The sequence below is a fragment of the Lissotriton vulgaris genome, chromosome 5, assembly GCF_964263255.1.
Source record: "Lissotriton vulgaris chromosome 5, aLisVul1.2, whole genome shotgun sequence".
In the NCBI taxonomy this organism is placed as follows: domain Eukaryota; kingdom Metazoa; phylum Chordata; class Amphibia; order Caudata; family Salamandridae; genus Lissotriton; species Lissotriton vulgaris.
In genome coordinates this window covers 1,439,134,227-1,439,278,405 of record NC_141693.1, presented here as the reverse complement: position 1 = coordinate 1,439,278,405, position 144,179 = coordinate 1,439,134,227, and positions in this window count along the sequence as shown.

The window sequence follows — 144,179 nt, the reverse complement described above, 5'->3', positions numbered from 1 at the left end:
CAAACGGGTACCCTCTCTGACCCATATAAGTGTGCCTTGTGCATGTGCCGAGTATGTGGTGCCAAAAATCTGGCCCCTCCACCTTTTACGTAAGCGCTCTAACTCTACTTTGGACATGTGCACTTCCTGAAGTAGAGCTATTCCTACTTTATTTGCAGGTATGAATATATGGAAAAGCGATGTGTAGGTGTGTGCATGCCGCTTATATTCCATGTGGCCATTTGAGACTGTGCCATGTATGGTTACTGAGTAGGACTAAGCGGTGTGGGGTGGGCCATGTAGCTATATAGGTGTACCATGCATGGGGGTTACGGGTCCATCGTAAGAAACTAAAACTGAGAACGTGAACTCAAACCAGTGTACCTCTGAGGGCGAGCTCCATGGTAAGGCCCGTCCAAACTAATATAGTGCCTAACAGCGACAGTAGCTACACCAATGAAGGTATTGGTATGGGGTGAGCAGAGACTGTCTAGCTAGGTGTGTTGCACTTACCCCATCTATGACGCGGAGTTGTCATCCGCACCTGCATGCTTGCGCGCTGGCGTGTGTGAGTGTTAGATGTGTGTGACGACAGCCCTAGCTAAACAACAGTAGGTGTAGGTGGAATACAGTGTGACAGTAGTAGCACTGGCATAATTGCAAGAGGCAGACAGTAATACAGACAATCTATGTGGGAAAGGCACTACTCGTGCGTACAATAGACTGGTAGTTTTAAAGAGAAACATCAGAACCTAGCATCGTAACATTAGTCTATACTTGCGTGCAGAGTCCCCTTCAGTGCACCCAACAATGGAAGACTCACACAACGTTTTCAGCAGTCTGCGGGTAACATCAGGCGGTCTTCCCCCATCTAAGTCTTCAGGCCTAGGGGTGGATGACCCATTGGCAGTTGCCAGTTCAGAGCAACTTAGTTCTGGAGCCTCTTGATATGCTTGGATTCCTAGTATTGCAACTGCTTCCAGGGCACTGCAGCGCTCTACTACACTCTGCTCTGGTCGTGGTGCCCCTGCCTTTGAGGGCATGTCTCACAGTCTACTTCGCTTTCCGCTGCAACAAGACCTCTTATTGCTTCCTCGTTTGAGGGACGAGTCCCCACCCATAGGCCAGTTTCCTCCAGCAAGTCCCACACTTCATCATGCGAATCGAAGAATCGGGTAGTACCCCTGTCTATTACTCTCAATTTGGCAGGGAACATCAGCGAGTAAGGGAGTTCCAGCTCACGTAATTGGTGCTTCATGGCAGTGAAGGTGCTGTGTCACCTCTGCACCTGTGATGTGTAATACGGGAACACCATGATTGGATGGCCACCAACTTTAAAATTGGAGAGCTTGCGAGTTTCCCTTAAAACTACATCTCTATCTCCATAATTCAAGAGCTTGAAAAGGAACGGTCGCGGGCGAGCTCCCGGAGGTGGTCTCTAGGCTGGTACACGATGTGCTTGTTCCACTACGAATTGCGGCAACAGTATTCCTGGAGACAGAAAGTCTTGCAACGAACGTTCCACATAGTGTTCTGGGGCACGGCCCTCTTCTCCTTCTGGAAGGCCTACAACGCGGACATTGTTGCGCTGGAGCACCCTTCCTCATCCTCAACTTTATCTTCCTGGGCGTACAATCAATCCAGAGCATCCTGTTGGGCCGCAGTATGACTGTGAGTAACGGGCTTCAGTTCAGACAATGTCTGGGCTTCCGTATGCACCTTCTCAGCTAAGTTATGGTGATCCGCTTTTATGAGGGTAAAATCTGATGCCACCGTATCAATCCGGGCTTCAAGTGATGTTCGTGTCTGTTCTAGTGTAGTGTCAATCTTCTCGACCGCCACCAGCACTGAATCTAGTTTTGCCACCAGCATCACATTTGAAATGCCTTTAGTAGCGCCGTCTTCCGTTGTTGTTAGGTCCTGGGCAGCAGTGCACACCGCAGTTTGCTGCACATTGGTGCGGAGGTGGCCCATCACCAGCTTTTCTGTAGAGAGCATTGACCCTGGGCACCGAGTGTTTGCGCAGTGGTAGGTATCCAGGCAGGTTACAGATATCTATTTGTTCCTGTGAGCAGTGCGTATCACAGTGTGTGTAGAAGTCAATGCAGCAGTATGGTGTGGTGTCACTGATGTCCCATCTCAGGTCAATTGGGACCAGAGCCCTTGCAGTGGTTCACTACTATCCCAAATATGCTTTTATCTATGTAGCCACATTCGTAAGGAGGTGGAGGACCAGCAGATTGTCTGCTTTATCAAGGTTGACACATGGATCCAAAGTCGGGGTGGGCTGTTGACAGGTAGTAGTGGACGTTCACCTGTGTGCTTCAGGACATGCGGCATGGTCAATGTGTTCTCGGTTACAGTGGTATTATGGTTATTTCTGCTTCACAGGTTAAATGACCCATTGGTAGTGAAGGGTGAGCGGGCCGGTCCAGACTCAGGTAAGTATAGGGCGAGTGGAGGATGTAAGGCACAGGGCACTATAGGGCGGTGCAACAGTCACAATCCTCACTGTGTTTCAGGATCCTCACTACGTTAGAAGCCGAGAGGCACATAGATTGTGTCTACTCCCAAATTGCTAACACAGACAGTTCAGGGCCAGGGCGCCTCCGGTATCGCTATTTGCACTGCTGTGACAGATTCTGCAAACTCAGCGCACACCCCACATTGCGAAAATGGCAGCTTCTCTCTCTGTATAGTGGTCCTCCATTGGTATCTATGTTGGGTCTACCTACTGGAGGTTCGCCGGGCCCAGTTCAGTTTGACTCAGCTCTTGACCAATGTCTCTCAGCAGCGGGCTGCGCTGCCACAGTTTCAGGAATCAGGACTGCAGTAGGCCAAGTGTGGGCCACACCTGCCCCCGCCAGGCAGATATCAATGCAGGCTTCGAGAAGGGCCCAACAGGCAGAGTAGCTTCGGTGGAAGCACCAACCCCATTGCCCAACACAGCGGAGGATCCCACTCTCTTTCGGGCAGTCACACCATGTGCCTCCGCTGCACAAAGCACCAACAGTTCTCGCAGCGCCACTCACCGGGGAGTATTTACAGCAGTCGGGTCCAAATGGGTCTGATCTTGCCTGCTATTGTTTATGTTTCTTCCCACCACTGGTTCCGTAGTGCGCCCCATTGCCAGGGGTCCAAGAAACAGCACCAAAGGGCCGCCACAGGGCGCAAGCAGGGCAGCACTCTCCACACGATGCAGCAGCGCAGTACCGCCGGCCGCGAGGGCCACAGTCAGTGTTGACTTATCTGGACTCACCTCGCCAGCAGCACCATGAGGGTCCGGGGATGAGATATGGTGGTTTCTGAATCTGCGATCTCTGGCAGGGGCTCATGTCGGGTCTCCGGCAGCTATAGGCACAAGTGGCCTGTATTGATGATCTGGGGCTACCGCAGGTTACTTAGACGTGTGCTGGTCGGAGCCGCAGGCCCCCGCTCACCTCACCTCCTGGCGGGCAGAGTGTTGTGTGTTGTCCGCAGCAGGGGCTCCACCATCACATACACCCATTGGAGGATCGCATCGGGTACAGCGACTGAGTGGCCACAAATTCCCACCGTAAGCGCAGGCAGATGGCACAGATGCAGTGTGGAATCCAGGATAATGGAGAGATTCACGGCAGAGCCTCAGACCGTTGCGTCCGCCATGTTGGCACGCTGGCCACGCCCCCCTCACAAAATGTAAGACTCTTAAGCTATTGATTGCAAATAAAACTTGTTTAAGAAAAATCATGTAAAGGTATTTTAAGGCATGAATTTTACTTTATAGGGCATGCAAACTAAATCCCTTGATATAAAATAGGCAATGAGACAATCAACAACTTAATCCGACCATGAGATTTAGGTATTTCATAGCAAACTTAAAAAAATATTTTAAAAAACACTTCAACTTTGAATTAAGAAATGAAGATGTATATAAATTAAAAGGAAGAAGCCACAGCAAGGCAGTACTTCTGAGGTATGAATGAATTGATAGTCACTTACAGCATGGGAATTCAACATCTCCGATTCCTATTTGGTCTATTCTACTTGGGAGAAGTCAAGAGGCTGAATACCCGTTGCCATTTTTGCGAATATAAGAATTTAAGTTTGGCTCGTGCTCTGCAGCTGTTCACCTTTCGAGAGTTGGAAGTTTCTAGCGCTATCTTCCTCTCACCTAAAAGTGAAAACTTGTAATCATTTAATTGACGTTTGCTTAATTAGCCTGAATGATGCTGTAATAAAGGGCTTCAGCACGTTTCTGAACATTGAATTAAAATGTTCAGAAAAAGGTCATGAACCTTATTAAATTAGCTTGCACAAAGTTTACACAGCTCTATGTTATACAATATAGTTTATTACTGTCTATAATTGGTTGTAAAGGTGAAACTAATACATTTATTTTTATTATAATTATCATTTGATTTTTATATAGATATGGATTTAATTAGCTATTAATAAATAGTTCCTTCATTTGCACTTGAAAGTATTGCATTCCCAAGACAAAGGGTCATTTGGATGGCACAGTTTGACACAAAATGCACACAGGCACACGTGACAAAGGGTTCTGCAGAAGTCAAGGTATTTGGTCACACTCATGCTAGCCGGAGGGCTCATAGAAGCAGCCTAAAAGTCGTCTCCTTTCACGAGGAAGTACGAAATACCGATTATAGAATGCTGGTGTTAATTGGCTTTTTGAAAGCAAGAAATCATCCTTTAGCACAGTAATTAAAGAGCAGTGAACTTGAACTCTTTCACACAGTGGATCAGGATTAAATCAAGCTTTCCTCTCACTATCTAGGCCCGTGTGTAGCATGTTAGCGTGTGATATGTCTCCTGTTGTCTGTGGGGACCTGATAATCACCTGGGTCTGTGTCACCTGCACCTATGGTGAAATATTACAGTGTTAACGTGTTAGGTTATGTCTGCAAACTCTCTTCCGGTTGATATTTAATCTTTCTTTCTGTTGCTAATGAATACATCTTGAACAATGAATTATCAGTTCGATTAGATATTATTAACTCGACTAAAATTTATATTATTCCTTTAACTTTGAAAGATCATCCTTCAATACCTAATAAACTAGAAAGATGTTGTGATCCAAACAATGCTGCGAGGATAACCAGTATGGATAGGACTTGACTCAAACAAATGTTAGAAGAATGGATGTTGAATAGTATGCATGTGTCCACTCCTTCAGATAACAACATGGGTACCACCTGCACAGACACAAAGGACTGCATGGGGTTTTCGCCCTCTTACCGAAGGCGAGGGGGGAGATTTGTATTGAAGGAAGATGGAGAGAAAATGCTCCAAATGATTTAGGTTGGCATAGAAAAGATTTGTCAAAGCCGGATTTGACTATTAAATGTGCAAATTTGCCACCGGAGCCTGAAGTGGGTAGGTTGGCATGGATAGTGATGAATCACATTTAAGATTGTACTGCAGTGTAGAATGGCAAGGGGCCTTAGCCCTAAACAGGTGCAGCAGCCCAGAAAAAGTGGAGGTTAAAAGTTAAAAAAGGGGGATTAGGAGAAGGGGTGTGAGAGTGCCATGAGCCAACATAGCTTCCTCAAAAGTGAGCTTCATTCACAGACTTGACACTGCTTTTGTTTTTCCGGCTCACATGGCCGCAAAGCGTTTAGACTTATGGCTCCCTATCACGCTTTACTTGGATACCTGTGCTACCCGCTCGTTCCGCCCATTGCCTTCGCAACAAGAAGTCCTCAAACCTCCTTAAATGCTTACTGCATTCCATTTTTCTTTTCCTCATTGTATAATTTTTGCTTTTTTTTCAGGTTCTTTATTGCTTTTATGATTAATGTTTATATGCTTTTTTCTTCTTTCATTCCAGTGCCCAGTCTTCCCTATTTCCTTTTTTCCTTTTGACATTATCTGCAACCTCATGCTTGGTTTATTTATCATAACTCTCAATGTTTTATATTCTATTGTATTTTGTATTGACACCTTGCTTTTCTCATTTCAATATCAAATAAAACTTTTTTTTGAACTTAAAAAGTGAGCTTCATTGACCAAATATCAATAGCAGTTGTTTGAGCCCTGCCACCTCGCCATCCTAAAGTGTAAAGCTTTTGCCTGAGCTGCTTGACAGTCTGGGCGCCCAGCAAGCCGGTTGGACAAGGTGAGGTACTGTGCAGAGGATGTTGACCTGATCTACGGAGTGAAGGCTGATTTGTATCCGGCCTCCAGAGAAGCATTGTGGCAGCTATATAAGTGGGCCTGCGTGTCTCTCCCTGCAGCCCAAGGAGCACGTCAGTGTGGGATCCTGCAGAGAAGGGGGGTTCTTTGTATCTCCCCAAGCACATTAGTTGGTCCATGTCTTGCAGACAACTGCAGTTCTGGAACCCTTAGTGTTGTGAATGGGCATTCACAGTGCCCACAGTGACACCCAGCTTGTGAAGCGAAGTAGTGAGTGACAGCAAAACCTGGAGAGGCATTGTGATGAGCTGTTGTAATGCCAGGGCTGTGTGATAGTCCTAAGCCTCTGGAAGTGGACTCCCTGCAGTGACCCTCCTCTTCAAAGCCAAAGTACAATTTCCTGCATAGCAAAGGGTGTTGTGCTAACAGCAGGAAAACCAAAAGGAGCACATCTTTACAACATAATGATTTATTTATTTATTTATTTTTACGATTTATACAGCGCGAACAAATGCCCGTAGGCGTCTCGGTGCTAAGAACAGTGCGTAGAATTCCCCCTAAGGCTTAGTCGGAAGCTATTCTTGACAAAACAGCCAGGTCTTTATTTTTCTGCAGAATTGCATCAGGGACGGGCTTTCCCTGATGGTTACTGGCAGTGAGTTCCAAAGTCTGGGAGCAGCCACCAGGAAGCGCCTATCGCCCCAGGTAACTGTTTTAGTTTGTGGTACCAGCAGATAGTTGAGATTATTGGATCTGAGCGATCTAGTAGGCAAGTGGAATCTAAGGTGGTGTTTCAGGAAGTGAGGACCTTGGTTGTGCAGAGCCTTATAGACTATGCATAGAGTTTTAAATTTAATCCTATTGCGGATCTTGAGCCAATGGAGATTTTTTATAGACTCGTGATTGGCATGAACTTCGGGGTTCCAGTCAGGAGACAGGCAGCAGCGTTCTGGATAGTCTGCAATTGATTAGTAACTCTAACCTGGGCATTGATGAATAAACCATTGCAGTAATCTAGGGAGGACAACACTAATGCACTTACCAGTGTCTTTCCTGCTGCGACTGGCAAGAATGGTAGAATTTTCTTAATTAGCCTGAGTTTATAATGAGCGGTGGCTGCTGTTTTATTTGCATGGGCCATGAAGTTCAAGTTCCCGTCAAAAGTCACTCCAAGATTTCTGACTGTAGTTACCGGTTCGGGGGGGGGGGGGGAGGGGGGGTCCCGTACGTGGGAGGCCACCACGTATCTGACCAACTGGGTGAGAGCTTTCCGAAAATGACCACCTCCGTTTTTTCTGAGTTTAATTTTAGGCAATTGGAAGCCATCCACTCTCCAATTGCCCGCATGCCCACTTGAAACTTGTCTGCTACTTTCTCTCCATCACCATTAATCGCCAACACAAGTTGCGTGTCATCTGCGTAAGATGTAAGGCTCATCCCATGGGCCTTGATGACAGAGGCCAGGTCCGACACATAGATATTGAAAAGTGTCAGACTTAGGGATGAGCCTTGAGGTACGCCACACGGCAGTGACAGCTTATCAGATTGAAGATGCCCCAGTGTAACCACCTGAGTTCTTCCAGCCAGGAAGGACGAAAGCAGTTTCTGTGCAAGATGGCGAATGCCCATCTTTCCGACATGGTCCACCAAGATCTTATGGTCGACCGTGTCGAAAGCTGCAGATAAATCGAGCAGAACCATTATCGCTATTCCCCCCTGGTCTCAGATCACTCGTATATCCTCTGTTGCTTTGATTAGAGCTGTCTCAGTACCGTGGTACTTGCGAAAGCCAAATTGGGTGTTGTCTAGTAGCTGGTAGGGCCTCATGGGATCTATTACTGGTATCCCAAGCTGTGCATGCTTTGGGGTGGGACCCCGGGTGGAGCACTCATGCTCCCCTACCACACACTGTGTATAAGCTGCCTCTGCCTCTGCCTCCCCTGCTAGGTAATAATTTCCCAATCAAAAGCTATCTTTTAACTTCCTGGCAGGCCTGTGGCTGATGCGTATATATTGCCATATTTACACACTTCTACATCAGCTGTGGTGGGGCTCATTAGTGGGACATACATAGTGATAGCACAATGGGGAAAATTTCAGCTTAGGTAAGGCTAGCTGATGAGCAAATGAGACAAACTAAAGTCAAAGTGGGAACGATTTTTCCCATTTATAGAAGACCCTAGCTTCTTTGGTAGTTTCTGTTGGTCACTAAAAGGACCCTGATATGTCAATATCCCCGTATTTAACACACAGTAGGCATAGACACAAAAATATTCAATATTAATTGTTTTCCGAGAGTGGCATTGTAGTGACACAGTCGTCAAAGGTTACACCCTGCATTGCACCTAATCAGTCGTTAGTCTCCGCTGGCCAGTCCTCGCCGTTCCTTCATGAGTTTTTCCCTAGTTTAGTTGAGTGACCTCCAAAAAATACGCGCTAATGAAGTGCCTCTATATCTAGCAGCGGTACAAAAGGGGGTGGTGTTGGACGGAGCATCTGAATCACCGTTCTTTAGCCCACTCCGCCACCCCAGTTCAGACATGGCTATATGCAAATCAGTCTGACCCTATGCCTCATGGGAACAGTCCAGCCCGAACTGTAAAGCCATGTCTTCCCTGGACCGGAAACAAGCTTCCGAGGACCGGTTTCTGGCATTCCAGCCGTCTTCAGCCCTGCTTGCTTGAATCCAGTGGCAAAGTGAGCAAGGGACTCACGCTGAGCATACCCTGGCACACTTATGGCGGCCAAAAGCAGTACAAAAGGGGGTGGTGATGGACGGAGCATCTGAATCAATCAAACACTCACACCCAGTCAACAGATCTGGGTTTAATCCATCACCGTTCTTTAGCCCACTCCGACACCCCAGTTCAGACATGGCTATATGCAAATCAGTCTGACCCTGTGCCTCATTGGAACAGTCCAGCCCGAACTGCCAAGCAATGTCTTCCCTGGACTGGAAACAAGCTTCCGAGGACCGGTTTATGGCATTCCAGTCGACTTCAGCCCGGCTTTCTTGAATCCAGTGGCAAAGTGAGCAAGGGACTCACGTCTGAGCATACCCTGCCTCTATATTTAACAGGACAGGAACACAATTACCATTGGGTATTTCGTGTGTATGCCTGTCATGTGTTAAATTGGTGTATAATCACTAGACAGAGGTTAGGGATCCTTGGTCCTTAAGAAATCTGTGGTAGTTCCCTATTGGAGGCTACCAAGAATATTATTTTCATTTGTTTTTGGATCCCAAATCCTCATCCATATGCACTCCCTGGATACTAACAGGCCCCCAGTAGAACATTTTTTGGCAAGATAGGATGGCCGATGAGAAGCATGGCACCTGGGGTGTGAAAGGCCATACCTTAACATTTTTTAGAATTAACCCCCAGAGTTTAACTGTGATATTGACATGTACACTTTTAGTGACCAACAAAAACTACCAAAGAATCTAGGGCCTTCCATAAATAGGGGAAAAGTCCCCCTTTGACCTTAGTTTGTCTCATTTGCTTTGTTGTGTTATACATTCAAAAGGAAGGATGCAAATGTAGACAGCCCATATTTTTCTGTTCGTTCCCACTGACCGCTGCATTTGTGTGGTGTTATATTTTAATTTATCTGGTGAGGCAGACACTGCCTCAGGATCAACAGACACCCTTGCTAAATTGATGTGAGAGCTTGGAATGGTGAACTTGAAAATCATTCACATTGCAATAATGTATGCATCATGGGAGTGTCAAAGGGCCATAGGATGGCAAACATGGAGGAGTTTGGGTAAGATTTGCTGAGATCTCTATTTGGCTGTAAAGCCTTCTCCTCGTTGCCTATTGTTGAGGGAGGGCACAGGTTCCTGGCCCTGAAGCCCAAGCTGGGTTAGAATCCTAGACCGTTATAACTCCTGAAATACATGGACAGGGACACTGTCTTGTGCTTGAACATAATGAACTCAGATCTCTAGCAGGAGAGTTCCCCAGTGGCGATTTACATCGATGTCACCACATTGACCGACGAGGCTGGATGCTCATTACTAGATACCACTAAACGGTTGTGCCAAAAAACTCTGAGGTACTTCTTGATGTAGAAAGCTAAGCTGCGTGTCACATATAATTTAAATCTGCACTTCTTCTCTGAACTGGAGGCAGCACAGGAGTTCATTGACCTGCATAACACAAGTATCAAGTTCTGGAGAAGTTTGTAATTACCAGACAACGATCTGAAATGTTCCCTTTTTAAGGGGATACATGTTTCAGTTACCAGGGCCCGTCTCCCACTGATGTGACATGCCCCAACAATGGGACATACTTCTCGTTGGGTGGCTGGGTGATTTACCCGATGGGCGGACTTTCTGAGCTCTTTTTCAGAGAGGTTTCATCCCAAGTTCAAATAACCGATATGGCATTATGAAATGATGACGACAGATTTAAAAAAAACATGTCAGACAGATGTTAAGTGGTTACCATTGCCTGTGGCAATCCCGGTTTCGAAATGTATTAAACATGACTAGATTCCATGGTAAAATTAAGAATAATAATGTATTGCCTGGCTATTATTATTGTTAGAATTTGACATGTTTCTTGCCTCTAACGGCCCGGGAAGGGATGGGTAATGGGTTTTACCCTGGGCAGTTATTGTGATCCTTGACTCACCCGCACGTGGAGTACACTTGTGATATTGATGAGGACTGTAGCAAGATTGACATTTTCTTCTATATTCGTGAAGGCGTTCTTCAACAGATCTTGGGGTTAGCATGGGGGAGATTGGGAAGTTGTGGGGTTTTAAGATAAGTTTACTTTTATGTCTAAATGACACCAGAGAATATTTAAAAGCAGGGAAAACCGCAGGTGTGCACATATTTGGTTTGCATATGCTCCAGGTGCATGTTTCAAGTGATGTTATAGTACTACTTTGAGAGTAATTGCTTGGAACATGTGTGGCATTAAACCCAAGTAAAGCATGCCAGATGATTGTCCATCTTGATAATCACAAAATTGAATTAGCTCTCCTTCAGAAGACACACATACGTTCTACTTTTGCTTCTACAAGGACTCGTGCTCCTTTAGCTCAGAAAAGGAGGTCAGTCAGCTGACCCTTGGAGTCACTTCAGACTGGGATGAATTGTGCAGGTCCAGGGTTCCTTCTTTGACAGCAGGACAGGCCAAAGGCAGATCCAAATGCAAGTCCAGTCAGGTCCAGTACAGCAGGCCAGCTGGGCAGTCCTTCTGTTGTATCCCCAAGTTCACAAGTGTACTGAAAAGTGGGTGCGAGGGTCCCTTTTTGTGTGACTGGTGGAAGAAATTTCTGGAATGTCCCCCCTACATAAGTGTCTGGAATGTCCTGCATCCCTTCCTTATCCCGGTCTGTCTGAAGGCACAGTAGACTAGTGGGAAGCCCTTTGTGTGGGTACTGATGCAGTCTTTGAAGGGCTAGAGTTACAGGTGACAGCATCACCTTCCCAAATCATGTTAGGATGGACAATCCTGCAAGCCCCCAGAACTTCCATTGTGTGACTCTCTGGGAGGAATACACAGCTGTCAGCTACACCTAGTCATATTGTGGAGGATACAGGCTGCAGGCACCAAATGGTTAGGGCAAGAAAATGCCAGTTTCTAAAAGTAAAACATTCATAAATGTTGCTTGAAAATCCTACTTTACCATTGGCATGGCTTGGAGGCCATGGTGTAAGCAGCGCCTTTTTGCAGCTGTGGCACCTGGCAGAGGCCCCGGGGGCATAATATTCTCATCCAGGCATGAGATGAGCTTCTAGGGAGTGAACCTCCACGGCACAGGTACACAGACTATGCTGTTTGGTAATGCCCCTCAGCAGAGAAAAGCGACACTGAGTAGGCAAATGTCTTACAAGGGCAGAGAGGCCCAAAATGGCGACCGCTGAGGAGCGCTGATCAGCTAAAGCATGGCTGTCACATGCGCAGCTCACAAAGAGGGCTCTGGGCCCAGCAGGCCTCAATAAACTGCGGACATGCTGCTCACGGCAGCTGGGCAAACAGTACAGCAAACCCTGGAGAGTTAACGAAGCCCTAAAATTCCTGGCGACACGAGTAGTCAAAATGACAGCTGCTTTGCAGTGGACCACACTGCGGGGTGCCTGAAGTTGGGCAGTGCTGCCAGGGCATACAGGAGGCTGTCTGGGGAACAGCAGTCTTGAATCTCATTTAGCCCAAGACACAGGCTGAAACATGAGGTGAGGTCAAGAGGACTGTGAAAGAGGGAGTAGCAATTGACTGCACCTGCTGAGGCTCTGGAGCGGTGACACTATTGGGGACAGATCAGATGTGTAAGGGAGATCTTGGAGAGAATGTACCCGTGCTGACCTTCACCACTCTCTCGCCAAAAAAGGACATTGAGAGAGGGAGTGAGTGTGTAAAGAGAGGCAAAAGAATGCAAAGACCAAGAAAGATCATGCAGATCCAGACTGGGAGCAGAAGCGTCCCAATGAACTGGACCCTGAGGCTACCCACTCAAAGCGAACTCAGGAGAACGCACCATGAATGTGATTTGCATCTCACCAGACACCTGTGCGGTCAAAATAGGGAACAACCAAGAGTTGGCAGCGGGGAGACAGACCCCTTAGCAGCACACATGGCGAGCATCCTGGAGGCCATAAGGGACAAAGGTGTTGTTGAAAATACAGATCGCTGAGGTTGTGAACTTAATGGGTCTCCTATATGAAAATCCTAAAAAAACTAAGCTATTGTTGAAAATGCAGATTGTTGAGGTTGTGAACTTAATGGGTCTCCTTTGTGAAAATCATAAAAAACAGGGAGACTGTGCCAAAGAAACAGTGGAGCAACTTTCCACCACCTTGCCAAATGTTTAAAAAAAACTTGTTTATTGATTTTCCAAGCAAGAAAAACAACAGGTAGCATTCCACGTTACATCACTGTTGATATGATTGGGCAACTGAACAGTCAGGAAGCAATACATTCTAGGACAGTGTCAAGTATTACCTTTAATAAGGCCTAATTCTCAATTTCATCATGACGATGCAGCACATGTGACATTTTCATGCAGGGACCCACTGGCATACAGCGTTCAAATATCTAGTTAGTTTGGTCTGCCAACATGGCAGCCTGGCACCCCATTCACACGTGTGTAGTCTCAGCTATCAGAATCTTTAAGTGTCGGCCGGGATTGGTGAGGGGGCATTGTCATCTTGCAGTGTCTTCAACCAGTCTATGAAGGGACCCCATATGTTTTTGGGTCGTGAGGCCATTGGCATTAACTCCCAAAAAGTGGTTAGTTGGCTTTGGCTGATAGTGACGTCTTGTATCCACGCCTTGCTCGTGGGGGCATGCCTATCTCCCCAAGGTATAGATATTCTTCGTTTGGCGAGTAAGAGTAGCATGGCATGTAATTAACGATTTTCTGACTAGGTGGCTCTAACATATCCTAATAGGCCGATGAGCAGAAGAGGCTCGCTTGAGGTCCCTAGCATCTCCTGTATTGTGCTAAATATGTCTGCTCAGAAGGCTGCAATGGGTTGGCAGAACCAGGACATGTGCAGGAAGGTAGCGGGGGCATAGCCACCCCTCCAGAAATTCTCATCAGGTCTAATCCCTATATGATACAATTGAGAAGGGGTCCTGTAGAACCTATGCAGGTACTTAAAATGTATCAGCCTTAATTTATAGTTTGGTGAGAGCATTTGGAGTTTGCCACAGCAGAAAGCCCAGACATCATCCGTTATTTGGCCATCTAAGTCTAAATTCCAACTGTGTTTAGCCCTGGGCACAGTTAGTGGTCTGTAGTTTGTATTGAATTGTATAACCTTGTGATTAATGTGCAGGGAGATGAGTTTGTGATCATCAGCTCGAGTGCAGGCAGTGAAGTGGGGGGGCTCAGAAAGGTGTTGTGGAGTTGTCTACATGTCGCTCTGATTTTGTAATATAAAATAGCTTGGAGAAGTTCCTTGTGCCCTCCGCCTTAGGACCCTGTGGGTTGCAGAAGGCATCACCAGGATAAAGGTCTGCAAAAGTCTCAAATCCCATGGATTTTGCCAGAGAGACATTCCCGCTGTCTGCCAATGTCGGGATCATCGGGTTCCGTGTGAGTGGGATAGAAGGGGGGGGGGGCTACAATGTCTGCATGTGAGCTCTGGTGCGTAGTCTATCCAAGGCCCAGTCAAGTGTCTCAACAGTGTCAATGCCATCCCACGGCCACCTTCCCATATGTTAAGGAATTCACAAACAAATGCTACACCATGGCAAAGGAGCTACAGGCACAAACCAACAGACTAGAAGATTGGAGGGTAGATCCCATCGACACAACATTAGACTGATGGGTGTTATGGAAAAAGCAGAGGGGTCCATTGCGTAGCTCCTTGTTGAAGAATATCAGTCCTGCAGGACCACCCCTTAAGGTTCTACTCAGTGTAGCAGGCACATAGTATTCGGGTGCGCCCTCAGCCCCCAGGTGCAGCCAGATGACTGATTACAGCCCACCTGAAGAAATGTATAGAGAGAGGGACAATGCTCCAATAAAGGCCAAGGGGAAACAAACTAGTCTGGATCCAGGAGCATGATGATCCTTACAACCAGCACTCAGACGATGAGGGTATTGAATTGTGTGCACAATGAGAAAATCCAACAAGTCATAACTCTTTATCTGCCTTCATTCAAAAGTGGAAACTCACTTGTAACAGTTCACCGTCCAAAAAACTGCTCATATAAATTACAATTACAGCACCCCAAGGAGCATCCTAAAGTCCTTTCTCATATCATAAGCCAAAATTAAGCAAGTAAAAAATAACCAATAATTTATAAGTTCCAAACAGGTTTCTTTCATCAATGTCTTCAATGATTTTTAATTATTTCGGCATCCTTCAAAGAACACAAGTCCACAAAAATATTATGTGATATTCACACATGAACAGTTCCTTGACTTGACTTTAAGCAATAATCATCGAATACAGCCTACGCGTTTTGTCCCATCAGGGCTGTAAAAACAAAAAAGAACAAAAATCACTAAGTTTGTCATCAGAACAGGAAACCAAAGATCCAAAAAAATTATGTAAATCCCAAAACTATTATATAGGTACCCTGCCTATATACCCTTCTACTCATCAATAAATATGTCCTAATTACATATATTGCATTCCTTTCCCAAAATCCTGCCTATATCACAATCTAAAATACAGTCTTTTTCAGAAAAACAGAACTCAATACAATGAACAGTGAAATATCAATTTACAGTAGTCATCGATATAAACATTCGTAATATCAGTAATCACTCAAAAAATCTCACCATAAACTTAATGTCAAATGCAAACAATGTAAATCTTCTGATGCATTAATATTCTTTACTCCTAAAAATCCACACTCCGCTCAGTCTATGGAGATATCCCCGAAGAAGTGACACCAGAAAGAAAATCGAGGGAGTACTATTAAACACTAAAATATCAAAGAGATGACATGTCACAACTTACAACAAAGCCTGCTATGTTGCACTGACCTTATATTAAATGCAGATGCATAATAATATGTAAATGCTATCTCGTTTGTATGTATGATCAACGAAATGTCGCCACCAGTCCCAAAACAAAATCCTGTAATCAAATAAAGTAATCCTAAATTATTATCCTTCAACTTCATATATTATCTAATCTATTTGTCTCATCACCTAAAGTGAACTCTCACCTTTTGTAAGGAAAAAACGTAGGTTGCTCATATATGCCCAATCTAATATTCTACGTCCTGTTGACTCGTTTAAAACCTGGTAAGTATAATAAGCTCCGTTCTTATCTTTAGTAGTTTCATATTGATCGAGAATTGGAAAAGAAACATGTTTTCCTTTTTAATGTGAAAGGTTGTGTGTTTAAAATTGTGTGCATGGTTGGTGCGGAGTCAACGAAGATTGAGGGTGAATGAAATATGGCCATGTTTTGACTGTGCGACGGAGTGTAAAGAGTGATCACTCAAAAATATTGTGTTTTAGTAAAATATGTTTTGGATGTTGTTGTCGGCGGAAAAATCCACGATTAGATGAAAGTCAGCCTGCCCCACCAGAAGGCAGTCCAAATTTTGATATGTATGTAAAACATGGCCTTACGCCCATTTTATTTAGCAATCTATTGCATAAATATACCAAGGATAAGGAAGAATTACAATGGCCTGTAACTGGGTCTTTTAACGAAAAGAAAATACAGTATTTACAAGATTGTTTGTTCTTTAAAAGAAGTCGGCAGGGAATGTTTGATTCCTTGCGATTATGGCAGAAGGAGGCAAAACGTCGCCAAATTAGGGCCAAAACCAGTGTACTTATTGTTAGCAGGAAGATCACTGGCGAGCTCAGTGTCCTTTCCTTTTGGCACGGAGCGGAGCTGTGCGAGGCAGAGGTAGAGGAAGAGGGCGGGGTGGTGTTGATCGTGTCGACATGAAAAGAGATGAAGTAATACGAGGTGAGTCCAGAGGGAATTGTTTTGATAATACCAATGGGAGGCAGTATTAAAATGAAGATTATGAAATGGACGAATCAGATGGATATATATATGCAAAGGACAGCCACGGACAGAGAAGGGGCCAGGTGTCAGTACCCGTTGACCAAAAGGGTCCTTATGTTAAAGGACAAATAATGGGAATTTCTGAAAACTTTTTAGTGGACACAGGTGCAATGAATAGTTTGATTGCTCGTTCATTGGTCCCAGGGGCTGCTCTGTCCAGGCATAATAATGTTTCAGTTGGATTTTCTGGTATTATAGTGGTAAGCCCCATTTCGAAGCCACTTTCATTCACGATGGGTTTAGTTACAGTAGATTCTCCATTTTTGTTGATGTCGCAATGTGGGGAAAACTTATTGGGATTGGATCTATTAAAAAAGATGCATGCTAAAATGTATTGTTCTCCGGATGGAGTATATTTGATGGTACAATCACCAGAACAATGTACTAAACAGAATTTCATGAAAAACGACCAGCTCCCTCCGGAGCTGGCAGTCATTCCTTCTACGTTGTGGGCAACTGGTGATACTGATGTAGGCTTATTGAATATTCCACCAGTTTCCATTACATTAAAATCAAATGCTCGGTTGCCTCATATTCCGCAGTATAAAATCTCCCCAGCAGGTGAAAAGGCATTAATGTCGATAATGCAGGATTTGATAGATAAGGGCGTAGTGGAAGAGACCGCTTCTAACACATGTAACAGCCCCATATTACCGATTTTGAAGAAGGCTCCTATAGGGAGCAGTCCCGATTATGTTGATACGTACCGATTTGTAACTGACCTCCGAGAGGTTAATAAGGTGGTAGTACCACAATATCTAGTGGCCTCGGATATTACAACAATACTTAATATGATTCCCCCTACTGCTAAATGTTTCTCAGTCATTGATTTAAAGAATGCTTTAATAGCTATCCTATACACCCTGAGAGCAGACATATTTTTGGCTTCTCGTTATCAGGCCGCAGCTTTAGATTTTGCCGTGCTCCTCAGGGCTATACAGAGAGCCCTAGCCTTTATAGTCAGGCTTTGAAGGTAATTTTGGATGAACTGACCCTACCTCCAGGAAATGTTCTCCTCCAGTATGTCGATGATCTATTGGTGGCGTCCGACACAGAGGAGGGCTGCAAGGAGGCTACTGTTAAACTATTGTCCCATCTAGCAGCCCATGGAAATAAAGTATCTCTTTTTAAATTTCAATATTGTCGACAGGAGGTGACCTATCTTGGTCAACTACTGTAAAGAGAGGGGAGGAAGTTGACTCCTGAACGTGTGTCTACTATTTTTAACATGCCTGTTCCTTTTACTCAACGAGATGTTCGGGCATTTCTTGGCATAACCTCTTATTGTCGCCAGTGGATTCCTAATTTTTCTCTTCTTAATAAACCATTGTTATATTTGATTAAGAAAGAAGTGCATGAACCCTTACCTTGGACGGATGAGTGTCAGAAGGCTTTTTACGCTTTGAAAACTGCTCTTTGTTCTGCACCTGTCTTAGGAACTCCTGACTACCAAAAACCTTTTGTACTTTATGTGCACGGGGTGGACGGTTGTTTGCTTTCAGTGTTAACGCAAGGATTTGGTGGTAAGCAAAGACCTTGCGCCTATTTTCCGGCAGTTTTGGACCACGTCGCTAGAGCACTTCTTAGCTGTCTGAGGGCTACTGATGCAGTGGCGGTGGCCATTAGGCAGTCAGAAGGACTCGTGCTAAATTCTGACCTCACAGTAATGGTACTGCACGCTGTGGACACACTCTTGAATAAAACGAAGAAACAGCACCTTACTAGTGCACGTCTTACTGGATATGAATTGACTTTGTTTGCTCCTCATATTATCATAAAAAGGTTTGCCACTCTGAATCCAGCCACGTTACTACCCCTCCCTTCAGATGAACCAAATAATGACATACATGATTGCATATTTCGGACAGAAGAAGAAATGAAGGGACGGGTGAACCTCACAGACACGCCCCTATCTGAACCCCAAGGGGAGTTGTATGTGGATGGCTTTTGTTTTAAATTACCAGATGGCACAATGACAGCTGCATACGCAATCACTACTCTGCGTACTGTAGTTGAAACGTCTCGAGTTCCCTATCATTCTGCACAGGCAGCTGAGCTAATAGCCCTGTTACGAGCATGTGAGCTAAGTGAGGGATTGGAGGAAAATATCTATACTAATAGTCAGTATGCCTTTGGCGTGGCTCATAGTTTTGGGAAGCTGTGGGTGGAAAGGGGATTCTTCACCTCTCATGGCCAACGAATACAACATGGCCCTTTGATATTAAGGTTGTTAACTGCGTTGACCTTGCCCTGGAAGGTAGCAATTGTTAAATGTAGTGCCCATAAAGACATAGTGGATACTGTGGGAGAAGGAAATGCTTTTGCTGACCAAATTGCAAAAGACACTGCTAAATCTAGAATGTCCCCAATGTATGTAAATTCAGACAGGTGGGTGGAGGAGTCTGATATGTTTGATAACACCATGGAGAGTGTTCGAGAGATGCAGAAGGAAGCTACCCCTGCTGAATTGGCCTGATGGGAGAATGAAGTAGGGAGGTTGGATGATAATGGTTGCTGGGTTTATTTAAGTGAGAAGCAGCGATGGATGCTTCCCAATGCGTTGGTTAATGATGTAGTGACTATGGCCCATGGGACTGCACATATAGGGGCAAAGGGAATTTGTCATTTATTAGACCCAGATTGGAATAATCCCAATATTTCTAAAATTGCCACCCATCTGGTTCAACACTGTATGGTTTGTTTACGGCATAATCCTGGAGGACGAGAACCTGTTCCTAGTGGGAAATTTGCACTACTCTCTTTACCTTTTGAGGTGCTCCAAATGTATGATATCCAACTGGAGAGAGTGAATAACTTGCGGTACGTCTTGGTAGTGTTTGTGCGTTCAGTAAATGGGTAGAAGCTTACCCTACCAAGGAAAATACTGCACTAGCAACTGCTAAAGCTCTAATCAAGGAATATTTCCCTAGATATGAGGTCCCTCGGGTCATATGGTCGGACAATGGGACCCATTTTAATGCTGATCTTATCATGTATATTTTTAATAGATTACAGATAAACCAGAAATTTCATGCTGCTCGACATTCTCAGTCCGCTGGATTGGTCGAAAAATATAATGGGATTTTGAAGTTAAAGATGGCTAAAATTCAGGAGAGTACCGGGTTGCGATGGGCGGACACGTTGCCTCTGGCCTTGATGTCCTTACGCATGACCCCCCATTCTCGTTCAGGTCTGTCCCCGTACAAGGTTATTTTTGGGCGACCAGCTAATGTATGGGGTGTTCCTCGTCCGAGAATTTTTAGAGTAACAGATTATAAAATGATGACAGATTATTTGTATGCATTGACTAAAGACCTTCGTTCTATCCACCAACAGGTATCCGATGTATTGCAGCCCCTGCCGGAGGGTTCGGGACATCGTTTGGAGCTCCGTCAATGGGTAATGGTGAAGAATTTTCAGCGGAAATCGAGCCTCGAGCCTAGGTGGACGGAACCGGTGCAAGTTTTACTGGCTACCCGAACAGCGGTGAAGGTGACCGGAAGGAAGCACTGGATCCATGTTGCCCATGTCAAAAAAGTGCCTCTTCCCCTTCCTTTTGATCGCCTGAATCCAGAAGGGATATTGACCCAGGAAAGAGCTCCATGCGTGGTTCCTTTTCCTGGAACCCAGGAAATTGAAGGGCAAGAAAGGGGAGCTGAGGGCGCGAGGGAGGCCATGTCACCAAGTACGGACTTGGCCTCTGAATCTGTTGCCCCAGTTGTTGAACAAAAAGTTCAAGGAAAATTTGGCACCTTGGATGCTTCCTCATCTGTTTTATTTAATGATCAAGAATTGCCAGGTCAGACTCGATACAACCTGCAGCCCAGAAACCGACACGGTACCCCCAATAATTGCAGGATATAGGGAAAGACTTGAGTAACAGGGGCTTGCTAGAGAATTTTGGGCGTACTGAGCGAGACACTGGACTGAACCCGTTGAGAGATGGAACTTTGTGTTGCTCTGTTCAGAAAGAAAGACTGAGAAGCAAAGAAAGGGGGCCCAGGTTGTAGTTTGGAGAAAATAATCAACGAGAGGAATTGTTCTTTTTGATGAACGATAGGAGCCTGCCTGTGAGGCTCTAGATGGACAAAGGAAAGAAGCACCCTCTGGCAGGATGGACTGCACTTTTTAGAATAGTCTGGACTTGAGTTAGAATGTACCCTTTAGGTCGATTTATTCCTGAGGAGGAACGTCCCCTTGCTCCTCGATATATGCCCATTTATGTACCAATGTTTCATCATGGACAACCTGAGTGAAGGTTGCTTTTGTGAACTATTGCAATGTTGTTTATCATAATAATGAGTGTGTTTTGATATCTAGAATTTCATCACCCCATGCATACTGCGATAGGGACCCCCCCGCCAATAGAGCACCATTTCTTTACATTACCCCCTCACAAAGAAAGACATCGTAAGACATATGTTAAGAATGTATTTGTGGAAATGCTGCATCATACTCACAGTGCTACCAATACGACAAATTGTTGGGTTTGCGGTCTGTTACCCTCTGTAATGCATCAACACGATCTCTTTATTTCATTGCCATTATCCTATTTAGGAAGTTGTGAAACCTGGTTTAAATTATTGAGTATGATGTACTTGCATTACACTGTAGATACCTCTTCATATACCAAGAGGGATTATAAGTTGATTTTGATTTATATAGAGGTACACCAAGGTTTTGACCCACAGGGAAATAATGGGGAGGGGTCCTTGGACCCCAAGGCTTGCATGAATGTGTATACCGAATATGAGAATGTTACATGGTTGAAATCAGAGATACTCGATTTTGCTGAATTTAATTTCACTTAGTATTTCCAACACTTCTAGGATCGAAATGTTACTGATGACAAGCCAATCCCTGAGCCCATTTTTAATAGCACCTCTGCATTTTGCGTACAAGGAACAGGACATATCCCGTTAGGAGAAAGTCAGTGCAATTACACCTATTGATTACGTACCTTTAGTAGTCCACCATTGATAACACCCCGAATGTTTATTTTGTCTGTGGAGAGAACGCATATAATTGGCTTCCCCGGGGGTGGATGGGCCGTTGTTATTTACCCTTCCTGTATCCACCTGTATATATAGCTCCCTCAAATTATCATAAGGATCATCGGTTAGATGAACAAGGGTCACTAATAAAACGTGATAAAAGAGAATTGGACATGTCTGAAGTAGATCAAACTGAAACCTCGGAGCAGCATTTTGTTGATATAGTAAAGGGAGTGTTTCCTATTTGGGGGCCCATAATAACTAGTAAGGAGGTGAGATGATTATCCAGAGTAGTTGAAAGAGTCATTAATACCACTGCTGGTATATTGACAAACTTGACTGTAGAGCTTCAGGCTACGAGACTCGTTTCTTTTCAAAATCGTATGGTGTTAGACGTCATTCTAGCCGATCGAGGAGGAGCTTTCTGGGTCATCGGCAGCTCCTGTTGTGTATATATCCCTGACTCCGCCCCCTCTGTCCATTTAGGCATTCAGAAATTACACCTGTTAGCACCTGAAATACACTCTGATACAGGAAGTTGGTCACTCTCTGGCCTGTCTTGGGACCTACTGTCAGCCTGGGGATGGAAGATCTTAATGGTATTGGTAGGTATAGTGGGTGTCATTTTCACTTGTTGCCTATGTATACATTGTGGGCCTGCCTGTTGTTCCTACTGCGCCAGGAGAGTATACTCAGCCCTGGTACCGTCACCCTCGATGAAGGAAAAATCTCAGATAGTACAACAGGAGATTCGAGATTTGATGCAAATAGATGAGTGTATCTTTGAGGATTAATTTAGCTACATCACGCTAAAAGGGCGGTTCTGTGGGACAGAATTCCTTTTACCGGAATTGCTAACATGATAATTGTTAGCATGATGTAGCTGTATATATGTATATTCATAGTTTATGTATTATTTGATGTTAGTAACGGAAAGTAGCTTCTGTTCCTTCTTATAGGCTAAGTTGCACAGTAGTTAGAGAAACCACACTAACGCCATTTTGTATTTGTCGACTCAGGCCTGGGTAGTGATCATGTGTTGTTTTCCCTGTTACCGAGCGAGTTTCAATTACTCGAGTTACGAGACAGCTGAATTCATGATGTTTTCTCTGCTCCAAGGCCCAAGGTCGCATCTGGCTTTAGAGGTGATAAGCACATTCTTGCCAGCGCCGGACTGTTACTCTCATGTACCGAGACAAAAGGGAGTTACCCTTTCTGACCTTCCCCATAATAGCAGAAACATACTTCTGAGCAGGCTTTGTGTGCCATATATGGTTCTTCCTTAAGATTCTGTACCTATTGGTAGGTTGCCAAATATGGTTATTTCATATAATGTAACTTGGTATAAATGACTTGTCTCATGTGTAAATCGGCAGTCTTCTCGGCGCACTGGTTTGGTGTGGACGAGGGGGCTTCTCTGCGCAGAGTCTTTTTGTTAATAAACGATTGCCTTTTCTTCACTGCCAACTGACTGGTTATTTGGTAATAGTTATTGGGCTATTGGTAAGTGTGGCCCTTCTCGATATTTTTCCAGTACTTCAGAAGCTCTGGGCCCAAACGGTCTACTGATCAAATTGTTTTGGAAGTTGGCGAAGAGAATGACGGAGGTACCTATATGGTTGCTTTGGATGTATGTCGTTAGAACGCGCGCGTTACCACGACCTACTATTACAACGCAGTCGTAACAACAAAAGTTGTTACCACGCATTGCGCTGGGGGGGGGCGCAAAATTAAATAATTTAATTTACTATTCCAACACCAGTCCCCGTGGATAGTAGGGAAGGTGTTGGGATAGTAAATTAAATCATTTCCTATCTTTGAGCGCCCCCCAGCGCATTGCGTGGTAACAACTTTCGTTGTTACGACCGCGTTGTGATTGTAGGTCGTGGTAACGTGCGCGTTGTAAGCTTTGCATACCGGTTGCTTTCATGGCAGAGGAACTGCTGGAGGATATGCGGATGGCAACAGACGTTCTGATTCCGAAGGCAGGAAATCTTGCAATCAGTGGAAATCCTACCGGTCAATTTGTATACTTAATATTGATATCAAAGTCTTAGCACCTTGGTTATCAGAGATGATACTGGATTTAATGCACCCAGACCAAGCTGCGTTCATGCCAGGACGCTGGACCAGCCTGAACCTGCGGAGACTATATAACAACCTGGCTGTGGCAACAGCTTTGACAGAGGGTCGAGTTATGGCATCACTTGTCGCCAACATGGCCTTTGATTCGGTGGAACGGCCATATCCCCTAGAGGTCCTGCCAAAAATTGGGTTTTTCCCAAATACATCAAGTTGGTCAAACTGCTATACAATAAACTATAAACCAAAGTGAGGGTGAGCATTCACACCTCCAGGGAATTTTGGGTTCAGAAAGTCACGAGACAGGGATGCCCACTATCTCTGATTATATTTACAACGGCGATAGAAAGAAGCACTGCCTACATGGGTGTAGTTTGATGCACAAGTCTGGGGATGGCCGGGAGGCACAGGATGGGAGTGAATAACGTTATACACAGGTGATATTCTGCTGTACTGAACAAAACTGGAACAGACACTGTCCAGACTGTGGGATATATGTTCCATAGTTGGCAAATACACAGGATTCACGATAAATTGGGAAAAATCCATTCTATTCCTGTTAGGCTCCGGGACACTGGACTGAGAGCTACCCCTGCCACTTAGAATTTAAATGCAAAGGTTTACATACCCCAGGATTTGGATAACCCATGATCCAGAGGCACACTATGAGGCAAACCTAGTACCTATGCTCCAGGGGCTACAATGGGATGTCAAATACTGGCATACTTTGCCCTTCTCGTTGATGGGATAGGAGACAATGTTCAAGATGGTTGTCTTTCCCCAACTGTTGTATATACTCCAAAATAGTCCTTATATGATCCAGGACACACTGTTCACCAAGATAGACACACTAGGGAGACCACTCCTCTGTGCAGGGAAGCAACTCTGCATTGCTTTTAAAGGTTCTCCAGATGTCCAAATATGAGGGGACATTTCTCTACCATGCCTCCGAAAACACTAAGAGGCAGCGCAGCCCAGGGAGGAGTGGTCAACTACTGGGCGTATGAGGACTGGGAGGAACCTGAATTCCATCAGGATAGGAATGGGTGGGGTTATATACATGCGCTATACTGTGGAGGAATGGCTCTTGGGGTGGGCCCTGGAACTAGGACAGTAATGGACATCTGTAAAAGGCTGACTAGTGAAATGACCAGGGGCACTAGACTAACCTCTGAAACATTGGACTCTCCACACTGGCAGATGTGTAGGATGCCAATGGTGTGGTACCATTCAACTAGTTGAAGAAGGAATACCTGAGTCCCAATGGTTCCATTATGGCCAACTTTGACATGCCCTCAGGGAATATGTGTCACTAGAGGAGGAGACCTAGAAAGTCTCTCCACTTGAAGGGACACTACTGGACGGACGAGTTTACAGCAAACCTATTTAATTGACATGTGGCACCATAATGAGGAATACACAAACCCTCCTACTAAAATTGCAGAAAAGTTGGGAACATGACCTTGGGGAGATAGATGATGAAGACTGGCAGATGGCATTGAGCTTCCTTGCAGAGGTGGCAATAAAGGCAAGTTACCGCTTGATCTAACTCAAAATCCTAAACCACACATATTATAAGAGACCCTTACTGAAAGGGCTTCGTTGGTTGATAAAGGTACAGCCAGGATGGATGGATGTTTGTTTCTGCAATACAATTGATTCATTGACAGATGGGAAATGGTGGTTGGGGGACATGGGGTGCGAAGATACACAAAGTTAATGTACAGTTGTTTTGTTACATATATAACAATAAGCACACTTTAAAGAAATCAGACTTAACGATTAAAGATGGTTTTAAATTACCAATCCTCAGACACCAAACATGACATTCCTACCTGCTGCCAAACGAATGTGATCACTTTTTAAATGTACTAAGGTAAACTAATGTTATCTTATGAAAGAGGTAGGGCTTGCATTAGTGAAAAATGAATTTGAGTGTTTTTCACTTTCAGGACATGTAAAACTTGAAAGTACCTGTTCAACTTTTTATACAATGTACCCTGCCCTCTGGGCTGTTAAAGGCCTACCTTAGGAGTGACTTGTGTGTGTTGAAAGTGGATGGTTTAGATTTACTATTCCAGGTCTAAAATTCAGTTTAAAACTGCACACACAGGCTTCAGTGGTAGACCTGGGGCATGTCTAAGAGGGCTACCTAAGTGGCTGACACAATAAGTGCTGCAGGCCCACTAGTAGCATTTATTTTACAGGCTATGGGTACATGTAATACCACTTTATTAGGGACTTACATGGAAATGAATTGTGCCAGTTTGGTGTAGGCTAATTTTAACATGTTTAAATGAGAGAACAAAACACTACAGTGCTGGTTAGCAGTGGTAACGTTTGCGGAGTCCTCCAGCCAAAAAAAACAAATCAAACAAAACATGTGGGGTGAAGGCAAATGGTTTGGAGGTCACCCTGTGGAAAGGGCCAGGTTCAACAGATCTGAATTACATGACTACAGATTCCGCACTGAGGTCAAAGCTGGCAATGTGTAATATTTTATGATGAATAAAGGCTTAGGGGGTCATTAGCATGGTGGGCGAACTTTGTCTGCCAGCCATACCCCCAGGAAATGGGACCGCCCACAATGCACAGTGGTCCCGCACATCCCATTAGGATGTGCCTGCCACATTGGCGGGCGCATCCTGCATTTCTAACATTGCGGTGGGCGGTGCTGAAAGCACTGCCCGCCGCAATGTTAGAAATGCAAGTAGTGCATTTGAAAGTACAACATGACCGGCACCACGCAGTGCCTGCCACGTTATACTGTCAAATGTTAGGGGATACCATAGGTACCCCCCATGTGCACCCCCCAGAATCCCTGGGGGCCCGCTTCTGGCCCCCAACGTAGAGAACCGCATGCCTTTCAGAAAGGCACATCCCGCTTGTATTCTAATATTTATGGCTGTGTCTACCAGACACCGCCACAATATTAACAGCTTTTCCACCCGGTCGAAGAGTCGACCGGGTGGAAAACAGGTGGACGGTCTTCCCGTCTGCCGGGGTCCCCCCGCCATAGTAATGTGGCGGGGAAATTTGCATGTGGAAGGGGAAATATGTTGGTCGGCTCGCCACCGCCCGACATACTAATGGGCCACCTTGTCTCAAGGGGAAACATATTGAAGGAATTAGGTATCATAAGACCACTGTGCACATGATTGGGAGCATTAGGAAAATAACTCAGTAAATTGAAAATGATTATATCTTAAGTAAACCTAGCACTGTCCTCCTTAAATTGTAAAATACTTTGAAAGAATTCAGAGCGGTGGCAGATTGAGAGGTATTGCATCTTGGGAAGCATAACTGGACTTGAACATTTTGAAAGAGTGATAAATCTGAGAGGATAATGGCTTACATAACAAAATCCTGCAACAATACTACACATATATTGAGCCTTTGCACAAATTACAGACATGTCACTACCTTATCAACTGATTTTTTGGATGTGTTTAGGAAATAGTATGAGTGTTACATTAGTATGGATTGAGGGCAAGATGTCGGACATTCTTAACTCACCTTTAAGGCTTGAGGATGCTGCAAGTGATATACCTAACCAGCCAAGTAGTAAGGTTCCAGGGAGCAATAGCCTCCAAGTGCAGTCCTCTAAAGTGCTCGCTGATGTACTTGAACAAAAGTCCCATGCACACGTTAGGTATAAAGTATCGTAATGACATTCATAGTAAGTGAACAAAAGCAGATAATGAGACAAGTAGGACAAGTTTGAGGAGTTTCTTTCAAGTGAAATGTATTTTGACCATCCTGATAGGAAGGAATAGTAACATCAAGGCAAAAAACCAGCCGACACGTGTTTCGTCATGCGGGTGCTGTACCCGTGACTCTTCAGGGCTGGGGGTAAAAGAAATCTGGAAAACATGGTACAGTATGGAATAATACACATGACAATGATTCGTTGTAAGGTGATTATGTGCAGGAAAAACACCTCACGTGAGTGGTAACCCTATAATGTGGTAAGGAACCTAAGAAACACAGTAATAGTGACATCACACAGAATATGAGAGGAAAAAACCTTAGTGACGGTTATTACACTCATGACTTGAAAAACCGAGAAAATGCCAGCAGTGGAGCTCTTGGTAGTATACTATAAACCGAAGTAGTCATCTTCTTTCTTAAAAGAACGTACAATACATGAATCATAGGACAGGTCTGATTGTGCGGTGACACGTGAGTGAAGTTAAACATCAAAAGAAGCAGTTGCACATATTTGAACCGGGCGAAATGTGTACATACGTAATATGGAGATTTTGGAAAGCGACATTTCAAGCGAGCGGATCGTGTCAAGCTAGATTAAAAGGTTTCAACTCAACCGAACCACGTCAAAATCAATTGCTGAAAACAACCAAACCGAAAAAAAATGTGTTTCCTGAGACAGGACCAGATCAGTCATCTTTAAAGCAGGGACACATGAAGCCACACATATGGGCTCTAAAGTGTAGTGTATTGTTCGGTGTCTCAGCACATGCGGTATAAACATCATCATTGTTATCAAGGACACTACGCCTGCGATATACTTAATCTGGCTAATAACAGACGATGCTACATTCACTAATCGCATAATGTTTCATTTGTATATTCTAGCACTCTAGCCCCTAGATGCATCATTGTAACATTTTGCGATTTCTTAATTGCGAAAATTAAGGAATCGCAATTAAGAAATCGCAAAATGCAAAGCATCAAAAAATCGCAAATTATTTTGAGATTCGGTAAATTTCCTTAATTGCGATTCACAATTTGCGAATCGCAATTAAGGAAAACCCTTCCCATTGATTCCTTTGGGCCAAAAGGCCCATAGTAATCAATGGGAAGGCATTCACATTTTGCGAATTTCAATTTGCGATTCGCAAAATGTGAATGCAATTTCAAGGGTGCACGGGGGGTTCAAAGAACCCCTCCCTGCACCCCTGAAATTGAACTGTAAGTGCAATTTACACACACACATGACCCAAGGACATGTGTGTGTGTAAATTAAAACTTTCAAATATGCAACTAGTGCATGTTTGAAAGTTTTAAGTAAATTAGGGCCATATGTATCATCAAACTATTTTGCGTTTCCTAAATAGCGAATTTTAAGAATCGCTATTTAGGAAATGTAAAATGGTATGTATGAACAAAATAGCATTTATTTTGCGATTCCTTAAGCTTCCTTAATTGCGAATTCGCATTTTGCGAATTCGCAATTAAGGAATATTTTCAAATGCATTCCTATGGGCCAAGAGGCCCATAGGAATGATTTCCAAATAATTCTCAAATTGCGAATTCGCAAATTGCTAATCGCAATTTGAGAATTTTTTGCAAGGGTGCAGGGGTGTCTCAAGAACACCCTGTTGCACCCCTGTAAATTACATGTGTGTGCATATGGCGCACATACATGCCTAATGGGCATGTATGTGCGTCATATGCCACCCTCACAAATGCACAATTGTGCATATTTACAAGAAATCGCAAATTACCACCAACTACAAGTTGGTGGTAATTTGCGATTCCTTACCCGAAATTCGCTAGCCAAAAATGCTACATACATAGCATTTAAGGAATCGCAAAATTGCGATTCCCTAAATGCTATGGCAAAATAAGGAATCGCACAAGTTTGCAATTCCTTATTTTGGGGATGTTTCATACATCCCAAAACATGCAAAAAGGCCGTTTGCGATTCGCAAAAGGCTTCATACATATGGCCCTTAGCATGAAGTTCAACTTCATGCTAATTTACCCCTTCCAAATTGCGAATTCGCAATTCTAAAGTAATCATGCATTGCATTTTAGAAATCGCAAAATTGCGATTTCTTAAATGCAATTGCAATTTAAGAAATCGTAATAAAATTGCGATTTCTTAAATAGCGAAAATAGCAAAATGCTTCATGCATCCCAAAAACGGGATTTGCATTAGCAAACGGCGGAATTTTGCAATTCGCACCGTTTGCGAATATAAACACCCTTGATGCATCTAGGCATAAGATCGGCCTGGATCCATGCGGTAAAAGATGATCACATATTAACAAGTTTACTCTCATTGTGGCATAGTAACGCATTCTTATAGCAGTCAACACAGAGGTGAGCACCATAGTAACAGAATTATCCATCTACAGCAAAAATGAATATAGGCTCCATTGGCAGTGAAAAGACAACACGAATAAGAAAGAGAAACGGGACTCAGAAGCGAAAAAAGGGTGTAAGTGTAAAAATGTGACGCGGCGCAGTACGGAAAGGTACCTGTCAGTTGTATGAAAAACAAGGGTTCTGTGGAGTGAAAGAGACATATAACAGAAGCCGTTAATCTATGACCACGGGCAAGTGGGGCTCTGTCTCGTAATAGTGCACAAACCTAAGGATGACTCACCGGTATGCTGGTGATATTTCCGACCCGACAGTTACGGGTTTAAGCGAAATCGTATCCTGGATAAGTAAGAAACTTCAAGTGAATTGGAGTGGTCGGGTGCGGCCGTCCCTGTAAACATCTGAGGAGGAAAAATATAAGAGCCGCTTCGAATATCTGGGCCATGAGTGTGAATCGAAAAAGGAGGCGGAAGTGAGGGAGCCTATGTATTAGTGTCAGACGAGAAAAATAAGAGAAAACTAGATTTACAAGTTATTAGATCAATGACAGGTTGACGTAATGAGAGAAAAAATAAAGCTAAAAACAATCATTTAAAACAGCCATGTGTATCATGCTCGCTGATGTACATGTCCCGCTTTGCTAGAGCCTTATAACACATCTTACTCCATCAATGTTAAAGCCTACTACTAATATACTATTACTAAGCCTGTGACCCATCGATGCACCTCATATAGGTCACTTCCACAGCTGCATATAGATAATACAATCTTGGTGAAAGCATTAGCGCAGAGTCTACAACTCTGATGCAGACATTACCATAAACATGTGGTGATGACTGTACGACATTGGATAGACACCTATTTGCTGGCTGTTGGTATTTTGCTTGATGCTGAGAAAACATTTGATGCTCTGGAATGGCCATTCATCCATGGTTTTCTTAGGTATATGGGACTTAATAATTACTTCCTGAGTCTGGTCAGTCTTTTACTTAAGTCCCCAGACTCAAGTGAAAGTTAACAGCTTGCACTCAGACACAATGTCAACTATAGTAGTGGAAATATCTACGTGCATTGCCTGAGCGTCTTTTCCCAACAACTGTAGTGCCACCAGGGTTTAGCGGGCCGAACTTTCCTTGTTACTATCACCTCACTTGGGGTTCATTGTTGCTTGACATATCGACTATAGCAGTGGAAACCTGGACCACAAGGAAAGTTACTGTTTGTGATTCATATGGACAGTGAATATTGATGCAGTATATTATTGTGGCTTTTAGAATACCACATTGCGATGCTTCTACCTGGTTGAGTAACTGTCTAAGACCATAATTACCCTGAAGAAGTCCGTTGTTATGGATGAAATGCATTGGCTGTTTTCGTTGTATATGTGTGATGCTTTTTAAGGAAAGAAATGACAAGACAAGAACCGCACAAAGTTTACTTGTTTGGGGTGTTTTCTCCCTCTATCTTCTTTGGGCCATTGATGTAGTGCAACTCTACACTCTATATTATAGTTTGAAACCTTTGCTGGTATGTTCAGCGGCTTGTAGTGAGTGCACACACTTTTAATTGTTGTGTGAATTGTACTTTTGGAACATGGGTGTCACAAAGTACCCACAGACAGTGAAATGACAGAAGAGAGAGAAGAGGAAACCAACACGCTTACCCCTTATGGTTCTCCTTTCCCCTCCCTGCAGCCCGCAACAATTTCCAACACCACCGACGTCAATGTGAATAACAGCCCCCTTGACGAAGCCAAACTGTTAAGAGCTGGATCCCGCCACGTTCCAGAAGGGACATGGCTCTCTCGGGTGCGTGGCCAGTTTTGGGGCCTATTTAAATAGATTAAAACCCAGACATTAGAGAAGTATGGAGGCGTGGGAGACTGGGGAAAGGGGGTAGACAGGTTATTGATGATACACTGAATAAAGGAAACAAAGGAATTCACTGGTGACGGTTGGCTGTATAGAGCCTTTCCCCTCACTCCCAGTTCTTAAAAGTAAATCAAAAATATAGGAAGAGCAAATAATCAAGTGACTTACCTGAGTCATGTTTTCTTTACTGTGGGGCATTGGTGGTGGCAGGACCCATGGCAGGACGCTCTGAAGACCCTAGAAAAAGACAAGAGAACCTTTATTCCATGTAAACCCCTGTTAAAATAAAAATAAAAGAAGGCTTATAAAAGAAAGAAAAATCCCCAGGTGCACTGTTTTTGCATTGCTGACACCTTAGCTTCAGTGTCACAACTAGTCAGGTGCGGTCTTCGCGGTCTGCTGCCTTTGTCTTATGGTATATTACATTTGCTTCTTCTCAAGTAGATTTGGTACTTGAGTGGCAGCAAAATCAACTCGTACTCTTGCACACCTCACGGAGCAGTTCATGTTGATATTTCAGTGCTGCTCACACTACCAGTGCTAAATTGCAGTGCGATGGTATACTTTCCACCCATTTGTTGAAGTCTGTGGAATCCCGCAGAGTTTTTATGTAGTGAAACTCTGCAAGTTCCATCCACCTCTAGAGAATACCCACTTAAATGGAGTCTGGATGGGGTAAAATATCTGGGAAGTCAAATAACCAGAGACACCACAGAGATCATCAGATACAACTTTGGTGTGGGCATGCAGAGCTTCAGGGTCCAACTTGTATGTTGGTTGTTACTTCCAAAAGTGGGCTTACTAATAGTGATCTTTTGTCTACTTACTCAGTTGGAGGTGGTGTTTCATCGAAAATTTGGAACCAAAAATATTGGGGGACAAAATATAGTGTCAATAATATGAAATACAAAAATATCATGAAGTTAAGTGTCTATAGGCAAGCAAAGTTTTACTATGTATATTTCCAAGTATTTGTACAGTGACAATATATATACCTTCAAGGTACGTAAATGCTAAGTTAAGAATAGTAAATCTTTACATGCCTATTTGGACATACTATCTCAATATTTTGGTCCTTGATATTTTTTAAACAATATTTTTGGTTCTGATATTCTATCAGTGAACTGTTGGAGGCAATGTGGTTGCAATGCATCAAGTATTTATGCAACATTCTTTCTAACAGTAATGAGATAAAAACACAGCACAAGAAAAATCCCAATTAATTTATAGTTCAGTTCAGTTCAACTTTATTTTGGCTAATATAGCCATAAAAGCAGGAAGTACAGACAAGAAAAAAGAAACATTTACAAACAACAGTTTAAAAGAAAGAAAAAATGCCTTTGACAACAATTCATCACATGACACATTGCAATTAATATAGTGGGACAGAATAGCAATTGATTCTGTGCAATTATTTATGCATATTACATAAAATCTAATTAAAACCATAAAAAAGGTTATTTACATATAAAAAGCCAGATTAAAACCTAGATTAAAATAATTTATAAATATAAAGAACATTTTAACCAATAAAATAATCAACAAAAATCAAATAAGAAGAACAAGAGATATACAATTTTAAATTGTGAATTAAAAATAGCTTCAAAAACCAAAAAGCACCAACTTCGATTTTCTGGTCAAAAGTTAATGCCTACTGTGATGGAACGTCAGTCAGATACAGGGAGCAGGTTCATTCCAGTGGAAAGTTTACATTTTGACTGAGAAAGATTTCCCGAAGAAAAGTGCTCATCGTAAAGGCAAGCTCAAGCTGGATTCAAAGACGAGCTCAACGATGGTTTGCTGTAGAGCGCGGTACCCGCATGGTCATGGATGAAGGTGGAAAAACTCCAATTGTATAAAGTCCAAAATCTATGCCCAGGAGGATCTCAACATTGACTGATTCTTGCTTTAAATTGGGCCCAGCAGAAATCCTCTACGTTTTGAATATTGAAACTTTTCTGGAAGTTAAATCTCCTTCAAAGGGACCAATCAACAAGCTGGATCTGACTGGCCAGTTTCGTCAGGAGGAATAAACTCTAACACCAGTCAAGGGTCCAGGATATGGGAGGCCTCACTTGAGGACTAGGACTTGCTAGGACTCACTCCAACTAAGGCCAGCAACAGGGACATGGGCTGTCTAGTTGGGTCTGGTCAGCAGGGCAGTTGTAGGAAATGGCCTTTGGAAGATTGCTGTGCCCCTATAGCTCAAATAAGAGGTCTGCCAACTACTACTTAAAGTTAGTTCTGGGGTTTTGAGTTTAAGGCAAGCAGGTCAAGTCTTCCGTCACTGCAAGCCTGTGGACGAGGGAAACTCCTGGCCACTCCCTAATCAATGGAGTAATTGTTTCCATCATAACTCTACCCGTCTTTGTGGTGCTTCATATGTGTTTTAGTGAAAGCCATCCCACTGTATCCCTCTGTAAAATTCAACATGGTTGAACCCTTCTTCCCCTAGTCAGAGCTCCCTGGGCCCACCCAGAGTTTTAGCTATAGACATGCCCTCCATATGGTCACTCCAAACCAGTTTAGGGGCACGTTCCCCTTCCACTAGGTCTGGAGCCAATCTGATGACTTGGAAGACAAATGGAGGAGTAAGCCTTATTTGCTAGTGACAGGGTAGTCCTCCTTTGAAGCTCATGAAGTGGCTGGACACAGCACCACAAGTCATTCTGCTCAAAGAAGAAAACCAAATCTCTATACCTAAACATTTTATTGACTGGCAGGTAGCATTCCACATCTCACCACAAGGGAGATATTCAGTAGTCAGGTGACATAGAACACTGCAGAAAGGCCCTTATGGCTTAGGTAGAAAAATGACAAGTTTCTAAAAGTGTCATTACTAAGATAATATCTGCTTGTACTCCCTCGTAGACCAAGAAAGGCGCTGCACTCATGGGTAAAGATTCAGTTTTTTATTTATAAGAAAGCGGGATGCGTTTCGGCTTGAGCCTTCCTCGACCGCTACAAAAGCAAAGTAAGGCATCGCCATTTTATCTTTTGTTGCGCTGCGCGTCATGATAATTCATTAACATAAACAAAGGACAAATACATTTTTGTAAATCAAGCGTCAGCGCCATTACTTAGTATGCAGTATTCATGTCAATGTATTTACATTATTTTCAAGATGCTTTGTGAAGTATCTTTCATTACGCCCTGGATGGGCAAATCAATTATAAGTGCTTCTGTACCGTCCTTACTTTCATGTTCACATTAAATTTCATGACAAACATTAAGAAGCAATATGATAATAAGAACATTGTTTTACATGATTGGATGAGGGAAAACTTATTAAGCCCTGGATGGGCATGCTTAAATCAATAATTCCTTAGATAAGTAATTAATCATTTTGCCTTGCAGTCTAATCCTTCATCCTAGAAATTGATTCAGAAAGTGATTAGAATGATACTAGAACCACAAATGAGTGTCGCTCTTTCGTTGCTGGGACACACTTACCCTCTGAATCTGAACTAACTGCTGGCGCTATTTATTGGACGCTGCCCCTGGCCCTGTGAGTCCCCCCGCTGCCGCATTCTGACATCCGTGGCCACTGAGCGGGGGACTCCAATTCCCAGGATCCTCTTTGGTGGGGCGCCGCCTGACGACGCAACAACTGCGACCGGAGGACCTTTAAGGATCCTGCGGCCCCGGTGGAGCGGGTGTCGCTCTTCCTGTTGCTGGGACACACTTACCCTCTGAATCTGAACTAACTGCTGGTGCTGGTTATTGGACGCTGCCCCTGGCCCTGAGAGTCCCCCCCGCTGCCGCATTCTGACATCCGCGGCCGCCAAGCAGGGGACTCCAATTCCCAGGATCCTCTTTAGTGGGGCACCGCCTGACGACGCAAAAACTGCGACCGGAGGACCCTTAAAGATCCTGCAGCCCCCGTCGCCAGGGGGTGTAAATGAGCCCATTAACTCTGCTAATGCTTCTGGGATTACTGTGGAGCTAGACCAAAGTCCAAATATGGTAGGCAGCCCTGATTTAAAGAAGGGGAACACAAGTGTTGCACCTGATGGCAAATTCTATCAGAGGAAAGCATTCTTGGAACTCCATCCATCACACCTAACAAAAATAACACTAAACTTATTGTATCGGAACAGGTCCCTACCACAAAAAGGAAGCGTAAGGGTGCCAAGCACAGGGGGAGGTTGGCGAAACAAGCTAAATTATATCTAAGCCCCCCTAAGGTTATTAATAATACCCCAAGATCTGTGAAGACCAACCAGGGACCACAAGTGCCCCCATTAACTAGACCTTCTGGTGCAAATTGAAGAACTAGTGAGATCTCGAATTCTGCCGCTGGTAGAAAGACTTAAGAGACTAGGAGAAATGGTGGGGAATATTAAGGAAGTAACTAATGCCAATAATGTAGAAATTTAGAAACTGGCTCAAAACAATCACATTGAGAACCAAGCAGTAACTACAGTGGCTAAAAAAATGGGGCTTTAATAACAAATACAAGTCAATCTGTAGCTTATAAACCCACACCCCCCAACAAACAGGACCCCAAACATAATAAAGGTCTTATCCCTCCAAAGAATGCCGCCCCCAAAGGGAGGCAGTCTAATATTTGCAATAACGTAGATGGGTAAGAAGTAACAGAAACAACATTCGTATTGACCTACCGCCAGAGGCTGCACCCTTTGTGTGTGTCCTCTCTGGGGTTCCAGAGCTTCCTAACGGAAAAATAGAGGGACATGGAGAATTAAAAAATAAAGTTGCATTTTGGTTAGGCAGAAATAGACCGCTCCCCCCTAACATTGATGGGAGAATTTTAAATATTAGAAGGGTCGGATGGCTAGGCCATATGACCAAGGACATACCAGGCGACTTGGTCATAGTAAATTTGAAGAATAACCGTGTGAACCCTTTCCTAAGAAGCTGGCAACCACAAATAGGGGATGGTTGCATAGTAACATGGGAACTATCTGATTTCTACCCCAAAGTTCGACTCATGCCATCCGTAAGAACCAGATTAGAAAATGCTCCTCTTATGGGTAATGTTGGCCCTGCTCCAATACAGTCCCTGCTGACTCATAACAGATATGCACCACTGTCAACCCTCGAAGAAAACGACTGACAGTGGGTTGGTTATGATCCATCTTTGCGAGGGGTAGACAATGTTACTATGTTAGCTGAGAAATGTTTACTGGCATCTCCAGCCCCATCATGCCTAGTATCGTACCCCACTATGGTTAACTCGAGTCCCACTACACTAGTGAAATCCACTATGACTGGAAATGAGCACTTGCCAGCCACCCACCATACCATGATTTCTGGCTGGAATATAGCCGGGCTGGAGTCTAGACTTTGTGTATCTGATTGGGTGGAATTCATAGAACAAGGGGATGTTTGGTCTTTCCAGGAAACTTGGGCGGTTGCACCTTTATTTCACACTGGGGGGCATATTATCAAGGACGGGCGATACATTATCGGCGCTTTTATCGGCAGGAAACTGCCGATAAAGCAGCGATAATGGCCTTGATAATATGCTCTATGAATTCCAATCGAAGCCCATGTTGGATGTGAACACATCTAACATGGGCTTCGATTGGAATTCATAGAGCATATTATCAAGGCCATTATCGCCGCTTTATCAGCAGTTTCCTGCCGATAAAAGCGCCAATAATGTATCGCCCGTCCTTGATAATATGCCCCTGGATTCCTAAACTTTTTTAAACCTGTAGCTAAAGGCCATAGAGGGAGACCAGTAGGTGGTTTGACAACCTGGGTTCACCAGCACGAAGGAGTTACAGTGGAAGAAATTACAATTGATCGTCCAGATATATTGATTATTAGGATCCGTTCGACCAAGGGGCTTAACATTATGCTTGTAAACGTTTATGTAAGGGGTCTTCAGGGCGGGAATGTCTCTCCAACTATTACACTCTTGGAGGGCTTCCTTACTAACACGCTGAGTGAGGGGAACAGGGTGGTGGTGGGAGATTTGAATACCTGTTTTGAGCCGCTGGATAGAGAGGACGGAAAGCTCACTGAGGCTGAGGACATGATATGGGGAATTCCTCAGCTAGAACTGGTACCCATAAGGAAGTGGACACAATCCGCTATGTATATCAAAGGGCTGTGTCTTAACCTAGGATTGAGGGCAGCTAATGGAAGGGTAAAATCAGATAGGATGGGCAAAAATACTTTCAACAATGGCAGACATAGCAGCCAAATTGATCCTTGAAATCTGAAAACCGCGGTTCATAGCGGTTCGCTGCGGACTGTTTTCAGACGGGCACGCTGCTCTCCTGGATCCTTGGATTCCTTTTTGGTCGAGGCTGGAGAAATCTTAAAAAAAAAAACAGGCGGTGAGAGGCTGTTCTCCAGGGCGGTCACGGTCGGCAGCGGCTGCAGGCATTTCCCTTTCTTGACTTTTAATTCCGCGGTTTGCAGTGATACGTAGCGCCGCACCCTTTAGCCCTCAGCTCTTATACAGCCCTCAAAGCAGGTGTCGAGAGGCTGTTCGACGGGGCATCTCTTTTTGGAGGAAGCTGGCAGTTGTCGAGGGCTTTGCAGTGGAATAGTTCTTCGTTCCCTCTCGCGGGTATTCCGCTATGGTGGAGCCCTTGCTGGTCCATTTTCTCTCTGACGGTTCACTCTGCAGTGCTGGCCTCCTCTTACACAGACTTGATGGGACTTGATTTGATATTTGCACACTTTCCCTGCTGGGTTTTGTTCATCTATGGTGCATTGGTAGTAGTAGTACATTGTGTTCTGCGCTATTCGCCCTTTGCGGTTCTCAGCTAGAACGGACAACGCATCCCATAATTCCCTGTTGTGACTTTGGTTTGACTCCTTCGAGGTGCATGTATCAGCAGCGGTGCACGCTTACGTTTGCTTAGCTTGCTAAGTGGAGGTAAGCTGGAAGGGCCAACGCTGTTTCACAGTTCCCTGAGGTGTGTGCGTACCTTTTGTCCAAAAACGCTGAAAACGTTGGCTGATAATAAGTGGAGACAGTAAATGATTCTGGATTTTTCTTGATTGGGTGCATTTCTAGTATCTCCAGCATTTCCACCATTTCCGCCATTTCTAGCTATCCCATGTGAGGTGGACTACGTATCCCATAATTCCTTGCGGTAGAGCCATATCACCAGTTGTGGAGAAAAAAAAATTCTAGCAGGGAATTGTTAGGCGTCTGCTGGCGAGCGCTCTTTATAGACTTTATAGACTGCCTATTACCTCGTCTTAGTGGCACTGTGAACCGGACGCTTCACGGGGGCAGGCTTCATCTTGAGCAGCAGCAGCAGTAGAACTGGGGAGACCGGACCGCTGGTGGTGACGCGGCCGGTCTCAGACTACATTATCCAGTATTCCCGGCGCTCCTAGGGCTGCAGCTGGAGTTGATCAATTTGCGGCGCCAGGAGCCGGGTCGAGCTACCCCTCTTGGTTTTGTGAGCCGCTCAGCAGCCGTGAACATTCTGGTCACTTCATCTTAGGGAAGCAAGTTTCTGTATTTTCCTCATTTTTGTGTTACCCAATCTTGTTCCAGTACTAGTGATACTTTCTTGTTGTGCATAATTTAATATTGAACTGGGATTTTCTCCCCTGACTTTGGCGTCATTGTTCTTCCTGTGTAGTAGGCTGCATTGGCAGTTCTTACCATTGGAGTTATAGATCATCTTAGTATATGACAATGCCTGCACCCGGTAATAGTAAACAGGGGGGGTCCAAACCAGTATTACCTAGTCTGACGGCGATTGATCGCATGGTACAGAAAACGATTGGGGTGGTGGCTAATGCCATCGAGCATACGGAGCGATGCCTCTCACTTCCCCCCTCATCCACGATCAATATTTCTGGGACTACCATAAATTCACAGGATTCATTCCTGGCCCCATCATTTGTATCTCTCCCTGGTACACACCTTACTGTAAACACTCGTCTTAGCCCCCTCAACAGTGAAAAGGTCTCTACAATATTGCAGACTTCGCCAATTAGACTATCTTTGTCCCAGCTATCAATAGTAAACGTTCTTCACTGGGGAGGATTACAGAAGTTGTTACCCCCCCGGTGCAGAATGGGGAGCATAGCTATGAGGGTGATATTGGTATCCCACTTCAGTTATGTGATCAGCCTATTGAGCTGACCAGGGTTCCTACTCATGAAGTTATACGTCCCTCAACCCCTTTTGGGGATCTATCACAAGAGGACCTATTGTTACCTCCTGCCTTTGAGGGCTCACCTGCTCTGTTAAATCATGAAAAAAGAGGAAACGCAGGGGAAATAAACAGTTTGGTAGAAGCGCAAAGACGGCAAAAATAGTACAGAGACCCTTGAGGCAGGCAAAATCTCAAGTGGGCACTCACCTACCTGACAGGGAAAGTGGGTTAGTCCATAACTCCCCCCACTCACAGTTCCACTCACTGTTTATAGAAGACCTTATGGGGAGGATGGAACATCTTGTTAGGTCTTTAACCCCTTCCATGCTCATGACAAGGTCAGCTCGTCATGCAGTACACTGGAGCTGTGCTTATGACGAGCTGACCTTGTCATGAACAATGGGGATTGAGTAAATGCAGCAAAGGAGGGGAATTCCCCTTAGCAGTCAAGGTGTTAACACGTCCCTTAGTACACAGGGTTAAAATTATCTCAGAAAAACTGGGGGAAATCGAAAACTCAATAGAGAGGAACAATGACCAGTTGAAGGAGCTAATTATAAGTTAGCATAAAGATCTCCCATCTCGGCCCTCTGAATCTTCCTCCTCTGCAGGGAAAAAGCAATGTAAGATAATAAACCCTGAACCTGAGGGGGTAAGTAAGCCCTCCAGCACTACAGCCAACAGGCCCGTAAACTCAGAGAGTAATCTAGGGGTTGGACAGGTAAAAAAAAAACACACGTCCAAAGAGGAACTACCCTGTCGGCAGACAATAGGCCTCCTCCACATTCCAATAAACAAAGGGCACTAAGGAGGAATGTAGATCTCCCTCCGCAGGTGGCCCCCTTTGTAGTCATCTTGACCGGGGTGCCTGAAATAGGGTAGGGAAAGATATAAAATTATCAATCCCTGAAAAATAAGGTTGTCCATTGGTTCGTTAACAACAGACCGCTTCCAGCTAACTTAAATGGGGAAATACTACATGTTAGAAGGGTAGGCTGGCTGGGTCACAGACCTAAGGATTTAACGGGAGATGTGATCATTGTTAATTTCAAGGATTCCAGGGTAGTCAAATAAATTGAAGACTGGTATAACGATGGAAGTGGGGGAGGAATCTCCACCAAGGCCCTAACTTTCTTCTATCCCCAGTCGCTAATGTTGAGAACACCCCATCCACCCTCAGTGCCAATGCTACATCAGGGTGACCACACCATGTTTCCATTAAGACCTAAATATCCTACACACAATCCCCGGCCCACGCACTCTAATCAATTTAGATCAAATCACCTGGCGCCTGGGTATGTAGATAGGCCCCCTACTCATACTCATCGGGGCCCGAGACTAAGATATGATGAGTATCTTCCGCATTGGCCAATCCCTACGTTCAACCGGTATGGTGTTTTTTCCAGTTTGGACGAACAGGACTGACTCCTTAATTAAAATAATGGGGTGGTGTTATCTCCTCTCAAGGCTAGGCACGGAAGGTTAAATACTGCTTTGGGGTTCACATATTGTGAAAAGGGTGGCGGTCCAATGTTGACTAATGGCTCCCCCTTGATGCTTCTTCTTGTAGGTACTCAAGTTTATAGTACTGTAGGCATCTGTAATTCTTCAGTGTTGGTCGGTACAGAAGGGTTTTGCAGTGATGTTATGCCCTACTCATTGAAGAAGGACCTTAACAAATCCCTGCAAATGGGCAGTCAGACCCCTGTTACTAGGAGGTGGGATGGTGATCTAACTTCGCTGAAGCTGGATCAGGACTGTCTACCTATTACCGCTAGTCCCACCCCTATCCCCAGTACTATCCGCCCTTTCACCCCTATTTCTGTGGCATGCCTGAGGGAGCCCCTTAAACAGGCTATGCCTATGGCAAAGGTTTCATCATGGAACATAGCAGCCCTTGAATCCAAATTTGCTCTTCCTGACTGGGAAAGCTTTATTGACCAATCAGATAGGTAGACCTGTGGGAGGCCTGGCAATCTGGGTTCATCAACATGAGGGGGTGACAGTGGCAGAGATCCCGATGGATAGTCTAGACATGATGGCTATCCGGGTAAGCTCTACAAAGGGTCTGGATATAATTATTGTGAACATTTATATGAGGGGTATCCAAGGGGGTAAATGTTCGCCGGTTGCACATGTACTGGAGGCCTTCTTGAGCTCCCTACCTAGGAGTATTAAGAGGGTGGTGATGGGGGATTTTAATACTTGTTTTGAGCCTCTGGATTTGGATGATGGCAGGCTTTCAGAGGTAGAGGATTCAATGTGGGGTATTCCGGGGCTGGAAATCCAGCCTATTAAGAAATGGACCCAAGCAGCCCTGTTTATGAAGGGTCTTTCACTGGATCATGGTATGCGAGCAGTTAATGGAAGACTGAAGTCTGATAGGCATGGGGCAGTAACTTATGACAATGGTAGGTCTGGTTCTCGCATTGACTATACTCTGGTAAACTTAGAAATGTGGTCTGGCTTGAAAGACATGGTGGTCGTAAGTAGAGTAGAAAGTGATCACAACCCTTTAGTCCTTTTTATTAAAGACACTAGATTTGTTGAGTCTATTATGGCTGAAACCCCCCTGCCACAGGTTATCCTAGCCAATAACGAAAGAAGGGTTAGATGGCCTGAAATAGTTTTAAATGAGGAGGCTATGTTTCGAAGTAAGAGCATGCTTACGGCCACACTGGCCAAAATCCATGGTTTTGGGCAACAGTCAGAGCTTATAGCTAATATTCCCACCCTACATAGTGACCTCTTCACAAATCTCAAATCAATATTTGTTAAGAGTATTACACCTAGTACTAGAAGTAAAAAGCTGAGAACCCACTCCTTGTTTGACAGTGCATGTAGACAGGCCCAAAAAGCGTTGCATACAGCCATAAAATCCAGAGTGCAGGAAACAATACGTAGCTGTAGGGCCACATATAAAGCTGCCCAGATCTCGGCTGAGAGGAATAGGGATGAGGCACGTTGGAGGGAACTGCTGGAGGCATGTCAGGGCAATAACATGATCACATTCTGGCACCATCTTAAATGGGGCAATCGCTCTCAAGATTTTGTCCCCTCTAATTTTCTGGAGCCAAAGGAATGGGTCATGTATTATGGAAATCAATTTAAAGTGAACTGTAACATCACTGCCACTGTGCCACCTATTATCTGTGAGGATGCCCTGGTTTTTACCCCAACAGAAGTAAGGAATGTCTTAAAGGCTATCCCGGGTGGCAAGGCACCGGGTCCCGACAGCATTCCGGCAGACATGTTCAAACAGGATCAAGACCTCTGGGTCCCCTACATTACTTTGTTAGCCAACGCTTTGGCAAAAGGAGCAAGTGTACCGGAATCGTGGTTGGGGGCAGAGATCCTTCCTATCTATAAGAAGGGCGATCGCTCTGTTCCGGCTAATTATCGACCTATCAGTCTTATCGATGCGGTTCAAAAGATTGTTGCTCGTCTTCTTCTGCTGGATATCAGACTGTGATATTTTAACGCCCTTACAGGCAGGTTTTCATCCACACATGGGGACCCTAGAACAGGTATTTAGATTTATGTTATTATATTGGAAGGTGGTACTTTTAGGGGGGGCTCTCTTGTTTGCGGCCTTTGTTGATCTTAGGTCCGCTTTTGATTTAGTGCCGAGGACCAAGCTGTGGGAAGTCCTATTGAGGCTAGGTATGCCAAAAAAGCAGGTGACTTTACTTATTAACATGCACGGGAATACATACGCTAAAGTCAGATGGGGTAAGCCAGGCGAGGTTAATGATAGATTTAGGGTGGTCAGGGGTGCGTCTTGGCTCCCACCCTGTTTTCACTGTTTATTAATGGGGTGACCAATTATTTCTCCAACTTTCCGACGGACTGGGAGGAAAATTCCCCTCCTCATGTTCGCTGACGATATGCTCATTATTTCCAAAACGAGGCAGGGCTTACAGTCAGCACTGTCTCGTTTTGAGCTTTTCTGCAGCGAGCATGAGTTGGAGGTGAATGTTGGAAAGACGAAATTTATGGTTCTACGGGGCTCTAGAGCTGTTAAGGCAAAGGTAACAATGAGTGGGGTTATTTTGGACCAAACAGAGGTCTTTACATACTTGGGCGTTACGTTGAGTGAGAACCTAAGTTGGAAGCCTCAGTTGGACCTCTTGACCCTTAAACACGCCCAGCTTGGGGGTGCTATATTAAAGGAGCACTCCAATTCTCTAACTAAACCCCTGGCACCCCTGGCCAAAATCTATGGTTCAAAAATAATTCCTTCTATTCTATATGGTGCAGAACTGTGGGGTTACAGTGATCTATCAAGATTGAAGGTAGCTCAGAACAAGTTTCTCAGAATGTTCATTGGCCTCCCTCAATCCACGCCTTGCCTCCCCCTACAGTATGACCTGGGAATTAATCCTATAGAGGATGTAGTTCGATATAGACCACTGGCGTTTTGGCGGCGCCTGTGGACTACACCTGAACTATCCATGTATGCTGAGGCTATTCTTGAGGTAAGGATTCAGAAAAGGGGGTGGTGCTAAAAAACGGTGTTGGATCTAGCCCTGATCTCTTGACTGGGTGAGAGTATTCTGCCTAATTCAGAAACTCTGTCCATCACCACCCCTTGTTGTTAAATATTTTGTCCACCCTAAGCGTGGAAGGGTATACTCAGATGTGAGTCCCTTGCTCATTGCACCAACAGGATTCAAGCAAGCCGGGCCGACGACGGCTGAAATGCCAGAAACCAGTCCCCGGAAGCTTCTTTCCTTCCCAGTGTAAGAATTGGCTTGGTAGTTTGGTTTGCCCTGTTCCCATCATGCACTGGGACAGGAACAGACTAATTTGCATATAGCCAGGTTCTGAACTGGGATGGTGCAGTGAGCTAAAAAACGGTGTTGGATCTAGCCCTGATCTCTTGACTGGGTGAGAGTATTCTGCTTAATTCAGAAACTCTGTCCATCACCACCCCTTGTTGTTAAAGATTGTGTCCACCCTAAGCGTGGAAGGGTATACTCAGATGTGAGTCCCTTGCTCATTGCACCATCAGGATTCAAGCAAGCCGGGCCGACGACGGCTGAAATGCCAGAAACCGGTCCCCAGAAGCTTGTTTCCTTCCCAGTGTAAGAATTGGCTTGGTAGTTTGGTTTGCCCTGTTCCCATCATGCACTGGGACAGGAACAGACTAATTTGCATATAGCCAGGTTCTGAACTGGGATGGTGCAGTGAGCTAAAAAACAGTGTAGGATCTAGCCCTGATCTCTTGACTGGGTGAGAGTATTCTGCTTAATTCAGAAACTCTGTCCATCACCACCCCTTGTTGTTAAATATTTTGTCCAACCTAAGCGTGGAAGGGTATACTCAGATGTGAGTCCCTTGCTCATTGCACCATCAGGATTCAAGCAAGCCGGGCCGACGACGGCTGAAATGCCAGAAACCGGTCCCCGGAAGCTTGTTTCCTTCCCAGTGTAAGAATTGGCTTGGTAGTTTGGTTTGCCCTGTTCCCATCATGCACTGGGACAGGAACAGACTAATTTGCATACAGCCAGGTTCTGAACTGGGATGGTGCAGTGAGCTAAAAAACGGTGTTGGATCTAGCCCTGATCTCTTGACTGGGTGAGAGTATTCTGCTTAATTCAGAAACTCTGTCCATCACCACCCCTTGTTGTTAAATATTTTGTCCACCCTAAGCGTGGAAGGGTATACTCAGATGTGAGTCCCTTGCTCATTGCACCATCAGGATTCAAGCAAGCGGGGCCGACGACGGCTGAAATGCCAGAAACTGGTCCCCGGAAGCTTGTTTCCTTTCCAGTGTAAGAATTGGCTTGGTAGTTTGGTTTGCGCTGTTCCCATCATGCACTGGGACAGGAACAGACTAATTTGCATATAGCCAGGTTCTGAACTGGGATGGTGCAGTGAGCTAAAAAACGGTGTTGGATCTAGCCCTGATCTCTTGACTGGGTGAGAGTATTCTGCTTAATTCAGAAACTCTGTCCATCACCACCCCTTGTTGTTAAATATTCTTGAGGTAAGGGGCATAGAGGGGGCCTATAGGGTTCCATGGTTCTCATTCCTTAGAGCTCTACTGAAGGATCTGGGATTGGAGGGCCTTTGGGTAGACCCAGCTTGTGCCACCTTCCCATCCAAAAAAATCCTTAAAGAAATGTACTGGCGCAGCGTCATGGAGAAGAGACCATCTTTAGTGGGGGGTTCCACGATGACTTCGGTTTTTCTAGTTATTTAGGATGTCTCCAGATATGAAGATCACTGGGACATAATAACCAAGTCAAATGACCGGAAACTGTATCATCAACTGAGAGTGTGCTCGCTACCTGTGCGTGGGCTAACACACTCTTGGAACCCAGAAAGTAGTGACAAATGTCCTTTTTGTGTAACGGAAGTAGAAAATATTGAACATCTACTATTCTGCTGTCCAAAGTATTCACTACCCAGAAGAGTCTGGTTAAGACTAGTATGTTGTTCGTTGGGCACTAGATCTGCTATTGCTGCCAGTAGGATTTTGAAAACGGACACTACTGCCTTTATTGTCATTGGTGTGGCAAAGTTCATTAGCTGGGCCTGGTCTATACGTTCCCGTAACCTTAGTCACTGAGTCATAGCTTTTACGTCATCTGTTTTGTAATTGTGTATTGTCGTATGTCGTAGTCATGGTCTTTTTCTGTCCAATTTAATGCTGTTTTACCCAGGTTTTACTATGTATTGTATTTATTGTCTTAACCTTTTTATGAAATGTATTTTATGCTTTTTGTGTATTGTCGTTTATGATTTATGTCGATATAAAGACCTTTTTGACTTGATTATATTCTGATCGATGTGAAGCTATGGTCTGCTGTTGTTGATATGGAAGTTATGTCCGAAGGTGGCATGGGCCGCCAAGTTCTGTACCACCTGAAGACGCGATAGGAGGTAGTCAGGCAGACCAAGGTAGAGAACGTTAGAATAGTCCAGCCTGGAGCCAATCAGGGCCTGGACAGTGATCTTCCTGTGTTCCAAGGACAGAAGCGGCAGGAACTTCCTCAGCATCTTTAAAGTGGCAAAGCATTTTGCCGACTAATCCTGACACTTGGGCCTCAAAGGAGAGACAGTTGTCAACCTGAATACCCAGGTTTTTTGCAGCCCCTGAGTCGCCAGTAGGACGGAACATGGCTGCCGGCCACCAATCTTTCCATTTAGGGTCGGCGGGGCAGCCGAAGAAAAGAACCTCGGATTTATCGGAGTTGCACTTGAGGCTGTGCCGACTAAACCAGTCAAACACAGCCCCAAGGCAACCCCGGATGGATGCCCCGTCGAAGTCCTGTCCCCTGTCACTAGTGAACAGGAGTTGAGTGTCGTCAGCGTACGACACAATCTGAGCCCCAAAATTCTTCGCAAGTGCCGCCAGAGGGGTCATGTAGATGTTAAAGAGTGAGGGGCTCAGAATTGGGCCCTGCGGCACTCCGACCTCCAGAGGCGGCATCGCGGCAGAAAAAGGTGGAGCCCAGATCGTTTACTGATGGCCAGTGAGGAAAGACCTGAACCATCTGAACACCGTCCCCCTTAGACCTATCTCCCAGAGTCTAGATAGGAAGTGGTCATGGAGGACGGTGTCGAAGGCCGCCAATAGGTCAAGCATCACCAGCATAGCTTTTCCTCCCCTGTCCAGGGTCTCTCTGATCACCTCCGTGACCTCAAGCAGAGCTGTTTCAGTGCTCAAATTTTTGCGAAAGCCAGACTGGGATCTATGCAAGATGTCATGGGACTCCAAAAAGTGGGACAGGGTGGAATGGACATGTTTTTCAGCCACTTTCGCCAGAGCTGGCAAAAGGGAGATGGGTCTATAGTTAAGATGAAGATCCGGGTTCAAATTCGCTTTCTTCAAAAGGGGCAAAATGAGGGCCTGCTTCCAAGCTTGGGGTACTACACCAGTGTTGAACAAGAGATTAAGAATAGGGTTAATAAGATGATTAAGGGTAGGGGCCATGAGTGCCAGAAATTTAGCAGGGCACGGGTCCAGAGGGGAACCAGATTTTAATTTGGAAAGCAGGTCAAGGGGGAACTGAAGGGATAATGGAGGGAAGTTCCAAAGGGAGGGAGTAGTCGGTGTCTGTGAAGGGTCAGGAAATCTTAAAAAGGGGGGGGATCCTGGGTAGTGGTTCCGAAGGAGACCTGGATAGTCCTAATTTTATTAGTGAAAAAGTTTGCCAATTCGATGATCCAGGGATCAGAATGAGTCAGTTTGGGAGTGGCCCAGGGAGGGGAGATGAAATCTTTAACTATTTTAAAGATTTCTTTACAGGAGTTGGAAGCACCATCAATTTTGCTGGCCAGATAAGATTTTTTGCAAGCTGCAATATCATGATGATAGTCCCTGATCAATGCCCTATAGGTTTCTTTGGCGCTGGCGTCATAAAGTTTGCGCCAGGTCCGTTCGGCTTGTTTACATTGTCGTCGTTTGGCGGCCAGAGCCGGCGAGAACCAAGGGGCAGAAGATCTCACTGAGCGTGGCTTAGGCGGAACAGGGGGAGCAAGAATGGCCAGTTGTTGCGTCAGCCAGTCCTAAAGAAGATCGAGATCGGTGGCAAGCGATCCTGTCAGTGGGCAAGGGTGAGCCTCGAGGGCCTTGGACAACATGGTAGGAGAGATATTCTCGAAAGCCCTAGAAGGAAGCGCATCACGCCAGTGTCCGTTAGCAGCTTTCTTAATAATACGGGGGATCTCAAAGTCCGCTAAAAAGTGGTCTGACCACAATACAGGGGTGAGGGAGGTCAGGACGATGGGGACAGTGGAAAAAATTTGATCTAGAATGTGTCCTTTGCAGTGAGTAGGGAGGCCGAGGTACGGCAGGAACTGAAGGGCAGATGTGATGTCATAAAGTTTAATACTGTCCGGGTCGTCCACCTTATCCATATGGATATTGAAGTCGCCCAACAACAGACAATGGTCAGATCTTAGGCACAATGTAGAGATCAGTGCGTGGAGTTCTTCAAGGAAGATGCCAATGGGGCCAGGGGGTCTGTAGACCAGAAGGCCACTACAAGATTGGTGAGAGGAAAGAGAGAGGGAGAAGGCAAGAACTTCGCAGCCTGTGATGTTGTCCACTGGAATAATGGAGCATGCAATGGTCCTGTCAATGACCAGTGCGACACCACCCCCCTTCCCCTTGACTCTATCTTTCCTGTATATCACATGGCTCGGGGGAATGGTGCTGGCAATGTCCGGTCCCGCGCCCTCCCCCAGCCAGGTTTCAGTCAAGAATAGACATTGAGGACTGGAGTCCTCAATGGCCTCCCTATAAACGATTTTGTCCGAGGGATCATAGAAGCGTCGCCAGGCTCTTTCCGCTTTCTTACAACTGCGGCGCAAAGCAGCCAGGGAAGTTGAAAACCAGGGGCCAGAAGTCCGAATGCTGTTATTGCGGACAGTAGAAACAGGGGCTAATTCGGCAAAGTGCTCCATCAGCCAGCTCTGCAGGCGGTTGATATCGACCTCAAGACTGCCTGACAGCTGGCAGGGATGTACAATGAGAGCTTGAGTTAGCATGTCCGGTATTACTTGACTAAAAGCTCTTGGCGTTTGACGCCCAGACTCGGAGGGTCGAGCAGTGGACTTATTAATCAGAGAAAGCTGAAATTTAATGAGGTAATGATCAGACCATGAGACCGGTTCAGGGGCGGTACAACAATAGGAATTGTGGAAAACACCTGGTCCAGGGTATGTCCTTTATTGTGTGTGGGCATGGTAATAAAGGGAATAAGGTCTAAAGGGGCAGTAGCATCCAATAGCTTGATGGTGCCACAATTAAATCTAGAGTACAGGGTTTAATACAGACCTGTAGAGCTACATATAAATTAGCTCAGAAAAATGCAAAAAAAAACTGGGATGAGAAACGTCGGAGGGTCCTCACAGAGGCTTGTGATGGTAGGAATCAGTTGCAGGTTTGGCATCATCTTAAATGGGGCAAATGTCCGGACGAATGGCCATGGTCTGCTTATGTGGACCAACAACAGTGGGTCAGTTTCTTCGAAAATCAGTTTAGGACCAATAATGGGGCTGTGGTGGTTCTTCCCCCCCAAACCTTGATGAACCACTTATATTTACACATTCAGAGGTAAAGACCGTTATGAAATCTATCCCGAGTGGAAAAGCGCCAGGCCCTGACTGCATCCCGGCAGACCTTTTCCTGCAAGAACAGGATCTCTGGGTTCCTTATATCACTATCCTGGCCAACGTCTTAGCTAATGGTGCGCAGGTCCCCGATTCCTGGTTCGGGGCTGAGATTTTACCGATATATAAGAAGGGTGATCACTCAGTCCCGTCCAATTATCGGCCGATCAGCTTAATAGACGCGGTACAAAAAATCACGGCCCGCTTAGTTCTGGGACGTATTCAGTCCTGGATGCTTGAGTTTGATATACTAACACCTTTACAGGCGGGCTTTCAAACTCATGTAGGTACCCTTGACCAGGCATTTAGGTTTGTGTTACTTTACTGGAAGGTAGTCTTCATCGGGTGTGGCAAACTATATGCGGCCTTTGTGGATCTAAGGTCTGCTTTTGATCTTGTACCAAGGGCAAAGCTATGGGAATGTTTATTAAAACTGGGCATGCCAATAGAATTGGTGAGGCTTTTGGTGAATTTACATGCCCACACGTATGCACAGGTTCGCTGGTGTAAGCCTGGCGAGGTTACTGATAGATTTGATATCGCCAAAGGTGTTAGACAAGGGTGTGTATTGGCCCCTACCTTATTTTCCTTATTCATTAACCGGGTCCTAAACTATTTCACAAACCACCCTACAGATGCTCCATCCCTGGCCGGTATGAAAATCCCTCTTCTCATGTTCGCGGACGACACGCTTTTAATATCTAAAACGAGACAGGGACTTCAGCTAGCCCTGTCTTGGCTTGAACTGTTTTGCCGTGAACATGAGCTAGAGGTTAATGTGGCCAAGACCAAGTTTATGGTTCTACGGGGGAAGAGCCCAATTACAGCTAGGGTGGGGATACCCTTGCACAGACTTCGTTCTTTACATATCCTGGTGTCACATTTAGTGACAATCTTAGCTGGAACCCTCAGATAGACCTTCTTGCTTTAAAGCATGCTCAATTAGGTGGAGCTCTCCTCAAAGAACACAAATGTTCCCAAACAAAACCCATGTCCCCACTTATTAAGATCTACGGCTCAAAATTTTTGCCAGCGGTGCTGTATGGCGCGGAGCTTTGGGGTTATAGTAATTTGGCCCCCCTTAAAGTGGCCCAAAACAAATTCCTTAGGGCAGCTATAGGCCTTCCGCAATCTACACCCCGCATTCCCCTTCTATACGATTTAGGGTGTCAACCAGTTGAGGATGTTGCGCGATATAGACCACTAGTGTTTTGGCGGTGCCTGTGAGCTACACCAGAACTTTCCCTATACGCGAAAGCTCTGTTAGAAGTTAGGGATCTTCAGGGTTCTTACAGGATAGGCTGGTTGAGAGACCTTAGAACCACACTGTTTGATATGATGTTGGGGAAACTCTGGTGTAATCTGGACACAGCTACTTTTCCCCCCAAAAAGCTGTTGAGAGATCTGTACTGGGGATGGGCCGTCTCTAAAAGACATGCGTCACTGACAGACGGCTCATTGACGGCATCCTTTGTGTTGGTGAAGGATGTCTGTCACCTTGAAGACTACTGGAATGTCATTACTAGGCCCCTGGATTGTAAGCTATTCCACCAGCTTAGAGTAGGGACACTACCGCTCAGTGGGTTAACAAAGTCTTGGGCCAACAGTGGTAATGGATACTGCCCATTGTGTACCGAGACGGAAGAAACAGTTGACCACTTTCTCTTCGTCTGCCCTGTGTACCATGCGCCTAGAATATAAGTGGTTAAGCCCAGTCTGTAGATAATTGGGTACACGTTCGGCGAAGACAGCTAACAGACTTCTAAAGACCAACACCTCATTACTGGTGGTAATTGGGGTTGCTAAATTTATTGGCTGGGCCTGGATCCTACGGTCAAGGTTGATTAATACCTTATTAACTGCCCCCTAATATGGCAGATTGGGCACAGGTTTGACGTACCTAGGAACGATATGCTGTACTATAAATGTATTGTTTATACAGGTCTTTTACTGCAAATGAAGTCTTGTATATTGTGATTTAATGCTATTTTTAGTCTGTTCCTAATGCATATTAATTTACTGTTTTAAACCATTGTACACACTTTTAATCACACCCGCGAATTTGCTCTCTAGGGTAATGTACCCACTTTAACTGGTCATTTTTATGGGCTGAATTGTTTTTATGGTTGATTTGTGTACTGTGGGCCTGATGTAGGAGCCCTAATACCGGTCGGAAACGGCCGATTTCGGCCGTTTCCGACCGGTATTAGAGTTTTCTAATGTAGGAGCATGCTTTACAGAATCGGTATTTTACCGAATCTGTATTTACCGATTCTGTAAAAGCACATGTAGGTAGCACATCTTTGAGTGTCGCAGGCCTTCCAGATTCTGTATTTTACCACCCAATCCAATTGGGTGGTAAAATACCGAATCCAGGTGTGCATGCCCTTAGGGCATGTCTGTGTGCACACAAGTCCGCAATTGGGGTGCCAGAGGGTGTCAAAGTGACACCCCCTGCACCCTTGCAAAAATCGGAATTTACCGAATCGGTAAATACCGATTCGGTATTCACCACTGATTCCTATGGGCTTCAAGGCCCATAGGAATCAATGGGGGATACCGATTCTGTATTTACCGAATCAGTAAATACCGAATCTTACAGATTCGGTATTTACTGATTCTGAAATACCTACATGTGCCCCCTTCTATTTTACCACTTCTTAAATACCGAATCAGTAAAATTCGGTATTTTAGAAGTGGTAAAATAGAATTACCTACATCTAGCCCTATGTGTTTTGTGATGAAATATCGAATAAAGACTTCTTTGATCTGAATATATTTATTTATTTATTTATAAAGCAATTTGTATCGCGCAAACTAAACCCGAAGGTGTCAAGGCGCCTATCAAAAACATCACATCTTTTGAGAGAGGGACAAAATGTAATCAGTTTCTACGTTTTCACAATAATTTCTATTGTTTAAAGTAAATGTATTGCTAGCTCCTCTTCTGTCTTCAGACCTCCAGGATTTTTAGTTTGGAGATCTAATATGTACCTCGATTCTAATTTACTTAGCCGGAGTTCGCGATTCCCTCCTCTCTCAGTGTATGGTATATGATCGATGCAAAAGAATTTTAACAAATTCCTATTGCTTGAGTGATGTTCAGCAAAATGCCTAGCAATAGGATATGTTGGATCTTTCTTTTCAATTGCTCTGGCGTGTTCGAGGATTCTCTTTTTAGTGGGATTGATCGAGCTACCTATGTACCATAAATTACATGGAAATATCAGTACGTAAACTCAGAATGGTGTATTGCAGGAAAGAAATGTAGTGATTTTCCTTTCTTTTTTGGAACCTGGTAATGGGTATGGTATTCTCTTACTGCTGTGTTTACTTCAAAAAGCATCTTGAAATTGTAAATAATGTAAATACTTTGACATGAATACTGCATACTAAGTAATGGGACTGACGCTTGATTTACAAAAATGTATTTGTCCTTTGTTTATGTTAATGGATTATCATGACGCGCAGCACAACAAAAGATAAAATGGCGATGCCTTACTTTGCTTTTGTAGCGGTCGAGGATGGATAAATAAAAAACGGAATCTTCACCCTTGAGTGCAGCACCTTTCTTGGTCAACGAGGGAGTACAAGCAGATATAATTCGGGGTTCCCTTGCCACCTTTCACAAAGCCGCACGTGCTCCAGAGTGCATAAGACGTATCAACGGTGGAACGGAGCTTGCTTACTAAAATAGTAATATAAAACCTGACGTGACCAATAAATTGAATTTAAGTTGTTATAATATATCACAGTGTTTTCCTATTGGAGAGCCTGCCTTGCTTCAGGGAAAAAGGACTTAGGGGGTGTTTCACTCCTAGGACATATGAAACACAACATATATATCCTACTTTTTAAATACCATCCCCCCTGTACTTTAGGCATTTAAGGCCTACCCTAGAGTTGAGGAATGTTTAGGACTGGCACAAGGCTAATTTTTCCAGATAGAAATGGGAGTTTAAGACTGTATACCCAGGCTGCACAGGCAGGACTGAAAACATAAACATATTCTATAGTGCTACCTAAGTGGGAGGCACAATGAGTGCTGCAGCGTACTAGAAGCATTTAATTTACAGGACCTGGGTAAAAATAGTACCATGTACTAAAGAGTTATAAGTAAATCAAATGTGCTAATTAGGAATATGTAAATTTTATCTTCTGGAAATTAATTTCTTCCAGGATGGCAAGGTCCAACTCTGAAGTCTATAAGGGTCCCTCAAAGTCCGATACATCATCATCAAGCTACATCTGAAACTGTTTATTTTGACACCAAAATCTCTGAGCAGGACTAAGCTGGATTTCGTAGCCACCTAGCTCTTCTTGCTGCTGAGAAAGATTTGCCCGGGGATCCCATCTTCCAGGGACCAGCCTCTACTCTCTGGTTGCCCTGGACCCCACCTAGGGCACCCAGTGACCACTGTTGGGGACAGCAGAGGAACCTCAAGGCCCCCGCAGCTCCAGCGAGCTCCCCGCCTCCTGTGGAAGCTGGCATTGCTGCTGCACACAGGGATCACGGGCAGAGAAAAAGATGAAACCTCCACTTCCAGCAAGCAGGTGCACTTTAACAGTTTTCATCTGCTGGAACCAGAGTGTTTGCTTTTGCTTGGCAGAAGTAGTCAGCTCCCACCAAGCGAAAGCAAACAGCTATGTCCCAGCCATCGCAGGAGCCGGCCCTGAGTTCGGCAGTCTCCAGGGCCATTATTGGCTCCAAAAGGGACGGCTGCATTTACTCCCTTCTTTACAATTCACAGGACAGCCTTGTGGAGATGGTGGTCCTAGGCACAAAGCTAGAAGGATGTTCCTGCAGTGGCCGTATAATTCAATATTGTGAGTGCATCTCTAATGAATCAACACAAGAAGTGACAGAAAGAGAGAAGGTACCAACGAAGTTACTTCAAAAAATATATATTTTTTATTTACTTATTCTATTTTGTTTTTATGTGGGTATAAATACATATAAATTTTTGATCAACGAATCTTCTTTATACAATTCATAAGGAATACACAAAGTGTCTGAAACAATTCATAAAGGAAGACAACCAGTTTTAAAATGCATAACAAATTAATAGGAATTCCCCTGAAAGACAGTCATACACAACAACTCACTTACGTGCTAACAATCATACTACATTCATACCACATACACAGATGAGAGAAGGAACTGGATTCCAATTAGCAAGATGGCTGCGCTAATGTGGTGCAAGGGCTCCAAGGTGTAGTTGTTGGCCCTTGTGGCGGGTCTACGCGCGTTTCGGTGGACAAGCCACCTTCATCAGGACCTTGTACATCGAATTAGTGCAGATAACAGGGGATCAGATAAGAGAGTAATTGGCAACGTGATAGATCAGCTATCATCAGAAAACAGGTTCTTTTAAAGGAGTAGGATGGTGGGGTCACTCGTATGGCACTGCATCCAATTGCCAAGTCGGAGGTACTGGGTGACCCTCAAAGCTTCATCTTGATGTCTTTTAAATATCAGGTTCGAAGTGGGCAAGATGTTCCCATTACACGGTGGGTTCTGTAGAAGTACTCCTATTAAATATAGAGTCCCATGGTACTGAGGTCCGCGTAGCGCATAAATTCCAATGTTATTTCGATTTATTTCTAAATGGCGATTATTTTTCCGAAGGGCAGGCACTCTGCGAGGTAATTGGATACTTTAAGTCCAACGCGACCCTTCGAATTCCTTTATGAATTGTTTCAGACACTTTGTGTATTCCTTATGAATTGTATAAAGAAGATTCGTTGATCAAAAATTTATATGTATTTATACCCACATAAAAACAAAATAGAATAAGTAAATAAAAAATATATATTTTTTGAAGTAACTTCGTTGGTACCTTCTCTCTTTCTGTCACTTCTTGTGTTGATTCATTAGAGATGCACTCACAATATTGAATTATACGGCCACTGCAGGAACATCCTTCTAGCTTTGTGTTTTTCTTTCCCCTCGGTTCCTGGGCCTTAATCTATTTATTTGAGGGGGTCCCCTTATTGATGGTGGTCCTAGGGCCATATATGGCCTCGGAGGGAATCCACGTGGCCCCCTTCCCAAATATATTTTCAATGCTGGCCCATGGGAGTTGGTGCTCCCTGGGACATGGATGTTCCACGAGGACCCCGGTAATAATTGGTGTAAAGCCCTGGGAGATGGTAGTCCTTGGGACTCCCTTGAAACCATCGAGGGGGTCTGTGCGACCCCCTTCAATATTTATAATAAAGCCCCGGGTAGCTGGTGGTCCTAGGGGCTCAAAGAGCCTCAGGAGGGGGGCCCTGTGCCACCCTCCCTCCTTTTTCTTTACAATGCCCACATGCCTCAGGACCTGGCCCACCTGGGGCCTTCTTTATAAACAAAAGGTCAGATCTCTACATGAGTTTGGCATTATTCGCAAAGTCATAGTAGCCACAGATATACAAATTTGGATTTCCTTTAATGTCTTAGCAACTACTGAGCGGATTTACACCAAATAACTGAAAGCATGATATGCATAATTAAATCTACCTTTCTGCCAAATTCGTTTTTCGGGCTGTAGTCGTGCCAAAACTCCTATGGGTATTGATACGCAAAACACACTTTTTCTGATCTACCCCTTTTTCTTGGTCCCAGCTCAACGGCACCTCAAAGCTTTCCATGCAAAACAAGAATCACTAGGACATTTTGGGGATAATTATGTGAAGATTCGTCAAACGGCACCACAGATATAGACAAGTCAAAAAATGGTTTTCCTATTGAAACATGGTCCTAACTATACCTACAAACTGGCGTAATTAAACTTTCACCCATGCTCCATAATTATAAGGAAAAGATATGGATACATTTCACATTATCTAAAGTTTCCTGACATTTTCAGCCATGGGGAACTATTTCACACAAAATATATCTTTCCTGTGAGGCATTTTTTGCTTGAACCAGTGTTCTGTCAGTATCTCATGTAACCCCTTATGTGCGTTCGTCGGCCAACGCAAGCACTACCTCGGTAGTGCTGCGCTCGTCGGTAGGCCAACGCGCCCCGCCCTCACAATGGAACGGGCGCACCGCGGTGGAATTGCTGCCGCGGTAAACGGGTTAACTTTTTTATACAAAGTAATCCCTTGAAAACACCCACTTTTACCTCAGATTCTGCTAAAAGATAATTCATGTAATTTCATGTAATATTACAATTTTGTTTTAAACGTTCCTCGAAATATTAATTACTTAATTAGCACACACTTAAAACTTCCTGCATTGAAAGTTACAAATAGCCATACTAAAACCACACTAAAGCACAATTAATATACTTGGACAAACAGGGTTATTTGCTCTCATTTTTCTAATTTTCAGAGTCTATGTTGGATCTGTTCAGTGTGCTGCACATGTACAGTTGCATACCTATAAATCATAAATAATCATTTTGCACTTGCTATAACATAACATACTATAGATGTTTCTAGTTTAGTAAACATTGTAAGCACAAGGTCTTCATCTTGCAAAGTATCACTTTTCCAATTTGTAAAATATTGGCATCATTAATGGAGCAATATTTCTTTATATAATAAATTAAACATTTCCTAAAACCACAACATCTTTCTATGCATCGGTATGTAAATAATAAGGCATTTGATCAAAAACAAAGTGGGAACTCTGTTAGACTGCTCAATTTGAAAAAAAATTCACAAACTGAATACATTTTATATATGATTGACCCACATAACTATAAAGAGTACTGTTTGGCTATGATAGACATTTCACATAAAGCTAGCACTGTGAGTGCTAAGTTAAGACACAGCGGTACAAAAGGGGGTGGTGATGGACGGAGCATCTGAATCAATCAAACACTCACACCCAGTCAAAAGATCTGGGCTTAATCAATCACCGTTCTTTAGCCCACTCTGCCACCCCAGTTCAGACATGGCTATATGCAAATCAGTCTGACCCTGTGCCTCATGGGAACAGTCCAACCTGAACTGCCAAGCCATATCTCCCTGGACCCGAAACAAGCTTCCGAGGACCGGTTTCTGGCATTCCAGTCGTCTTGAGCCCGGCTTGCTTGAATCCAGTGGCAAAGTGAGCAAGGGACTCACATCTGAGCATACCCTGCCACACTTATGGCGGCCAAAAGCGGTACAAAAAGGGGGGTGGTGATGGACGGAGCATCTGAATCAATCAAACACTCACACCCAGTCAAAAGATCTGGGTTTAATCAATCACCGTTCTTTAGCCCACTCTGCCACCCAAGTTCAGACATGGCTATATGCAAATCAGTCTGACCCTGTGCCTCATGGGAACAGTCCAGCCTTAACTGCCAAGACATGTCTTCCCTGGACCGGAAACAAGCTTCCGAGGATCGGTTTCTGGCATTCCAGCCGTCTTCAGCCCGGCTTGCTTGAATCCAGGGGCAAAGTGAGCAAGGTACTCACGTCTGAGCATACCCTGCCACACTTATGCGGCCAAAATCGGTACAAAAGGGGGTGGTGATGGACGGAGCATCTGAATCAATCAAACACTCACACCCAGTCAAAAGATCTGGGTATATTCAATCACCGTTCTTTAGCCCACTCTGCCACCCCAGTTCAGACATGGCTATATGCAAATCAGTCTGACCCTGTGCCTCATGGGAACAGTCCAGCCCGAACTGCCAAGACATGTCTTCCCTGGACCGGAAACAAGCTTCCTAGGACCGGTTTCTGGCATTCCAGCCGTCTTCAGCCCGGCTTGCTTGAATCCAGTTAAGACACAGGGCCTAATTACGATGGCGGTCGGATGAGCTTCTGACCTCCATTGCAGCTTGTTAGCAACCAACTGGCATGTAGTCGGCGGTTCCACAAGACACATTAACAGGTCGGAAACATCCTCTTTTCCATTGTGGCTTGTGCTGTGGCCCGGAAAAGGGATGTCCGGGCCACAGCACAGGCCGCAGTTGAAAAGGGGATGTTTTGAAACATCCATGCCTCATGTGCCAAGCACTATATGCATCCTAATGCAGCGGTCCAAACTCTGTGCTTGACGGCGATTAGACCGCCACCAACCGCCTGTCGGTGGGCTTCTGACCACAATCCTAATCAGGCCCACAGTCTCTGTAACATATGTGGGCTGTCTGCTGTCTTAAGTAGTTGAAGAGCTGGAGAATATTTGACCACCTTAGGACTGTGGTTAATGGTTGCTCTGTGCAGGTACTTCCAAGGTTTGTGCTGCTTTTGACTGGTAGTGTTGTAGCATGTTAATATATTTGTAGCAAACAACTGAACATAATCTATTAACAAACACAAAACAACCTAACACCAATAAAACATAGTAGGGGACATGGGAATAGAACACTCAAGACTAAACACAACACAACAGCACTAAACCAAATGCAGATTATAATACTGACGTACAGAAACTCAGGAGGAACATGACTTATTACCATCACAACAAAAGACCTCACGCCAATGTTCCTGCCACACTTTATCATGTACAGAATTCTGTTTTCATAACTCGGTGTTTGGAACAAGCACTGCTTTAACTGACCACCAAGGATATAAAAAAACGTCAGTCAAAAATGTTTTGTGATCCAATCCGAGTTCATTTTTAGAAGGGTGCCAGTGAAACAAGGCTTGGTGCTATGTGAGGTGGGACAGTAATGAAGAACTTTTATATATCTTACTGGTAAATGTAGACTAGCTAGGAGCAAACAGCTTGAGGAACATGCTAAGGCAAGATAAAGTTGACATCACATTTAGAATCCCCTGATATGTCCCTACAAAAAGGCTGTGCAGTCTCTGTTAGGAGTACTATATGACACATACTTGCTCAAACACCCAAGCTAACTGTTGCCCACTCGAATACAGGCAATGCAGATGATATCATTCAACTTGTATTAGCATATTGTTCATCCATAGCATGTGATTTGGGTTGATGCTTAAGTGCACTGCCGGGTGTTTGACATGCAGAGGCGCAGCTGAGACCAGGTGCTGGTTATTTAAAAGAAAAATTGTATTATGTGAAGAACTCAGCTGCATCGCTTCTAAAGAGAAAGGAGTCTGCTGCATGTTCAACAGCAATTTCTTAAGAACCGGGCCTGGAGCGCGGATGAAGCACTTCGGTGCTAGATTAGCTGGCAGAAGGGCAATTGAGTTTGAAACATGATGGCTGTACATGATGATGTCTCTGCTAAAACAGCCTCTCTTCCCCCAAGAGGATCTCGCTGTGACGTCCTGTCACTCACAATTGAATCTTAACTGCAGCACGCGCCACAGTTTATGAGAAGGAATAGTGGAGATGGATAAATGAGATCTGTGCCTCGCGCCTTGCTGCAGAATGTTCCTGCGCGGCTGAAGATGCAAACTGTGTTTCGGTGTTCCACTGCACTGAGCTGGGTGTGCTTTTTATGGTCCTGCTTGAAAGGGCAGTTGTGCGCCAAAAAAGTATGTGAGGATCCCCAGCTTCTCTCACATCTTGGGAGCAAGGTGTACATGTTTTGATTGGGCAGACGTTGTGTGCTTCCACAAAAGAAGTGCTTGCCGTCCCTGCAGCTGTGATCATTTTGTATATTTATCCAGCTGCCTGAGACTGGAATTTCATGGCACATACATGACATTGTAATTCTGTAAAAATGTCTTAGATAACTCTATAATTTATGCAATTTTCCTCTTTCAGCATCACAGATAAGAGTAGGGCAGTCATTAACAAACATGAATTTTTAGGTCCGACTTCATCTGAAACTCTCACCTGACCGTATGTGATTATGTGATTAATAAAAAAAGAGCTTTCAGAGTCCTACTGAGAGAGGAGCGTAGGCTCCACTCACATGTTGGTTTCTCTGAGTACAGGAATTGATTGGACCACATTTCTTGTGTTTCCACTAAAAAGACTGAATGGATTTGCACTTTTTGGCTTGTAGCAAAGTTTATACTCACCAAGACTGAGTTGGTTGTGGTCACTATTTATAATGACTATAGGACCGATCAGTTTATTATGAAATATTCTGATACATACACCAGGTCTTGTGTATTTTGTTTTGCAAAAAGCTTGTGTTAATGTCAACAGGCATTTAGGTGTGAATTGTTATTACTCTAAATCAAAGCCTAAACATGCTGGATGCAATCTCACAGATTACTGAAATAGACAAGAATTTTGTGGTTAGTCACCCACTATGATAAACCATGGGGGGCTTTATTGTGATGATTCTTGTAAGGCCCTGGTGGGAGGGACCTTATGTTTTTGAAGCTGCATTTTCTACATATTTGTAATTTTATAAATGTAGGCCGGATGGTTGTCAGTTTCCGTACACTTGAAATGGCTGGCCTTGGGTAAAGTCTAAAGACAATGTTAAAAGATACAGGCTTCATCAGTTTGTTGTGAAGAACAGGCTACATTTAATAGGTTTATAGGTTCATCTGTTTATTATGAAACATTATGACGAAACCCGAAGGCCTGATCTACCTATTGTGAAAAGCATGAAGTAGAGACAGTATGCTTTCAAGGATGGATTTTAATTACATTGTGCTAAGGCCTGTAAGCAGATACCTAGTTACTTAGAATTTCACAGATTACTGTAGTAGGCAAACATTTTGATGTTGGTGATCTAGCTGCACAACTTGTGTGGATAGAAGATATGCACTACAATAATCCTTGTTGGGTTCTCTTAAGAGAAATAGTGCTTGGATTTGCCAACTCTAATTATGAATGTATTTGTTCTTTTATGTCTGTATGCCTGATGGTTGCCTTGTGAAAGGTTTACTCTTAGTACAATGGGCTTAAATTGGTTATAGTGATAAGCTAATGAGAAATTTTATGCACCTGATTGTTAGGAAAAGTTATGATGAAGGCAGTCGGCCTGGCATCTTAATTGTGAAAAGAATACGTTAAAGACAATAGGCATTTAAGGGTAGATTATTAATCCTCTGAATGAATGCCTGTGAATAGTTTTTTTCGTTATATGGAATTTCGTTGATTACATTAACAAGTAAGGGATTTGATGCTGTTTACCCCCTCTGACCTACTATGAGTGTAATAAATTGGGCTAATAGTGGGCAGGTTGTGAGGCTCCACAATTCCTCCTTCCTGGAAACCAAGCACTCCATAGTAACACTTGACTTTCTCAAGATAGCGAAGCAGAGCAGTCCAAAACCTGAGGGGAGGTGGTGATGGCTAGTAATCACCATTCGCTGGCACACAGTAATAGCACTAAAAATTGATACTCCTGCAAGTGTTTTTTCGTTGAAAAAGGAAAAGTACATTTATTATGTACACACTTTTAAACTCTATGCATTCATTTCCAATTATATACATCAGGAAGAATGAAATACCTTTGGTGACATTCTGAAACCACACTTTTCCTCTACTGGGTCCTGACCCTAAAATAACAGTACTCTCACCCCACCTATACCAGGTTGAACATCACAATAAAGGGGATATCACGTCCAATGACGCAAGCCCGTTTAATAAACAAGTCATCACAACAAGAATATAAGACAAGCCAATTTGCTTTGTCAAGGGGTCACACATTGTTTATTACAGAGGCATGGACAGACCTGGCCTCTGGACCAGATTAAGTGAAGGCCATACCCCTGGGTATCATTGCTACACTCTTGATAGGTTGCAAACAAAAAGGGAGGAGGTCTTGCGGTTATTTATCATGCCTCCTTAAAATCCTACTTCCTTCCGATCTCCAACGCTACGTGTGAAGCCTTAGCCTAGAATTTTTATTTTATGAGTCACAGGATTTTTAAAGGTCTCCTTTATCATCCACCTGGACCCAAAAAAGGGTTCCTGGAGTCAGTGGGTACCCTAATCGAAGAAGGGTTCTGTCAAGACTCATACACAGTAATGGGGGATTTTAATTTTCATTTAGAAAATCATGTAGATCCTGACACACAACAGTTGGATCAAATTATGGAGGCGGGCCACTTACATCAGCTGGTGACTACTCCTACACACGAAAAGGGACTAGGCATGAGCGGATTTTGCGGATTGGCAATCCCCGCGAATTTGCGGATTTTTTTTTTTTTTTGTGTTCGCCCGTGTTTCTGCCAGTTCGCGAGGGTTTTTACAATTTCGCAATTTGCGAACTTACCTGTCGGGTCGCAAGTTTTGCGAACTTGTTGTTTCTACGTGTCCAACCTGTTTGGGACACTCTTCTTCATCACTGCCACTCTCTGTCACCACTGCCACTCTCTGACTACTCATGCCACCCTCTGGCCCACCCATGCCACCCTCTGTTTCATCACCACACCCTCTGGTTGTCCAGTGTACATTATTTTCGGCAAAGCAAAGCACACCTTCCCTGCCTCAAGTGACCTGAATTAATTTGGGGCTGATTAATGTGTCACAGAATATTTTTTTAGCTGGCACCTGCTTCCTTAGTGCGCCCTGATTAGTGATCTTTTGCACTTGCTAAGTGCTTTCATTGTTGCAAAATTAGTTACAACACCTGCCCTGCCCCAACTGACAATAATGAATTAGGGGCTGATTAATGGATTTTAACTTCCAGCCTGGCTCCTGCTTGTCTCCCTTAGCTGTAATTCATGACCTTTGTGGCATATGTGTAACTATTCTGAGGTTCAGAGCAGGGTCACATAATAGTTTCAACTGGCAACTGAACTCTGGAGGGGCCCCTCAGGAAGCACTACAGGAAATGGCTACTAATGATGTGCCTGAACTTTTGAACCTGGTAAGTAGTTACTTTCAGTTTTGCTTAGATCGTATTTCTGCAATTTCGCACTTATTCGCGGGGCGCGAACTCACGCGAACAGTGCGAGCAGTGCGAGCAAAATCCGCTGCTCGCGGATTTGCGGATTTTGCAGGAAATTCGCAAATCTCGCGGATTGCGGATTTCCCGAAAATCCGCAAAATCCGCGAGCGGAACGGATTTTCCGCCCATGCCTAAAAGGGACACACCTTAGACGGGATATACTCAAACAACCATGATCTAGGCAATATTTCAGTTCTTCCCCTATTATGGTCAGATCATGGCGCTATTCAGTTTGAGCTTAAATGTGGCAGGAATCAGCCAGATAAAAGCAAATCAGACCAGGGGATTATGACTAGAGCTTGGGAAAACTAGACATCAATAAATTTGAGATCGCGCGCTCAGTAGCTCGCTACGACCTCTACCCACTGAAGTAGAAACTGCAGTCGCCGACTACAATCAATGGCTTGCCGCTTCCTGCGATCTTTTAGCCCCTAGTAGAAAGTGGCTACCTAAACGAGCTACGCCCTCAGCCCCCTGGTACTCAGAAGAACTTAGAGTTAGGAAACTGGAATGCAAATTATTAGAAAGGGCCTGGAGTAAAATGTATATAGACACAGATAAGGTTAAATATAAACAATCCATAACAAGTTATAAACAAAGCTTATCTAAAGCTAAGAGACAGTTCTTCTCTAAGCAGATAGCATTAGCCAAGTCCAACTCTAAGGAACTGTTCAATACCATTAAAAAATTGACCTTACCCCCTAGTCCTAAGAGTCATAGTAATTATTCATTTTGTAATGAAATCGCCAATTTTTTCAAACAGAAAGTGGAAGCGATATTCTCCTCATTTATTGAGACTGATGAAAATATACAGGCAAGCAACAATATTCCTGGACTGGAAAGTAGAGATCCATTAAGATCTTTGGATCAATTTACACAATTGGAGATTCCAGAATTCAATAGGGTTTTAACCCAAATTCGATCAGGAGCCCCTAGTGATCCTTGCCCTGCTTGGATCATTAAACAAATACCAGAGGTTATAGGAATGGCCTTGACCCCTGTGCTTAATAATATTTTTGCCTCCGGGATTTTTCCTAAGACCTCGAAAGTAGCTTCCGTCCTTCCGCTCTTGAAAAAGCAGAATTTAGACCCCAAAGTACCTAATAATTATAGGCCTATCTCACGGCTTCCTCTCCCCGCAAAAATCCTGGAAAAGGTGATGAACACCCAACTCAGTGCTTTTCTTCATCTTAACAACTCTCTGGACCCCTCACAATATGGGTTCAGGGCTGATCACAGCACTGAGCTGGCTCTGCTGAAATCTACGGAGGAAATTAGAGAAGGCATAGATGGGAGAGGAAGTGCCGTCCTGATCCTGTTAGACCTGTCAGCGGCTTTTGACACAGTCCATCATAAAAGTTTGATGGACTGGTTGTCTGGGATACGTGTGGCAGGACTTGCATGGAAACTCATGCAGTCCTTTTTAGCCGACAGGTCCCAAACAGTGGATCTGGATGGCAATTCATCTAAGCCATTTATACTCCCGTGCGGGGTGCCACAGGGCTCTTCTTTAAGCCCTATGGTTTTTAATATATATGTGGCTCCTCTAGCCAGAGTTATCTGATCCTTTGGCTTCCAGCTCACCTCCTATGCCGACTACACACAAATTGTGTTGTCTATAAGCAAGGGAGGTGAGAAAGAGACCGGGGAGCTCTTTCATGAGTGTATGAGTGCCATATCCCGTTGGATGCCCTCGAACTGTTTAAAACTCAACTCTAATAAAACTGAGGTGCTAAAGTTTGGGAACAATCCCCTGGTGTGGACACCAGAATTGTGGCTAGAAGAACTAGGGCCCTGCCCCACACCAACTAAGAAGGCTAAAAACCTGGGGGTAGTGGTGGATGATAGGCTTATCATGGGGGACCAGATTAGTCAAGTGACCTCAGCCTGCTTTATGATTCTTAGAATCATAAGGAAAATAAAGTTCTTTCTGACAGAGAACAGTTTGAAGACAGTGGTCATGGCTCTTATAACATCGCGGTTGGACTACTGTAATAGCCTATACCTGAATCTGTAAACATGTCAGATGTATAGACTTCAGTTAGTCCAGAACGCAGAAGCCAGGCTGCTGTCTGGCATCCCCAAATTTGCCTCAGTCAAAGGCGAGCTTAGGAAGCTACATTGGCTTCCTATAAAACAAAGATCTTGCTTTAAAGAGCTTTGTATAGTCTTTAAGGTAATCAAAGGTATTGGTCCAGAATTCCTCAAGCATAAGTTCCAATGGTATGTGCCCAGGAGGACTTTGAGATCTACCAGTGCCAAATTAACTCATATTCCCAGGATAAAAAAAACTCAACTGGTGAGGCAGGAGCTTTATCCACTGTGCCTCAAGAGCCTGGAACGAGATTCCTTTGGCTCTTCAAAAATGCTCCAAATATCCTCATGTTTTGGAAGAGTTTGAAGACGTGGCTTTTTTCACAATAATATCTCAGCTTTTTTCAGGAGGCCAATGCTTAGCGCCAGGACACCCAAGTGTTAATAACATAACATAACATAACACATAAAAATGTAAGGCAAGCCTATAGGCTTTGCCAAGAAGTTACCACAGAACGATATAAGGGAAGTGTGGAGTCTTCTCAATGGTAGAATGTAAGGTTGTTGCGAGGATGGAATGTTGCTCTTTGAAGTAAGAATAGTTGATGCTGTGAAGTTAGAAGAGTAAGCTGGAGGTACATGTACTTGCATACTACCAATAAAGACAACCAACTTTACTTCTGTGTTGAAGTGGATCTTTACATTGGCGACGAGTGAACCAGTCTGCGCAGGGGGAAGTACATCAAGAACTTCCACCCCTGGATGAATTATCAAGATACCAAGTTCCTGGTATGTACTTTGTATTCTACAAGAATCCAAGGTTTCTACATTTCAACCATTCTGTTCAATTATTACTTTTGACAGCGCTTTACCAACTTCTAACTGGATGTTCCTGGTTGCCATCGGCAACTTCTGACTGGGATTGCCCTACATTGCCTTCATTGCCATGCTGTCCTGTACTTATGGCTACTATGACAATCACGGAGTGCTGTTGCGTTTTTTGCATACTATTTAACTATTACTTTCATTGAAATCCATCATGGCACAGCGTTGCCATCAACAACTTCTAACTTGCGCTGCTTGACACTCGCTTCGTTACCGTGCTGTCCTATTCTCTTGGCTTCTGCATGGTATTTTGCTATTGCTTTCATTTAAATTGTGCATTGCTGCATTGTATTTTGCCAAGTTCAAGCCAAAAAAGACAGTACCGTTGGGAAGAGGCACTCAGCAACTTGCTTGCAGGTGCCTGGCACGCGAAGACCTGCTCATCACGTCATCTTCCAAATCGCATTTAACAATTTGCAGCTGACACACAAGACGCACGTAATACAACAACGTAACGGTCATTTTGGGGAGTTAGGATAGTTTTCTAAAAATAAAAGTGCCCAACTTCCCCTAGAACAAGACGTACATTTAACTAGTCCAACAGAAACAGCAGATAGGGGATGTCAATGAATTTCTTTCCAATTCGACACGCACGGCGGCCACTTTAAGAGGTTGGGATAACCTCCAACGAATAAGTTAACTTTCTACAAATGATTTGCTTATCTCAGACATCGGATTTTCATCCTTTCAAGCAACAGATACATTTCCAAACTCCTCCAGCGACACAACATATTTCAAGGTTCAAACATTCATTTATTATTTTAATTTCTTACTTTCCTTAACATTGTTTTTTTTTTTAGGTGGACTTCAATTACCAACAGTTATTCTTGTTGGGGATAGAATGTTTTTATGTCCTAGTTGTTCTTCATCATATATTTCTTCTTATGGCTGATCAAGGGTTGGCTGCTCCTCCTTCCTTTCTCCATACTCCTGGTAAGCCTTCCATTCCTTGGTGGGAATGGAAAAAGCTGATTTTAACTTATATATTAGCAACCGGTGCAGATAAATATTGCCCTGTATGCAAGCAAGCTATCTTTATCCACCATTTGGGTGTTGAGGGGCGTCGCCTGTATGAGAACCTTCCTGAAATTTCTCTAGGAATGGGGGATGGACAACCAAGTAATATGTATGACATGAGCATGCAAATTTTAGAGATAAGGTTTGTCACCAAGGTTTATGTTGTGCTACAAAGGCATATATTTATTTGTTGTGCAAAAAATTACAGATGAAGATATTGCAACTTATGTTGCTGCACTTAGGGGACTTTCTTTAACTTGTTGTTTTGAAGGATTAGGAGATTCACTCATACATGATCAGATTGTGAGATGTACTAATAACAAGAGAGTGCGCGAGAAGTTACTTATTAAAGGTTCTACCTTAGAAGAGGCAACACAAATAGCTAAGGGACCTGAACATACCGATTTATGGATAAAAGAAATAGACAAGTGTAGCAATTCAATGACACCAAAGGATGGGATGTTAAAAGATTTGGGGTCAAAAGATTTAGCTTCTAAAGGATGTGAAATCCATGCATGTGTTGATGAAACCAAAACTGTAAAACAAGCGGGGAAATTGCAATCTAAGCCTCTTAATATGTCCACTGAAGTTCCCCGTTCCGCTAATACTGTTCTACGGACGACTAGACATGTTTTCAAGGGTTACAGATGTGGTGCTCCTGGTCATATTGCTTCTAGTACTAGGTGCATGGCTAGAAATGCTATCTGTAGAGCATGTGGCAAGAGGGGACACCTCGCTAAAGTGTGAAACTCTAAGACCCAGTATGTACAAGAGGTAGATGATACTTGTGAGAACATTCATGAGTTGATGTTGTGCATGGATGGCTCCTCTATTCCTGAGGAAGCATGTTGCAACAGTATTGGTGATGGAAATATTGCTACAGAAAGCACTGATTAATTAGAAAAACCTCACTACACCATGAGATTGGATATGAACAACGTGAGAATGCTAGTTGATTCAGGAAGTTTGTACACATTGCTATCTAAAGAGATGTATTTTAAGGTATGGGGTGACATGAGTAATATGGAGTCTTGGGATATGCCTGATATTAAGGCCGTAGGATATGGTGGTAAATCCATTGATATTTTAGGCCTTAAACTGATGGTAATAAGCTTTGCAGGGAAGAAAGTCTATGGTCGAATGTATCTAACAAAACAAGGCTCCAACTTATTGGGTCGGCGTCATCAAAAGTACCTGGGGATTATGCTCCACCCTAATGCTATTGGATCTGTTAAATCTACTGCTGTTCATAATGTTGATGATTGCGAAACAAGTGTGATGGGGACATTTTCCAAAGTTTTCTCTGATAGATTGGGAAAACTTGTGAATTTTTCTCATTAAATTATCCTTAAGAAGAATGCAGTACCTGTTGTTTATAAGGTAAAGAATGTGCCCCACTTAATGAGAGGTCCTCTTTAAGATGATCTTAACAAATGATTGCAGCAATTTATTATTGAACCTATTGAGGCCTCAGAATGGTTGGCACCCATTGTGGTCGCACCCAAGGATGTAAACAAAATGTGTTTGTGTGTTGACTTGCACGATTTGAATAGAAGTATATGGGTATACAGGGAACGTCTGCCTAACATTTCCGAAATGCTGTCTGCCATGTGGGGGGGGGGGGGTGATATTCAGTGTGTTCGATATGTCTGCAGCCTATCACCAAATTGATCTTAGTGAGGACTCAATACACCTTACCTCATTTGTAACACTGCTGGGTGCATTTCGCTACCGCACATCACTAATGAAGAATGGTGTTGCATTTGAATGGGACAACATCTGTGATAGGGTGTTTAAAAGTGTGAAAAGTTGCATCCTCCATGCACCCACTCTTAGACATTTCAAAGTTAATGCTAGAAAGTTTATTACTACTGACGCTAGTGCTGTGGGGTTTGGGGCTGTCTTGACCCAAGTATATGATGGAGTGGAAAGGATTATTAGATTTGCATCCAGAAGGCTCCAAGAAGCAGAAGTATCATATTCTGTGATCGAGAAAGAGGCTCTGGCATGCTGTTGGGGCATTATAAATGTGTTAATAATAGGAGTGTTAATAATAGGAGGAGCACTCCTAGATCCTCTTTTTAAACCAAAATATCTATGGGGTGCAGCAACACGCAAGAGCTGTCAACTGTTGCACGTAATGATATCTGGTTATTACAAACACAGTGGCTTGAATTTGTTGCACACACTTCACCTGGTGTAAAACACCACAAAATAAACAATCAATTTAAATAATCTAATATGTTATTTCTTTCTCTATTTTTTCTGAGTTTTTTGTGAATCACAAACATTCATATTTCTTCAAAAATATATATTTTTACATTTTCTTTGTACTAATGAATAAATCATACAATCCTAGTATTCTTCTCATACATATACAATAGGAAAAAACAATCATGTGTTAAATACATTCACTATTCATTGCTAATGCCCAATGCATTTCGGAACTTGAGACAGTTCCTTCATCAGGGGATAATCTGCAAATAAAACATATCATAAATACAGTCAAATTCCATAAGTGGCTCAAAATCATAAAATTACACATTTGCTAGCGTGCAATCATTACTACCATTATGTGTATTTGTTTCTAAAATGCTGATAACCAATATGTATATCAAATATGTACTGTTCCCTACCTACCTCAGCTGTATGCATGCCTCAGTGTCATATGCACCCTGGGTTAAACTGAAAACAACCAGAAATACCAACATTCAATGCAACTGTCAACCCTATGAGAACTATATTGAAAATATCCAATAGCCAAGAGTCACTAATGCTTACCTTAAATGCCAGATTTCAAATCTCAAAATCTGTAAAGAATCACCAACCACATGTGTTAACCATGTTGTTCTAAGAGCCAAGAACCAGAGAAACTCACATAGATCGCATCATGATAACACACGATATGCCATAAGTGCTTACCTTATTCCTTATACCTTCAAATCCTGTATTCTGTAAGGACAAAACGGAATGCCAATCAATGACCTCACTCAAAGCTAGCAAGTAGCTTAAAGTAACGAACAAACCGATATGACCGGCTGTAAAAAAATACCTTGTATCTCATTAAGATAGGCTTGTATCACCAGCTTCCAATTATTGCCGTAGCAGCCATTGTACTGCCGCGTGGATATGAGAGGCGTATGACGTAGGTTAGGAGAACACCGAAAACGGACTGATGAGAAAAAGGACTCACTACAGTACTGTATGGCAGCCGCCATATTAGGATGGTTTATAAACATCAAAGAAACGAAAGACCAGTACCTATAATGCCCGAAACTTTTCTAATGAAGTGATTATCGTTCTGGAAGCAGGAATTATAATACGAGTGTGCTAAACGTAGGAGTCCTTCTAGAAAGAAGTCTACCAATAATACAGGATTGCGAAGATCCACGTAGAATAAAGACAGAAATTATGATGAGTGCTGGTGTCCGTCATCAACCTACTAGAGAATGCTAAATATAGCCCAGAACCACTAGTACTGAGGATCAAACCATGAAAAGTATCAATAATTCCTCCTAGTCAATTACCTAAGGAGAAGTGGAGGGTGCTCTGATGTTGCATGTTAACTTCTAATGTGTTGCTCGAATGCTGTGCTAATGAGATCCTAGCTGCCTCTAAAACACTGACACTGAACACAACAGTGTGTTTTGAATTCATATAATTTTCTCATAGTTTTTAACATGACCTGGAAAATACTGGTATTTTATTTTTTTTAAATGCCTGGATGTATTCTCATGTTGTACATTCTGAGAGTATTCCTTGCATAAGGGTGTTTTTCATGGGCTGTATGTCTAAAGCATGAGTGAGCTACTTATGTTCGATACAACATGACATGTCTATTCTGTCATTGAGACTTGTTGGAATCATTGAATCTAAAGTTTTGATCCAGTATACTTCTCGTTGGAGCAGTTTTTTATGGTTGTTGATGCCTTGTTTAATTTGTACTTTCTCAGTGACCTGAAACCGTGGTTGTGAAATGGAATGGGTTGACTCCGTCCAATGTGCAGCTAGAGCTGAGGTGACATTCTTTGTGCAAATGCGACTTTTGTGCTCTGTGAGCTTGATTTTTATTTTGCGTTCAATCTTGCCAACATATATCTTACCACACGGGCATTTAATGCAGTATATGACATTCAGCGTATTGCAGTCACTTGTGTGCCTCAATGGTATTTGGGATACAATTGTTGGATGCATTAGCATGTTGCTGGGAATAACATTATTGCAATGATTGCAATTATGACATTTTGAGGTCCCCTTCCACTGTTTGAATTGTGTGTGCTGTGAAGTTCTCGATAATAACTCCCGGAGATTACGCCCTCTAGTATACGCATGTACTGGTAGATCCTTGTAGATGTTGTTGAAATCTGGCTCATTGGCCAACAGTTCCCATCTTGAATTTACAATCTTTTTAATCGTCGCTGACATGGTAGTATATCTGGTTACAAACACTATTTCATTTGATCTGCCAGTTGCTTTAGGAACAAATAATTATTTTTGTTCTCTGTTAGCTACTCTAGTCACACATTCTTTTAATGCTCTGTCAGGATATCCTCTTTCTTTGTATCTTTGTAGGTATTCTTCCATTTTTGCAAGGCTGATTTCAGGTTCAGAACATATTCTCTTTATTAGCACGAATTGTGAATATGGAAGGTTTTTTATGAGGCTTCTTGGATGAAAACTTGTCTATTCCAAGGCATTATTACCATCCGTGGGCTTAGTGAATATCTGTGTGTGCAATCCTTTTCCATCTTGTGTTTTGATCATTGTCACATCCAAATATTCAATGGCTTTGTTATCAATTTTGTGAGTAATTTGAATCTTCGGTTCAAAAGTGTTCAGCTGTTGGGGTATTAAGCACTTTCAATATTTTATTTAGGGGTTGCCTTTTAAGGTCCGCACTGACCACAAACCTCTGGTCCATTTGTTTAGAGGGGGCAGAGGCTTGGAAGGCAACATAACTCCCAGGATTTCCAGGTGGATACTATCAGTGCTTGAGTATAACTTTGAAGTTGAGTACATGAGGTGTTTGAAAAATATGGTGGCTGATTATTTATCTAGGATGCCGGTGGATGTTATTGAGGAAGATTTGGAAAGATGGAGTGAATGTGATCCGATATAATGAAGAACAAGCTTTTGATAAGGAGGAGTGGGACACTGCCATGTTGAATGATAAGATATTGCAGCAAGTCATGATTTGTGTGTTGGGAGGATGAAGAGAGAGTCATTGTCAAGATATTCATTTCAGAAGCTATTGCTATATTGAGACTGAAGTGAGCGTAAGTGAAGGAAAGTTGTGGAGAAGGAACAAATTGGTGCCACCGGTTAGTCTCAAAAGTAAGATAATAAGCATAGCTCATGAGGGGCGTTTGGGCAGTAACATGACTAAGAGGCGTTTCTGCCAGTCATTTTGGTGGCCGAGTATGGACAATGATGTTGAGGAGGTTGTTAAGGAGTGCTATGCATGTGCTAGGACTGATAAAACAAAGATTGTAAGGCAACCTCCACTTGCATGTGTAGAATTTCCCAAGCATCCATGGGAAAGGGGGGCAATCAATTTTCTCAGTCCCATTTCCAAACTTGGTTCGCGTAGTAAGTTTTTGATGGTTCTTGTGGACTACCACTCTAAATGGTTTGTTGTTGAAACTACTGACTGCATTGAAACTGGAAAAGTAATCAGGTTCATGGAGAGAGTATTCATGAATGAAGGAATACCTCCAACACTTGTGTCGGAAAATAGAGTATAACTAGTCTCCAAAATAATGAAATAGTTTCTCTGTAAATTGGGAGTTAATCATGAGAAGGTCGCCATGTTCAGGCCTCAGGCAAATGGTTTGGTTGAAAGAATTAACCACCTGATAATGGAAAATATTCATCTTTCATTTTCTAATGGCTTATCGTGGTCTGAGGAACGTAAGAAATTGGTGTGGTCGTATAGAGTGACGCCACATTCAGTGACTGGAGTATCTCTATTCGCCTCTCTCAAGGGGCATGTACCTGATCTAAAAGAAGCCCCCGGATGGCTTAAAAACAAGGAGTGTGTGTGGGTTAATTGTGCCGTAGTGGAAGATGCAAAAGGCTGCTGCAAACTATTACAATCCTAAAAAAGGAGTCAAGATTCCAGACATTAAGGAGAGGTATTGGGTTGTTGTAAGGCAAGGGGGAATTGTCATCAAAAGTGAGAACAAATTTACACAGCCTATACAAGTTAGAACAATGAAGAAGAACATTTTCATTTTAATGATTGGGTCTGCTTGGAGTACTGGGTATGTTTCTTAATGCCATCCTCGTTAGCTGGTCATACATGATTAGTGTTAGTTCTGTAATTTTAATCATATGTGATTAATGTTACTTCTGTAACTTTTATGTCTCCCAGTGTCATTAAGTAGCAATGTTTTGTATTATGTTATTCTTTCTTGTTTATTTTATTGTTACTACACGTAAGGGGGACGATATGTGGAGTCTTCTCAAGGGTAGAATGTAAGGTTGTTGCTAGGATGGAATGTTGCTCTTTGAAGTAAGAGTAAATGATACTGTGAAGCTGGAAGAGTAAGCTGGAGGTACCTGTATTTGCATTCTACCAATAAAGACAACCAACTTTACTTCTGTGTTGGAGTGGATCTTTACAGGAAGCCTATTAGCTTTGTTAAGGGGTCACGAAGTTAAAAAACCCAATAGCCAAATTTTAAAAATTACCATCATGTCATTCAAATCAGTAATCATATTCAAATCAAGCCCCACTAGGAATTATGGGGCACCCCCTCTGAGGAGCAGTGAATAAGTTATTAGCGTTCGATCCCTGTTATCGCGAGAGCTGCAATGTCCTCCATTTTCTTTTTTTCTTTTAAAAGAGGTGCCAGTCCCGCCCGGGATACCTCCAAAGAAGATATTTCTGGTGGAGGCCACAGACGGAGCCTCAAGGCCCACCCAATCCCTGCTGGCTTCTGGCACACAACTCCATGCTGAGCTAAAGCCATCAACATCTCTTCTTCTTCTGCTCCCAACACTTCCTTTTGCTCCCGTGGTGGGAAGCATCATCCTTGTGGATTCCAGTGATGGGGTCCCAGGACACAGAATTTGTCTTCGGGCCCTGAGACGGCATTCTAGGCCCCCTTTATACTAGCCAATGGTTGTGGTCTCTGGGCTGAGTAGATGTCTGGGGAGGGTGCCAAATGCACACCAGCTCCCTGGGAAAAAACAATAACTTAATCTTGTGCTGACTCCCAGGCACAGGCTGACCCTGGGGCAATTCTGAAAAGAGGCAGCGGAGCCCCATACACACTGGTTCTTGCCAAAGGAAGGGGCTCAAAGGACAACATCTTTAAATATGGATATCGCTGGCTGTGGAGAGCCAATTTAATTAATTGTTAGCTCATTTTACACCAGAGGGGATTTTCAGTTGACCTCCTGGCTTCAAAACTGTCGTACTCTACGGGGATAAGGTTTCACTGGCACCTTGCACCATTCTTCTCATCTGCTGTGCCCTAGACAGATCCCATGACCTTCTGGTCATTTTGCTGGGCATCTGGGGGCAGTTCAGTCCAAGTTTTCTACCGACTTGTCCTCAGCAGCCATAGGGAAGGAAACATCACTGGCTCTTGGTGAGACCCACTAGTCCTGGGGTCAGCTGTAGACTGAGTCTCAGTCCATTAGGGCATATGGGGACCTTTCCTTCTAGCTTTGCATGGTGTTTCCATTGTTGCAGTTCATGTCCGAAGTCTTATTCTCCTTCATGTTCTGCGATGGTCTAGGGTGGCAGTTTTCTGCCCAGTCAAGCTTGTGGGTCGGGCATCCCCCCTTTGCCTAACCAAAGAGCAGCTTTCACTGGAGCTTCATATTTGCCGTCCTCCTGGACTGCAAACTTTCTGCGGAAACAGGCCTCTTCATTGTTGCAAGGAGCCCAAATCTAAGGAATTTCAGCTTTACTTTGGGAAGAGTACATTCTGGTACCATTCTGGACCTGGTAAAGAACAACTTGGGAATCAGGCACTCATTCCACCAGAGGCAAGCAGGGCTTAGGAAGGTCCAGTTGCAGTTCCAGGGAGGTTCAGTTGCAGCAGGTCAGCAGGGCAGTTGCAGGGAGGCTTCTGAAATGTGTTATTTCCCTATACCTCACATAAGAAGTCAGTCAACTGACCATTGGAGTCACTCTGATTAGCCTGGGATGCAGACAAGCATGTCCATTCTTACTTCTTAGACAGCAAGGCAGTCCTTTAAGCAGCAGATCAGTTCTTCTGTAACTTCCACAGATCCAGACGTGTTCTGACAAGTGGCTTTGGAGTTACAATATTTATACCTGGTGACAGCCATGTGTAGGAGTACTCTCGGTCCTTGCACTTCTGGTTTTGGAATTGTCTTCCCCTTTCCAGGCTCCAAACTATCTGGTTGTGACATATGGAGGACAGTCCTAGCGTCAGGTTCCTTTGTCTGTGCAAGAGGCAAAGCGCTTTGAAGTCCAAGTGGGGCTGGGTATAAACTGTCCCCAGTCATCCTGTTAGAAAGGCCCATCCTGTCCACACCAAATCCACCTTTGTGTCACTGTCTGAAAGGAATAAACAAGCCCCAACAGGAGGGCCATTCATAGAGACCCTTGACCCTTGACTTTGCTGGAGGTCACTCCCCCACCACACAGCTCCGCCTGTGTGTCCTGACCCTGCCCCAGCTGCCGATGCTGTAGAAGTCGAGGCCCTCCTCCACCCGCAGGCTACAACCGGCACCTCATGGCCAGTGGTAGGCCTTAGGTTTGTATCACTGTCGCTATCTGTCTGTCTTCCCTGTACTGCCCATACTGTGTTCTGGTGTCTGTAACCGCTGTTGCCTGTCTACCCCCTGTGCCTGCATTCTTATCTGTGCCCATTCTCTTGCCTTCTGCTCCCCTGATTGCACTCGTTTTTCTTGCCTTCTGCTGCCCTGACTGCACTCGTTTTTCTTGACTTCTGCTCCCCTGATTGACCCCATTTTTCTTGCCTCGGCTCCCCTGATTCTACCCACTTTTCATGCCTTCTGCTCCACTGATTGCACTAGTTTTTCTTGCCTTCTGCTCCCCTGATTGCACTCGTTTTTCTTGCCTTCTGCTCCCCTGATTGCAGTCGTTTTTCTTGCCTCTGCTCCCCTGATTGTACCCGTTTTTTGTGCCTTCTGCTCCCTTGATTGCACTTGTTTTTCTTGCGTTCTGCTCCCCTGATTGTTCTAGTTTTTCTCTCCTTTGTGCCTCTATGCCACTTGTTTCCCCCATTTTTTGTGACCTTTCTGCCCTTTCTTGGGATCTTTGTGCCTCGGTGCCACTCGTTTCCCCTGTTTTTTGTGACCTTTTCTGCCCCTTCTTGTGACCTTTCTGCCTCTGTGCCACTCGTTTCGCCCCCATTTTTAGTGATCTTTCTGCCCTTTCTGTGACCTTTCTGCCTCTGTGCCACTCGTTTCCCCCGTTTTTTGTGACCTATTCTGCCCATTCATGTGACCTTTGTGCCTCTGTGGCACTCGTTTCCCCCCGTTTATTGTGACCTTTCTGCTTTTTTTTGTGACCTTTGACCGAGCTCGCCCCCACATCGACTGCCTGGTTCCTGCCTCCTTGCTGCCTCCTTGTTTCCTGGGTTTTTCCCTCCCCTCTGCCCTGTGCACCAGTTCCCCCCGCCGCTCCCGATCCAACCATTGCCCGCCTCTGCATCCCTGTGGCCCCGCCACCCATGCACACCCATTCCCCTCCACGCTCCCGCCTCCCAGCTGCTTCTCCCTCCCAAGCCACCTCATATGCAAGCCGAGAAGCAGCCGCGCAGCAGACGCGCACAGCAGACGCGCACAGCGGGCGCACTGCTGGCACGCTATGCCCATTCGTGCCTGGACCACACCCAGCGCCAGTACCCTTGGACCCCGCAAACGCCATGACACCAGAATCCACACTACAACGCCAGCACCCTCCACGCACTCAACCTGACCGAAACCACACCTGCTTCCAGGCCGTCCCGAAAACGACCCACGGACCCTTCTCCTGCCGCACGTGCAGCTTCACCTTCGACAGAACCACCAAACCTCCAAGGTCTTTGCCCAACCACCTCCGCTGCTCATGCAAACACACCGTTGAGCTCTGGGATCTGCTTGACACCTCCGCCCCAGATGTGACCTTCCTGACCGAGACCTGGTGGAATGACTCCTCGGCGCCCGACATCGCCATAGCCATCCCGGATGGCTACAAGATCACCCACAGGGATCGTGCCAACGGAATCAGAGGAGGAATAGCCATTGTCCACAAGTCCACCCTCAAGGTCGCCACCCACGCAGACGACACCCTCAACACCGCCGAACACCTGCACTTCCGGATCCACACTGACCCCAACACCACCCTCAGAGGAACACTCATCCACAGACCCCCCGAACCTCGGGCTCAGTTTAGCGACTCCATCGCTGACCTCGTCAGCACCCACGCACTCGCCTCCACGGACTACATCCTCCTCGGGGACCTGAACTTCCACCTCGAGAACAACAATGACGCCAACTCCGCCACCCTGATCAACAACCTCGCCAACCTAGGCCTCAGACAACTCATCACCGCACCCACCCACGCCGCCGGCCACACGCTGGATCCCATCTTCTCCACAGGCTCCCACGTCGCCTTCGACCACACCACCGAACTCTACTGGACCGACCACTGCTGCATCCATTTCACCTTCAAGAAACCAACCACGCACCACCGCACCCAACAGCTGCTTCGCCGCTGCTGGAGCAAAGTCACCGAAGACCAGCTGATCACCTTCCTCGCCAAGAACCCACCCACCGACCCCACCAACCCAGACGCCACAGCCCAACACCTTAGACAGTGGATCGACGACTGCACCAACACCCTCGCCCCTCTCAAGAAACCCTCCAACAGCCACGCCAACACGAGAGGCACCTGGTTCACCGATGAGCTCCAGACCTCTAAACGCGCATGCCGGAAACTGGAGAAAACATGGCTCCACGAACGCACACCGGACAACCACGCAGCCCACAAGGGTGCCACCCACAGACACCACCACCTCATCAGATTAGCCAAGAGATCCTCCTTCAAAGACTGCTTGGATAACAATGCACACAACAGCAAAGAGCTCTTCAACATCTTAAAGGAACTCTCCAACCCCAGTGCCAATGCCAACGACATCCCACCCTCATAAGAACTCTGCGACTCACTAGCCATCTTCTTCCACCGCAAGATCGCTAACATCCATGACAGATTCAACACCACGACCGCACTGACTACGCCTGACTCCACCTCCCCTGTGAACACCACCAGCGCCAACCGCCTGAGCTCCTGGTCCAACGTCAATGATAAGACACGCAAGGTCATGAACTCCATTCACTCAGGATCTCAGTCTGACCCGTGCCCACACCACGTATTCAACAAAGTAGATGCAGCCATCGCACCCCAACTACGGAAGGTCATCAACATCTCCTTCGAAAAAGCGACATTCCCGGAAAGCTGGAAGCACACCGAAATCAACACCCTCCTCAGTAAGCCCAAAGCGGACCCCAAGGACCTCAAGAACTTCCGGGCCATCTCCCTGCTCCCGGTCACGGCAAAGGTCATAGAGAAAATCGGCAACATGCACCACAGATGACATCAGGTGCCAACTAGACAAAGCGAAAGATCAGCCCTCATTCTCCTGACCTGTCAGCCGCCTTCGACATGGTCTGCCATCGCACTCTAAAGACACGCCTCCTAGAAGCCGGAATCCAAGAGAATGCTCTTGACTGGACCACCTCCTTCCTCTTCTGCAGAACCCAGAGTGTCCGCCTCCCACCTTTCCGATCCGAAGCCACCGACATCATCTGCGGCGTACCGCAGGGCTCATCCCTGAGCCCAACGCTGTTCAACGTCTACATGGCCTGCATCGCACAAGTGGCCCGCCATCACGACCTCAACATCATCTCCTACACTGACGACACCCAGCTCATCCTCTCCGTCACCAAGGACCCACACACCGCCAAAACTAACTTCCACGAGGAAAGGAAGGCCGTTGCAGATTGGATGAGGAGCAACTATCTGGAGCTGAACTCGGACAAAATGGAGGTCCTCATCCCCGGACCCACCCCCTCAGCCTGGGACGACTCCTGGTGGCTGACCACACTGGGAACAGCACCAACACCCACCGACCATGCACGCAATCTAGGATTCATCCTCGGCTCCTCCCTCTCCATGTCTAAGCAGGTCAACGCCGTCTCCTCCTCCTGCTACAACACCCTCCGCATGCTCTGCAGGATCTACAAGTGGATCCCAACCGAAACAAGAAGAACGGTGACACAGGCACTTGTCAGAAGCAGACTGGACTACGGCAACGCACTCTACGCAGGAATCCCAGCCAAACACCTATGACGACTACAACGCATCGAAAACGCCTCTGCCCAACTGATCGTCCACGTCCCCTGCCGCAGCCACATAACCCCCCACCTGGAAGACCTACACTGGCTCCCCATTGACAAGAGGATCACCTTCAAGCTCCTCACCCACGCTCACAAAGCACTCCACAATGCTGGACCAGCCTACCAGAACAGCAGACTCAGCTTCCACATGCCCACCCGCCAGCTTCGCTCCGCCAGCCATGCCCTCGCCACTGTCCCCTGCATCCAACAACGACCTCCGGTGGCAGATCCTTCTCCTACCTCGCCGCCAAGACCTGGAACACCCTCCTTACCCACATACGGCAGACCCAAGACCTACTCGCCTTCAGAAGACAGAAGACTCCTCAAGACCTGGCTCTCCGAATAGTAGCAGCACCCCCCCTCCCCTCAGCGCCTTGGGACCCTCACGGGTAAGTAGCGCGCTTTACAAGTACTCCGATTGATTGTTTGATTGAGTAATGTGAACCACTGACAGAAGGAATAGATGGTTGGGACAAGAAATACCAACTTTCTAAAAGTGGCATTTTCAGACTTGTTACTTAAATTCCAACTTCACCATGAAAGAGGGTTTTAAAGTACAATTCATTTCAGTTTAAAGAGCATAACTCTATCTGTCACCAATGCTAAAGTTAGCATTTATTAAATGTAAGAAGGTCACCTAGTGTTATTAAATGGGGGAGATAGGCCTTGCAACAGTGAAAAATGGGTGCTTAACTCACTGCTTGGCTTACATCAGTTAGATGTAAGGGGCTGCGAATCATATGAGTGATGAGATTGCGCTGGTTGAATATGTCCCTGGGAAGGATACAATAAAGTATTAGAGCAGTGGGGTGCAGTGTGTTCATGGCGAATGCATGTACTGGGTGTATGTATTCCACTGACGAATACATTACACAAGAGATGCATGTACTGGGTTATGTGTACTTTAGAGAAGTAAAATGCATGAAGGGTGATGTGTTGTGCAGCATGTGCATGGTGAATGTGTGTGCTCGTAATGTGTGTGTTTGTATGTGGCGCACCATGACAATACAGAAAAGATACAGTTTAAGCCCTGCGCGCAGAGGAATGTGTGCTCTGAATGCCTGTGGAGGGATAATGCATGAAGGTAACAGTACTGGTTAATGTGTGTGCTGTGTGCATACACTGAGTGAAAGTGTGCCTGTACTGGTATATTACATATAGGACACTGGGCTCTATTTTGGGAAACAGGGCTGCCTGATGAAGATATGACTAGTAGAGAAATCCCCTCAGATGTGTATTGCTGCATACCTGTGAGCTGGGTGGGACACACTGGAGAAGGGAGAGAGAGGCTTCCCCTGTACACTTCAAAGAGAGCCCTTTGTGTCAGTGAGAGATCACAAGGAAGGGGCCTAGTCACTTCTCAGGAAGGAGATGTGGCTGATAAGGGAATCATAAAGAGTAGAGCTTATGAGTGGCTTCAAAGTACCAGTTGGACATTCGCATCTTTAGAGTGATTTTGTCCTCCCACAGGAGTTAACCTTCTCCAGTTCCATTACCAAATGCTTGTCCACACAGCTCTTCAGATACATACCTTCCAAGTGGAGCACAGTATTTACTTTCCAGCAAAGTATATTTTGCACTGGAAAGGCACCCTCTTCTCAGTGCAAAAGGCACTTTGCACTGTTTTGCATTGCTTTCCATCTACACAGCATAACTGGGGCATTGATGAGTGCAAACACCCATAGCTTTTGTTGCAGAGCCTGATCTACTAAAACAGACTGGGCTTTACCTAAAAAACAAATACCTCCTTCAGTATGTGCTTAGGAGGAATATTTCAATGTTGCCAAAAAAAACAGATATTGCATGTGTGGTGAATGCACAGTGCAACATAATACATGGATGCTTCCATGTTTATCTAGAACTAGGAACTTGCACTGGAAGGAAATGCTTCTAGTACAAATCCTACGCGAGGTTCCACACACTCACCTTTGTACCAGAGTTCATGAATGTGCATTATGCAAGGCAGTCCGGGGATGATGGCACTCAGAGAATGACAGCAGCAGCAAACCAATTTGCGAAGGTATGGCCCAGCACTGTGTGGTCCATCTTGCTGAACTCAGCACAGCTAATTTGAATTCTTTGCTGTGGGATTTTTTTTTTAATCTGGGCATTTATGCTCTTTATTCCAAAGTGTTTCCTTAACCGCATCGCCGCGGCGGCTTTTCCCGCTGTGCGCGGTTTTTTTAAAAATCCCGCGTAACGTGACAAAGCCAGCTCGTCATCCGCGCAGCGCAGGTAACGCCCATGACGAGCTGGCTTTGTCATTAGCGTCGAAGGGGTTAAATATGTGATGGATCTGTTAGCACACAAAATTGTATTTTCTTGACTTACCCTGTGCACACCAAAGGCTCGGACCTGGAGTGGTGTAATCCCTGTACAGGCTTTGGCACACTGCAAATGGACCCCCGCAAATGGACCCTTCTCTACTTCTTGTGAAACTCAGTAGTGTGATAAGACTGACATTCTCATTAACAATAACAGACACAGATAAAACTTTTTATAGATTTATATAAGGAGTTAAGGCAAATTACATGAACTTTATAATTAGTAAAGTTAGCAGCAAAGTATTCAAATCATAGGTAAAAAGAATTCAGTAAAATTCAATAGTAAATTCGCCATAAATGTATCTTCTACGAGTGGGGAAGTGTGGGTTCCATCAGCATGGGAAATGCAGGGACTTTCATAGGACTTTAATCAAAGTACTTCACACATTTGTACATGAAAAAACAGATCTTCAGATATGCACCAATGGGGAACAGGCAACAAGAAACATTTTACTACAGAATACATTTGCAGATTTTCTCATAATACGACCTAATTGAATTCAGAGGTTCCCAGAGACGATTCAGATGACCGGAACTGCTATATTATAGGCAGAGTGATCTGGGACAGCTAGGTTGCCCTTGGTTAAGTACATCTTAATTCCACAAACTGGGAAAGCTCACAATTCTTAGTTAGAGCAAAGGCAACTACAAGTAAACAACAACGCAGAACAACACAGAACACTGCATAAAAGGAGCATTTAGTTGGTGTTCCCACACAACACCCATGGATTCTGATGCAAGCCCAGATTTATGAGGAATCATAAACCTGAGAATGCGTCACAATCTTACAAAACCCCAGGAGTGGCATTAGGGAGGCGCAATGATGAGAAATAGCCTTATTGCTCCTCGTTTTTTTGACTCTTTCTATGTGTGCTGGATGCAGCACATATAGAGAGAGAAAAACACCACTTGTGATTGTTCTTGTGCAAGAGGGTGTTCATTTTTGCACAAAAACAATCACCCCTACAACTCAGACATCCTTGCATCGTGGTGCAAGGGTGCCTGTGTTGGCCATTGTGCGTCAGCGCAGGGGCAAAGGACAGAAAGGCACAGTATCTCATTGATACCGAGCAGTTCTGCCCTCTCCTTTTAATGCAGGGGAGCTCAGCGAGATTGCTTGTTGTGCTGCCCTGCGCCAAAAGCTCGTAAACGAGGCCCTGCATGGAAAGCTGTATTAGCAGGAGCGAACCCTGATTGGTGGCAGAGTCGAGGTGCGTGCCTAATCTCACCAGTATAAAAAGAAATTTGACACTGATGGAAGAAGCCAAACATCAAACAACCAAAGCAGCAAATACTGACTCTCAGGCCCACCACCTGAAAACAATGCATTCCACAGGAAAGAATAACTTTCAGAACACCGAATAGACAAATAGAACCACTACTTATTCGCATCCTTGAGAAGGAAAGATTTATTTAAGAATGCAAAATACATACGAACTACCATAGGTGCTAGTGCTGGGGGGTGTTATTTGTACAGGAAAATTGGCGCCTGTTAAGTTAGCGTAGTATACACTTACCTATAGATTCATGCGGTGCAAAAGGTGAGGGAAAACACCCTAGAACCCCCAATAATGTTGGACCGAAAGGCCCGTCAAGTAATTATTATCCTATCCTATGCACACGCACTAGTGTTCAATGAGAGTTCATCATAGAGTTGGAGCACAGAACGAAAAATAAGTAATGTCTCTTAAGATCTTTTCTTTGTCTTTTATTCAAACAAACATCCAGCCTTGTATTTTATTCAAACAAATGTCCTGCCAACACGTGTTTCGTCCTGTGGGGATTACCCCTCGACTTCTTCAGGGCTGGAAATTATATAACAGGGTCTGTAGCACCATACATGTTGAACACAAAAGGTACAATAATGGTGAACACATACCACCTTATTGACCCTAAATCAATGTGTGATACATATTGAAAGTGACTGTGAAAAACATAACAAGGTAAAGTGCTAAAAAACATCATGATTGTCCACGTGCTTATTAACTTGATGTCAGTGAATATTTCAAGATATTACGACAGAAAATAAATGCAACTGAGGCGTGAAGTGTATCGTGTCAATCAAAGCCACGTATGTTTGGGAGAGCAGAGAATAGAATCAAAAAGATACATTGAGAGGATACATTGAGAGATGAAGAACATAAGCAGCTGCAGAAACAATCAGTGAGACTTATAACTGGCTAACGATCTGAGCGAAGCCCTACTCAGAAGTATGAATAAGCACTAGAAAATACTAAGAACAGACAGATCGCTAGACGTGCACATAGAATAGGAAATTACATACACATTACCATTTGTATCACATTTCAGCCCCTCATATGGTCACCTCTCTCCCATGTCTGCACACCCACAGGCCTTAGTTGTAGGGCCAGCTGACTTCCAGATAAGGGGCTGCAGTCCCAAAAGAGAGGCAAACATGGAAGGTGAGTGAAGTCTGTGCAGGTGTTGACGGATGCAGTGGTGTACTCTGGCAGCATACATAGAGTGACAGGAATTCCCAAGTTGTAGGTGAGCACTGGTATGCAGGGGTTGAGAACTAAAGACTGCAGCAGGTAAGCACGGGGGAATGACACGTGGAGAGGGTCAGCTCTCCAATATAGGGGTGTAGTCTATAGAAGATTTGCACTGGAAAAGGCTACTCCCTGAAAGACATGCTTAGCTGGGTTTATTAGGGGAACAGCCTAACATACTAACTCTCACCCTGAAACTACAGACCAATCCTCGTGAAGTAGACATTTACACTGAGGGTTTTCTCCCGATATAGTTCAGATAACACTTCAGTTCACTGAAAAGGTCTTAAGATAGCAATCAGATAAGTCTTAAGGAGTTCTTTTTAAAATGAACAGCCAGCAGTTCATCATCACACAGCATATTCTTTCACTTTTAATGCATACTTAACATTTATGTACCAATGATCGCTTGTTTTTTTCTAGACAATGAAAATAAGCACAATGTAAAATAAAAGTGTGTACCTGCTCACGCGGGTGTCTGGGGCCCAGAATGATAAGCTTCCTAAGCACAAAGAAGCTTACAACGGTATTTTGTAGAAGGGCACCTTGTCAGCGGAACATTAATGAGTTAAAGTGTGAAATAAATCCTCCTGCAGATACCATGCCTCAATGTATTTCGTTAGACAAGAAAAGAAATGCTCTAATCTTTTCAGAACAGCCTCTCTGGAATGTTAGAAGGAGAAAGGTTTTAAACCAAGGGCAGTCGAACTGCTGAAGTTGTTCTACGTCTGAACCACGTCTGAACCACTGAGGCAGTGCCATTGGGCACGTATTTTGTTTTTTAAAGCGCGCTCTCTCTCCATCCTCCTCCCAAGGTCCCTCTGTAGTTTGTTTAGTGGCTGTGTACATGCTCATCCGGGCATGTTCATAGACAGCATCAACCAATGCACGAGGCTCTATCCACGCAGCTGGGGAACCTCAGCTCATGGAGAGATGGTACTGACCTCTTCTCATAACAGGATGCCAAAGCATATCCCCAATCAACAAGGGATTGGATGTCAGGTGTTGAAACTACTGCGGGCATGTAGTAAAACAGTATTGAAACAACCATGCCATCACTTTGTTAATTTGTGTGGAATTGAGGTCCATACATTTGTACACTATGCCGGATCACATTTTGTCCAAGCTACATTGTTGGGTGCCATAACATTAATTAGCTGGTTCCGTCAATCAAGTAATTACCGCATAAGAAGAGTGGCATTTATCATGGTCATCTGATTATTTACTTTCATTCAAACTCTGTGTCTACACAATTTTACTGTATTATCCTCTCGAAACTTAGAAATCCAGCCTTGTTACATATGTCAGTTATATCTTGAAGAGTGTTTAAAACCAGTGCTTAATTTGTAAACAAATAAGTGCCACAGCTCTCCTCAGGACGCCAATGCAGCTAGCACCACACATTGCCTCTTCTATGTTTCCGATGATAGTAACAACACAACACAACTACAAACCCTCAGACTCCTACAAGTGGGACATTTCGGACAAATTCAGACTCCCAAAGCTATAAGGATGGCTTTGGCGGCAGGTAATAGTTATTTTTAATGAATATAGCATTAATAATTATCTGTTGTTGTGGTCATCACTACATTTACTAGGCTGTGCCACCTTTTGGAAAGATGTCACAAGATCCGGTGCTGCCAATTCAGTGCTGGTGCCGAGCACCGGAAACCACTGCGTCAAATTAAGCACTGTTTGAAACTCGACCCCCAACCCTAGATATCCCTGAACACCTCAAGCATAGCTCACATAATACAAACACATGAACACTAACAAATTGACATTCATGGGCACCTTCTCACCAGGTCCCACAAAACAATGCAATGGAGTATGTGATAGGGCTCCTAAATAAACAGTGAAAGTTATGGGAGGCCTATCCTCGACAGAATTTTATCCAGATCTACTGAAATGTTTTATTTTTTCTGATTCTCAATATGGTTTTAGAACAGGCTTGACCAGTGCCTCAACCAACATCTGCTAATTAACAAATATACCCTTGCGAATAGAGGCCTTGTCTAGTTAGCATTCGTGGACTTGGCCTAAATAGCGAATGTAGTGAGAGTTTTGACTTGGGCTGAGGTGTCCTGCAAGGCTGCGTCTTCACTCCAATTTTATTCTAATTAATGACTTGGATTCCGTCTTAGTTAATAAGGGAAAGACATGAGAGCTGCGAACAGGCACAGCATCCCTATGCCTGTATGCAGATGATGCTGTCTTATTGTCTAGAACACCTAATGGCCTTCAGCTACTCTTAGCCATTTTTGGAAATGTTATAGACAGACTAGGCTTGGTTACGAACTCAGCCAAGTCCTTTGTCATACTTGTGGCCCTACAAATCTGACGTTGTGAACTCTTGGGCTGTGTGGGGGTCCCCTTTATCAAAGTGCACGAATTTTCCTATTTGGGCATCGCATTTGATTCCCAGGGGTCCTGGGGCCAGTGTATGCAACAGAAGAGACCTATGTTTTGTAATTCAATTGGTTTCCGTTTTAGCCTTGTCTCTAAAATCGGGAATAAGCCTATCACACCTCTGGTGGAGATTTATAAAAGGAAGATCTTACCAGTAGTGGCTGGTGTGCAGGCAGAGAGGTGAGCTGGGGGGCAGAAAATGAAGAAAACAGGAAAAAAGGGAAAAAAGAACTTGCCTGCCAACCACCGCTTTTCTGCTCCAAAACCTCGCTGCAGCACAGGCTCCCAGACTTCCCTGCAGCCAATCCTGATGCTGTTCTCATGCTTGAAAGCAGCATTAGGATTGGCCTGAGCACACTGAATTTGCACTTCCAAATATCCTGTACTTGCTGTCTCTGACAACACAGCTCGGGTTAGAGACAGTCAGTGTGCATATTTGTTTGGCCGTTCTGAGACAGGCTACCAAACCGACATGCGCACTGATAGCAGTGCCTACTACTCCCTCGCGTGACTCCCCCCGCAATAGATCCACCCCCAAGAGTTTGCCTAGCCCTTAGAACTTGAAAATAAAATGATAATATACTTGTTTTATTATTGTTTTATTTTTCAAGTTTTGAGGCGTGCAGGGGAGCGAAGCTTCTCCTCCATAGCGGAGGAGCCGCCAGTGCTGCCTACCTGTTCTAACTTATGGTGCTGGTCTGTGGGGCTACAAGGGAACCAAGGGGCTGATTAGGATGGCGGGGAGAGCGCCACCAACAGGCTGTTGGTGGTTGCCTTCCCGCCATCCTAAGCAGCTTTCAGCCCGCCAGATTTTGATGGCAGGCAGTGTGCAGGCGGGTGGAAACCCCGACTGCCATGTATCCTATGCGCTCCTTAAGCCCGCCGGTGTGGTGGAGGGCCTCCCAATCCCTAAAATGGTGGCGGTGCCTACCAGGCACTGTTGTAAGAATTAGGATACTTCCTCCCCGCCAGCCCTGCAATGCCAGTACATCCGCCATGAAAAGGCTGGCGGGGCTGTACATAGGGGGCTCGTAGCGGGCCCCCTTCAACCCAGGCCCTTTTCTTTGGGTGCGGGGAGGCACCTATGTTGCCCCCCTACATATCCCTGTACAAAGTAACAGGCACTGCATGGTGCCTATCACACCGGTACAGGGATATGTAAAACATCCCTTTTAAACATTGCGGCGGGTGCTGAAGCCAGCAGCACCCGCCGCAATATTAAAGGTGGGTGATGCGACCGCCACAGTGACAGTCGCATCCTATTTCCTATTGTGGGACTGCCGCCTTGTTGGCGGGCGGTCCCAAATAGGAGATCGTAATAAGGCCCCATGTTCTTCCAGGCTGAGGAGAACAGGGTATGTAGATGTATCCTTAGTGTTCTTTCAGATAGTCCACGTATTCTGTTCATGAGGAACTGAGTATACCACGTGTAGCTGATGAAATCAATCTGAAGTCATTGTTGTTATGGTGTTCGATTTGGAGCAACCCTGAAGCTTGTTGAGTAAGATGATTACGCTGGTTATCTATTGTGTGACAGGGCTCTCGTATCCTGTGGCTTTCGTATATTAAGGACACTTGCAACAAGTTGATATATTATTACAGGCAGCTAAATTTTCCATTAGGTATAAAACCCTGTGTTAAGTCCAAGTTTAGGGACCTTAGAAGGAAGGAAGAATTGTCGGAGCTGAAGAAATCAGTTAATAGGGAGTACCAGCTCGTCCAATGCACACCAGGGTTGCAACAATATTTGAAGCTGTTGCAAAAATCTTGGGACCAGAATTTATTGATTAGATTTAGCTTGGGACAGATCAGGAGTCCTCTCTCATTTCCTTTGAGCAAGTATGACCAGAATCTTTAATTCCGATTTGCCCTTGCGATGAGCGCACCTTGCATACCTTGGCACACTTTGTATTTTTTCGTAGGTTTTATCGTTGTTTCACTAAAAGGTTTTTAATTTCTCTTCTCAAAGGCGCCTTGTTTACTAAGCAGCTTGAGGCCCTTGCATTTTTACAGTGGCACCTTTCCCAGGAAGAATATTCAGATGTGGCTATTTTTTTTAAAGTGTGCCTTCCAGCGCAGACAAACTTTTTTAGTATCATTTTCCCAGTGTGTTGGTCTGTGGATGTGCCCCCCAAAAAGTGTCGCTCCAAATGTAGTTCTTATCTGTGGTGTGTTAGCTAATGTGATGTATGATTATTAATGTTTTGTTTTTACTCTGCACCTTGACCCATGAGATCGTCTCTTAGGTTCCTAACTTGTTTGTAGCGTTAAGCCCTTTGATGTTAACTTGTCTTTTGAAGTATTTTCCCGCTTACAACAATATTTTAAATGTTATGTGGATGTGCTTTTATGGTTTGTATCTATGAACTGAATAACTAAATAAAGTAAGTAAAGTTTTGGGTAATTCTAATTTAATACGTTTGATACTTCTTCTGTTAGCCTAAGTAAATAATGGGGAACAGAAACATCCAAACAAAAATAAACCTAAGAAAATCAGCAAACATTTTGTCAACCTCCAGAGAAGACACATTAAATTCACAAGCGTACATCAGTCTAAAACTTATCACAAGGATAGCTTGACTTTATAGAATAATTAGATGTAGGATAAAAATCAGAGAGCAAAGTATTACATCACAAAACAAATTTGTAATTCTTAACTCCACATCTATTGACCTTAATTATATATATTGGTTAAGCAATATTGTTGAAGTTCGTACTTCAAACCACAGTATAGTGGTCCCTCACCTGTATAAGAGCTTACAAGGTTGAGAAAAATCACATTTACAAGGAAATTGTAAGGAATCATATGCTAGATAAACCCAGCACATTGCTTAAAGGGTTTTGGTGGTCTTGGAGAAAAATACAATCAGATAAACAAGACCATTGAGATACTAAACATTATATTGCCAATGGATGCATGAGTTTGGGAGTAGGAGGATCAAACTAGGGTATAAGGGACACCTAAAAGGAGAGAGGCTTCCTCAATTAGAGAGACAAATTAGGGAAAATTGTAATCAGCCCTGGTGGTATTGTAGCACAAAATATTTAAGTACAATCCTCACATAAAATATTTGCAAGTAATAAGGACAATAAATGATCTGTAATAGTGTGTATTAATGAAAGGAACATACAAAATAAAAAAGATAAGCGAAAAAGGTAATGCAGGTTAGATTATATTTGACCATTTTACTCATAAAATGTTCATTCCCTGAAGAATTATAAAAAGACAGCCCTTTCTAGCTTATGTTAGAACAAAAATATTTGACTTGATCTTCCTACCTACTTGAAACCATGGAATTTAGGTCTGTTGGGTGGATTAACATTGTTATGGTATTAGGTTCTGTCATACCCTATCTGCCAGACAAAGGGCAAGCAGGGCTAGTGGCTTCAACCGTGGGAGCTGCAGAGATTTGCCTCTGATTTCCAGGATATGTCCTGCCAAGGTTCTGCAAGTACAACTCCATCAACATTTGACTCTCAGTGGCAGCAATGGAAAGCAGTCACAGGCTTCAGCAGAAGGTAGTGTGTGGGAGCACAGCACAAAGCAGAGCAATAACTGAATGTCCAACCCAGTGATTTACATATATAAGAAAATAACTTTAAGGCAAATGCTTAACAGTAATACCACACAAATAGCTGCAAGTACAAATTTGTATTGGCTCCTGGATTACCACCCACACGTCTTTTCTTCTTCCCAAGTGTTCCTCCACTTGTATCTCAAAGTAGCTCCCTTTTAGGGCAAAAAATCACTGAGTGGCATGAATCAAAGCATAGGTGCTGATTCCCCACTTCAATGAAGTCAAATTAGAAAAAGTGTCACCACATGCTGGTTCTGTGTCCGACATGGCTCCTGGCAGGAAACATGCAACCCAGTTTTTGGATCTCTCCCAGTTCTGGGATGTGTTACTGTTGGACCTGACAAACCTGGCATGGTTCTCCTCCAAATTTCTGCTGTCAATCCTCCTGTTATTGCTGACTTCATTATTGCTTTCCTTAGGACTTTGCCACTGCTGACAAGTCAGACGTGCCTGAGCTCTCTACTTTAAACATGGTAAAATTGACACTCACACAATTGGCCAGTTTAATTTACTTGTACATCCCTAGTAAATTGGTACTACATGTGCCCAGGACCTGTAGATTAAATGCTGCTAGTGGGGCTGCTCACTTATTGGACCACCCACTTAAGTAGCCCTTTAAACATATCCGAGGCATGTCCTTTCATTTCAGCATGTGTGCAGTTTAAACTATTATTTGACCCTGGCAGGATAAACCCATTGCCAGGCCCAAACCTCCCTTTTTTAATACATGTACTTCACCCAGGGTAGGCCTTACACAGCCCAGAGGGTAGGGTGCAGTTTATTTAAAAGGCAAATATGTACTTTAAGTTTAGTCTACCTCTCCCATAGGATAACATTGAGTTCCCTTTTCACATTTAATAAGTTTTAGCTTTCAATTGGGACAGAAAGGAAAGTTGAGTTTGGTGTCTTAAGGATAGCAATTTGAAACTCTCTCCAATGGTAAGGACGCCTTTGAAGTCACAAATCTGAAAATGCCACTTTTAGAAAGTTGGCATTTTTTATCCTAAGCGTTTGGTGCCTATAGCCTGTATCTTCAGTCACATGATTAGGTGCTGTTGCCAGTTGGTCTTTGTGTAATACTCCCAGATGAGAATCACTGACACAATATCGAAACCAGAAATATTGTTTTTCTATACGCATAATAGTAAGCACAAAAGTATTTTAATATTTTTTAGTTGTACTCTATCGAAAAAATATATATCATAGTATTTGATTTTATATACTTAAAAACTGAAAATAATAAATATTTTACCATATAACATTAAAATAATGTAAATTAAATATGTTTAAAAAATATTTAAACAATCACACAAATGTATGAACATGTGCATATTTATACACAAATATAATAAAAAACTATAAAAAAGATTTATAATCTGCATTTCAATTATATATATATGAACAAGCTCTGTTGTAGAGTGAAACGCGTCATCCTAAATAAACAACGTCTTCCCTGTTCTCCACTGGTGGACTTACTTTTTTCGAGGCTTGTGTGAACTGCTGGTTACGAGGTGCTTTGAGGTCCCGACCGTTGGTTCTGACATCTATTCGGAACCTGGACTGCTTTCTTCATATATATATATATATATATATATATATATATATATATATATATATATATATATATATATATATATATATATATATATATTCACAGAAAAAACCATAGGTTATAGTGGATATATAGTTAGGAATTTGCATTTAGAAAACCTTGAAAATTCAATGAAAAAACCATTGGTTTTTTGGCCATATATAGTTAGGAATTAGCATTTACAAAACCTTATTTTACTCGCATAAAACCATTGAAATTCCATATATAGTTAGAAGCGCTAACTATATATCGCGCACCCGCAATCCACTGCTGATGATGTCACATATTACATCATTCATGACATGGTCAGTGACATCACTGATGACATCACTGATGACATCTCAAATGACATCACTGATGACATCACTGATCACAACATCCAGTGACTGTATGTGTCTGTAAAGTTTAAATATGTTTCACATATTGAAGAATGAGTGGATGTATAAGTGTCTGGATGAAGAATTTAGTAGGTGCATGACTGACTGTATGAGTGAGTGATTAAATGTGTCTCACTGAGTGCATGGGTTAGTGACTAAACTGTCTTAATTTGTGCATCAGTATGTTTGTTGTTGTGTAAGCTGCTGCATGTGTTGATCAGTAGCTATAAGAGTGGCCATATGGGTTATTGATTGGTTGCCCAAGTATTTGAATGGGAGGCTGAGTGTGTGTGTGGGTGGCTGGGAGGTGCGTGACTCTGTGCATAGATGTGTAAGCAGTTGATTCACTAGGAGTATGAGTTCAAGAGTGCATGTGGAAACAGCTATATGGGCGGTTGACTATGCATGGGTGTGTTGGTGAGTGAATGGATTTCTCATTGCTACATGTGCAAGTAAGTACGTATGTAAAACACAATACATGTGAGAGTTGAGATATATAAATAACTGAACATAAGAGCCAGTGAATGTGTGAGTGGCTGTATCGATCACTGTGAGCTTGTATCAGGGATTATATAAGAGAATAAATATGTGTTATTATATGTTTGAATAAGTAAGATGTGTATAACTTTATAGTTGAGGAAATGGAGGTGTGATTGATTCTTTGCATGACTGACTAGGTGTGTGAGTAACTCCATGGATGAGTGACAGTCTGTGAGTGTCTGTTTATACTGAGTGTATGTAAGGTTATATTAGAGTCTGAAGAGGTTCATTGTATTATCACATAAGTGATGTGATCAGTGATGACAAATGAGATGTCATCAGTGATGTCATTTGAGTTGTCATCAGTGATGTCATCAGTGATGTCATTTGAGATGTCATCAGTGATGTCATTTGAGTTGTCATCAGTGATGTCATTTGAGATGTCATCAGTGATGTCATCAGTGATGTCACTGACCATGTCATGAATGATGTAATATGTGACATCATCAGCAGTGGATTGCGGGTGCGCGATATATAGTTAGCGCTTCTAACTATATATGGAATTTCAATGGTTTTATGCGAGTAAAATAAGGTTTTGTAAATGCTAATTCCTAACTATATATGGCCTAAAACCAATGGTTTTTTCATTGAATTTTCAAGGTTTTCTAAATGCAAATTCCTAACTATATATCCACTATAACCTATGGTTTTTTCTGTGAATTTCATTGGTTTTTTAATAGCAAATATGAAAAGCTTTAAAATGTCAAGTACGTGATAGATAAAAACATTTTCGTATTTATGCACGCTGATGTGCTTTGAACGCTGCACCCCCCCCCCCCTCCCCTCTTTTGTCTTAGTAGTACTCTCTCTTTGCAGATACTGAAGGGTAGTTAACGCAGGCCTTTACCACCGTTGTAATCCGTCGTGCCTCCTTGTCTCTCCATTTGATTGATTGTTGTCCAAGCATTTACTGTTTTAGAATTGGTTCTCTTTGGATCATTCTCTATTTACAAACAAGCACAAAGTCGCAATACTCTGTTTAGTCTTTGCAGATAGTGAAAAATCGTGTAAAAAAATAAAAGTAAACGAGCAAAATCAGTAGGCCACTAATTGGATCTCTTTTTGACCTCGCTAAAATAGAAATATTAGGAACAACCCTTCATGAGAAATACGAAAATAGTGAGATGAACTGAGCTCCACACCATGAGGGCTGCAAGACAGCTCGGCTCCATCACCCATCCCGCACAAAATAACGACAAACCCTATGCAAATATTAAAAATATAGACAACACACCAGCAAAGAAACAGGGTAAAACATTTTATTAAATAACTATTTACATAACGTTGGTTTATAAGATGATGTCAGTAGTGGACCGATGTGTGAATAGATCGAAAACAGCACAAGGCTCCAAGATCCGGATGGCAAGCTCCTGGATGTTGGGTGCCATAGTTTAGAGTTCTGAATTTCAGCCTTTTTCAATGCCTGTGCTTTGTTGAATCAAAATAGCGGCTTGACACAAAGCTGACTCAAGCGTTGCTACTGATGCTATGCAGACCAAAACTGGTTTTCAGTTTGTACATTTTTCTAGATTTTTCAATCCAAGTTTGGTTGACTTTGTAGAACGATGGCTTCAGATTTTCAACATACGGTGTGGTGGCGCTGACTGGGAGGGGGCGCTTCGCTCCTGCCCCCTCCCCAAGTAAGATTTTCATACGTGAAAGTACGTTAATGGTTTTGGTCCCTGAGATGCTTCGATGTCACTACCATTCTCAAATAGCATAAGTTCTGGATGTTGGGTGCCATAGTTAAGAGTTCTGAGCAGTGCTTGTAACACTGTCTGAAGTTTATTTCCACCTACTGCAGCTTCACTATTCTCAAAGTAAGTGAGTGTCGTTTGTGGACCTGACTGCATTAGAAAACAATGTGATATGTTACCTTCCTAAACAGCTTGACGGAGGCCCCTGAGGGGCGGTGTGATGGCCATGGACTCGGAGAAGACGCTTGGCTCCGACACCCTCCCCAAGTCTTATAGCACTGGTGTAGCCTGAGATCGCCCCCGACATAGGCGGCCGGCTCCCGGGGTCCGGCGGAACTTTTTGCCTTTTGATGACTCTTCAATTCTGGACCTTGTCCCACAATCCGTTTGACCTGAAGACAAGCTGTAGTGGGGCGCCCCTTTATCGTTTTAGTTGCCATTCCGCCCGCTTTTGCTACACTGTGCCTCTTCCGCCATTCAGCTGTTTACCGCCCGCTCTTGCGACTACAGCGTCTCGCTCACCATGTAGTTGAGATGCGCCCGCTCTTGCGCTGCAGCGATAGGCGGCTGCCACAGGACTCTCAAAATGGCGGCCGGCTCTTCGGTTTTGGGCCTGGTCCACTAAAATGGCCCTGGGACACCTTGGAACTCGGACGCTTGTCTGCTAGGGCTTGGGTCCCATTCTCGAAAAGCGTCCCCTCAGCCGTGAAGATTCTACAAAAGTCTTGGGGGCCTCCGACTCCCGCAGGCTTCTGGTGGGGAGCGGCTGCCATGATTGCTCGTGGAATGGCCACGACGGAGCTACGAGATGGTAGTGGTCTCATGCTGACGCCAGCTTTAGTCTGAAACATCCAGAAACACTATAGACTACCAATTCGATCAGTTCCGGTAGCGCCCCAACATGACCCGGAAGAGAAGAACTTGCCCTCCCCTCTTTGACTGATGGTTCTTGTTGCCTGTCCCCTCTGTTGTCATTTAACAGAACTTTTTGGACTGCTGAAAGGGGTTGTGTTCTGAACGCTGGTTGGTGGAGACATTTAGACTATATTCTTGACCTACGTTGTCGCGTAATGCGTTTTATGACACGCCGCGTTAGCGCACCCGGAAGTGATCCGAGGCGCGGCGCGCAGCGCGTAACGTAAGCATAACAGGTCATGTGACTTGTTAATAAAACTTTTCATTGGTTCATTTTACTTTTGTTAATTTAATGATGAAAAGCTTGGTCATATGACCTAAAAATTACGCTTTTTATTATTTTCGAACAATATTTTTTTTTCAAACATATGTTATAATATTCCAGGCTAATGTACTTTCCCGGAAAATTTACAACTGTCTTGCAAGTAAAATATATTCCTTTTTCGAGAAAAAGGGCGTTTCTTCCTTCCATGACGGAGCCGTTGAGTAAAAGAGATTCGGCCTGCTGTCTTAGTCGCCGATACGCCTGATTATCAGATTCTTATCGATCACTTTATGTTGCAGACATGAAAAACACAACTGCCCTTGACCATTTATCTTTACTGCGTTCCTACATATTATACCTTTTATCCGTCATGTAATTGGACTGCTTTATTTCACTTGCCTTTTACTGATTCGAAAACAGTCACTAAAAGTAAAAACTTTACAAATGTAAATACTACTACCGTGTTTTGTTTTAAAAACCTTTATTGTGAAAATGTCAGTATACAAATACGGGCCTATAACCACGTGGGCCGGCCACGGAGCAAACTGAAATCGTATATGATGAGGAGACATTTACATTGTAGAAGAACGTAACGAGCGGGCCATTAGGTGACAAGAACAAAGGTGTCTAACAGTTGCGGAATCGGTGGACGTACATTTTGTAATTAAAATACGACAGGGCCACTTACAATAACATTTTCTAGATATACATTTGCGGGCAAGGAGTTACGAGTCCCATTTATACCGGCGCCATTTTGGGCGAGGCCGGGCAGGTCCAAGATATAGTCAAAATGTCTCCACCAACCATCGGCCAGACCAGAACCCCTTTCGGCCCTTTATGCTACAAGATGGTGTCTTCCATTCAGAAAATATTGGTGGCAGCATTTTGAAAGGAAACAGAAACAGCCGTTCTCCTAGTGAGTTTCACATTGTTACATTTAGGAAGAATGTTGAAGAGTAGTATGTGGAAAATCTGAAGCCATTTTTCTACAAACTCTCAATCAGACTTGGATGGAAAAAAAAAACCTGAAGAATGTACAAACTGAAAACCAATTTTTGTCTGTATAGCACCAACAGTAACGCTTGAGTCAGCTTTGTGTCAAGCCGCCATTTTCATTCAATCAATAGCGTCCCCCTGCACACATTCAGGGACCTGGTCGTGTCTTCAGATGAAACGCATTGTAGGAAAAGAAGCAGAAAGGAAAAGGAAAAAAGTTCCGCCGGACCTAGTGAAGCTGCAGCAGGTGCAAATAAGCTTCAGACAGTCTTACAAGCACTGCTCAGAACTCTCAACTGAGGCACTCAACATCCAAGACTTGCCATTCGGATCTTGGTGCCTTGTGCTGGTTCTGACCTATTCACACATCGGTCCACTACTGACATCACCTCATAAGCCAACGGGGCACCCCACGCCGACTTTCGGCGCAGCATTGTAGGATGGCCACACCAGTGCGGCAACTTGCTGGGCACAACATCGGGGCCATCCAGATCTCGGCGCTTTCGACTCGCTGTACCGCAACAGTGACCGCAACTCAGCTGGACACGCCGTCTTTCGGCGCAGCATTGTAGGATGGCCACACCAGTGCGGCAATTTGCTGGACACCACCTCGGTGCCATCCGGATCTCGGCGCGTTCGAGTCACTGTACCGCAACAGTGACCGCAATTCAGCTGGACACGCCGTCTTTCGGCGCAGCATTGTAGGATGGCCACACCAGTGCGGCAATTTGCTGGACACCACCTCGGTGCCATCCGGATCTCGGCGCGTTCGAGTCACTGTACCGCAACAGTGACCGCAATTCAGCTGGACACGCCGTCTTTCGGCGCAGCATTGTAGGATGGCCACACCAGTGCGGCAATTTGCTGGACACCACCTCGGTGCCATCCGGATCTCGGCGCGTTCGAGTCACTGTACCGCAACAGTGACCGCAACTCAGCTGGACACGCCGTCTTTCGGCGCAGCATTGTAGGATGGCCACACCAGTGCGGCAATTTGCTGGACACCACCTCGGTACCATCCGGATCTCGGCCCGTTGTGCTGCCTTTGGCCTATTCGCACATCGGTCCGCTACTGACGCCGCCTCACGTGCCAACGGATTTTCTACGCTTTTTGTAGCCCTATGCCGCATAACAGGTCATGTGACTTGTTTATAAAACTTTTCATTGGTTCATTTTACTTTTGGTTTCCTAAAGATGGAAGGCTTGGTCATATGACCTAAAAATAACACTTTTCATTGGTTTAGAATTTTTTTTTTTCCCAAACGATGAAAGCCCCACCTTGTTTCTGGATCATTCAGACTGAAGCTGGCGTCAGCATGAGAGCACCACCATCTCGTGGCTCCGTCGTGGTCATTCCACGAGCAATCATGGCAGCCGCTCCCCACCGGAAGCCTGCGGGAGTCGGGGGCCCCCAAGACTTTTATACAATCTTCACGGCTGAGGGGACGCTTTTCGAGAAAGGAGCCCAAGCCCTAGCAGGCAAGCGTCCGAGTTCCAAAGTGTCCCAGGACCATTTCAGTGGACCAGGCCTAAAACCGAGGAGCTGTCCGCCATTTTAAGAGCCATGTGGCAGCCGCCTATCGCTGCACTGCAAGAGTGGGAGCAACTCAACAACATGGTGAGCGAGACGCTGTTGCCGCAAGAGCGAGCGCTACTCAGCTAGATGGCCGCCACCTGGGGAGGCCCGTTCACGCCGGCTCCCCCACGCACCCCCCCCCCGGGCCGCCGCACGCCAATTTTCGGAGCAGCATTGTAGGATACCAAAACCAGTGCGGCAGTTTACTGGACATCACCTGGGTGCCTGTCGTACATGTTGTGTCAGCCATGTGACACTGGACACAGACCGCTACTGACGAGGCCTCCCCCCGCACCACCCGGGACGCCCCACGCTGTTTTTCTGTGCTGCATTGTAGGATCCCTAAACCAGTGCGGCACCCAGGCGACATCACCTGGGTGCCGTCCAGAACTCTGCACGTTGTGCTGCCTTGGGACTATTCGCACAACAGACCGCTACTGACGAGGCCTCCCCCCGCCCCACCCGGGACGCCCCACGCCAATTTTCGGAGCAGCATTGTAGGATCCCTAAACCAGTGCGGCACCCAGGCGACATCACCTGGGTGCCGTCCAGAACTCTGCACGTTGTGCTGCCTTGGGACTATTCGCACAAAAGACAGCTTCTAACCATTGTTGCTTTTTGTGTTGAGAAATGTTTAAATGTTTTTAGTTTTTGTTCCGTTCGTTAAAGTTAGTAGTTAATAAAGTTTTATAACCTTACTTTGTTGGAGTGTTATCTATTTTTTTAAAAACGGGTGAATGGGGCCTTGAATCGGGTTATTGTCATGTGTGGGCTTTGGAAGTGTGCTGCTGCAGGATCGGACATGTCAAACTCAAATGCACGTTCTTTTTCTTACCTTTCCGAAGCATGGAGCGCAATAGCAGGCAGAGAAAGGGTGATGCACGTGTTGAACACTACCTGACCTGGCAAGTTGCTGGCAGTGCCCCCCCGCCCGCTCCTGAAAGAGGGCACACACACACCGCCGCCCCGAGTACTTCACAAATCTTTAAAAGACCATGCGCTTGTTCATGAGGCTTAAATGGTTTATCACCTCTTCTAGAACCCCTGCATCGACCCTCTGACGTTTCATGGAAAAATTACCATGTAACACAATACCAAGCCCTGTCAGCTGAAACCCCCAAGGAATCGTGGGGCATATTATCAAGGGGGTTTATCTCCGCTTTTTTGGCTTTAAAAGCCATGAAAGCGGAGATAAAATTATTTCCCTATTACCAAGCTGTCGCTAACACCAGTTAGTGACAGCTAAAAGGAGATAGCGACCATCTTGGACCCCGCTTTGCATGTCAGTGATACTTATCACTAATGACATGCAAAGTGGCGTGCCAAGATGTTAGCGACTGGAAACAGTCCCTAACATCGCTACCTTCTATTACCAACTTTTGGAGATATTCGCGCTAAGCGCGAATATCTCCAAAATCTAACACCTGCCCTGAGCAGTTCTTAGCCATGTTATCCAATGGGAGGTGGATAACATGGCTAAGAGCATTAGATCGATAATACATGAATATCGCTGACTTTTCACCTGCCCTGAGCAGTTCTTAGCCATGTTATCCAATGGGAGGTGGATAACATGGCTAAGAGCATTAGATCGATAATACATGAATATCGCTGACTTTTCTGCGATAATAGCAAGGTTTATCTGCGATAAAAATCGCCGATGTGCGGCGATAATTTTTGTCTCTAAACAAGTTAGAGACAAAAATTATCGCTAGTTGTTCGTAATATGCCCCCGGGTTTTTGCTTGCAGAAATCGGGAGGCGGGAGACTAGCACTGAAATCAGTACTCACACGCCTGAATCAGGAGGATTGGCATGCCTGAATTCTCTACAGCTGGGGCCATAAACTACATCCGCAGGGTTAGGTGATAGCCTGGGACCAGCCTGGCATCTAAAATGGCTGCCGTGCACGACAAAATTGTGGCATTCGAAAAAAGGCAAGATGGCGCAGCCGCTGGAAGAGATGTATCAACATATATCAGCCTCCTCAGCCACCCTCAGGAAATATAGGGGATTAGGATACGTCTCCCGCACCCCCTTATACCTAGTACTTTAATTAACGAAGCACAAAATGGCGAATTCCCGTTTCGCTACCAGTTTGCGGCCCAGTTCGCGGCCCGTGAAGCGCTTCTACCGTGAAAAATATTTTTTTTTTTATTTTCCCCACGGGACCCTTTAATAACCCCAACAACATTCCTAGGGGGTCAAGAGGGGGATACCTTGCCCCCTTTCATTAAATTCCCCCTTAGTTTTTCACCTTTTCTTCTCTCTCGATCCTACCGAGAGACAAGATGGCGGCCGCTCCGGACTGTCACGCAGCAAAAAAAAAAAAAAGCTCACGCACAGCCGCTGGAAGAGATGTATCAACATATATCAGCCTCCTCAGCCACCCTCAGGAAACATAGGGGATTAGGATACGTCTCCCGCACCCACTTATAACTAGTAATTTAATTAACGAAGCACAAAATGGCGAATTCCCGTTTCGCTACCAGTTCGCGGCCGCGCTTCTACCGTGAAAAATAATTTTTTTTTTATTTTCCCCACGGGACCCTTTAATAACCCCAACAACATTCCTAGGGGGTCAAGAGGGGGATACCTTGCCCCCTTTCATTAAATTCCCCTTTCGTTTTCCACCTCTTCTTCTCTCTCGATCCTACCGAGAGACAAGATGGCGTCCGCTCCGGACTGTTTAGAATGTTGACAGACACCGGAGAGCCAATCAGCTTTCTGCGCGCAAAGTTCCGATAAGCGAAAAGTAAGCGGACCGGATCGCTGCCCAGAGCGCTGTTACAGATATATATCTTGGTTTGAACGTTAATTTCTCAAAAACTACTGGAGCACATATATTGAGACCTAGCAAAGGCACATCGGGCTAACAGTCCCTACAATTTTGCCAAGTTTCGTGCAAATCCATTCAGCCGTTCGAGCTAAAAGTGAGTCCAACCGCCCTATGGAAAAAGGAATGGAAAAAACGCGTTTTGGGACCCCCCTTTTTTCTCAGCCCCCCCTTGACGAAACTCCAGCAAATTTTCAGGAGCTGCTCAGAATCAAAATGTGCCATTTTCCTGAACATTTCAGCCGATTCCGTCTACAAACGCCAAAGTTATTAGACATAGAATTTTCAAAAGTCCCATAGAGAAAAAATTCTAACTATATATACCTACTGGCGATAGCCAGTAGGTAATATATATATATATATATTCACTGAAAAAACCATAGGTTATAGACCATATATAGTTAGGGATTAGCATTTAAAAAACCTTATTTTATTTGCACAAAACCATTGAAATTCCATATATAGTTAGTTGCACTAACTATATATCGCGGACCCGCAATCCACTGCTAATGATGTCACATATTACATCATTCATGACATGGTCAGTGACATCACTGATGACATCACTGATGACATCTCAAATGACATCACTGATGACATCACTGATGACATCTCAAATGACATCACTGATGACATCACTGACATCTCATTTGACATTACTGATTACATCACTGATGATATCATTTATGTGATAATACATCTTCAGACTCTAATATAACCTTTGATACACTCAGTGTAAACAGGCACTCACAGACTGTCACACATCCATGGAGTTACTCACACACCTATTCAGTCATGCAAAGAATCAATCACATCTCCATTTCCTTAACTATACAGTTATACACACCTTACTTATTCAAACATATACTAACACATATTTACTCTCTTATACAATCCTTGATACAAGTTCACAATGATTAATACAGCCACTCTCACATTCACTGACTCTTATGTTCAGTTATTTATATATGTCAACTCTCACATGGAGTGTGTTTTACATATGTACTTACTTTGACATGTAGAACTGAGATATCCATTCACTCACCAATATACTCATGCACACAGTCAACTGTCCATACAGCTGTTTCTACATGCACTTTTGAACCCATACACCTAGGGAATCAACCGCTCACACATCTATGCACAGAGTTATACACCTCCCAGCCACCCACACACACACTCAGTCTCCCATACAAATACTTGGGCAACCATTCAATAACCCATATAGTTACTGATATAGCTACTGATTTAAACATGCAGCAGTTTACAGAAGAACATAAATATTGATTGCCAAATTAAGACACTTTAATCACTAACCCATGCACTCAGTGAGACACATTTAATCATTCTCTCATACAGTCAGTCATGCACCTACTAAATCCTTCATCCAGACACTTATACATCCACTCATTCTTCAATATGTAAGACATATTTTAACTTTACAGAAACATACAGTCACTGGGTGTTGTCATCAGTGATGTCATCAGTGATGTCATTTGAGATGTCATCAGTGATGTCATCAGTGATGTCACTGACCATGTCATGAATGATGTAATATGTGACATCATTAGCAGTGGATTGCGGGTCCGCGATATATAGTTAGTGCAACTAACTATATATGGAATTTCAATGGTTTTGTGCAAATAAAATAAGGTTTTTTAAATGCTAATCCCTAACTATATATGGTCTATAACCTATGGTTTTTTCAGTGAATTTTCAAGGTTTTGTAAATGCAAATTCCTAACTATATATGGTCTATAACCTATGGTTTTTTCTGTGAATTTCATTGGTTTTTTAAAAGCTAATATCTATAGCTGTAAAATTTATTCTTTATTAAGTGACGTATCACGTAGCCCGTGAGACGCCTCATGATGCATCGCATAACCGTGACGTATCGTCTCTGCAGCGCAAACCAAACCCAAAACGTAAGCGCGCCAGAACACGCTTAAAGATATATATATATTTTTTTAACCTTAATTAGACAAAATCCACACGTGCACATATCACAAACGTTCAAAAAACACAATATGTCGGACTCCCGTTACGCTGCCGGTTAGCTGCCCGGTTAACGTACCAGGAAGCACCTTTACCGCGAAAATCGCAAATTTTTTTTTTTCACCCCCCAGGGAACTTTAATAGCCCCCTCATCAATCCTAGGGGTTCAGGAGGGGTCTGCCTTACCCCTTTCATTCATTTACACCTTTTTTTTTTCCACCTCTTGTCTCTCGATCCCACAGAGACAAGATGGCGACTACCAGACTGTTTACAATGATAACAGCCAATCAGCTTCTCCTCAGACTCCCGTTACACTGCCGATTAGCTTCCCGGTAGCTGCCCGGTTAGCTGCCCAGTTCGCGTACCAAGACGCGTCTCTACGGCGAAAAAATCGGATTTTTTTGTTTTTTGTTTTTGGCCCCACGTGGCTTTATAATATCCCCCTCATAAATCCTAGGGGGTCAGAAGGGGTCTACCTTGCCCTCTTTCCTTCATTTCCCCCTTTGTTTTGGCCTCCTCTTGTCTCTCGATCCTACCGAGAGACAAGATGGCGGCCGCTCCGGACTGTTTACAATATTGACAGCCAATCAGCTACTCCTCAGACTCCCGTTACACTGCCGGTTAGCTTCCCGGTTAGCTGCCCGGTTAGCTGCCCGGTTCGCGTACCAAGACGCGTCTCTACGGCGAAAAAATCTGATTTTTTTTTTTTTTGGGTTACACTGCCGGTTAGCTTCCCGGTTAGCTGCCCGGATAGCTGCCCGGTTCGCGTACCAAGACGCGTCTCTACGGCGAAAAAATCGGATTTTTTTTTTTTTTTTTTGGGTTACACTGCCGGTTAGCTTCCCGGTTAGCTGCCCGGTTAGCTGCCCGGTTCGCGAACCAAGACGCGTCTCTACGGCGAAAAAATCGGATTTTTTTTTTTTTTTTTGGGCCCGGCGTGGCTCTATAATATCCCCCTCATCAATCCTAGGGGGTCAGGAGGGGTCTACCTTGCCCCCTTTCCTTCATTTCCCCCTTTGTTTTGGCCTCCTCTTGTCTCTCGATCCTACCGAGAGACAAGATGGCGGCCGCACCGGACTGTTTAGAATGTTGACAGACACCGGAGAGCCAATCAGCTTCGCTTTGCAAAGTTCCGATACGCGAAAGGTTCGCTAACCGGATAGCTGCCCGGAGCGCTGTTACAGATATATATCTTGATTTAAACGTTAATTTCTCAAAATCCACTGAAGCACATATATTGAGACCTAGCAAAGGCACATCGGGCTAACAGTCCCTACAATTTTGCCAAGTTTCGTGGAAATCCATTCAGCCGTTCGGGCTAAAAGTGAGTCCAGCCGCCCTATGGAAATTAACATGGGAAAAACGCGTTTTGGGACCCCCCTTTTTTCTCGGCCCCCCCTTGACGAACCCCCCCCAAATTTTCAGGAGCTGCTCAGAAACAAAATGTGCCATTTTCCTGAAAATTTCAGCCGATTCCGTCCACAAACGCCAAAGTTATTAGACATAGAATTTTCAAAAGTCCCATAGGAAAAAAATCCTAACTATATATACCTACTGGCTGTCGCCAGTAGGTAATATATATATATATATATATATATATATATATATATATATATATATATATATATACATACGCACACACATATATATATGTATAAATATATATATATATATATATATATATATATATATATATATATATACACATATACATATACTCCATTCTCTGCCCTGTTTGAGAACACTGCCGCTTCTTTTTTGGGGCAGTGCGTACTTCTCCGGCAGGACTAAGCCAGTCAAAATGTTCACAAGTAATGCGGCGGCAGTGATTGAAGATGCACTCACTCGGGTTCCAGAATCAATTGATTTATTTATTGCAATTAGGTCATTGCCATGCCCACAATGCATTTCAGTTCTACACTTGAACCTTGCTCACGGGGATCCCCGTGTTCGAGTGTAGAACCAATGGCAGAATTCATTAGACAAAAGACATTGCTCCCAGTGCGACCCGTCTGGACCACGCATGATCGCAGGCTGCCACAAACTGTGTGCTTCAGGTGCTACTAACTCACTGCACCATAAGTCATCGCCACGTGGCCTTATCAAGGCAAAATTTATTAGACAAAAGACATTGCTCCCAGTGCGACCTGTCTGGACCACTCATCAACGCAGGCTGCACACACGAAGTGTTCTTCAGGTGCTACTTTCTCACGGCACAATTCGTCATCACCATGCACCCTTATTAAGGCAGAATTCATTAGACAAAAGACATTGCTCCCAGTGCAGCACGCCAGGACAATGCTTCATAGCAGGGTGCACACACGCTGAGTGCTTCTGGTGCCACTAACTGTGCAGCTCGACTCAATGCCACGTGGCTGTGCGCCCATCCTGACCGCTGCCTCCGCCCTACACTGGGGTTACATGGTTCACAATTCAAGATTAGTAGTGACGCAAATTGTGTAAGAGACTATAATGGGTTAAGATGACCAAATGCTCCCAATCTGTGCAGCTCAAGTCAACGTCATGTGCCTGTGGGCCTTTGCTGACCGCTACCTTCGGTCTACACTGTGGTAGACTGGTGACACGTGGTGCCAATGATCCTGAACTACGCAGGCCGGTGGGTCCACCAATTTATGCACGTGGCTGTGGGCCCTTGCTCACCACTGCCTCCGGCCGACTCTGTGGAAGATCGGCGATACATGGTGCCAACTAACCCTGTTCAACAAAAGCTGATTCCACATGTTTAACTGTGTCCTGAGTCCTTAATGGCAGTGATCCCAACTCCATGAGACAACCACAGCAGCAGACTCCCTTCGATCAGTGAGGCATGTTTCCATATGGAAGCCCGGCGACACGTTCTGCCATTAATTCTGTTCAACACAAACTGATCCCACATGTGTAACTGTGTCGTGAATGGCAGTGACCCCAAGTCTGTGGCAGCGACCACAGCACCAGACTCCCTCTGATCAGAGAGGCCTACTTCCATATGCAACGGCGGCGACACATAGTACCTCTAATCCTCTCTAACATAAGCCGATCCCACATGTGTAACTGTGTCCTGAGTCCTGAATGGCAGTGACCCCAAGTCCATGGCACCGACCATAGCACCATTCCTTTCGATCAGTGAAGGGTATTTTCAAATGCAACAACAGACTCCAGTAGGCAAGTAACTATCATATTCCTACATCCTACATATTATCCTTTTAGTATCCTGCTTCAAGAACGTTTTTTTATATCAATTATAGCTTTACTACAATGACCAAATAAATCTTCAAGTGCAAACCAACATGGAATAGCAGTCTACACTGTCGGCAGTACAGCTCGCAATTCCAATTTTAAATGCTAATTTCTAACAACAAGATTGTACAGCACTTTGTCAGTGTATTTTATTCATGTTATGCCTACACTGCACTCATAGGGCTCACAATTAAAATTATTTCTTCATTCATTACTACAGAGTCCACTAGGAAAGTAACTATTACAGGCCTGAGCCACTCCGTAAGTCTGTCAGGACCACCGTTTCAACGGTGGTTGGAGGTGGTCCTTGCGGTGGTGGCGTGTGCTTCTTGCGGTGATGTGACATCCGGGACCGTCTAGACTCGTTTTGGTGTGTGAGCCCCTGAGGGACATATTTGGGGCCGGAGGCTGCGTACAGCGCAAGGCCATAGAGAAATGGCATTGATGACCCCAAGGTCCACACCTCTAGGGCCATCCAATGTCTCTGGAGAAGGGGTCCCGGACCTGACCAGTACAGAGTTAGTGGCCCTGGATGCACTGCGGCCGGCACAGGCACAGAGCCATGGGATGGTGACTTGCGGTGCAGTCAGATGGGCCATGTGATCTGAGCGAGTCACTATAAAGTCCGAGGTGTATGTTGCGAAGGGTTGCAGGGGACAGTGGAAGGTGCCCTCCAGGCCACAACGCCGAAAGGTTTGATTTTATCCAGAAGCAGCAAATGGAGGAGTGGAATGGACAGCCTCGTTGCCACCATCAATTTGGTATCAGCTACATGAGGATGACAGCTGACCCTAGTCCATAGACTCAGACACCACCAAAGTTCGACAAGAGAGTGTCCATGATTGTCGGGGAACAGACTTGGTTGCACCGGGGCTGAGAGGAGATGCAGTCTGCTATGATGCTGGTACATTGATATGAACTCCGCAGTTGCTAAATCATGACTCGGTGACCTACTGGACCACAGTGTAGGCTGGAGGCAGTGGTCAGGAGTGGCCCACAGCCACGTGTCGATGGCTCTTGATGCACAGCGCTACTGACACCAGGGCAGTCGTTGGTAGTGTATGAACATCTCCGTAACGATGATCCTTTTCTCTCCGCCAAGATCTAAGGTGTCATCCTTGTATGCCTCTCCTTGCATGCAAAGATATTTAATCTACCTTTGTATACTCAATGTTCAGTTCCAAATCTGTGACCTACTCGAACGCAGCCTAGGCTGAGAGCAGTGTAGGCCGGAAGCAGCGGCCAACACAGTCCTTTCACCGAGTGTCGCGGCCAGAGGTTGGTGGCCCCACCGGCCTGCGTAGTTCAGGTTTGGCAGCACCACGTGTTCGGTCACCTCCATGACTGTGACCCAGCTTTCGTCTGGACTGAGCTGCATCTTCCTCTTACTCCTCTCTGTGCGACTACTGGTGTGGACTCTGCCATTCGTGATTTGCAACTAGGTGCTGGATGTGAGACCTACTGGTCCGCAGAAATTCCAAAAATCCAGTTTTTAATTTATTCTCAGATCTAGCTAGAACCTCTTGCCAAGTGATGAGTTTCTGAGATGTAAAAAAAGAACCCAGATCACCTAAACCAGAACCTCTCCCCTTTTTTGAACTTACTTGAATGGATTTGAAGCCCCAAATTCTTACACTCTGCTCATTTTGAATAATGAAATCAAACACACCCTTCCTGTTTAAAAAAAGACTGTAGTCTAAGGAAAAATCGGGGAGAGTCTTATACCTAGTCTTTTTCTGTAATCTAGCTATTTTAAAAAAAAATCGGAACTTGTGAACCTGCCTCTTGTATCATTTTTTTATAGAAGAAAATATCAAGCAGCCCATTGGGATCCAATAAACGTGCTGTGAGATCCATAATAGCTGCCATATAGAAGGTACGAATATTCAGTAGAGCTAAGCCCCCTTGTGTAGTTCCCAGCTGTAATGTAATCAATTTCACCCTCGAGACTTTCTTATTCCAAACAAAATCCCTGATCATAGACTCAATCTTTCTAAAATAATAGGAATTAATCTTTAGCGGTAGATTTATAAAAAGAAAAACCAGTAAAGAAAGTATCAACATTTTAATAAGTGAAACATGGCCAATCAGAGTTAATGGTAAAAGAGTCCATCTGTCCTGTAAAATTTTTATTTTATTTTGCAATGTTAAATAATTCAAGCTGAATAAGTGTTCAAACTGATTGGAGACAGAAATACCCAGGTATCTGATTGGTTTGTTTCCCTCAGCTTTATTTTGATTAATTGTATATCCACCAATCAGTTCGAATTGACTAAATTCATATAAAGCTTGATCAAGATTTAATTTATCGGGTTGTAGATATAAAATAATATAATCGGCGAATAATTTTATTTTCGCCATTCCTGCTATAGGTGGTTTAATTTCAGGATTTCCACAAATTCTTATAGCTACCGGCTCAATGAAAAAAGTAAACAGGATAGGGGACATCGGGAAACCTTGCCTGATACCTGTATTAATATGAATTGCCCCTTTCGAATTGGCATTAACTACCACTCTTGCTTGAGCACCCTGATAAATGTTATTCAACATATTGATTATCTGGGCCCGAAAAGCTGAATTTTTGCATACTGATAAATAATGCATCGACCATTGAAATTAAAGTTGGAATTTTATTATTAGTGGCAAAATCAAGAGCCTGAATTAAAAACCCGGTATTTGACGACATTGACCTCCCTGCCACAAAACCCGACTGGTCATAGTAAATTAATGCCTGGGAAATCGGGGTGAAACGTTAGGCCCATATTTTCATTAAAATCTTGAAATCAGCGTTAAGAAGGCTGATCGGACTATATGAGTTAACGTTCTTCTCGTCTTTCACCTTTTTAACAAAGCTAACAAAAATAGACTCCTTGAAACTCAAAGGAACAAAGCCTCCCAATCTAACCGCATCAAATAATTTAACCAAAAATTGAGTGAATTCTTTAGCAAAGATTTTATAAAATTCAATTAGGATCCCATCTGCTCAACATGCTTTTGCTCCAGCTATTAATTTAACTGTGTCTAAAATTTCTATAGCCAAAATTTCACTATCCAGTTGATCAGCTAATGGGCCTGGTAAGAAAGGAAGAATAACTTTATCAAATTATTTATGGATAAGGTCTACCACTACCTCATATTTTGTAGAGTATAGCGGAGAGTAGTGGTCCATGAAAACTTGAGCTATATCATCTTTATTGCTAATCTCTGTTATTAGGGCTTACTCCTTGAAAAGAATAGAGACAAGAAGAGGTCACAGGAGAATGAAATTGCTTCTCTCCTTTCCTGTTTAGGAAAAATTGAGGATGCAGTGGAATGCCTTCCAGTTAAAATACAGGAAGCTGAGACCAGGATCTCTCAGTTGGAGGACCAGATGACCGGATTGCTTACTAAAGTACGTAAAGTAACTAAGGATAGGAACTCATTAGAGAATAAACTCGAGGAGTTGGAAAATCACTCACGTCGTTCTAACCTACGTATAGTGGGAGTTCCCAAAAGGATGGTAGGTGCTCAGACTCCTCAATGGTTGGCGTCCTTCATCAAGGAAAAAGTCCTTCCTGAGTTCAGATGTGATCTGACAATTATCAGAGCCAATAGAGTCCCTTTCCATCGTCTGCCAAGCACGAGCGGCCCTCGCACAATCCTAGTCAATTTTTCTGATTATCGTATAAAGGAGAAGATCCTTGCCAAAGCCATGCAACAAAGGCAATTCTTGGTGAATGAAACTTCCAACTGTAGAATTTTCCCTGATATGTCTGCAGCTGCGGCCCAGAGACGTAGAGAGTTTGTCAAGCCGCTGTTTATATTTAAAGCACACGGCACGCAGGCGTCAATTGCCCAACAGTCAAAACTGTGTGTGCTTGTTAAGGGGAAATTTCATATTTTTGCTAACATAGAGGATGCGCAGTATCTTCTCAAAGAAATTTCGGGGCCTCAATGAGTCTATGGATTGACGATTGTTTATTTCTGGGATTAATGGCTGAAGGTTTTTTTTTCCTCTGGTTCTTTTAGAATCTGGTTTAGGCACAGGATTTTTTTCTAGGGGGAAAAAAGGAAAGTTTGGGCTGGCAATGAATTGTTGAATTAATGAACGTATTACTGTTTATCTGAATTCTTTTAGCCAGGTTGTCTATAATATACATGTGCCATTGGGAGAGGGGGCACCCTGGGTGCAGTTCCATGGCACCCTTCAAAGTAGTTAGGGGGAGCAAGAGGTGGTTTGCGTGGAGGGCGGGTCAGTTCACCTCTTCCAGGGGGTGGTTTGAGAGGGTAGGGGGAGGTCTAGGGGGTAAAAGAGAATAGCAGTAAAAAGAGCAAAAGCAGGGATTTTGGAGCAAAGGTTTTCAAGAAAATGGCTAAGTATGTCATTTGTGTTAGATTATTTGAAACCAGGACTTATTATTAGTTTTCATGTGAAGATTTTCTAATCGGAATTGAGGAGGCTAATAGGACATTATGAACCAGGAGTTTCCGCTGCCTTTTTCTCTTTCAAGAAACAATGACTGCCTCAGTAAAAGAACTGGTGGGATCCTTACACTCAAGCATTTAGTTGAAAAGAATAATTACAAATGAACTTAATTGATGCATGAATAACTTGTACATTTCTGTGGGTAGGCCCTCACATCCGCACGTTTTACCATTTAGGAATGTTTTAATAGTGTTTTCCACTTTGGCTAATGTAATAGGAACAACGACTGCTTTTTGTTGATCGATTGATAAGACAGGCATCAGTATGGTTTAGTTAATAATACTTTCTGGTGTGGAGTCTTCTGTTACAGAGCAGAGACATGAATAATGTTTGAAAAACACTTTACCAATTAGATCTGGCCAGCAAACAGTTTTGCTTTTAGTAGCCTCGTAAATTGATTTGATAATTTTATTGTTCTTTTTTTCCCCTTATTTACCAGCCAAGGTAGCAACTACCTTGTTTGATTTCCTCATAGTTTTTTTTAAAAACAGGTATTTGATTCACTATGTCAGCACTTGTGAAGTGGTCTTTTAAGTTTTGCCAAGCTTAGCTTGACATTATTCTGGTTGCTTGTTATTTCACATGATAAAGGTTGTAATTGCAGAATCTACGACAGATTGTAATTTGGTAGATTTCGTTTTCTATTATTTGATAATCTGTGCTTTAAAAGAGATGGCTTGACTGTGAATAAAAGTGTTCATAGTGCTCGTATAGAAAAGGAGGAAGCGGTACCAATGTTCCTACCAAAGAATTTGCCTAATGCACTATGCATAATTCACAACACTTTTTTTAAACCATTCTTTATTGCAGATAGTTTTCATAAAATTTTTTTTCTTCCCAGCACCACCTACACCCCCCACCCACTCCGATACAGGCATAATTAAACGATAATAATATCCATATCGACTAACATCAAATAAACTAATCTTAGCGAGTAGCTAGTCCCAGAAAACAAAGCTCTTAATATTTACAATAAAGTAGCAAAAATAAATTACTGTTCTAGACCTTCGATCCAGTGCGTAAGTGGGTACCAGATTTCTAGTCCCTTCTTTTTCTTTTTCAAACCCTTCCTGCTATATATTGATTTTTCCAGGCTGTATGTCGAGAGTAATCGTGCCCGTAATTTTTGAAAAGATGGGGGGACAGTGTCCAGCCACGCTGAGGCTAGACAGATTCGAAACACCGCCATAGAAACTAAAAGAAGTCCCTTTATGTTATCCGGATGGTTCACGCTATCTAACCTCAATACTATTTCTGATGTAGTAACTTCTATTTGTGTCTCAAATATTTCAGAAAGAAAGGTAGAAATCTCACGTCTGATGGTACATAGTGCCCCACATGTGGCAAACATATGTATTAGGTCTGCTTCTGGCATCGTACATCTGGGGCATGATGTCCCTTTACCTGAACTCCATTTGGCTAGCTTATATGGGTTGTGATATAGAAGAAAAACGTTTTATAGAATTGTGATCGCAGTTTTGAGGGCATTAGTAGTGATTGGGATAACTGAAGTGCATTCTGAATAGATATAAGTGAGGTTCGAGCTTATTCTGCCAATTATGGATATGTTTATCCAAGTCATCGGGGAAGCCGATGATTAACTTGTATATTTCCCCGACTTTAACACTACTACACTGAACAACTGATTCTATTAACTAATTTTTCTTGAAAGCTACCCTCCCCCCCTTTTTTAGGGCTCGCCTGCTGTGCGCTTGCGCATAGCTGGCGAGTTATATTGCAGCTTAAACAGAGTTAAACCAACTCGGCGATTTCTTTGAGTGCCCGAGAGCGCGTGCACATCAAAGCCACCAGCCTCCTCGGGCATCTCAAGCTTCCCTCAGCCGGCATTTCTCCTCCTCTAATTAGTCATGCACGGCCGGCCGGTCAGCACATCAAAGGCTGCTGCTCCCGGCCCCTATTCTTCCCTTCTTGCCTCTCCCCGCCCCCCTTCCCACCACAGCAATGCAGAGGGCTTGTTTATATTGCAGCCCCTAACCATCTCGCATGCTGCTCTTGAAACAATAACCATTGTTGGTCATGATATAATAAACGCTCTAATTATTTTATCAGGGCCACACAGAATTTTATAAAGTCTTTTGCTGGCATTTTCGTTTTATGCTGATTGCTATTAACGCTCTCATTATTTTATCAGGGCCACTAGGAATTTTATAAAGTCTTTTGCTGGCATTTTCGTTTTATGCTGATTGCTATTTTACACCTTTCACATGCTGGCGATTTGCTTCAAAGATATACATTCATCCTGAATCCTGTTACTAGAGCTTTCTCCTCTTCTGCTATATATGGGTTTTAGATGAATTTCATTGATCTCTTTTACTAATGATTTATAAAAAGTGCCACCCACCACACAGCTCCACCTACACAGCTCCACCGATGCACCCACCACACAGCTCCACCGATGCACCCACCACACAGCTCCACTGATGCACCCACCTCCACCGATGCACCCACCACACAGCTCCACCGACACAGCTCCACCGATGCACCCACCACACAGCTCCACTGATGCAATCACCACACAGCTCCACCGACACAGCTCCACCGATGCACCCACCACAGAGCTCCACAGATGACCCCACCACACAGCTCCACTGATGCACCCAAGACACAGCTCCACCGAGGCACCCACCACACAGCTCGACCGAGGCACCCACCACACAGCTCCACCAATGCACCCACCACACAGCTCCACCTATGCACCCACCACACAGCTCCACCGAGGCACCCACCACACAGCTCCACAGAGCCACCCACCACACAGCTCCACCAATGCACCCACCACACAGCTCCACCGAGGCACCCACCACACAGCTCCACCAGTGCACCCACCACACAGCTCCACCGATGCACCCACCACACAGCTCCACCAATGAACCCACCACACAGCTCCACCGAGGCACCAACCACACAGCTCCACCGATGCACCCACCACACAGCTCCACCGAGGCACCCACCACACAGCTCCACCGATGCACCCACCACACAGCTCCACTGACACAGCTCCACCAATGCACCCACCACACAGCTCCACAGAGGCACCCACCACACAGCTCCACCGATGCACCCACCACACAGCTCCACCAAGGCACCCACCATACAGCTCCACCAAGGCACCCACCACACAGCTCCACCTACACAGCTCCACCGATGCACCCACCACACAGTTCCACCAATGCACCCACCACACAGCTCCACCGAGGCACCCACCACACAGCTCCACCGAGGCACCCACCACACAGCTCCACCTATGCACCCACCACACAGCTCCACCGAGGCACCCACCACACAGCTCCACAGAGCCACCCACCACACAGCTCCACCGATGCACCCACCACACAGCTCCACCGAAGCACCCACCACACAGCTCCACCGAGGCACCCACCACACAGCTCCACAGATACACCCACCACACAGCTCCACAGATGCACCCACCACACAGCTCCACAGATGCACCCACCACACAGCTCCACAGATGCACCCAGCACACAGCTCCGCAGATGCACCCACCACACAGCTCCACCGAGGCACCCACCACACAGCTCCACCTACACAGCTCCACCGATGCACCCACCACACAGCTCCACCGATGCACCCACCACACAGCTCCACTGATGCACCCACCTCCACCGATGCACCCACCACACAGCTCCACCGACACAGCTCCACCGATGCACCCACCACACAGCTCCACTGATGCAACCACCACACAGCTCCACCGACACAGCTCCACCGATGCACCCACCACAGAGCTCCACAGATGACCCCACCACACAGCTCCACTGATGCACCCAAGACACAGCTCCACCGAGGCACCCACCACACAGCTCGACCGAGGCACCCACCACACAGCTCCACCAATGCACCCACCACACAGCTCCACCTATGCACCCACCACACAGCTCCACCGAGGCACCCACCACACAGCTCCACAGAGCCACCCACCACACAGCTCCACCAATGCACCCACCACACAGCTCCACCGAGGCACCCACCACACAGCTCCACCAGTGCACCCACCACACAGCTCCACCGATGCACCCACCACACAGCTCCACCAATGAACCCACCACACAGCTCCACCGAGGCACCAACCACACAGCTCCACCGATGCACCCACCACACAGCTCCACCGAGGCACCCACCACACAGCTCCACCGATGCACCCACCACACAGCTCCACTGACACAGCTCCACCAATGCACCCACCACACAGCTCCACAGAGGCACCCACCACACAGCTCGACCGATGCACCCACCACACAGCTCCACCAAGGCACCCACCATACAGCTCCACCAAGGCACCCACCACACAGCTCCACCTACACAGCTCCACCGATGCACCCACCACACAGTTCCACCAATGCACCCACCACACAGCTCCACCGAGGCACCCACCACACAGCTCCACCGAGGCACCCACCACACAGCTCCACCTATGCACCCACCACACAGCTCCACCAAGGCACCCACCACACAGCTCCACAGAGCCACCCACCACACAGCTCCACCGATGCACCCACCACACAGCTCCACCGAAGCACCCACCACACAGCTCCACCGAGGCACCCACCACACAGCTCCACAGATACACCCACCACACAGCTCCACAGATGCACCCACCACACAGCTCCACAGATGCACCCACCACACAGCTCCACAGATGCACCCAGCACACAGCTCCACAGATGCACCCACCACACAGCTCCACCGAGGCACCCACCACACAGCTCCACCGAGGCACCCACCACACAGCTCCACCGAGGCACCCACCACACAGCTCCACTGATGCACCCACCTCCACCGATGCACCCACCACACAGCTCCACCGACACAGCTCCACCGATGCACCCACCACACAGCTCCACTGATGCAACCACCACACAGCTCCACCGACACAGCTCCACCGATGCACCCACTACAGAGCTCCACAGATGACCACCACACAGCTCCACTGATGCACCCAAGACACAGCTCCACCGAGGCACCCACCACACAGCTCCACCGAGGCACCCACCACACAGCTCCACCGATGCACCCACCACACAGCTCCACCGATGCACCCACCACACAGCTCCACCTATGCACCCACCACACAGCTCCACCGAGGCACCCACCACACAGCTCCACAGAGCCACCCACCACACAGCTCCACCGATGCACCCACCACACAGCTCCACCAATGCACCCACCACACATGCTCCACCTATGCACCCACCACACAGCTCCACCGAGGCACCCACCACACAGCTCAACAGATGCACCCACCACACAGCTCCACTGATGCAACCACCACACAGCTCCACCGACAAAGCTCCACCGATGCACTCACCACAGAGCTCCACAGATGCCTCCACCACACAGCTCCACTGATGCACCCACCACACAGCTCCACCGAGGCACCCACCACACAGCTCCACCGAGGCACCTACCACACAGCTCCACCTATGCACCCACCACACAGCTCTACCTATGCACCCACCACACAGCTCCACCGAGGCACCTACCACACAGCTCCACCGATGCACCCACCACACAGCTTCACTGAAGCACCCACCACACAGCTCCACCGAGGCACCCACCACACAGCTCCACAGATGCACCCACCACACAGCTCCAAAGATGCACCCACCACACAGCTCCACAGATGCACCCACCACACAGCTCCACAGAGGCACCCACCACCCAGCTCCACAGATGCACCCACCACACAGCTCCACAGATGCACCCACCACATAGCTCCACAGATGCATCCACCACACAGCTCCACAGATGCACCCACCACACAGCTCCACAGATGCACCCACCACACAGCTCCACAGATGCACCCACCACACAGCTCCACAGATGCACCCACCACCCAGCTCCACCGATGCACCCACCACACAACTCCACTGATGCACCCACCACCCAGCTCCACCGATGAACCCACCACACAGCTCCACCGACACAGCTCCACTGATGCAACCACCACACAGCTCCACCGACACAGCTCCCCTGATGCACCCACCACACAGCTCCCCTGATGCAACTACCACACAGCTCCACCGAGGCACCCACCACACAGCTCCACCGAGGCACCCACCACACAGCTCCACCGAGGCACCCACCACACTGCTCCACCGAGGCTCCCACAACACAGCTCCAACGAGGCACCCACCACACAGCTCCACTGAGGCACCCATCACACAGCTCCACTGACACAGCTCCACCAATGCACCCACCACACAGCTCCACAGAGGCACCCACCACACAGCTCCACCGAGGCACCCACCACACAGCTCCACCGATGCACCCACCACACAGCTCCACTGACACAGCTCCACCAATGCACCCACCACACAGCTCCACAGAGGCACCCACCACACAGCTCCACCGATGCACCCACCACACAGCTCCACCAAGGCACCCACCATACAGCTCCACCAAGGCACCCACCACACAGCTCCACCTACACAGCTCCACCGATGCACCCACCACACAGTTCCACCGATGCACCCACCACACAGCTCCACCGAGGCACCCACCACACAGCTCCACCGAGGCACCCACCACACTGCTCCACCGAGGCTCCCACCACACAGCTCCAACGAGGCACCCACGTCACAGCTCCACCGAGGCACCCATCACACAGCTCCACTGACACAGCTCCACCAATGCACCCACCACACAGCTCCACAGAGGCACCCACCACACAGCTCCACCGAGGCACCCACCACACAGCTCCACCGATGCACCAACCACACAGCTCCACTGACACAGTTCCACCAATGCACCCACCACACAGCTCCACAGAGGCACCCACCACACAGTCCCACCGATGCACCCACCACACAGCTCCACCAAGGCACCCACCATACAGCTCCACCAAGGCACCCACCACACAGCTCAACCTACACAGCTCCACCGATGCACCCACCACACAGTTCCACCGATGCACCCACCACACAGCTCCACCGAGGCACCCACCACACAGCTCCACCGAGGCACCCACCACACAGCTCCACCGAGGCACCCACCACACAGCTCCACCGAGGCACCCACCACACAGCTCCACCGAGGCACCCCCCACACAGCTCCACAGAGCCACCCACCACACAGCTCCACCGATGCACCCACCACACAGCTCCACCGAAGCACCCACCACACAGCTCCAACGAGGCACCCACCACACAGCTCCACAGATGCACCCACCACACAGCTCCACAGATGCACCACCACACAGCTCCACAGATGCACCCACCACACAGCTCCACAGATGCACCCAGCACACAGCTCCACAGATGCACCCACCACACAGCTCCACCGAGGCACCCACCACACAGCTCCACCGAGGCACCCACCACACAGCTCCACCGAGGCACCCACCACACAGCTCCACTGATGCACCCACCTCCACCGATGCACCCACCACACAGCTCCACCGACACAGCTCCACCGATGCACCCACCACACAGCTCCACTGATGCAACCACCACACAGCTCCACCGACACAGCTCCACCGATGCACCCACCACAGAGCTCCACAGATGACCACCACACAGCTCCACTGATGCACCCAAGACACAGCTCCACCGAGGCACCCACCACACAGCTCCACCGAGGCACCCACCACACAGCTCCACCGATGCACCCACCACACAGCTCCACCGATGCACCCACCACACAGCTCCACCTATGCACCCACCACACAGCTCCACCGAGGCACCCACCACACAGCTCCACAGAGCCACCCACCACACAGCTCCACCGATGCACCCACCACACAGCTCCACCAATGCACCCACCACACATGCTCCACCTATGCACCCACCACACAGCTCCACTGAGGCACCCACCACACAGCTCAACAGATGCACCCACCACACAGCTCCACTGATGCAACCACCACACAGCTCCACCGACACAGCTCCACCGATGCACTCACCACAGAGCTCCACAGATGCCTCCACCACACAGCTCCACTGATGCACCCACCACACAGCTCCACCGAGGCACCCACCACACAGCTCCACCGAGGCACCTACCACACAGCTCCACCTATGCACCCACCACACAGCTCTACCTATGCACCCACCACGCAGCTCAGCCGAGGCACCTACCACACAGCTCCACCGATGCACCCACCACACAGCTCCACTGAAGCACCCACCACACAGCTCCACCGAGGCACCCACCACACAGCTCCACAGATGCACCCACCACACAGCTCCACAGATGCACCCACCACACAGCTCCACAGATGCACCCACCACACAGCTCCACAGATGCACCCACCACCACGCTCCACAGATGCACCCACCACACAGCTCCACAGATGCACCCACCACATAGCTCCACAGATGCATCCACCACACAGCTCTACAGATGCACCCACCACACAGCTCCACAGATGCACCCACCACACAGCTCCACAGAGCCACCCACCACACAGCTCCACCGATGCACCCACCACACAGCTCCACCGAAGCACCCACCACACAGCTCCAACGAGGCACCCACCACACAGCTCCACAGATGCACCCACCACACAGCTCCACAGATGCACCACCACACAGCTCCACAGATGCACCCACCACACAGCTCCACAGATGCACCCAGCACACAGCTCCACAGATGCACCCACCACACAGCTCCACCGAGGCACCCACCACACAGCTCCACCGAGGCACCCACCACACAGCTCCACCGAGGCACCCACCACACAGCTCCACTGATGCACCCACCTCCACCGATGCACCCACCACACCGCTCCACCGACACAGCTCCACCGATGCACCCACCACACAGCTCCACTGATGCAACCACCACACAGCTCCACCGACACAGCTCCACCGATGCACCCACCACAGAGCTCCACAGATGACCACCACACAGCTCCACTGATGCACCCAAGACACAGCTCCACCGAGGCACCCACCACACAGCTCCACCGAGGCACCCACCACACAGCTCCACCGATGCACCCACCACACAGCTCCACCGATGCACCCACCACACAGCTCCACCTATGCACCCACCACACAGCTCCACCGAGGCACCCACCACACAGCTCCACAGAGCCACCCACCACACAGCTCCACCGATGCACCCACCACACAGCTCCACCAATGCACCCACCACACATCCTCCACCTATGCACCCACCACACAGCTCCACCGAGGCACCCACCACACAGCTCAACAGATGCACCCACCACACAGCTCCACTGATGCAACCACCACACAGCTCCACCGACACAGCTCCACCGATGCACTCACCACAGAGCTCCACAGATGCCTCCACCACACAGCTCCACTGATGCACCCACCACACAGCTCCACCGAGGCACCCACCACACAGCTCCACCGAGGCACCTACCACACAGCTCCACCTATGCACCCACCACACAGCTCTACCTATGCACCCACCACGCAGCTCAGCCGAGGCACCTACCACACAGCTCCACCGATGCACCCACCACACAGCTCCACTGAAGCACCCACCACACAGCTCCACCGAGGCACCCACCACACAGCTCCACAGATGCACCCACCACACAGCTCCACAGATGCACCCACCACACAGCTCCACAGATGCACCCACCACACAGCTCCACAGATGCACCCACCACCACGCTCCACAGATGCACCCACCACACAGCTCCACAGATGCACCCACCACATAGCTCCACAGATGCATCCACCACACAGCTCTACAGATGCACCCACCACACAGCTCCACAGATGCACCCACCACACAGCTCCACAGATGCACCCACCACACAGCTCCACAGATGCACCCACCACCCAGCTCCACCGATGCACCCACCACACAACTCCACCGATGCACCCACCACACAGCTCCACCGAGGCACCCACCACACAGCTCCACGAGGCACCCACCACACAGCTCCACCGAGGCACCCACCACACAGCTCCACCGAGGCACCCACCACACAGCTCCACAGAGCCAGCCACCACACAGCTCCACCGATGCACCCACCACACAGCTCCACCGAAGCACCCACCACACAGCTCCACCGAGGCACCCACCACACAGCTCTACAGATGCACCCACCACACAGCTCCACAGATGCACCACCACACAGCTCCACAGATGCACCCACCACACAGCTCACAGATGCACCCAGCACACAGCTCCACAGATGCACCCACCACACAGCTCCACCGAGGCACCCACCACACAGCTCCACCGAGGCACCCACCACACAGCTCCACCGAGGCACCCACCACACAGCTCCACTGATGCACCCACCTCCACCGATGCACCCACCACACAGCTCCACCGACACAGCTCCACCGATGCACCCACCACACAGCTCCACTGATGCAACCACCACACAGCTCCACCGACACAGCTCCACCGATGCACCCACCACAGAGCTCCACAGATGACCACCACACAGCTCCACTGATGCACCCAAGACACAGCTCCACCGAGGCACCCACCACACAGCTCCACCGAGGCACCCACCACACAGCTCCACCGATGCACCCACCACACAGCTCCACCGATGCACCCACCACACAGCTCCACCTATGCAGCCACCACACAGCTCCACCGAGGCACCCACCACACAGCTCCACAGAGCCACCCACCACACAGCTCCACCGATGCACCCACCACACAGCTCCACCAATGCACCCACCACACATGCTCCACCTATGCACCCACCACACAGCTCCACCGAGGCACCCACCACACAGCTCAACAGATGCACCCACCACACAGCTCCACTGATGCAACCACCACACAGCTCCACCGACACAGCTCCACCGATGCACTCACCACAGAGCTCCACAGATGCCTCCACCACACAGCTCCACTGATGCACCCACCACACAGCTCCACCGAGGCACCCACCACACAGCTCCACCGAGGCACCTACCACACAGCTCCACCTATGCACCCACCACACAGCTCTACCTATGCACCCACCACACAGCTCCACTGAAGCACCCACCACACAGCTCCACTGAAGCACCCACCACACAGCTCCACCGAGGCACCCACCACACAGCTCCACAGATGCACCCACCACACAGCTCCACAGATGCACCCACCACACAGCTCCACAGATGCACCCACCACACAGCTCCACAGATGCACCCACCACCCAGCTCCACAGATGCACCCACCACACAGCTCCACAGATGCACCCACCACATAGCTCCACAGATGCATCCACCACACAGCTCCACAGATGCACCCACCACACAGCTCCACAGATGCACCCACCACACAGCTCCACAGATGCACCCACCACCCAGCTCCACCGATGCACCCACCACAAACAACTCCACTGATGCACCCACCACCCAGCTCCACCGATGAACCCAGCACACAGCTCCACCGACACAGCTCCACTGATGCAACCACCACACAGCTCCACTGACACAGCTCCCCTGATGCACCCACCACACAGCTCCCCTGATGCAACTACCACACAGCTCCACCGAGGCACCCACCACACAGCTCCACCGAGGCACCCACCACACAGCTCCACCGAGGCACCCACCACACTGCTCCACCGAGGCTCCCACCACACAGCTCCAACGAGGCACCCACCACACAGCTCCACCGAGGCACCCATCACAAAGCTCCACTGACACAGCTCCACCAATGCACCCACCACACAGCTCCACAGAGGCACCCACCACACAGCTCCACCGAGGCACCCACCACACAGCTCAACTGATGCACCCACCACACAGCTCCACTGACACAGCTCCACCAATGCACCCACCACACAGCTCCACAGAGGCACCCACCACACAGCTCCACCGATGCACCCACCACACAGCTCCACCAAGGCACCCACCGTACAGCTCCACCAAGGCACCCACCACACAGCTCCACCTACACAGCTCCACCGATGCACCCACCACACAGTTCCACTGATGCACCCACCACACAGCTCCACCGAGGCACCCACCACACAGCTCCACCGAGGCACCCACCAAACAGCTCCACCGAGGCACCCACCACACAGCTCCACCGAGGCACCCACCACACAGCTCCACCGAGGCACGCACCACACAGCTCCACCGATGCACCCACCACACAGCTCCACCTATGCACCCACCACACAGCTCCACCGACACAGCTCCACCGATGCGCTCACCACAGAGCTCCACTGATCCAACCACCACACAGCTCCACCGATGCACCCACCACACAGCTCCACTGATGCAACCACCATACAGCTCCACCGACACAGCTCCACAGATGCCCCACCACAGAGCTCCACAGATGCCCCCACCACACAGCTCCACCGATGCACCCACCACACAGCTCCACCGATGCACCCACCACACAGCTCCACCGATGAAGCCACCACGCAGCTTCACCGATGCACCCACAACCACCGATGCACCCACCACACAGCTCCACCGACACAGCTCCACCGATGCACCCACCACAGAGCTCCACCGATGCACCCACCACACAGCTCCACCGAGGCACCCACCATACAGCTCCACCGAGGCACCCACCATACAGCTCCACCGAGGCACCCACCACACAGCTCCACCGATGCACCCAGCACACAGCTACACCGAGGCACCCACCACACAGCTCCACCGAGGCACCCACCACACAGCTCCACAGATGCACCCACCACACAGCTCCACCGATGCACCCACCACACAGCTCCGCCGATGCACCCACCACACAGCTCCGCCAATGCACCCACCACACAGCTCCGCCGATGCACCCACCACACAGCTCCACTGATGCACCCACCACACAGCTCCGCCAAGGCACCCAGCACACAGCCACACCAAAGCACCCACCATACAGCTCCACCGAGGCACCCACCACACAGCTCCACAGATGCACCCACCACACAGCTCCACCGATGCACCCACCACACAGCTCCACCGATGCACCCACCACACAGCTCCGCCGATGCACCCACCACACAGCTCCGCCGATGCACCCACCACACAGCTCCGCTGATGCACCCACCACACAGCTCCGCCGAGGCACCCACCACACAGCTCCACCGATGCACCCACCACACAGCTCCACTGATGCAACCACCATACAGCTCCACCGACACAGCTCCACCGATGCACCCACCACAGACCTCCACAGATGCCCCCACCACAGAGCTCCACAGATGCCCCCACCACAGAGCTCCACAGATGCCCCCACCACAGAGCTCCACAGATGCCCCCACCACACAGCTCCACCGATGCACCCACCACACAGCTTCACCGATGCACCCACCACACAGCTCCACCGATGCACCCACCACACAGCTCCACCGATGCAGCCACCACACAGCTCCACCGATGCACCCACCACCCAGCTCCACCGATGCACCCACCACACAGCTCCACCAATGCACCCACCACACAGCTCCACCGATGCAGCCACCACACAGCTCCACCGACACAGCTCCACCAATGCACCCACCACCCAGCTCCACCGATGCACCCACCACACAGCTCCACCACACAGCTCCATCGAGGCACCCACCACACAGCTCCATCGAGGCACCCACCACACAGCTCCACCGAGGCACCCAGCACACAGCTCCACCGATGCACCCACCACACAGCTCCACCGATGCACCCACCACACAGCTCCACCGATGCACCCACCACACAGCTCCGCCGATGCACCCACCACACAGCTCCGCCGATGCACCCACCACACAGCTCCGCAGATGCACCCACCACACAGCTCCGCCGAGGCACCCACCACAGCTCCACCGATGCACCCACCACACAGCTCCGCCGATGCTCCAACTAAGCTCCACCAATGCACCCCCCAAACAGCTCCACTGATGCACCCGCTAAGCTCCACCGATGCACACACCACTCAGCGCAACCACAGCATCACTCAGCGCAACCACAGCATCTCTCAGCGCAACCACTGCATCACTCAGCGCAACCACAGCATCACTGGTTCAAATATGTTCTTTCAATGTTTCAAGCTGTTTTCAAGCTTTCACGCTTTATTACAAATCACAAAAAGATGTTAATATTTCACTACGGTTCTTGAATTTTCGTCACAATAAAAATCACTGAACATAATCTTCACAAAAGTTATTTACAAAAGTTTAAGCTATTGCCATTACAAATTAAATAAATTATTTAAGTATTAATTAATTTTAAAAATTAAAAGCCATTGTTATTTGTAATATCAATACATCTAAGTCACGTAAATACAAAACATGTTGCATTACAAATGCTATAGGTGTCACATTTGCGAAAGTTATAACTATTGGCATTGTAAATGACAAAGCTATTAATTTAGCTATTTAAAAAAAAACATAAATAAAAAAAAATTCATTTATAATACCAATAGCTCAAACTTTCCTAATGCGAGCCCTATTGCATTTCCAATGCTTGTTATAATATAGCCCCTAACCTGTAAGTATTTTAAAAAGTCCCTATGTTCTAAGCCATATTTATGTTTTAAAGATTCAAATGAGGTGAAACCGGCTGACTCTTGAAGAGAGCCGATTTGGACTATACCAAGTCTGGTCCACCGAGTAATCAAAAAAGATCCGAGAAAATCTCTGGGAGGTTTTGATTACTTATAAAAGTTGTGTAGTACGAAAACCGACCTAACCCCAAACGTTTACGAACATGGTTCCAGGCAGCGTATATGCCTTTAAGAGTTTTAAAGCGCACTTTCTTAAAATGATAGTCATAGGTCAATCGCCACAAATGTGCGCCCGCTAGCTTACCAAGAATGAGTTCCAGAGGAGTTGGAACACTTCTCTCTGAGGTATCCACCTGGTTTGTAATCAACAAAAGTCTACTATATTTAAGGATTGTCGCCCACCAATATGCTTTAAGGTTAGGGAGTACAAGACCTCCTCTATCTATTGGTGGGGTAATGAATCTATTAGCTCTATGGATTTTCCTGTAACTCCATATAAAGCAGGAGAAAACACCATTGATTTCCTTAAATAATAGTGGTTCGAAGTTCAAACAAATAGTATGAAAAAAATATAAAAATTTAGGGAGAAATAACGTTTTAATCAGGTTACATCTTCCTATAATTGTAAGATGTAAATTATTTAGTTTTTTTAATCTTATTTCAGTTTTTTTCATTAGAGGGTCCATATTAAGTTTTACCAGGTTATTTAAATTAGCGGTAAGGTTAACACAGAGATACATCGCCTTATCCGTTACCCTTTCATCCACAAAATTACATTTGCTATTAATTATGATTTGAGTTTTATTCTGGTTCAGTTTGTACCCAGAGATTTCGCCAAAATTGTTTGCCTCTTGTTCCATTGCCTCTATAGATTTGTTTGGATCGGCTGTAACAATAGCAATGTCGTCGGCATATGCAAGGGATTTAGTTTCACCATTTGGATTCTTTATAGGCATTATAGATGTATTAATTTCTAATCTGTGGATGAACGGGTCAATGAATATGGCGAATAGCAAAGGGGAGCAAGGACACCCCTGCCTTGTTCCTCTAGATACATTAATTGTGGAGTAGTTTTCACCATTTATCCAGACCACAGCTTCTGGGTCAGCGTACATCTTGCAAACTGCATTGATAAATGCTTCCCCGATCCCGCTACTTGACATAGCGGTCCATCGATATTTCCAGGAGACCCTATCAAAGGCGTTTTCGGCGTCTAAAAGAATTAGTGCCATAGGGTCTCTTGTTACGTCCGCTATGTCAAGGAGTGTGATCAACCTATGGATGTAAACAGTGGTGGATCTGCCTGGAACGAATCCATGCTGCCTTACGGAGATAATTTTGTGGACTACAGGGGCGAGTCTGCTAGCGAGTAGTTTAGAATATATTTTGGCGTCATTATTTATCAAGATGATGGAGCGAGAAGCCCCTAATTCCGTTGGATCTTTGTTCTTTTTTGGAAAAACATTGATCTCAGCCTGATTCCAGGATTCTGGTGCACGCCCATCCTGGAATACCTGAATTACCAGCTTAGTTAAAATTTCTTTTAGTTGTTTATTAAATCTAGCATAGAATTCCACCGGAATTACGTCTAGGCCTGTTGCTTTACCGGTTAGGAGGCTATTAATAGACAGAAAAATTTCGATCCAATGTGGTGCCTTTGCAAGGGTGTCTTTGTCGGTTTCGGGTAATTGAATCCCTGTACTGAGGTCCAGATATTCATCTATTTTAGATTGACTCTTCCCAGTCTCAGTGTATATATCTTCATAATATCTGTGGAACACATCCCTAATCTCTTTGGAGTCACAAGTCAGGCCTTTAAAGGGGTCTCTAATTTTTATGATTGTATTATCACTAATCTGTTGTCTTGTGCGAACGGCCAATTAATGTCCTACTTGCTCATTGAGCACATAAACTTTTTCCCTATTCAAGGTGGCTTTAATTATAGCTTTTGTGGTAAATGTTTCCGTTATTAGGTTTCTTGCAATTGCAACATTTCTTACTGCGCCTTCTATATTGGCCTTGCCCTGGACTGCTATCATCAGGTATTCCTCTTTACGAGTAAGATTATCCTGTAGATTGATTAATTCTTATTTTGCTTACTGATTATGTTTGATGGAGAATCTGAGGGTTTCTCCCCTTACTCCAGCCTTTAGTGTATCCCAGACCACCTCCAGGTGGGCACTCCCTAGGTTATATTTTAAAAAATCTGGGATCCAATTTTCCATGAGGTTACAATATTTCACATTAGTCAGTAAAGCCCTTTCAAGTGTCCAGTTGTTGCGGACCCTTGGTTGCTTCCCCATTTCTATGTTAATAATTAGGGGATTATGATCGGAAAAAACCCTTGGTAATCGGGCTACTGAACAGTGGGAGATAATAATATCTGATACGAAAAAATCATCCAGTCTTGCAAATTTGAGATGGGGGTGTGAAAAAAAAGTATACCCAGGATTTGTTGAGAATTTCATCTCCCAGCAGTCAGAGATCGTGTGAGTGTTACAAAAATCTCTAAAGGCTCTAAATGTTTTAGGTTTCCTCCCCTGATAGCTAAAATTTTGCACAGATGACCACTTAGACGGGAGATTTAGAATAATGTCGCCACAAACAATCAAAGGGAAAGGCCAGTGTGCTAATTCGTTAGATAAAAAGTTCAGGAGGTCAGGATCGTCGGTGACACAGCCAAATACAGAGCAGACCATAAATGTATTCCCCTTATCATATCGACATTCAGCGATGGCCCATCGTCCAGATTTATCTGCCGCACATCTCACAGACTGGACTCCACCACCCGTGCCAAAATAGCTACCCCTCTAATTTTATTGGTCTGGGTTGCAGAAGTAATAACTCTTTATCCTAGTGTTTTTAGCAAATGTATTTGGGACCCCTCAACATGAGTTTCTTTCAGACAAAATATATCTTCTCCAATAGATTTTAAACCTATTGTGATTCTTTGTCTTTTATTTATATCATTTAACCCACATATGTTGTTGGTCAAAATGTTCAACTTCACCATTAGTACCTATTAGATCTGCTTTTTTGGCTTTAAAAGCCAAGAAAGCGGAGATAAAGTTATCACCCTATTACCTAGCTGTCGCTAACACCAGTTAGCGACAGCTAGTAGGAGATAGCGACCATCTTGGGCCCCACTTTGCATGTCAGTGATATATATCACTAATGACATGCAAAGTGGGCGTGCCAAGATGTTAGCGACTGGAAACAGTCGCTAATATCGCTATCTCCTATTACCAACTTTTGGAGATATTAGCGCTAAGCGCGAATATCTCCAAAAGCTAACACCTGCCCTGAGCTGTTCTTAGCCATGTTATCCAATGGGAGGTGGATAACATGGCTAAGAGCATTAGCTCGGTAATGCATGAATATCGCTGACTTTTCAGCGATATTCATGCATTGCGGCGATTTTTATCGCATTTGCAATAAACCTTGGTAATACCAAGGTTTATTTGCAGTAAAAATCGCCGCAGCTCAGCGGTAATTTTTTGTCTCTAACCAAGCAATAGCGATAATTATCGCTACTGCTTGGTAATATGCCCCCTTGCCCCTAGATTCTTTATCTTGTGAAGCACTTTGCTCTAATTCTCCTAGGAAATCAATATGGCCAACTCTAACTGCTGCATCAGCCTAAGCAAGGAATGCATGGGCGATAAAACCTGGAATTTTGATTGTGGCGATGTGGCTTTAAGATGAGTTTCCCGTAGGAAAATTACATTCACATTTAAGGCGTTTGTCCAATCCAATATTGGCCTATACTTGATCTTATTGTTAATACCATAGGCTCTACAGCAAACCACCTTAATGAGTTTAGCTACCATGTTTATCTTGACTTTTTGATTGCCGAAAACTAGTCAAACTTGTCAAATTGTGAACAGCAACATTCTCTACTTTTGAGAAACGACTCCATTGTATTATGTGAAACCCCGCTTGTAGACATAAAGGGCCTCATTTATAAGAAAGTGCTGCAGCACAGCACCTCAAGACCGTTGGCTGCGCCACGATGCAGCACTTTCAAAGCACAGGAATGTGACCTATTTACAATAAATAGATTGCATTCCTGTGCTCTCCCCTGTGCTGGCGCACAATGGGCTGCCATGCGCCGACGTAGGCACCCTTGCACCATGGTGCAAGAATGCTTGCGCCACGGGGATGATTGCTTATGTTATGTTATTAATGATTTGTAAAGTGCTCAAACACATGTTGGTATCTTGGCGCTGAGAAAACTAGCTGGTAGCCAGTCTGGAGCAGATCATTCGTAAGCTTGTGTGAATAACCAGGTTTTGAGAGATTTTCTGAAGTTGAGTAGATTGGTGCTGAGTCTGATTTCCAGGGGGATGGAGTTCCACAAGCATGGGGCCAGGGTTGCAAACATGCAACCCTCTTGGTGCTTCAGCTTGAAGGTGGGCACCATCAGAAGGTGGAGTTGGGCTGAGTGGAGATTTTGAGTGGGGGCTTAGCGAGAGATGATATTTTCAATTATTTGGGGCTACGGCTGATTAGAGATTTGAACACAAGGCAGCCGACTTTGAAGGCACAGCACTTGGGGAAGGGGAGCCAGTGCAGCTTCCTGAGGAGAGGGGAAGGGTGGTTGCCATTTTAGCTGTTTGTATATCAGTTGGGCTGCTTGGTTCTGTACCAGCTGAATTCACCTAGTAAGGCTGAGTGGAAGTCCCAGGTATGTGGAATTTGCGTAGTCCAGACGAGACAGGACAAGAGCTATCACCACCTATACCAATGCAGTGTGGGACAGTAGCCTCCTTATCTTTCCGATTTTACGTAGCTGAAGGAAGCAGGCGGAGACCACCATGCCTATGTGCGTTTTTAGGAACGGGTCGTTACCTATGATTCCCCCTAGGCTTTTTACTGTGGTGGAGGCGGTATGGGGGCCCCAAGTCACTAGGCCAGTATTGTGGGCCCCACTGATTGAGTCCTCCGTCCATCAGTATCAGTTCTGTTTTGCTAGGGTTAAGTTTTAAATGGTTAAGGTTCATTCATTGCTAGATGAATGTCATGGTAGATTGAAAGTCAGATATTGATTGGGGGAGTTATCGATTAAGAACATAAGTTGGAGTTTGTCTGCATAGTTGAAGGTGGTGACTTCTTCCTTTCAGAGATCTTTTCAATAGAAGAAGGTAGATGTTAAAGAGGTGTGGTGAGAGCGAGGAGCCGTGTGGGACCCCAACAAGTAGTTTTTAGTTTGAGGGCAGTAATTGGCCGATGCAGACTGGCCAGGTGTGGTTTTTTAGAAAGGAGTTAATCCAGCTAACGGCTGGACCCTCGACACCTGCCTCTCTGACACGGTCTGCTAGTATGTTGTGGTTGACCGTGTCAAATGTGGCCAAGAGATCAAACAGCACCAGGGCCTGGTGAATAGCTCTGTCTGTGTTTTCTCGTAAGGAGTGGAGAATCACTGAAGTCACTGTTTCCATAGAGTGAGCTGGCCGAAAGTCGGCTTGGTTAGGCTCGAAGAATCTCGTCTGTTCCATGAAGTTGGACAGGCATTTTGCACAAGTAGACTTCTAATAGCTTGGCCAAGTAGGGAAGTAGAGAAATGGGGTGGTAATTTGCTAGCCTCTGAGGGTCAGCGCTAGGTTTCTTTAGGAGGGGGACTACTATAGCCTCCTTGAAAGCATTGGGGATGCAACCCTAGGACAGGGATTGGTTTAAAAGGGTGAGAGATGGGTCTGGGAAAGCCATAAATGCAGTTTTCAAGATGTGAGGGGGTCAGTGGTCTAGAGGAGAGCCATATTTGACTGTAGCTAGTAGGTTACTCAAGGTCTCGGTGTCAATGAGCGGGAAGAGTCCAGAGAGTGGGGGTTTCTGGACGTGGGCTGGGTAATTTCTTGTGAGGTCCAGGGGGGGAATACTGGCTTTGATGGCAGTGATTTTATCGACAAAGACATTATTCAGAGAGTCACAGAGGGCCTGTGACGGCTTGGGTTTGTTTTGAACTCTCTCAGGGTTTGACAACTCATCAAATATTGAGAATAATTCTTTGGCTTGGTTGCTGGAGTTGAGGATTCATGAAGAGAAATAAGCTGCCTTGGCTGAGGCGACAGCCTTTTTGTGATCCTTCAGGGCCTGGACGTAGGTAGTTTCACCTTCTAGAGAGTAGTCCTGCCTCCACTGCCTTTCCATCTGGCGGAGGGAGCGTTTTGGGGATTTTAAGTCGAGGGAGAACCATCTCTGAGTCTCATGCCGGCGGGTGAGACTGATTTTTTTAAGTGGGGCATGTGAGTTACTGGCAGCTAATAGCCAGGTCTAGAAGGATTCTTCGTGCAGGTTGATGTCGGGTGTGGGACGGAGCTGTGTTGATCAGAGTAGCAATAAAGTTGTTGTTGTAGATGGAGTGCTATTTTCTCACTATCCCACCCCTTAAAGTGGGTAATTTCCCAGTGAGTGTGTGCTTTAAGGAGAATTTCACCAAGTGATGATCAGACCATACACAGGGCATGATAGATGGGGCTGATATCAACAAATTAAGGGTCCAAAGTTGGTCTAGAGTGCGAACTTTTGAGTAAATGTAAAATGTAAATTGATACTTGTATAGCGCACTTCTCAGCAAAAAAGGGTCTCAAGGCGCTTGTACGAATACTGCTGTGAAACCCATCCTGGCTTCCCCGGTGAGGCATCCACTCCTGGGCACCCCCAAGGTGGAGGCCAGACATCCTTAGTGTTGTGGAGATTAAGCAAGCTATTGCCCAGAGTTGCAGAGTGGGACTCCATAATTGGAATAGGCACCGAGGTGAGAATTATCAGGTCGGTGGAATTTTTTGAGCCCAAGACCCGACAAGGTGGGGAATTGAACCCTGGTCCCGGGCCAGACCTCTGCATCAGGGTCTGCTGCTCTAACCATTGAGCCACACCTCTCCACAGTGGGTGGCTGAGAAGATCTGTTGGGTGAAGTTCATCTTTTTCAGTAGTTTGGTCAGCTCAGTGGAATGTGGCCCTCCTTGAGGGTCATTAGCCCAGTAATTAAAGTCCCCTATGAGGAGGATTCAAATGTGGCTAGTAACTAGGGGTGCGGTTCATTCGCCTGACGAGTGGGGGACAGGGGCATGTACTGAGGGGGCCTATAGAGTAGTAAACATATGAGGGGGCCGAGTTGGACTCAAGTTTTTTCACTACGTTATCAGTAGAGGAGAGATGAAGTGGGGTGAGGGCGGAAAACTACGTTTTTTGTGGATAATGGCCGCTACTCCGCTGCCTGTCTTCCCAGGGTATGGTTAGTTTGCAGAATATAATATTCACATGGTAGGGCAGCTAAATATGTTGGGTGAGGATTCCGAGGTGAGCCACATTTTTGTGATTAAAAGGATGTCTGGTCATTCAGAGTCGAGGAGGTTGAAAATTGCCAGCTGGTGTTTTGTTAGTGAGCGAGTGTTGAGGTTGAACATTGATATGTCTTTTTGCCTCATATTCACCTGGCTCAGTTATGGTTTCTGCTATCTGGGTCATTGGCAGCTGATCATCCCCATTCGCGTTAACCATAATGGACACAGCATGGTTCAGAGAATCTGCCTCTATAGGTTCATTCCCATTACCATCTGAGGTTTCTCCCCGATCTTCACTCAGATTCCTTCCTTCCAAAATACAAAATATCCCCTTGTAGACTTAAGACCCGACTAGATGACAAATGCCCTACTGGGTTCTCGGCCCCTTGTTGCCTAGAACTCTTAGACCCCGGCATTCTTTTATTGTGGCAGGCAGGGCTGTGTCAATCATTATGTTCAAGGGAACTAAGTGGTAGAAATCTATTGTGAATAGGGAGGGCAAAGTGTTGCAAAGGTGGCAATGACCAATTAGTTTTTGGATAGGCCGGGTCTGATGCCATAGGTATATCTCATTTTAAATGGCTATAGAAAAAACCAAGGGGCAGGGCTAGAATACTACCATCCTTATCTGTCAAGACAGAGGCTCTCTCCAATGTGATCCTGGCTTAATATGGTTTCTTAAAATTCACAATGACACAGTCCCCCTTTTTTGTTTTCCTCGTAGGACCGATCCAATTTACTCTTCTGGTCGTAAGGATCTGGTCTGCACGACTAACTTTAGGTTGAGATCCTGAGGAAGAAAGTCTTCTCTCTCTTTATTGATGACATCCAGACTGGGAGCCTCTTTGGGGAGATCAATAACTACAGGTGGCAGTATCTCATTGTGTAATAAATTATCTGGGGCTAAGTCGTTATTTACAATAGAAACCAGCAATACAGTTTGGCTCAAAGGGGATGGCTTAAAGGGATGTGAAAAAATTGGATATGGTGCTTGAGGAAGTGGCACAGATGGTACTTGGCAAGATGCTGCAACTTTTCCGAATTTTCTGTTGCACTGTGGAAGTATCAAGGGTTGAGTCTTGGGGTAGTGACTCTCTTGATGTTGCTAGTGACAGGCAGCTTACACGCATACCTAAACCTGCTTAACTGCTATCAGCCGGAAGCCTCGCACACTGAGTATTTAGATCTTCAATTGTCTCCGCGATTTATAATGACGGGATCTGTACAGAAGCAGTAGATCTCTCAATTGTGTCTGAGTTATTATATGATACCGGAGTCTGAGCACCACTGCTAGTCTCAATAGAGTCCACATTGAGAGGCATATGGGTTTGTCCTGAGAACATATTTGAAGGTTGTGAGTTCATAGTCACGTTGCCTGATCTCACTGTTGCCAAACAATGCGTTTGGCCCTTAATGAACTTTGCTCTAAGTCTATTTTTGGCTAGTTCTTCAAAAAGAGAGTATCGTTTTATTGGATCACAATACTTATTACATCTCAATCTCTCGGATATGGCTTCTGTCATCTCTTGCCTGCTCATTATCTCTCTCTTTAAAATGGACACCACAGTACCTGCAAACAAAATAATCCTCTGGAGCACATTGTTGGAGCACGCGGAAAACCCTGAGAAGCTGCCAGCCATGCCCACCACTAGATGGACCTTTTCTGCATCTCCCTTCAGAAAACTGCTGCCCTATGAAATTTTGACTTATGCACCACTCAAAGCTGTCCACTTACTCCTAATTGCCTTGCGACAGCTTTTGAAGTACGGTTAATGATGTCCCTCATCAGCTTGATTCACAATCATTCGGACGTATTTTGTACCTACGGATCGTACTACGCGATTCGGACGGAATTGTACGATTCATATGGAAACGGCTACGAATACGAATGGTCGTACGGATTCTTTTCCCGAATCGAAATCAACCCCTTAATAACAAAATAAAAACATTAGCAGTCAAAACGGTGGATAGCGAGGGGGTAAAAATTACTATTCCCACTCCAACGAGTTCAACAGTAGGAAAAGCGCTGGATAGCGGAGGGGTAAAATTTACTATTCTCACTCCAGTGAGTGCAACAGTAGGGAAAGCACTGGATAGCGTAGTGGTAAAAATGACTATTCCCACTCCAATGACTGCAACAGTAGGGAAAGCGTTGGATAGCGTAGGGGTAAAAATTACTATTCCCACTCTAATGAGTGAAACAGTCAGGAAAAGTGGTGGATAGCAGAGGGGTAAAATGTACTATTCCCACTCCAGTGAGTGTAACAGTATGGAAAGCACTGGATAGCGAGGGGTAAAAACTACTATTCCCAATCCAGTGAGTGCAACAATAGGGAAAGCGTTGCATACCGTAGGGGTAAAAATTACTATTCCCACTCCAATGAGTGCAACAGTAGGGAAAGCATTGGATAGCGTAAGGGTAAAAATTACTATTCCCATTCCAGTGAGTGCAACAGTAGGGAAAGAGCTGGATAGAGGAAGGGTAAAAATCCCACTCCATTGAGTGCAACAGTAGGGAAAGCGTTGGATAGTGGAGGGGCAAAAATTACTATTCCCACTCCAGTGAGTGCAACAGTAGGGAAAGTGCTGGATCCCAAAACAATAAAAAACAAAACCATCAACATTTTTATTACATTTAATTTCTAATATTAACATCATTAATATATTCATTTAAATATGTTATTATTAACAAAGATAGTAACAAATAATTCATTACACATTATTTAACAATATAATATCCACAACACCCACCTACAATTTATTTCACAATTAAATGTAATAGTCTGCAAAGTCTGTCAGGAGAGCCTGAAAGATGTAACTGGGTATGCATTTCGACTCAATGTTCATGAGTTGTTTTCCATTGGCCATGATGAAGTGCTGTGCAAGTATGCATGAATTAAACAAGACTAGGTCCTCAGGATACATTTATCTAGCCAGGGTTCTCTAAGGTCAGCCGGATCAATGCCAGTTTTTAAGGTAACTACATTTATCTAAATGTGGATATGCTGAAAATCTAGCATGGATCCGGCCCTCCAAGACAGACTTTGCAGAACCTTGATCTAGACTGTTCTATCTTTCTGCAAATACATGGCACATTTATCCAATGTATAATGTGGACATGATCGAGTCAAAATTACATCTATGATGGTCAATGAGATCTGTAGACACAGGAAAATGCCACCTCAAAAGCGTTTGTAAATGTTTTTTTGTATTCATTTATACTAAAAAATTAATAAATGCAAACATTGTTTAAATATATCTACCTTTGACAATCCAGTGCACAGTAAATAGTGATCTGGAGCCTGTGTTAAGGTCGGATCTGGGTCATGGGGTGCAGCATAAAAATCATGTCATCCTTGAGGTTTATTAGAAATCAAGTGGAGATCCAGTCTTGATTTTTAAAATTTTAATTTTTTACCTGAATTGGCAGGAGCCCCTGGTTCCCTGGACAATAAATGCCAAATGGAGTGGGTCTTCAACTACTAGTATAAAAGATATTCCACAGAATATATGTGCAAACCACACTGATGTTATACTTACTTGTTCCTACTACCCCTCCTGGACTATATGCCTTCAATCCGGACTCTGCAGTAATCTCTGTCCTGGGTTTTTCATTCAATCTGACTCCAGTTGGAAACTATCTCCCTTGCAGTCAACCTTGAGGCATTAGTGCCAGGAGTTTCTTGGACTTCATCTTTTCCCTCGAGGGTTCCAGGTCAGGCCTTACCTGGTGGTGTCTGATGCAGGCTTGTGTAGGGTGTGACCTACCCAACCCCAGCGTCTTTTCATGATTTCTTTAAGTGTACGGAGTTAAGAAGGCTGCTGCCATAGGTTGTTGTTGATGATGGAGTTCGGCCAGTGTATTTCGAGTATTTTTCTCAGACAGGTGTTGCTGAAGGTCTGGAATATGTTGGATCTGGTCACTAAGTTTCTGGTTCACACATTGGTGTTAAAAACTCCTGATCTTAGTTTGCAGCATTAGGTCCTTAGAGATCCAGATCTACTTTAATGGAATTAAGGCAGGACATGCTTTGCCAATTGTTGCCTTAAAATCAGGGTCTTTTCTGCGCTGCTTATCTGTGACACTACCCAGGAAGGGGATGGTCTCAACCTCTTCCAGTGCATTGCCTGCCAGAATAACTGCATTTGTGTTGGTCATGTTAGCCTTCTGAACTTGATGTTTCTACTGTTGTCACAGTCACCGTAATATCCTCAGGGTTGTGCCGATGCTCAGAGGGTCCACCTCTCGACAGACCCAAGTCCGGACAGAATAGATCAACTCGGACTGTTGGGAAGGTCAAGTGGGGGTAGGAAAGGGTAGGAACTGCAGGGAAGGAGACCTGAGAATGACAAGAAAAAGAATGTAATACTTCCTCCCTTTATACATTTGACACAATATTGTATACATTTAGAAAAGGTGTTCCTGATATACCTATAAAGAAAAAAGATGTGGCCCTACACCAGGAGACACGAGTGGGTGAATTCAGGGTACCAACATGCTACTATCCTAGAGAAAGAACATTGTACAGTTAGAACACATATAGCCTCTTACATCAATAATCATGAACAGCAGGAAAGTAAGGCATCTCTGATCTAACTCACACACCCTAGAAACGTGAGGATGCTATTCAACAGTATTCAACTGTTCTTTCCTTGACACCCTCTACTGACCTCTCCTGTAAGAAACAAATGAAAGGCCACTATTAATTATATGGATCATATGTGTGAACTGTTCCTCTTCAAAAACTCGTACACTAAAAGTTCAGAGATAATAACCCCCCGACTTGGGTGAAAGACCAACGTCTCCACTTTTTGAGTCACCAATAGTCAGTCAGCCAAAGTTCTTTATTTCGGTTATTTAAAACCATAAAAAGCGATACAAAACTTTGTCCTCCGCTTATTACAAATGTATGCTAAAAAGATTATGCACATATTTAGTTAATACAGTTCAATTCATAAAATGTACACCTGAAATGCATTAAAAAGTTTGTTTAAAAATTATACAATTATACAATATAAAACCAAATGTACAATATCCAAATAAGCCTTCAGTCAACGGCAGTTTAAGTCCATACAAGGTACACTGTTGAGTATAAGTATTTAAGGACCATAGCCCCCTTTTGATCTAATATGACAAACACAAATGCAATAGTCTCCTTTTGTTCAGACGGGCTGCTACCACCAAAAAACCGGCTACTCTATGGGTGACCCGCACAGAACCAAGCATTTGCAAGTGTAATAGGGCAGGTCGCACCTGGACAAAACCAAGTTCCCTCAGGATTGAGTATTTAAAAAATGTACGGGCCACCAAGTAGTGTTCACAGAACATCACTAGGTGGAGCGTGTCCTGTGGGGAAAAGCTGTCACATGTACATGGTGCTGAATCTTCTGGTTTCGCCCATTTGGGGTATAAGCTTGCCTATACTGCCTAACTCAATAGAAATGTTATCACCCATTTACCTCCGTCTAATGCATTGCCGCCTATCTTGCAAACACTACTTTTTAGGTCTCAGTTACACATCGTATGCGCTGTCTCAAAGTGCTATGTTGTTTAAGCTTTATTCCGCCCATAAGCTTACCATTTGTTCACTTCATCATTGGATTAATATCCTTAATTCCTGTTTTCCCATAGCATGAATATCTCATGCCCGTTCCTGTATTTAGCCCTACCCCAGAGCATAGACCAAGTACTTGTGTTCATGCACTGATCCTGTTTTACAAGCTACTTTTTTCTTTGTCTTGGAGCGCTCCCCACGAGTACTCATGTTTTCACTCGACTCTGTCTCCACCCACCTGTCCCAACCCTGTTGCTTCTTTTACTTTGAAGATCGGCTTTATTGTTCCCCGCCCTCATACCGTTTCTGCTAAAAAAAATTAACGTGCTTATGGTGTTTCATTATTTAAAAAAAACTGAAATAGAACCGGAATTCCAAAATGTCGCAAGCCTTTCAAAGTTCACTTCAGACAGTTACCTTGTGATGCATTACAGTGGTTTTTTTAAAATATCATCGTTTTTCAGTTTTCATATAGAGCTGATTGACGAACTGCCTTGTATGGTACAGTGATTAAGATAGTACAGTGGCCTGATAAACTGCCTCTGACGTCGATGAGTAAATCTCAGATAACAGGCTGGTTCCCCACAGCGTCGGCTCACCCTTTCGTCCTCCTAAGATCAACGAGTTCAGTAAGAAAAGTGCTTTTATTCAAAGCGCCCAAGGCCAATTCCGTTCGGATAAGCACACTGGTGATGCTAAGCTTTAATCTAAAGACCGTTCTCAACTTCCCGCCGCCCATAACTTACACTCAGCCTCCAACGCACTGTGTCTTTGTGTGCTTCCAGTAAAGCACCACAAAAAGGGAAATCTTCAGAAAATAGGAGGAAAAAGACCAACACCCTTACGGTCTCGTTTATTATTAGCAGTCGTCATGTTGCTCTGACATGACAGAATTCCAGATTCGTCTGTGCAAATTCCAACATCTGCTCCCGTCTTACCTCGCAGACATGTTGACAGGTGTAGTCTCTGTGTAAATGTTGCCTGGAAAGTGACAGATGGACCGTCAGCAGTAAATAGAGAGCAAAACCAGCTCAGGGGGATAGGTTGATTGGGGGGAGGGGGCGGTGGCGAGGGAAGCTCCCACTCGCAAAAAAGAATCTGCATTTTCATTAATTTGCTTCATATTTCCAACTCACCTCCCTCCCTCTTGTTTAACCCCCATGCCGCCCACCCCTCATTTCTGAGGTGCGATGGCATTTGGCGGGCCTGTTTATCTTCCCCTCCTCCCAGGGGACAGCGACAAGTTAAATGATGTCAATCTGCCAGAGGGATCTGATTATTAAAGGCAGCAGAGAAAATTAGCATAACGGGTCTATGCAATTATTTGCAGAAACAGAAGGGCTTCGGAATGGATGGGGGGAGGCGGGAAGAGGAAGCGCTGGCGGCCGGCAGCAGATTTTCTGCTTGTGTTTGGGCTCACAGTGGTGGTGACCCAGGCGGCCTTGCTCATCTTGGGGTCTTCTTGTCACATTAGCCCAGCCCATATTCACAGGTGTTTCCAGATTAATTTAGGGAATGTATCCTGCACAGCTGTTCACAGAATGTTGAATTCAAAGGCATTCTTGGGTCTATTGGCCAAGGGAGCAGCCACAATACATAACATACTCCGACTTGAGCAAAACCCCAAAAGACTGCAGCTTGAGCAGGGTCGGATTGGGATCACAATTCGGTTGGGGACTCCCAAAAAAGTGGCCCACATTCCTGGATCACGCCCGTTCACAAAACAACATTTGGCTAGTCTTATCAGGCTCATTTTTAAAGAAATGTTTTTTATAAATTATGTATTTTAAAACTCATAGAGCCAGAAACATTGGTGAAAACTAGAAGTACTACATTTTGACAGGGCTGACAAGGTAAAACCAAGTGACCCAAAGGCCACAACTTCTGATTTGGCTATGTTTGCCACCTGGCTGTTTTTTTTAAACCCCTTAACTTCTTAACCCCCCGCCCCTCACAGTGCTGAGCCCTTTTTTGGCTGTTTGGGGTAGCTCACACTTAGGCTCCTGTAACTTTTTGTCCACATAAGTTATCCGCGTCAAATTTGCATCCTTTTCTTCCAACATCCTGAGGATTGTAAAGGTACCCAGTGTTTGTGGATTCCCCTGGCGGGGACCCAGATATTAGCCAAAATACAGCTAAATTTTAGGTTTTTTGGTGAAAAATTTGAAGAAAGTGCTGAAGAAGAAAGCGTCTGTTTTTTTACCCCTGCAAATGGTATCAATAAAGCGTTTGCAGTGATAAAATTACCATTTTCCCAGCTTTCAGGAACTAGCAGACTTTTGCTAGAAAACCAAAGTTTTCTACACAGTTTTGCCATTTTAGTGGAACATAGCCTATTTTTTTGATTTTTTGTGCTTTCAACCTCATTTCAGTTAGTGCTAGAAATTCATGTAAAACCAATAATGGATCCCAGACAGCTATACATTTCTTAAACGCAGACAAACTTAATAGTACATATTAAAACATATTGAAAATAAGTTGAAGAAAGCTGCTATTTGTTTCTGCATTTTCACCTGTAACTTTTTCTAAGTATGCCAGATTCTTACAAGCAATATACGCTGTTATCTCCACTGGAGCCTTATCGTTGCAGGGGTATATAGGACTTGTAGGTTCACCAAGAATCGGAAGTGCCCAGAGGCAATAACTGAGCTGCACCTTGCTATGGTATTTCATTGTGTACCAGGTATACAGCAATTCACTTGGTAAAATAAAAAGTGTGAAAATAGGTACCAAGGACAACTATGAATTTCCGAAATGGAAACAACATATGGAGTTTAGAAGCTGTGTTTATTTGAACAACTCCAGATATGTGGGTACCTATACCAATGTGAATTAGAGGGCATTTTTTAAAATTAATTCTTTTTAAACACTGTCTTACATTTGGAAGGGATAAATGCATAGAAAGTCAATTGGCGAAAACACTTCTATTATTCTCTGTTTCTCTAAATCTCCTGGTAAAAATTGTACCTCACTTGTGTGGGTAGGCATAGTGCATGCAAAAGACACAGCCCAAAATGCAACATGGGCACATCACTTTTTTCCAGTGAAAATTTGCCCTTTTTTTGAAAAGTGCCTAGCTGTGGTTTTTAGACCCTAGCTCTACCGGCACCTAGGGAACCCTATCAAACCTATACATTTTTTTTAAAATAGCCACCCAGGAAAATCCAATTATGGGGTGACTTGTGTGACTTTCACCATGTTATGTTACCCAGAATCCCTTGCAAACATCACACATTTTTAAAAAAAAACAGATTTACTCACATGTCTGTTGTGGAAAGTTCTGTAATCTGAGTGGATCCACAAAACTCTACCCACCCCGTATTCCCCAAAGTCTCTCAATAAAAACGGTACCTCACTTCTGAGGTTAGGCCTAGTGCCAGTGACAGGAAATGGCCCAGAACGCAACGTGGACACACCACATTTTTACAGTCAAAACAGAATCTTTTTTTGCAAAGTGCCTAGCTGTAGATTTTGAACCCTAGCTATGCCGGCACCTAGGGAAACCTGGCAAACCTAAACATTTTTAGAAAAATAGACATCCAGGGAAATCCAGGATGGTTTGACGTGTCTGGCTCTCATCAGGTTCTGTTACCTAGAATCTCTTGCAAAGCTCATACTTTGTAAACAAAAACACATTTCCTCACATTTCTGTGATGGAATGTCATGGAATCTGTGTGGATCCACAAAATTCCACACACCCCGCATTCCCCAAAGTCTTCAGAGAGAAATGGTACCTCACTTGTGTGGGTAGTCCTTGTGCCAGCAGCAGGAAACGACCCCAAACACAACGTGAACACACCACATTTTTACAGTGAAAACTGACCCTTTTTTTGCAAAGTGCCTAGCTGTAGATTTTTAACCTTAGCTCTTCCAGCACCTAGGGAAACCTAGCAAACCTATAAATTTTTTAAAAACTAGACACCCAGGGGAATCCAGGATAGGATGACTTGTCTGGCTCTCACCGGGTTATGTTACCCAGAATCCCTGCAAACCTCAAACTTTGTCAAAAAAGCCATATTTTCCTCACATTTCTGTGGTGGGAAATTCTGGAATCTGCGTGGATCCACAAAATTCCACCCACTCCATAGTTTCCAAAGTCTTTTGAAAAAAATGGTACCTCACTTGTGTGGGTGGGCCTTGTGCCCGCCGTAGGAAACGGTCCTCAGTGAAAACTGGCCTTTTTTTTTACAAAGTGCCTAGCTGTAGGTTTTTATCCCCCGCTTTGCCGGCACCTAGGGAAACCTAGCAAACCTATACATTTGTGAAAACTAGACACCCAGGGAAGTCCGGGGAGGTATGACTTGCGTGGACCACCCAATATTTTAATACCCAGTATCTCATGCAATCCTCAAATTTAGCTGAGCAAAACACTTTTTTCTCAAATTTCTGTTTGGGAATATTGTGGGATCACCAGGTTTACACCAATTTCCTACCACCCAGCTTTCCCGCAGGTCTCCCGATAAAAATGGTATCTCACTTGTGAGTGGCCCACATGCCCGTGACAGGCAAGGGCCCAAAGCATATTGAGGAGACATCAACATTGCCTATCACAAAACAACCTAGCTTTGCAAGGGGGGTCACCTGGGTTTTTGGCACAGTGCTCGGCGGCCATCTAAGGAAACCTACCAAACCCTTTTATTTCAGAAAACTAGACATATGGGGGAGTCCAGGGAGGTATAGCTTACGAGGACCCTCCAACATTTTCCTACCCAAAATCCCCTGCAAACCTCAAGTTCAGCAGAAAAAAAATCACTCTTTTTTCTCAAATTTCTGTGTGGGAAAGTTGTGGGTCACCGTGCCGGCACAAAAGTCCTACTACCCAGCATTCCCGTTGGTCTCCTGAGTAAAATGATACCTCATTTGTGTGGGTGGGCCAAGGGCCTGTGACCAGGAAGAGGCAAAAGCATAGGGATTAAGGGTATACCGCAGTGAATTCTAAGCGCTACATTTAAAAAAATATATGTAAATATATGTTTGTAGCTGATTCTGCATTGGACAGCTACACAAGTGAGGTATAATTTTACTCAGGAGACCAAGGGGAACGCTGGGTGGTAGGACATTTGTGCCTGCACATTGACCCCACACAAAAATGTGTGGAATTTTGTTTATTTTCAGCTAAATTTGAGGTTTGCAGGGGATTCTGGGTATTAAAACGCTGGGGGATCCATGCAAGCCATATCTCCCTGGACTCCCTCATGTGTTTAGTTTTCAGAAATGGGAGGGTTTAGTAGGTTTCCCTAGATGGCCGCCGAGTATGGGCCAAAAACCTAGGGGACCCCTCTTGTAAAACCAGGTTGTTTTGTTATAGGCAATTTTGATGTCTCTTCAATAGGTTTTGGGCCATTGCCTGTCACAGGTACTTGGGCCACCCACACGAGTGAGGTACCATTTTTATCAGGAGACCTGGGGGAATGCTGGGTGATAGGAAATTTGTGTCAGCCCAGGGATCTCACAACTTTCCCACACAGAAATGTGAGAAAAAAAGTGATTTTTTTGCTGCTAAAAGTGAGGTTTGCAGGGGATTCGGGGTAGGAAAATGTTGGGGGGTCCATGCAAGCCATACCTCCCTGGACTTCCCTGGGCGTCTAGTTTTCAGAAATGTGTGGATTTTGTAGGTTTCCCTTGATGACCACCGAGCATGGGGCCAAAAGTCCAGGTGACCCCTCTTGCAAAACCAAGTTGTTTTGTGATAAGAAAGTTAG